This window comes from Stomoxys calcitrans, chromosome 3 (assembly GCF_963082655.1).
Source record: "Stomoxys calcitrans chromosome 3, idStoCalc2.1, whole genome shotgun sequence".
In the NCBI taxonomy this organism is placed as follows: Eukaryota; Metazoa; Arthropoda; class Insecta; order Diptera; family Muscidae; genus Stomoxys; species Stomoxys calcitrans.
Genome location: NC_081554.1, coordinates 6,608,979 through 6,753,157, shown reverse-complemented (window position 1 = coordinate 6,753,157; position 144,179 = coordinate 6,608,979). Strand labels below are relative to the sequence as shown.

At 38.5% G+C, this 144,179-nt stretch overlaps 2 protein-coding genes across 4 annotated transcripts; one reads left to right on the top strand and one right to left on the bottom strand.

The window, feature by feature from the left end:
* The first annotated feature begins 6,510 nt into the window (after positions 1-6,510).
* Positions 6,511-14,228, top strand: LOC106080822 (transport and Golgi organization protein 1). Its single transcript, XM_013242400.2, has 10 exons — positions 6,511-6,797; positions 6,871-9,210; positions 11,055-11,675; positions 11,740-12,059; positions 12,119-12,262; positions 12,324-12,484; positions 12,547-12,648; positions 12,701-12,903; positions 12,965-13,498; positions 13,562-14,228. Exons 1-10 carry the CDS (start codon positions 6,659-6,661, stop codon positions 13,678-13,680), a joined length of 4,683 nt encoding a protein of 1,560 aa, XP_013097854.2. The 5' UTR covers positions 6,511-6,658; the 3' UTR covers positions 13,681-14,228.
* An 8,970-nt stretch (positions 14,229-23,198) lies between these two features.
* Positions 23,199-128,589, bottom strand: LOC106080820 (sal-like protein 3). 3 transcript variants are annotated; one of them, XM_013242397.2, is made up of 2 exons: positions 128,565-128,589; positions 23,199-25,400 (listed from the first exon to the last, which is right to left on the bottom strand). In XM_013242397.2, the coding sequence occupies exon 2, from the start codon at positions 25,224-25,226 to the stop codon at positions 23,355-23,357; it is 1,872 nt and encodes a 623-aa protein (XP_013097851.2). In that variant the 5' UTR covers positions 25,227-25,400; positions 128,565-128,589; the 3' UTR covers positions 23,199-23,354. The 3 variants fall into 3 exon arrangements, with proteins under 3 accessions (XP_013097851.2, XP_013097848.2, XP_013097849.2); XM_013242394.2 differs by lacking the exon at positions 128,565-128,589 and adding an exon at positions 116,014-118,281; XM_013242395.2 differs by lacking the exon at positions 128,565-128,589 and adding an exon at positions 116,404-118,281.
* Between the last annotated feature and the right edge of the window lie 15,590 nt (positions 128,590-144,179).

Genomic DNA, 144,179 nt, shown 5'->3' with positions numbered 1-144,179 from the left:
ACATTAACTAAAATCGAATAAAAATGTCTACCGCTATATGAAGTTCAATTTAATGAACTATGGGGTTACTTTTTTATGTACTAAACAATGGTTTACAAATTTTAGTGTCTACTAACTCATTTTTTGAGCGTATATATTAACGAACTAATACCATTATTACCATTATTAAAGTTTTCGTTTCATTTCAGAAATTGGTTTAACACATGCATGTTCACCAAAAATTCAAAAAAAAATCTGATTTAATACACTTTAGTCAAATACTCTTGTTTTTTCGATTTCTCTGAGAAAGTGCCTGTTTTTTGATATGCCATGTGCGTTAAGTCAAACCGGCACAAAATTTACTTCTGATTTTAATAAGGTTGCTGTTTATGTTCACTCGTTGATTAATAGAATAACTGTAACTGATAATAAACCATATGAGTAAAGATGATAGTTTTTGCTTTATCAGAACTTTAACGTAAATCAATATTTTCCAGAAAACAAGTTGATAACAATTTGCTCAGAAGCAAACGTATAAAATGATCACGAACACATATACAGCGGTCAAAAAAAGTATTCATCATTAGCAAAATTGATAATAAATTCACTTATTTTGGGTAATTGAAGAAAATTTAAAGTAAACAAATAATGCAGTTTTATGCAATAGTTTATTTTTCGTAATATGTTTTAAAATAAATTTAAAAAATAAATTTAATTAGCGCAAAAAATGCAATTTTATATAATAACACCAAAAACAGAACAAAAAAAGTATTCATCATTGATGTGCTATCATCAAAGTCAAATTCAAATATTATTTGGGAATCCCCCTTTTCTGTTTTATTTAGTAAAGGAGGCTTTGCCCTTGACAGCAAATATTTAATTTCATTGAAAATATAGTTTTTGTCAAAATGGGTCGTAAGCAAAACGAGGTTTCTGATGAGGTAAAAGTTTTGATAATAAAACACCACAGGAATGGTTTAACTCAAAAAACTATCAGTGAAATATTAAATAGACCACGATCTACTATACAATCCATCATCAGAAAGTGGACAGAAACGAAAACTGTTGACAATAAACCAAGATCTGGTCGACCAAAAGCACTTTCAGTTGGAGATGTGCGTTGGCTAGTGCGGCAAGTTCAGAAAACTCCGAAGACAAATGCGACCATTCTTCGTAAAAACACTATGGAATATTTAGGGAAGGAAGTTACTACACAAACAATTCGAAATACACTCAAAAGGCATAGTTACAGAGGAAGAACTGCACGTAAGAAGCCCTTTATAAATAAAATAAACCGAGTGAAAAGGCTAAACTTCGCAAAAATGTATGTAAAACAGCCCGAATCATTTTGGAAAACAGTCATTTTTGCAGACGAGAGCAAGTTTAATCTTTTTGGGTGCGATGGAAAGGTCATAGTGTACAGAAAACCAAATACAGAGCTTGAAGAACGAAACACAGTTGCTACTGTAAAACATGATGGAGGTGGTTTAATGGTTTGGGGATGTATGGCGGCTTCAGGAGCGGGAAATCTTGAAATTATTAATGGAGTAATGGATCATAAGTATTACATTGACATTTTAAAGAGGAATTTAAAAGATAGTGCTGTAAAACTTGGGCTTGGTAATAACTTTCAATATTATCAAGATAATGACCCCAAACATTCTGCTTTAAATACCAAGATGTGGATGCTGTATAACTGCCCCAAAGTCATTAAAACTCCTCCTCAAAGTCCCGACTTGAACCCAATTGAACATCTTTGGGAACATCTCGAACGCAAATTGAGAACGCGCAATTTTTCGAGCAAGAGTCAAATGCAACAGGTGATAATGGAGGAATGGACTAATATAGACCAAAATATAACCGCTAAATTAGTCCAATCGATGTCAAACCGTTTAAAAGAAGTTATAAGACGCGGTGGTCGAATAACAAAGTATTAATTTTTTTAAATTATGTTATTTATTTTTTTGTTTTTTTGCAATGATGAATACTTTTTTTGTTTAATTTTTTGTGTTCAGCTGTAAAATGGCCCTTTTTGTTCCAATAAATACTATTTTTTTCTTTAAAAACAATGAAATTGTGTACATATATATCACACAAGCACTACTGCATCATTAGTTTAATATGTTTTTATTCCAATTGTCTTTTGTAGACTTATTAAAAAAAAAAACATTGAATGATGAATACTTTTTTTGACCGCTGTATAACTAATTATGGCATATTTCTTTCTCTGAGATATTTACGGAAACCTAAGGACCATTTTCCCAATCTTCGGTTATAGTTGAGATGACCATGAATAAGTAGATGAACTTTCCCTCTCCGAAAAAATGACTAAATAAGTGCAACAACTACAAACTGACGCTTTCTTTTATTTTATTCGGAAGTTACCTCAAGAGGGAGGAGAAGGAAAATGAGGGAACATGAAAACTGAAAAACACATAAGTAAATAATCAAAGAGAAGCTAACAACAAAGAAACATGTTTTAGAAAAAAGTTTAAAAGCAAAAAAAATGCCCACAATCGATTGAAAACTACCTAAATTGCTTTCATTGTTCATTCACTGTACAGTATGTTTTGTTTATAGTTCACACAGTGCGTGTGAATAATATATATAATATAATAAGGTGGCCGCGCCGGCGAATTGCTACAACAAAGCATCTTTTTGGGAATTTGATATGTCAAAATTTGTAAACAGGGCGCAAAAAAATTCGATTGGCCCTAACATTTCAATTTTTAGGAAAATTTGTTTCGACCAACCAGGGTAAGAAGAAACAAGTAAAAGCGTGCTAAGTACGGCCGGGCCGAATTTTATATACCCTCCACCATGGAAATCATTTGTCGAGTTCTTTTCCCGGCATCTCTTCTTAGGCAAAACAGGATATAAGAAAAGATTTTCTCTCCTATTAGAGCGATACAGGATTCACTAATAGAAGGTTAGGTCACATGCAAAAACACAAAGTGGATAGGCCCCATAAACATCATTAAGGATGTCAAATCTGACGATTGAAAATGTCATCATATAGGAGAAAACGTAAACAAAGAATGAATGTAAAAAGAGAACAACATCCTCAATGCCAAGTACTGCCAAATATTAAAAAAAAGTATATCGGCTGATCGCTTGGCTTAACCTTATTCAGTGAATCCTGAGAGCGATATCAAGATATGGTCGGTTTGGACCCCCCCTTTGGGGGCTCAAAAAGTAAAATAGAGAGATCGATTTATATGGGAGCTGTATCGGGCTATAGACCGATTCAGACTATAATAAACACGTATGTTGATGGTCATGAGAGAATCTGTCGTACAACATTTCAGGCAAATAGGATAATAATTGCGACCTCTATAGACTCAAGAAGTCAAGATCCCAGACCTGTTTATATGACAGCTATATCAGGTTATAAACCGATTTGAACCATACTTGGCACAGTTGTTGGATATCATAGCAAAACACGTAGTGCCACAATTCATTCAAATCGGATAAGAATTGCGCCGTCTAGTGGATCAAGAAGTCAAGACCCAAGATCGGTTTATATGGCAGCTATATCAAATTATGGACCGATTTGAACCATACTTGGCACAGTTGTTGGATATCATAACAAAACACGTCGTGCCAAAATTCATTCAAATCTGGTAAGAATTGCGCCCTCTAGAGGAAATCAAGACCCAAGATCGGTTTACATATATGACAGCTATATCAGGTTATAGACCGATTTGAACCATACTTGGCACATTTGTTGGATATCATTACAAAACACGTCGGGCAAAATTTCATTCCAATCGGATAAGAATTGCGCACTCTAGAGCCTCAAGAAGTCAAGACCCAAGATCGGTTTATATGGCAGCTATATCAAAACATGGACCGATATGACCCATTTACAATACCAACCGATCTACACTAATAAGAACCATTTGTGCAAAATTTGAAGCGGCTAGCTTTACTCCTTCGGAAGTTAGCGTGCTTTCGACAGACAGACGGACGGACATGGCTAGATCGACATAAAATGTCACGACGATCAAGAATATATTGTATATACTTTATGGGGTCTCGGACGAATATTTCGAGTAGTTACAAACAGAATGACGAAATTGGTATACCCCCCCATCGTATGGTGGAGGGTAAAAAAAGTCTATTAATTTTTGTGTGTCAAGCAAACACATTTAAAAATGAGGCTTTACCCACAAAAGTGGCTAGAACATTAAGATCCGATTTATGTGGTGTTCAATGTTGCGAATAGCGGAATGCTTCAAACGGAGTAGCTGCAACGGCAGCGCGGTCAATCAGCGGTATCGAGCGGAGAGTCCCAGTGAGAGGCTGGGCAGCACCGACTCTTGCACAAATACTGAGTGCATATGATGCTCCATATGACAAGGCAGGTTATCGGCGACTTCAAATAGCCAATGGTCACCCTGTACCCTGCGATCGGTACTTTGGACCGGTACGAGCTTGCTCACCTACTGGAGTCTGATGAGGAACGCCACCTTCACATGAAAATGTGGCTACAAAAACAACCCACAAAACCACCAATATGGCAGGTTTAAATAGTTTTCATAAGGTCATCGTAGCCGTAGATAGCTACCAAGTGAATGTACACAAATGGCTCAAATAGGAAGATTGTGATTAGAGATCAATCACCACAAGGCAGGGCTGTGTATTCCTTTTTGGGTCTTGGATATCTGTCGGATTTTCAGGTCATTTGAAAAAGACAGTTAAAGTTTGTTGGCTATGAGGATGACGTTGTTATCATGGTGTGTGGCCGTTCAGAGTGCATATAGTATGATGTGCATATAGTATGTAAATATACGTAAGGAATTTTGACAATAAATTCATTGCTACCGTTACTTTCCTACCAAATATTAGCCAATTGTCAAGGCGGATTTAATAAGGTGGTATAAAGATTTCAGATTTTTGTATACATTCTCTTTGTTGTCCTCATCTTTCTCGCATATTTGTGTGTTGGCAAACCATCAATCAGCTTTATGGCACAATGGCGAATTGTACCATATGATTTGTGGTTGTTGTACAATTGAAACTACCCTTAATTGTTCACCATGGCCTATTGTGAACGCGCTTAAACTCCGTTTACACAGCTCATTAAAACCGTCAGCTGATTTTATAAAGGGAAAACAGATGATCGAGCCATTAAATCCGGATTTAAAGAGTAGTGTGAAAGGGGTTTACAGATTTATGTACCTACAGTGAGCGCCAAGGGAAAGTGTATATAAGTATTTTTTAAAATAGCATTTAAATTTTTATTACAATATATATTGTATCTTTTTTTTTTCAAGAGATGCGGTTCGTGCCATACTCAAAGAATGCGTTAATCTCTACCTTACTCTACAATACTGTTCTTGACGTTACCGTCTTGGTTACCGTTGTCATCGCCCCGTCTATGCCAAGACAACATGTTCTCTGAACTTGTTGTATTATCCTTATGTTGCACTTACTCTCCATCCCAGCCCGCAAAACTACTGAGGCGTAAGTAAGTATTAGTCAAATTACGCTCCTGTGGAGTCAGTGAACTATCCTCGGACTCAGGCCCAATTTCTCTTGAACCCCGTTTACACTGCTCTTTAAATCCGGATTTAATGGCTCGATCATCTACAATATTTTCCCTTTCTAAATTCAGCTGACGAGAGCTTTAAATCCGGATTTAATGAGCTGTGTGAACAGGGTCTAAATCTGTACGAAGTAATAGCCAAGATATATTTATTTACAGGTATAGGCAGTTGCCCAACAACAAAATATTAAGTACACTACCTATGAAAATCAGTGATTATAGTTCTTAACTATAATACACACACAACCAAAACTCGTTGACAGATAGTGCACTTCTTAAAAAAAATTGTACTCAGCTGTTTACGGTACACTACCTGTTATATTCATTTACAGGTAGTGGCTGTTGCCCAACAACAAAATATTTGGTACCATCTGTCAAAATCAGTGATTAGTGCAACTCTGATTTTGTGTATGTAACTAGCTCTCGCCATTTTGTGTTTGTGTGTTATAGTTCTTAACTGTAATAAACACACAACCAAAAGTTTTTGCTCAGCTGTTTATAGACACTACCTGCTAATTATGTCATTGAACATACTTTGACATTAGGCCTGTTCGCGTAAAAAATTGTAGGGGAGAGTAAGAACAGCCTTTTTTCTCTTTTGCTATTTATTTCAATAAAACAGCTGGTTTTCTAAAAAATATATCTTCGATTCTGCAAATTGCTGCTGAAAAAAACCTCCAGCAGATATTTACAAACCCTCAATCAGCAAACTTTCAAAATGTTGCTTGCTTTCAAGCACTCTCCCGCTCTCTTCTGCTGACAAATAAAGTACGCGAACGACTTCCAGTAACATTTCGTACAAATTTGCACTAATCTCTTAGTACACGAACACATTAGTATATGACTCTACCTCCTAATTGTACCATTGCTTTATTGCGGATTATTGCACTTCAAATTTGACTTTTTAATCTGCAATAGTCATCTTCGACTTTCGATTTTGTACAAAAAAAATCGATTAACCGATTAGAATCTAATCATTAGATCCCTATTTCATATGTGTGATGTGGCGAACGAAAATTAACCGAGACAATAAGTGATTGTTTTTCCAAAAACTCGAGAAAAATTCACAAAAATACTTAATCTGGAGATTGTCTAAGCGAAACGATAAACGAAAGAACGCAATGCAAAATGTGGAAAACCAGCAGCAATGCAGCAACAACGAATGTATTCACACAAATAGCAGTGACGTTAGCCTTTACAGTACTTCTGTGGGGCACGGCACACGGACTTTCAGACAAACGCCTGTGTGCAGATGAGAAATGCAAGAGTAAGTTATTGATGAAAACAATCCATTTGGGTGAGGATGTTATAAATCATTTGATTATTTAATTTCTTTCTAGCTATAATATCTGTGGGTAAGGGCAAGATCAGCTACAGAGCTGGCGATGAGGGAATGGTGTCGTTTAAAATCAATGCCCCTATACGTATTAAGTCAAAGAGTGCTGGCACAGACCTATCATTATGGGGTGTAGAAGTCAATGGTCGAGAAGGATTTGCCCCAAAGCAATTCATAATGGAGGAGAGAGTACATGTCAAGGAAAAAGATTTGAAATTCATAGTGGATGTTGTAAATCCTGGAAGTGCACCTGCTGCGGTGGAGCCGCACATTTTAAATTCATCTGAGGTGACAGTTGAGGCCACTACTACGAAACCTTTGGAAGATGTAAATGCCAATCTCAAGGTGGAGTCTATAAACAGTAATCCAGTTGAAGGTGCCAGCATCATGCAGCCGGAGGTGGCAACGCCTGTTCAGCAAGAAGCCTTCGTTGTGGAGGGCACCAAGCTGCCAACACTTAACGATGTAGTGTTTGGTGAGGCCACTTCAGAAAGCCCCAACCAAGATAACATCAGAACTATGTCAATGAAGACTGATGATAGTGACGATGATGATAGTGGTGAAGATCAATTGGGAGATTATGACGACGACGAAGAAGATGAGAACAGTGAGGAAATCGTCAATAGCACCGAAAAGCAAGAAATAAATGCGTTTTCTACAAAACAAGAAGAAAAAGAGAAGATTGTTGTATATAGTGTAGAAGAATCTTCTGAGGCAACAAAAAATGAAGCAGAGGTAAAGGCACAAGAGACAGAAAATCAAACTACCAACAGTCCCTCGATTCTGGACATGGTTGCAGATGCAACAACAACAATATCGCCTTTCGATATGGATAAAGGATTGCCGCCAATTGAGAATTCAGAGGAAACTGTGGATCTTACAACAGAATCTACCGCGACTACTCACTCAACAAATGAACCCAGCAAACTCAATGAAAACAATTCTTCCGAGAATTCAATCAGTGAGGGAGAACAACCACAGACGCAACAAGAGCAGCAACAACAAGTTCCTATAGATGACAACAAAGTAAATTCAGTCTATGAAATTACTTTGAATACAACCCAAGAAGCCTTAACTACTGCCAACCAAGGAGAGGATGAGCTCAAAAACATATCGACTGACCAAAGTCTTCCGGAGACTCGGAAAAATCAGGATGTGATTGGACATTCAAATGTTAGTATTGAATCTGCAATTGACCAGCATAATAAGGAAACAATTGTAAGTGATAGTATAGAATCTATAGTGGACAATATCTTAGAAAATAAAAGCTCGGCAGAATCAGAATTGCAAACTGATGACAAAGACTCATTACATATTCCTAAAACGGGAGACTCGCTAACCAGCACAGAATCACCAAGTTATCAGTATTCCATTACACCACAGCAAACGGAAGGGGTTAAAAGTGAGAAAACTGAAGACTCCCAAACCAACACAGAATCACCCAGTTATCAGTATTCCATTACACCACAGCAAACGGAAGAGGTTAAAAGTGAGACACCTGTACAAACTACAGTGGTGCAGACTGAGTTACATACGACAGAAAATCCTAAAATAAGCATGCCACCAGCTGATCCCTATGCCCCAATTTCCCCTGAGTACATGGCTTCAACACCTACCCCTTATGACCCATACGACTATGTGCAATCATCAAATACCCCATTACCACCGCAATATGTAAATAGTCCCACTGAGTCATCACATACTGACGACATACCTATACAATTTGATTATTATGGTCAGCAGCCTACGGGATATATGCCACCGTCGGAAAAGGAACCAGAAGCCAAAGCACCATATATTGATACATCAAGTTTGCCTATGGAATATATGCCACCAGAAGCCAAAGCACCATATATGGATACTACAGGTTTGCCTATGGCATATATGCCGCCGCAACAACAACCTGAAGCTAGACCGTCGTATGTGGAAACTACAGATAAGCCTGTGGAATATATGCCCATGCAACAGCAACCGAATGCTGATGGAGGATTCATGGGAAATAACCTTCCGGAAGTAACAACGACAAGCCCATTAGAGCAAATGCCAGAAAAGAGACAAGAATCCGTTGGTCAGGGCAGTGCTGAGCTTTTACAACCGTTGGCTACCCCAGAACAACCCAGAATTAATGAGGAGGAACCCAAGCCATTGCCCTCCTTAACACCAACTACCGAAGAAATTGAAAAGAAAGACAACAAAGGACTTTTTGCCACAATAATCGATACGGTTAACAACATATTGCCCAATAGCAAGAAATCAAAATATGCCTATGAGGAAACCGAGGACAATGTGCTGAATAGACTTTTGTACCCAGAAGTGGGCGGTGGCCAGCATCACATGACAGAAGGTAATTATTATTTTTTTTTTATTATCAGTGCAGTGTTTTAGACTTAGCTGTGTATGTTACTTTTGCACGCAAAATCCCGCTACGCATCTCTAGCAAAATTTTCAGTAGCCAACACATGGTGACAAACAACCAATCTGCACACCGTTTGCTTATTAAGTATGCATTTAACAAAATGAAGCGTTATTACTTACAAGTAACTGCATTACGTAGTGTAAAAAATAATCAAAGCATGCATTAGTTTCCTTTGAATGAGGTCGAAAAAAAATCTCCAATGCTTGCAATGTCGCCTTGTAACACCAAGCGAACTGAGATTTTCGCTTAGGATAAGCCAATGGATTTCCTTTGGCAATTTCCTAAGAGCTGCGTACCGGATTAGTTTTTGCATGTAAAGCTGAGTATGCACCTCTACCGAAGTTTTCGATTGCAGCCAAGACATTTATGACGCTACTGAAAAATAGTTTTATAGAATACAAGATGGCGATAAACTTCGATTTATATTTTTGTGCTGTAATTAATCGTTTTTATTTGCAAATACCTTTATTTCATATTGCATGGTACCATGATATAACTACCAGGTAGTGTACCGTAAACAGCTGAGTAAAATTTTTTCTCGCGAAGTGCACTGGTTGAAAGTGCACGCACACGTTCACGTGTTTTGGTTATGTGCGTATATTATAGTTAAGAACCACACACATAATCAACGAAAAATGGCGCGAACTAGTAACATACATAAAATCAGGGTTGCACTAATCACAGATTTTGGCAGATAGTGTCCTCAAAATTTTGTTGTTGGGCAACTACCACTACCTGTAAATGAATATATCTTGCATGGAACTATTAAAACATACATTTTCATACGTAGTTGCATTTTCATGACATAATTACCAGCTAGTGTGCCGTAAAAAGCTGAGCAACAATTTTTTCTCGCGAAGTGCACTATCTGTCAACGAGTTTTGGTTGTGTGTCTGTTTTATAGTTAAGAAACATAACACACACAAACAGCGAAAAATGGCGCGAACTAGTAATATACACACAATCAGAGTTGATTTTGACAGATAGTGCACTCAATATTTTGTTGTTGGGCAACTGCCACTAGCTGTAAATGAAAATATCTTAGTTGTAAGAAAAAGTTCACCAATGCCTATTATGTCGCATTGTTACTTGCAAGCGAAATTTTCGGTAACGGTACCGGTAACGAACATTTCGTTTAGGATATGTTAATGCATTTCTTATGGAAACGAAAATTCCTCAGTGACGGTGTTCGAAGCATTGTACTATTTATTATGTTTGAAGTCCGGTATGCAGCTGTAGCAAATTTTTCGGTACAAGTGACAAACGTAGATATATAGATTTGCCCAATTATTAATAAATTTTTTACATTAGTACATGCATTCAACCTTTTGTTTTTGCAAAAAACTTTATAGCTTGTTGGTCTGATATATCAAAACATATATTTTCATTCGTAGTTGCAAGGAAAAATTGACCAATCCTATTATGTCACAATGTTACTCACAGAATATTTCATTTCAGTTGCGTACCTGTAAGCGAAATTTTCGGTAACGATATCGAAAACGAAAATTTCGTTTAGGATATGTCAATGCATTACCAAGGGCAACGAAAATTTTGTTTGAGTTGCGTACCGGCATTAAACATACATACGAGGTCCGATCAAAAAATGAAATATTATTTCAAGTTTGTGCACTTAAGTGAGGAACAGCGAAGTCAAAACTTCTATATTCATTTGTTTATTTATTCATTAATGTTAATCGAATCCACATGACGCCGATTTGAACAAATTGCATAGAACTATTCTTATGTTTCTTTATTTCTCTTTTTTTTTATAGAGCAAATTCAATTTTGCGAAAAACTGGGACCCAACGAATGTCCTCATGCGGCCACGATGAATCATCCAAAACACCTCAATGAAGAATGCAATTGCTCCTTGAAATCTTTAATCACCAATGAGTTTACCCTGGAAACTTTTGCCCAAGCATTGGCTTCTAAGGTTTTGGAAATCAGTGATTTGTTGGCATTTTTGGCCATTGTGGCGGCAGCCACATTATTCTTTGTTTTTGGATATTACTGCTTCTGCAATAGCAGCGGCGAAGGGGCTCTACTCTCCAAACTCAATCAACTAGAAAGTAGTCTACTGGCTACCCATAAGGAAAATGCCATACTCAAGCACAATTTAATGTCTACCAGACAGAAGTTAGCCAGTATTGAAGACAATTCCTTTGGTTCCAATGATATGGTGGTGTCACTTAAAAAAGAGCTGGAAGAGGAATTGGTGGAAAAGGCTGGTCTGCAGGAGCAAATAACCACATTACAAAAAGAACTGGAAAATGCAGCCGATGCTGGCATAGAATTAAATAAAATTGTCTCGGAATTGTTGAGTAATCAAACGGGAGATGAGAGCATTATAAGCAGCGTTGAAGAATTGCAGAAACAATTGAACGAGCAGCAAAGTAAGTATATAAAATTATTTATAACTACCAGTGTATGCTACAGTTTAGAAATTTGTGTGTTTAGATACCATTCTGGAAATAAATGCCAGTCTGGCAGAGAAGAGCCGCGAAAATAGTGAGCTGCAACTATTAATAGCCGAGCAAAATGCCCGCTATGAGTCAGAAATCTCTAATCTGCAACGTGATAATGACGAACTAGAAGCTGAAAAGGGCAACCTGCTAACACGCATGGAGGAAATCAAAACAGACTTTGACAAAGACATAACAGCTGCTTTGGAGGGCAAGAATTTTGAAATCAAAAGACTACAAAATGAAATTGTAGACTTCAGCTCTAAAGTGGAGGCGGAGCATACCAAATGGCAGACCAGTATGGCCAAAGTGGAAGTGAGTATCTGAAAATACATAAAAAAACCAATAGAAAATTGATTTTTTTTCTTTAAAAGGCCTTGGAGGAGTGTTTGAAAAATGTGAAAAAGGATCCCAATGTAAACATAACCCAAGTTATAGATGCCGCAAATGTTAGAGCTGAACTATTGGATGCTCAAAAGAAATACAGCTCACTGAAGGAGCGTTTGGAATTGGAATTGGTAATATTTTGAAACGCCACAAAGATGTAGTGTCTCCATGCTAATTTGAAATTCCCCTTAGGATGCCAGAAAAATATCCGAAAATCAACTTAATCTTGTAAGCGCCGAGGTGGAAAAGCTAAAACAAGACTTCAATCAATCGGAGAAGGATAAACTGGAAGCTCAAACTAGATTAGAAGTATTGTCCAATTACTTCAAGGACAAAGAGACACAATTACAAAAGTTAATCTCCCATTATAAAATGTAAGCATGCAAACCTAACGGTTCCACCTTTGCCTTTCCAGGGAATTAAGCTTAAAGGAGACAATGTGGCTGCAACAACAAGGAGAGACTTCTACCACTGTGGAACGTTTAACTGCTATGAAGGAGGAAATACAATCATTGAAGTGAGTTTGAATTTATTTGATATGCTGTTTAATACTCTCAATTATTCTTTAGATCTCAAAATGATGCCTTGCGTGCTGAGATAGAGGCGCAAGTGGCGGCGCACAAGGCCCAAACAGGCACTTTGGAGAATCGTGCCCATGAAACTTGGTTGGCGGCTCGTCAATCCGACAGACGCTATGAAGAAGCCAGAGCAGAAGCCACAGCATTGCGCCGAAGACTGACAGCTTTGGCTGGTGGCAATGTCAACGAAGCCAGTAAGTGCCTCAAATTGGATTTATAAACCAATGTTTATGGAATTTTAATTTCTGTTCCTAGAACCTTCAGCAGGTCCTGGAAGTCTGGGCGAGGATTTGGCAAATGCTCCCTCCCCCATACATATGGAGTCGCCGGGGTCCCCTATGTTGGGTCGTTTACCTCCACCGCCATTCCTGCCACCTCCCTTTATGGGACCACCTCCGCCATTTATGGGTATGCCACCACCACCTCCGTTTGTGCCAGCCGGTGAGATGCGACCTGCACCTTTGGGTCGCATTATGTCTCCTATTCCACCGCAACGTTCTAATCTAATGGATTACGATGACTACATGGATTATGAGGGTAACAATTCGTGGCATCGTCATCACACATATTCACCACCACCACGAACATATCGCTCACTCTCGCCCACTGATAGTCGCTACAATTATGGCACAGAACGTGATCTTATGTCCACCTATGACACGGAAACAGACTTTAGTCCTCCTCCAAGCCCCAGAGAGACGAGGCGGCGAGGAGGCTATGACAGTGACAAAGGTGGACAAAGTAGAAATCCTTACAACAACTCAAAGAAATCATCCTCAGGTCAAAAGGGTAGGTATAAAAGAAAAAGCAATGGCATGTAAAAGTTTTATTTTTTTTTTAACTTTTCCACAGGTAACATAAGTTCTGGCTCTGACAAATCCTACAATTCTTCTTCAAAACGAGGTGGTGGTGGCGGCGGCGGCGGTGGCGGTAAATCTAAATCTGGTGGCGGTGGCAAATCTTTGGTTTGATTTGTCCCTTAAATCCTTCTTCCTTCCTTCCGCATTAGAGGAAATAAAGCCCCACAAAACATTTCCGTTGCAAATGCATTAAGCCTAAGAGAGCGAGTCTGAGAATGAATTGAATGTCTGTGTAACACGAATGCAAGTAGTCCATTCATATACCGTCGTCGTCTGCCGTCGTCGTCATCGTTCTTTGTTAAATGTGTAGTTAAATTTATAATTTTTTTTTTGTAATTTACTCACCATACAAATGAGATACATCATTCTAAACTTAATGATACTTATTAAGCTAAAACACTAACAACAACAACAACAAGAAAAACAAGCCAAATCATAAAATCGAATTTTAAGTGAATTCAATTTTGAAAGAGAAACAAGAAGAAAAAAAAAAATAGAAAAATCAACTACAACCACAAAACAAACACAAAACTTGATAAACCACTTTTTTTATTTGCAATCATCATCATCATCCTACATCACTGAACACCAATCAATTATCGCATACCAAAACATACATGAAATATCATATGCGAAATATGTCTTCAAACAACTTTAAAGTAATTCATTTGAATCGAGAAATGGGAATGGTAAGTAAAATAAACATATATATCAAATTCTTCATGAAAATCAAATTTCAAACAAGCCTTTAACCCATTAACGCCTGAAACTCGGATTCCTTGTCCAATTTTGATAAAATTTCGTGTTTTCATTATTAAGAGCATTTATTTTGACGTATTAATTTTTTTAATTTCTTTTTATACCCACCACCGAAGGATGGGGGTATATTCATTTTGTCATTCCGTTTGCAACACATCGAAATATCCATTTCCGAGCCTATAAAGTAAATATATTTTTGACCAGCGAAAAAATCTAAGACGATCTAGCAATGTCCGTCCATCTGTCTGTTGAAATCAAGCTACAATCTTTAAAAGATAGATATTGAGCTGAAACTTTGCTCAGATTCTTTTTTTGTCCATAAACTGGTGGAGTTCGAAGATCGGACTATATCTTGATATAGCCCCCATATAGACCGATCCGCCGATTTACCGTCTTAGGCCCATAAAAGCCACATTTATTATCCGATTTTGCTTAAATTTGGGACAGTGAGTTATGTTAGGCCCTTCGACATCCTTCGTCAATTTGGACCCGATCGGTCCAGATTTGGGTATAGCTGTCATATAGACCGATCCGCCGATTTAGGGTATTAGGCCCATAAAAGCCACATTTATTATCCGATTTTGCTGAAATATGGGACAGTGAGTTGCGTAAGGCCCTTAGACATCCTTCTTCAATTTGGCCCAGATCGGTCCAGATTTGGTTATAGCTGCCATATAGACCGATCTCCCAAATTCTTTCGAATTCGAATTCATCTTTCTGCAATATGGCACAGGTCGGTCGAGATTTGGATATAGCTGCTATATAGACCGACCTCTCGATTTAAGGTTTTGGGCTCAGAAAAGGGGGCAGTTATTGTCCGTTGTCACTGAAATTTGGGACAGTGAGTTGTGTTAGGCTCTTCTTTTATTTGGCCCAGATCGGTCCAGATTTGAATATAGCTGCCATAGAGATAGATCTCTCGATTTAAGGTTTTGGACCCATAAAAGGCGCATTTGTTGTCCGATGTCGCCGAAATTTAGGACTGAGTTAAGTTAAGCCAATCGACATATTTCTGCAATTTGGCCTAGATCGATCAAGATTTGAATATAGCTGCCATTTAGACCGATCTCTCGATTTAAGGTAAACTTATTGTCCGATGTCGCCGAAATTTGGGAGAGTGAGTTGTTTTAGGCCCTTCGATATTCTTCGTCAATTTTTCTCAGATCGGTCCAGATTTGGATATAGCTGCCATGTAGACCGATATCTCTTGGCCCCATAAAAGGCGCATTTAAAATTCGATTTCACTGAAATTTGACACAGTGACTTATGTTAGGCTTTTCGACATCCGTGTCGTTTATGGTTCAGATCGGTTTATTTTTAGATATAGCTACTAAAAAGACCAATATTTTGTTATACACAATTGAACAATGACTTGTACTTATTAGTATTTGTTTCAAATCGGAACATATTTCGATATAGCTTCTATGGGACATAAGGTTTGGATTTTTCACCGGATTTACACGAAACGTGGTTTACATATATACCCGAGGTGGTGGGTATGCAAAGTTCGGCACGACCGAACTTAACGCTTTTGCATGTTTTTTTTTTTAACTAAAAAAAAATTAAATTTATTAAAAAAAAATTTTTTTTTAAGATTTTAATATGAAATCGTTAAAAAAGTAGGGTTATCGACATACATTTATTGACGTAGTAATTTTCTTAAATTTTTATTTTTTTTAATTAAAAAAAAAAATATATAAAATCGTCAAAAGAAGTAGGTTTATTGCTCTAAATTTATTGACGTGGTATTTTTTTAATTTTTATTTTTTTTTAAATTTAAAAAATAATTTTAAATTTTTTGAAAAAAAATAAAAAAAAAGTTCTGATATATAATGACTTTAACATGAAATCGCCAAAAGTAGTAGGTTTGTCGCTATACATTTACTTTTTTAATTTTTTTTTTTGCTTAAAACATTGCCGACTTTCGACAAGCCAATTTCCCCCCAAAAAATTTTTTAATTAGTTTCATTCGCCCACTGTAAGCCAATATAAATATCATTGGGATACCTTTTTTCTAAATCGAGCTTAAATTTTTGTAGAACAGCTCTTTTCTTGGGTATTTTTCTACCCATTCGGCGTTAATGGGTTAATGAAAATTGTATTTTGATTTGATTTCTTTTAAAAACATATCTTATAAAATATTAAATTTTCTCAGTATAAGAAAAACCAAAATGCTAAAAATTTAAAAATTTTATTATGATAAAATTTTGATTAAATTTCTAAAAAAATCGATTTTTGGAAATTTTTCTGTTAAAATCAAATTTTGACCTATGCAAATTGAATTTCAACAAAATTTTGTACAAAAATCAAATTTTGAAGAAATTTAAAAAGTTTTCACATTTGTTTTTTAAATCCTATTTTGTAAAAATTTTCCCAAAAAAACCAAATTTGAGAAAATTTTCCAAGATAAAATTTTGAAAAAAAACCATTCATGAAAATAAAATTTTGAAAAACTTTCTATGAAAATCCATTAAAAAAAATCTATTAACAATTAATTTTGGGGAATTTTATTTTAAAAATAAAATTTCTACCAAATATTCTATAAACATCAAATTTTGACCAACTTTCCTGAGATTAAAATTTTCAAAGGGATTTTGGGAGGAAATCAAAATTTCGAGAACATTTCTTTTACTATCATCGAATTCTACGACTCACATAACATGTTGGTGTTTTCCAATAAGTTTGCAAATTTTGGGGACCCTGGTAGGACAGAGGCTGATTGATGGGGTTTGAAAATAGGTCACCTCGATTATGTAAAATTTTGAATTGCTTGCCAAATAGTCATTTATAGGCCGATTGGCTTGATCCTTCTTTCCTGCTGATTTCAACCCCGCAAAGCTTTTGGCTGAAATCAGCAATCGGAATCTGTATATAAATTATATATCGGTTTATGGATGTTTTCGCAAATCCATAAACCCAGGTCAGCCTTAAGATTTTTAAACACCTCCGGAGGAATTTTTCACCCAAGGTTAGCAATTTGTAGATAAAATTAGGGGGAGAAAGTTACACCTTTTATACATGTATTATACATATTTGGAAAGGTATTTCAGAGGACTATTGCAATAAAAAAGTGCGCGGAAAAATTCCGAAAGTGAATTATATATTTGGGGTAAAATCGAAGAAAAAAATTAAAATTCTTTTTTTTTTTCATTTCTTTGCGCTTCTTGAGTTTAGTCACAAAAATTATTTCATGTTAGATGTCTTTTTGAGGAGACGTTTGATGTTAGAATTTAACTTTTCTCTTACTGCGCTATAAGAAAAGTTTGAATAACAAAACCCTACATTTCATTCAAAGGGAATGGTTCTGCCATTGCTGATAGATTTAACACACCCCAAATGCTGAGACTCTTTAAAGTATTTTTGTTGTTTTGTTTCGAACAATGGATCGCATTTGTCGAGTTCTTTCCCCGGCATCTCTTCTTAGGCAAAAAAAGGATAAAAGAAAAGATTTGCTCTGTTATTAGAGCGATATCAAGATATGGTCCGGTTCGGACCACAATTAAATTATATGTTGGAGACTTGTATAAAATGTCATCCAATTCGAATAAGAGTTGCGCCCTTGAGATCGATTTATATGGGAGCTGTATTAGGCTATAGACCGATTCAGACCATAATAAACACATATGTTGATGGTCTTGAGAAGATCCGTCGTACAAAATTTCAGGCAAATCGGATAATAATTGCGACTCTAGAGACTCAAGAAGTCAAGATCCCAGATCGGTTTATGTGGCAGCTATATCAGGTTGTGCACCGATTTTAACCTTATTTGGCGCAGTGGTTGAAAGACATAATAAAATGCGTCAAGCAAAATTTCAGCCAATTCGGATAAGAATTGCGCCGTCTAGTGGATCAAGAAGTCAAGATCCAAGATCGGTTTATATGGCAGCTATATCAGGTTATGGACCGATTTGAATCATACTTGGCACAGTTGTTGGATATCATAACAAAACACGTCGAGTTTTCATTCCAATCGGATAAGAATTAAGGATTCAAAAATCGCAGAAGAACACAAAATTTTGTGCAGTGTAATGCCAGACATTAGAATGAAAAATATAAGTAGTCGACATGCATGACAATAATGGGGGCCCGGAGGACTGGAAAAGTTCCCTCCAATCTGTCATTTCAAGCCTCTATAGTAGTCAAGAGTGGGACTATGCGCCTGAAGATAATTTAGAAAGGAAAAAGGTTTTCGTTTAGCCCTAATCCTGCGCCTACCTTCGCAATTTCAGGGAAGTGCCACAATAGGTGATCAACCGTCTCATACCCACAAATCTTGCGTAAGTCCGCCTCTCCAAGTGTGCAGCGCGACGTCAAAGTCCTGATAATGCAATGGTTTATCAGGGTTCCTTGTCAGTAGCGAGATCGGCAGCTCCACTCCATCTAGGAGACGTCTCCTTAACAAATCAAGTTACCTCATATTGGTGAATAGCACCAACTTTATCTTTCGGGGGTTTACGTATCCTATCTTTGCGGCATACTATACGCCATTTTAAGGGCTACCCACCATGATGACATCTTCGTAGCCAATAAACTTTAAACCCTTCATTTTCAAATGACCTGAAAAACCCAGATATCAAAAAGCCTTAAAGAGGGTTACAAACCCACTCCTTCTGGTGATTGATTAATCTCTCTATTTAAGCCTTTTGCTTGTGGTACGCGAACTACCCTGCCCATTAACATATTATGAATTTTAATCAGGGGAGCTTCTGGTTACAAACGAGACACACGTCTAGGAAGTTGGTACCCATTCCAGCCCAAGTGGAATTGAGCCAGAACTACCCTGGTCTGTCGTGGTAGTTCAAAGGCATTCATTTGGTAGCTATTTACCGCTTTCATATCCTAGTAAAAACTATTTAAACCTGCCATCTTGGTGGTTTTGTGGGTTACGCCTTTATAGCTATGGAAGTTTTGTACATTGAAACATTTTTTTCTTGGTTGACACTCTGATTGGTCGAATCAAATTTGAAATTTCACGGTAAATTGAATTGCCTTCGCCTTGTTTACAAATTTTGACATATCAAGTTCCCAAAAAAGGTGATTTGTTGGACGTCGATGTGCCACCTTATTAATACGCCTTGGATTAGTTTTTAGAGTTTTGGTTTTGAATCTGGTGACACTTTTTTCTGAGTTAAACTTGTTGACAGCTTGATTTGAAATATGTTTAGGTTTGATTGGCATCTCATTATGAATATACCTTTTGTTGACATACATACGTCTTTATAATGCTGTAGAAAGTGGTCGAATAGTGGACGTTTTGATTTTATTCGAGCCACCAGCGGGGAAACTTACCCTTAAAACACTTTTACACTGTTTTAATAGCTAAATCATCTCTTTGCCCTTTAAAAAATCAGCTGAGGTTAGACATAAATTCGTATTTAAGGACCAGTGTATTATATTGGGTTGTCCAAAAAGTAATTGCGGATTTTTCATATAGTCGGCGTTGACAAATTTTTTCACAGCTTGTGTACTCACAAATTTGTGCAATTGTTACTGGAAGTACTCGTTCGCGTACTTTATTTGCCACCAAAAGACAGAGGGATATTGCGTGAGAGCGAGCACAATGTTGAGAGTTTGGTAATTAAGAGCTTGGAAAAAAACCACCGGTAGAAATTTGCAGCATCGAACAGCTGTTTTATGAAAACCAGCTGTTTCATAAAAATAAATAGCAAAAGAGAGTAGAGGCTGAGCTAACTCTGCCGGAAATTTTTACTGGAAAATTACGCGAATAGGCCTTATATGGGGTTATACATTTAAATAAAGCAAACAAGGCGGAATTAAAAAGGTGGTCTCATGCGAACATTTGGTAACAGTCGGCCAGGTTTGACGGTATTAAGATGTCAGTTTTTTGTTTGCATTCTCTTTGTTGCTTTCTTCGTTCTGGTATATTCTCTGCTCATGTACGCACGCGCAAAAAATCTTTGCGTGGGTTGGCAAAACGGCGATCAGCTTGATGGCAAGATGGCGGATTGCAACAACCACATATGATTTGTGGTTGTTGCACAAATGAGACCACCTTTAATTGTTTTGCCATATAAAGCAAAGTTCTCGAGCAAAACGTTAAATTATAGCTATGCGTTTTTTCTCCTTTAGTAAATGCTGTTTGGGGGAATTTCTCATGGCAATTCAAATTTTATGAAATTCACATAGAAAAACGGGGTTTCAAATATTTGTTTTTTTTTAATTTTTGTAGAACATTTATTAAAAAATAAAACATGAATTTTCAATAATAAAACATTTTACCTATTATTCTTAAACAAAAAAAAAAATAAAGACACAAAAATCTTTTACACATTTACATAGTGTCTATACGCTTATTTACATAGTAGATCTTAAAATCTATATCCATAGTACAGAAGAGGGCGTTTGTTTTTGTTTACATACATAAGTACACAGTTACATACATACATACATACATACAATGGAAGACTAACTAAAATTATGAACAACTTTGTAGAACTTATTTATCTAGAGACTCTCTTAATAGTTGATAATTATGTACGTAGGCCGTCTGTGTGTTCTATATACAAAATACAACTTAGGGATAGTGTTCCAAATCATAGGAAGTTGAACATAATGCGACAAGTAGTACACAAAAGTTTACATTTTAAGTTCTTACTTTGCTAAAAGTTTCATTGTTTGTGTTTCTTTTTTTTGTAGTTTTTTTACAAAGATGTGGCTATTATGATATTATTTTGGGTTTTTTTTTAAGTACGCAAGTTAAATCTATACAGGATTTGAGTATGAAAGAGATAATTTACAGATTTATGTACTAACATATGTATATGTACATACATATAAACATATTTATTTATAGGAGAATAAGTATTAATTTACAAAATAGGAAAGATTTGTTTAATTAATAAAAACAATATCAATAAGTTGTGGTCTAACAATGCGCTAGCTGCAAGAGATTGGGAGGTAGAGTGAGAGAAACGATAGCGGTATGTGGTGCTACAATCGCCGCGGAATGTTAACTCGCCTTGTCATAACGAGCCATCATAGGCACTCATTATTTGAGCCAGAGCCGTTGAGGCCCGAACTCTCACTGAGATATCGCTGATTGTCCGCGACTGCAGTTACATGGGAGCATTCCACTGTTCGCAAGCTGTGGACGTGCCCGTTAGCTCTCAGCTGAGCTTTAAATAGGTTTATTTGAAAGTTCTATAAATCAGTCAAATAAACCTACTTGAAAGCTTCTTTAAGTTTTGTTAATATAGAGACTAGTCTGTGTGGTGTTCATAGTTATCCCGTGCCGGGATCCAGCTAGTCTAATTTTTTGGTAAATAGTCTAGATGTTTCACCTTTTACCTATTCTTGCTTAAAGAAAGTCTTGGTGTGGTTGTCCAAAATAGGCAAAAATAAATTCTTCTGGTAGCAGATCGGAGCCTTAAAGGCTCGAATGCCATGATCATTTATCATATTCCAGCATTTCCTTCATTCACATTTTGATTTTATTTTGATTGATGATTTTTCAAACCGACCAATAAATGTTTCTTATTCGTTCATTCACAGGAACTGATAACCTTACCTCACATCATAGTAATTTTCATTGAATCCTAAAAGTATGCTATGCTTTAGGTCAACAATAACAATAGGGAAATTCCTACGTGTAAACCTCCATGATATCGATGCATAGCCAATGCCATGGTACAAGAACTTAAAGGTATGGTCATGCGAACAGTTGAGTACAATTTTTTTAATTTGACAAATTCTTTCATGTGTATGTGTGTTGTTTACACAAAAACAAAATACTTGGAAAACGGTTTTGGTTTTTGCAAATTAAAAAAGTTTCGAGAACTTGAAAAAATGAAAAATGCATGGCCGTTTTACCACCAAACGTACGGCCTACCGGTGCCAAATGGAACTCAAATGAAAGATGAACGGAAGTAGAGTACGAATGTGAAAGGACAATAGGACTCCAATCAAAGCTCTTTGGTATAAGAGTCAAATTTTTGCCTTAAAATTTTATTGGAAGTGGACACTGAAATGATGTTAAATAACCAAATCACTAAACAAATCAAATAACGTGGCTCTAAGAAGGATCCAAATATCTTGACCATCTGGGCATCAGCTTCAAAATATTTAAATATACATTTTCAAAAGGCCTTTTAAGGGTTTAGCGAAGCGCACTGAGCCTTCTACAATACTAGGTTTATAGGTACATATATAAACTGAACCTTCGATTAAACTTTATCTTAAGCTCTTAAGACCAAGTTCCGTAAATAAAAATTCCTTTTTATTTCATTTGTCCCAACTTTTCGTCAATTTTTTGACATCTTCAAGGGATACGTAATAAATTAGGATATATTCACATTTGATTTCTTGAGCCCATAGAAGCCCTAATATTGGCCCGATTTGACTGGCATGTGAAGTACACTTATAACCTCCAACATAGATATATACTTTAGTCAAGTCTATAAATAGATACAACTCCCATACGAACAGATTCGTTGATTCGACTAGCTGATCCATTAGAAGTCGCAAATCTTTTGTATATTTGAAAACAAAACAATCATTACTTAGGGCCAAAACAGAATGAGCTTTTGTTTTGAGCGTCACAGTGTTGTGTTTTTGGTCGTCAAAGTAAAAAATTGACTAACTTTTGCGAGTTGCTTTTTTAACATTTGTCTGCAGAGTTGCATTTTTCAACGCGTCGCTTCTCAACGCGCTCATTCTGTTTAGGCCTTTATAAGAGTGTTCGAGAGCAAAATACTTTGCAAATTTTATGGATAGCTTAACATTGTCGAAAAAAGATAAATTTTCGATAGATAGGTAGGTTAGTTAGGTGTTTAAACTTAATTCATTTGAGAGAAGTATGCCCTGTTCCTTAATGGAATGTTCATGGGAAATTTTGAAGTGAAAGAAGGTGGCAGGTGTTTAAGTTTCCTTAATTAAATGTTTGTGGGAAGGTCTAGAAAATCTTAATTTTTGGCTTAAATATTCTGTAGCTACAATACTCCCACCTTGCTATCTTGTTGTCTCACTCTCTTTGACGTCTCTTATTTCGTAATTGTTTTCAATTAATGTTAAGTAGCTGTAGAACACTCTCTACTGGGTGAACTACCATAGGGACTTAGTTTTCTCTTATTGTTGTGGGTAGCCTCGTTATCCTCATTTCGATGCGGCGATTTAGGAGATGGTGAAGAAGATGACAATGACGCCTGCTCACTTTGCCCCGAGAGGGGTTGGGGTGGCGCTTGGGAGTCCTGCTGCTGCTGCTGCGTTGAAGCCTCATTCGACTCGTGGCTATGATTACTATGCTCATCTTTGATGATAATCCTAAGGCCACTGGCCGTTGAGTCAGGATCTGAGGGGGCATACGATGAACTGCGTCCCGGTGAGTGGGGTTCGGAATGGGGTGTTGTACTTGTGTCCATAAGCGGCAGTTTGCTGGCACTGGCTGCTGCTGTTGCCGTCGTCGCTGACGAATTCAAAGGCAATTGAGTGACTTTACCCATAAATGAGCGTATCTCCTCAAAATAACATTCCTCGGCAGGATTTTCACAAAAGCGTCTTAGACCTCCCCGTATGCGTTCGTTAAGGCCCAGACCCATGGAAACAGCATCTGCCTCATGCTTTTTCAAATGCCTATCCAGATTGGTTTGCTGGCCAAAGCATCGTTCACAGATTTCGCACTTGAAAGGACGCTCCTTGTTGTGAATGTTACGCACATGCCGCTGCAGGTTGGAGGATATGCTGAAGGAACGTTCGCAGTATTTGCATTTGTAGGGTTGTTCGCCGGTGTGCGTTCTCAGATGCCGCGTCAGATTGGCCGAGCGCGGAAATACCTTCCCACAAAATTTACAAGTGTAGCGGTCCTTGGATTTGTACAGATGATTGCCTGAAGGAGGGGCAGATGAACGATTGACAGTTGGTCGCTTTTGGCGATAGTGTTGTGCACTGGCGGTAGCTTGGCCAGGGCTGGGGCCATTTTGATTGAGTAGTAGCGAGGTGGCCAGACTTTCGGTGAGTGAGTTGGGTCGATTGGGTGTCGCTGCATCGAATTTCATCTCCACCATTGAGGAGGTGTCCGAGCTGGCTATGGGAGGCGTTGTGGTTGTTGCTGTAACTGTGGTGGTATTCTTTTTCGACTCTTTATTGAGAGGGGGCCCCGAGAAGAAGGGGAAATTCGCAGGATTGTTGGCTTGATTGGGTCGTGGCAGAAAGAAGAGATTACGATACGGCAGCGGGGGCATTGCTTTGGCTAAGGTCTCGAGCAGCGTGGGGTGTAGGGCGTTCACTGGAAACGGCAGCTGATCCATGTTGGTGGGCAAGGTTTTGGCCTGATCCCTCAATACCCTGAGCATCTTTTTACTGTTCAATTGTTCGAATTGCTCTTGCAGAGCAGAGTGATTTTGCAGCAAAAAGTTGTTGTTATTATTGTTGTTGTTATTCAGCTCATTCAGCAGATGCATATCGGCTACCACCTTCTCGCCATCGGCCAGCAGTCGGGAACTAGCATTGGTGTTGTTGTTGCACTCGGAATTGTGACATGATTTATCCAATTGGGTTGTGGTAATCATAACCAAGTTGCTGTTTTCATCTTCCATCATTTCAGTGGAGTCACCATCGTGATCACTGCCACCGGCAACTCCAGCTGATGCTGCACCGCCACTTCCTGCATCATGTTTCTTGTGGGCTAATCTCAAATCCAGGGGTTGTTCGCTGAGGCCACGCCTTCGTTCTTTTTTCAGATCCTTTTGCGTTTGATATAGGGCCGTTAGGGCTGTAGTCAGAGCTGTGGCTGCCGTAGAGCTATTGCCTCTCGCTGCCGACGATAGGTCATAAGGTACATTTGAGTTGAAATTGTTATAGGGCATGGAGCCTAAAATAGGGTAAACAGACCCTTGTTTGGGGCTAGGAAGCATTTTTCTGGGAGAATGATCTTTTTCTCTCATACTAAGTTTAAAATGGCTCTGCTAAACATCGACATTCAAAATTCGTTACTAGGTGGTTGCTGTGTTTCTATTTTTGGCCTCTGAATACTGACTCCGTTTGAGGGTTAATATCTGTGGGTTGTTGTTTGAGCTCAATGTTCAGCTGTTGATGTAGTTTTTCATCTGGAAAGGTTTCTAAAAAGACACAAAAAAACAAAATTATTAAATTAGAAGATTTTTTAGATAAAATTAGAGGTATAAATTAATAAAATGTGCGAAATTTACAAAATAAGACGCAGTGGTTCCAGGAGAAATGCAGACTGTGTAACTAAATTTGAACAAAACAGTAAGCAGTGATATGTTGAAAAGATAAAGCATACATTTAGGAGTTATTTAAAAAAATTTCAAGGGGATGTCGATCAACTTTAGAAAGAAAGACCAAAGTATTAACATAACCCAAATTTCCACTAAAATTGAGTTTTTTCTTAATCTTATGCAATGTCAATAAATCTGAGAAAACTTTTAAATAATTTTTGTTCAAATTTCTTTCGATTTAGGGTACATGCAAGTCGGTATGGTTTCAAAACATTTCTTTGGCCTTCCTGAGGAAATTATTATCAAATCAAATATTTACAATTAATTTGAATAAAATTGCTGCGAGTATTTAAAAGTCAATACCTACCATCCCAATTTGAGAAGGTTTTTTGTTTTTTAATAGAACCTTTGTTTATTCTAAACCAATAAACAACTCCACATCTATATAAATAGATACATATGTATGAGTAGGTATGGGCGTGTGGAAAACAGCTTTTTTCCAATCCATATCCTATACGTACATTACCGTCTAGTTCTCCTCCAAATCAAACGATGTTGCTTAATCTAGTCTTAGGCAAGGGGAAGGTTCAAAACATATTTGCTTATAACGAACATATGTCGAAACATTATTGTGTTTGGTTTTTTTTCGTAATAAAATAAAAAAAAAACTTTCCATTATTTTCAATGTTAAATCGAGCGGAAGGAGGAGTTTTTGTGGAGCACTCTACTCGGCAACATTGAAATCAAATTGAATTTGAAAAAATTTACACTGTTAACTGTATGACTCGATGTCACAACGTTAGAGCTCTATTTGTTGTTGAATATTTTGATGGCTAATTATTGACTCTGTGGTGGCTGTATGATCAATATGTTCAGTTAACCCGAATGCCTTCTCCATGTTGCCCTGGAGGTCATTTGGTAACCGTAAACAGATTACTTTTTGTACTCTCCTTCATAGGTTGGGGAGTGTAATGACTTCATCATATAATTTGTAACAATTTGTCCAGCAAGAATGTCTTGATATTGGCCTGGATGGCCGTCCGTAAATACGTCTGTCAATGTTACTTTTCCAAAGCAATAAAGCTATTTGACCCGAATTTTCTCATATATTTTCTATTGATGCAGATAGACTGAGTTTGTTAATGAACCCAATCGGACTTCCATTAGTCGTAATAGTTGTAATATAAGCTGTTCTTTGCATTTAGCTTCCTTAGCTCCAATAGGATTCAATTTGTATTCATTTCATGTTCTCCTATGACTACTATATCGCGTATTTCAAATTTGACTTTTTCAACAATTGCTTTCAATTTCTCAGTTGATGGATGACACACAAATAAGGTAAACAATTTAGCCTTTCTGTGATGATACGGGTTGTTGTTGGATTCTTTAACGAGTTGCCAGAAAAGTTCAATATACTTCTTTTGTACGCACAGAAATATCGAATTTTGATCAAAAACTTAAATTTGACCAATTCCCTTGTGGAGTTATGAATTATTGGTAATTTCATGATTAAACGCATTTTTAAGGAGTTACAAGCATTTTTAAGTTAAAACCGGCAAAAGCGTGCTAAGTTCGGCTGGGCCGAATCTTATATACCCTCCACCTTATAGGCAAACAAAGGATAATGGATGAAAATTGTCATGATATTGGAGCTATATCATACTTAGTTTAAATATTGGAGACCATAGTTGAATTCATTGCGGAAAATTTCAGCTAAATCGGATGAGAATGGCGTCCTATAGGGGCTCAAGAAGTTAAATCGGGAGATCAATTTATATGGGAGCTATATCAGGTTATGAATCAATCTAGACCATATTTAGCACGTATGTTGAAAATCATAGGAGAAGTCTAACCAAATCGGAAAAAAATTAAGTCAATATCCGAGTGCGGTTTATATAACAGCTGTATCAAAACATGGACCTATATGTCCCATTTACAATCCCAACTGACCTACACTATCAAAGTGGTTGATCAAAATCCATTAATAGCTCAACATCTTGTGTGCACCAAGAAATTATTGGATGTCAAAACAAAACACTTCGCTCAAATTTTCAGTCAAATCGGATAATAAATGCGCCTTCTAAAGGCTCAAAAAGTCAATATCCGAGTGCGGTATATATAACAGCTATATCAAAACATGGACCTATATGTCCCACTTACAATCCCAACTGACCTACACTATCAAAGTGATTAGCTCAACATCTTGTGTGCACCAAGAAATTGTTTTCAGCTTTTCTGGCAACATGTTAACAAATCCGATGAGAAGCCGGGACACTATATCTAGCCATGTCCGTCCGTCTGTCCGTCCGTCTGTCCGTCCGTCTGTCCGTCCGTCCGTCCGTCTGTCCGTCCGTCTGTCCGTCCGTCTGTCCGTCCGTCTGTCCGTCCGTCTGTCTGTCGAAAGCACGCTAACTTCCGAAGGAGTAAAGCTAGCCGCTTAAAATTTTGCGCAAATACTTCCTATTAGTGTAGGTCGGTTGGTATTCTAAATGGGCCATATCGGTCCATGTTTTGATATAGCTGCCATATAAACCGATCTTGGGTCTTGATTTCTTGAGCCTCTACAGTGCACAATTCTTATCCGATTGGAATGAAATTTTGCACGACGTGTTTTGTTGTGATATCCAACAGCTGTGCCAAGTATGGTTCAAATCGGTTCATAACCTGATATAGCTGTCATATAAGCCGATCTTGGGTCTTGACTTTTTAAGCCTCTAGAGGCCGCAATTCTTATTCGAATTGGCTGACATTTTACACAGGTCTCCAACATATAGTATAATTGTGGTCCAAACCGGACCATATCTTTATATCACTCTAATAGCAGAGCAAATTTTTTTTATATCCTTTTTTGCCGAAGAAGAAATCCCGGGAAAAGAACTCGACAAATGCGATCCATGGTGGAGGGTATAAAAGATTCGGCCCGGCCGAACTTAACACGCTTTTACTTGTTACTTGTTATACCCTACACCACTTCTGTTGTATAGGGTATTATAACTTAGTGAATTTGTTTGTAACACCCAAAACGAAGAGCGATAGACCCATTGATAAGTATACCGATCGACTCAGAATCACTTTCTGATTTGATTTAGCTATGTCCGTCTGTCCATGTTAATTTGTGTACAAAGTACAGGTCGCAGTTTTAATCCGATCGTCTTAAAATTTCGTACAGGCATGTTTTTTGGCCAAGAGACGAAGCCTATTGAAATTTGAAAAAATCGGTTCAGATCTGGATATAGCTCCCGTCTATATGTTCATCCGATTTTCAGTAATAATGCAAATAAATGGTCTTTTGTTAACCGATTTTCTCGAAATTTGGCAGGAGGGATTATCTCTTGACTGTCAATATTACTGGTGAATTTCATGGAAATTGGTTCAGATTTAGATATAGCTCTCATATATATGTATCGTCCGATTTAAACTTCTAGAGTCACAGCAAGCGCATTTATTGATCCATCTTGCCAAAATTTTGCAAAACGCTTTCCTCAACGACTGCCACAGTATCTCAGGAGTTTGCTCGAAATCGGTTCAGATTTAGATATAGCTCTCATATATATGTTCGTCCGATTTGCATTATTATTGCAAATACATGGTCTTTTGTTAACCGATTGTCTCGAAATTCGGCAGGAAGGATTATCTCCTGACTCTCAATATTACTGGTGAATTTCATGAAAATCGGTTGTCGATTTAGATATAGCTCTTATATATATATTGCCCGATTTTCACTCTTAGAGCCACTGCAAACTCATTTATTGACCAATCTTGCCAAAATATTGCACTACGTTTTCCTTGACGACTACCACAATATACATAGAGTTTAGTCAAAATCGGTTCAGATTTAGATATAGCTCCCATATATATGTTCGTCCGATTTGTATTAATATTGTAAATAAATGGTCTTTTGTTAACCGATTTTCTCGAAATTTGGCAGGAGCGATTATCTCTTGACTGTCAATATTACTGGTGAATTTCATGGAAATCGGTTCAGATTTAGATATAGCTCTCATATATATGTATCGTCCGATTTAAACTTCTGGAGTCACAGCAAGCGCATTTATTGATCCATCTTGCCAAAATTTTGCAAAACGCTTTCCTCAACGACTGCCACAGTATCTCAGGAGTTTGCTCGAAATCGGTTCAGATTTAGATATAGCTTTCATATATATGTTCGTCCGATTTGCATTATTATTGCAAATACATGGTCTTTTGTTAACCGATTGTCTCGAAATTCGGCAGGAAGGATTATCTCCTGACTCTCAATATTACTGGTGAATTTCATGAAAATCGGTTGTCGATTTAGATATAGCTCTCATATATATATTGCCCGATTTTCACTCTTAGAGCCACTGCAAACTCATTTATTGACCAATCTTGCCAAAATATTGCACTACGTTTTCCTCGACGACTACCACAATATACATAGAGTTTGGTCAAAATCGGTTCAGATTTAGAATGCAAATCGGACGAACATATATATGGGAATATATGTTTGTCCGATTTGCATTAATATTGCAAATAAATGGTCTTTTGTTAACCGATTTTCTCGAAATTCGGCAGGAGGGATTATCTTTTGACTACCAATATTACTGGTGAATTTCATAGAAATCAGTTCAGATTTAGATATAGTTCTCATATATATATATCGTCCGATTTTAACTTCTAGAGTCACAGCAAGCGCATTTATTGATCCATCTTGCCAAAATTTTGCAAAACGCTTTTTTCAATGACTGCCTCTCAGGACAGTATCTCAGGACAGTATCTCGAAATCGATTCAGATTTAGATATAGCTCTCATTCATATGTTCGTCCGATTTGCAACAATATTGCAAATAAATGGTCTTTTGTTATCCGATTCTGTCGAAACTTTGTAGGAAGGATTTTCTAATGACTCTCAATATTACTGGTGAATTTCATAGAAATCGGCCCAGATTAAGATATAGCTGTCATATATGTATGTCGCCCGATTTTCACCCCAAGAGCCACTGCAAGTGCATTGTTTGACCAATCTTGCTAAAATTTTGCACAACGCTTTCCTCGATGACTACCACACTATCTGAGAAGTTTTCTCAGAATCAGTTCAGAATTAGATATAGCTCCCATATACACGTTCGTCAGATTTTGGGTAATTTGTCATAATGTTGTCATCTGTCAACCGTAGTTTTTACAGTTTGAACCTATTTGCTCGCCGAGGTCCATCAAAATTGGTTCAGAATTGGATATAGGTCGCACATTGTAGGTGTAGGGGATTATACAGTCGGCAACGCCCGACTTTTGCCTCCCATACTGGTTGTTAATAATTTTGCAATTTTTGATCTTAAACTTAATAAGAATGGTTTGTGATCTTGATGTTATCTTCAAAACTGATACAAACTCCTTTTTGGCCAATAATAAGGTTAACTGCGAGAAGCAAGAAACCCCTTCTCACCCCAGCAATACGTACAATAGACACCAAACCACCATTGATTCATTCATTCAATTGTTAATTGTCATTGGTACTCTTGACATCCGGCCTCATGTGAATTGTTCCCATGACAGATTCATTTAAACCAGAATTTGACTTTGTTACCAAAAAAGAAAAAAAAGCGCACCAAGACTCAAAAACAACAAGAAATAAAAGATTTCATGCTTTATTTACATATTAATTCGGTGTATAACATTTTCAATATTTTTTGGTGTTATTACTGGCATTATTATTTGCTGCAAAGATACACATGGGGATTTTGGTGCAGTGTCTTGCAAGCCATTCATTTGTTCGTCTCAAGAAGTTCACAGCAATCAAATCAGTTTGCCGCTTAATGATGATGGTCTTGGTAATGGTAGTCGAGTTAAAAGAATAATTTTGGGAAAGAATTTTAAGCGTTAAGTGAGCATAATATAAAGGCGAGTAGTAAAGAATTTGAAAAACTTTTTACACCGACCTTAGCATGTCATCATAGGTGGTATACCAAAGTAGTTATCCTGTTTGTAACACCTAGTAATACAGATTTTCGACCCTATAAAACCTAAAAACACTTTGATGGGCTTGAAGTTGTAAATCAATCTACATATGTCCGTCCGTTCATCCCTCTGTACCGTCCATGGGCTATATATTGGGTTGCCCAAAAAGTAATTGCGGATTTTTAAAAGAAATTAAATGCATTTTTAATAAAACTTAGAATGAACTTTAATCAAATATATTTTTTTACACTTTTTTCTAAAGCAAGCTTAAAGTAACAGCCCATAACTGACAGAAGGAAGAATGCAATTACAGAATCACAAGCTATGAAAAAAATTGTCAACGCCGACTATATGAAAAATCCACAATTACTTTTTGGGCAACCCAATAAGTTAAAATTTTCATATAGCTCCCATATAAACCATACGCCAAATTCGATTTTTTAAGCCATTAAAGGTGTCAATATTTATCCAAAACGGCTGAAAATTCGTATGTTAAGAATTTTTACTCTTTTAAGAACTCCAACATCCATGTCAAGTAGCTTCATGCCCATATACACCGATCTCCTAGTAGTTCTGCCTTTGAGATGGGTAAATGTTTCGTCTCAAACCCCTAATGGTTCATGCAACAACTAGATTTTGCAAGAACACCTAGCTCATTGTTGCCATGTTTTTTGGTCTCTTTTGGCGACCTTAACTAAATGACAAATGTTTTGAAACAATTTGAATTGCATAACCCCTTAAGAGTGGGAGAGAAAAAATGCTATTATATTTTTTTTCCTCATAAGAATTTGAACAGAAGAAGTAAAAAAAAAACTCAAACAAAAGGTTCTATTGTTTTATACAAGCGAACATATTTTCTGATGGCCCCGGCTGTAACATTTACCTGTAACCCAGAAACCCTAAATACACAATTTAACAGTGGGCAACAAAGGTCTTCGCACAACACTCATCGCCTCCACCCCCCATCCCTGTGGCACCAACTCTATGGTAGGCAATCCAGCGGCAGCAAATGGTTGCTGACACGAGCTAAGAAGGCTATACCCAAACCAACTACCTACAACAACAATGGCTGCATGGGTAGCGACAATTGGAGAACATATTTTTTTCAGTTTTTTTTTTTTCAGAAAACAAATTAAATGTTTAATTTAACAAAACTGTGAATTAGGTTTCTTGGGGTTTTTGTTTTACCCAACAATCAGCAGCAGCAATAGCTGAAACGCACTAACAACACCAACAACATCTTGTTTCCATCCCATAGACCTTTTGAGATCAACGTTTCGATGAGAAAACGTTCATGTTATAGCGAAATGGATGTAATGATGGATAGCAAAACTTCTAGGCTGTAAATGAAATGATTTTAAAGCTGCGTTTTAAGCATACGACAAACAAAATGTTGACTAAATTTTCCAAAATTTTGAAAAAATTTTTAATAAATCATAAATTTTTCAAGTTTTTTGCCTGTTAGGGCGAGATCATTAGATTTTACAATTTTTGTTTTTTTTTCTCTTTCGAGATAACGATAGCAACACACCAACCACTATGATAAAATTTTTTATAAAAGCAAAATAAAACTTTTGTAAAAATATGAAAACAAGTAAGAGCGTGCTAAGTTCGGCCGGGCCGAATCTTGTTTACCCTCCACCATGGATCGCATTTGTCGAGTTCTATGCGCGGTATCACTTTTTAGACAAACAAAGAATATTGAATAAGAACTGTTATGCTATTAGAGCTATATTAAGTTATAGTCGGATTCCGACTATAAATTAATGCTGAACATTTTAGAAGTCATTGTGTTTCAGTTCATTCGGATAAGAATTGCGCCTTGTAGGGGCTCAAGAAGCAAAATCGAGAGATCGGTTTATATGGGAGCTGTATCAAGCTATTGATCGATTCAGACCATATAATACACGTATGTTGAAGGTCATGAGAGAAGCCGTTGTACAAAATTTCTTCCAAATCGGATGAGAATTGTGCCCTCTAGAGGCTCAAGAAGTCAAGATCCGAGATCGGTTCATATGACAGCTATACAAGATTATGAACCGATTTGAATCATACTTAACACAGTTGTTAGAAGTGACCAAGTACCAAAACACTACGTGCAAAATTTCAGTCAAATCGGATAAGAATTGCGCCCTCTAGAGGCTCATGAAGTCAAGAACCAAGATCGGTTTATATGGCAGCTATATCAAAACATAGACCGATTTGGCCCATTATCAATCCGGACGGGCGGACATGGCTAGATCGACTTAAAATTACATGACGATCAAGAATATATAATATATACAAACAGAATGACGAAATTAGTATACCGCCCTCCTATGGTGGAGGGTATAAAAATCTATTTGTGTTCCATACACAGAAAATCGTTTTCAATCACGAAACTAAGTGATCCAATGCAATTTGGGAGTAGATTAGGAAAATAACATTAATGTTAAATTTTCTGGATGGCGCTTAACCTCCCTCAAACACGTCAAATACAATATGGGAGTGAAATGAAAGGTATTTGGGAGTAGAAAAGGACTCCTGTTTTAGAGCCAAGTGTTTGTGGGAAAGCCCCAAAGCACCCCCTAAACTAAACTTATTTCCGTTCATATCGATATGGAACTCAAATGAAAGCTTTTGAGGAGTAAAGAACGAATTTGATACCTATTTTTAGGGCATATTTTCGGAGTGACAGCCCCAGCTCCAAAAGCCCTCCAAATCGTACATATTTATCGGCCATAGTAATGTTAGGCTTAAACGAATGGTATTTAGGAGAAGAGCATGAATTTAACATCCATATTGGGGTGAAATGTCTGAGGTACCATCCCACGCCCAGAAAGCACTCTCCGTCAAACGGATATATAGACCAATCCCGACAATGTAGGGCTCCAATGAAACAATATTTACCCATGGCAATTTGGAGCTCATATAAAAAGTATTTGAGAGTATAGCACAACGTTTATATTAACTTTAAGGGGCAAGTGTCTGTTTGGTCACCTATTTCCCAAAATACAGCCCAAACCAGACATATCTACCCACTACAATATAGGGTTCCAAAGAAAGGGGAGTAGAGCAAAGACTTGTCCATGAACATTTCATTAAAGAAAAGGGGCACACTTCTCACATATTAATGAATGCTGTCCGATTCAAGTTTTAGCTCAATGACAAAGTACCTCCTTTTTATAGCCGAGTCCCAACGGCGTCACTCAGTTAGACACCTCTATTGGGAGAGGCAGAGTACCTCTCAAATGTGGTCAACGTTAGGAGGGGATAACCAAGGGGAAATTTTTCCAATGTTCTCGCCAGCTTTAGCTTTATTGGCGAACTTTCTTACCTCTGTGCTTCAATGACACGAATTCGATATCCACATTCGGGTCAAAATGTCGCCATCTTAAAATTCTACGAAAATAGGACTTATATATCGACCATTGCAATATTGGGCTCAAAAAAAAAGGTAGAGGAGCGTTAAAGAAGGTTCTGCGGAGCGGGCCCGGTTCGGATAGTTTTCAATAAAAGCAAAATTTTTACAAAATTTTTATAGCTCTAAAATTTTGGAAAATTTTGCAATTTTTTTTGTATTTTTAAAATTTTCTATTTTTATTTATTTTTTATGTCTACTAAAATTCCCATTAACATTTCATAAAGGAGCAGAGAATACTTCTCTCGCAGTCCGACTAATGTTTAAGCTCAATGATAAGGGGCCTCCTTTATTATGCCGAACCCGAGCGGTGTTCCTCATAGCGAGACAATTTGGTAGAGAGGTTTTAACATGGCAGGATACCTCACAAATACGGCCAGCATTAGTAAGGGGATAACCGCCGCTCAAAATTTTCCTGATGTTCACTCCAGGATTTGAACCCAGGCGTTTGGCGTCATACGCGGACATGCCTTCATATTTTATGTTTACAATACAAATTTTGGCCCATGAACATTCCACTAAGGAACAGGGGCAAACTTCTCACATATCAATGAGTTCAGTCCGATTCGGCTATAAAAAGGATAAGGGGCCTCCTTTTTATAGCCGAGTCCGAACGGCGTGCCGCAGTGCGAGACGGACATGCTAACCTCTGCGTCATCGTGGCCTCCATATTTTATCTCTAATCACCACAAATCTCTCAAAATTGACTTTAGGATTTCATAAATTAGACTTACTTTGTAATTATGATGGGGATTACAATGGCGAATCGCCTGTTTAAAATAAAAGAAAAAAATGCTTTTCTCCACCGACTGGTGGTTGGTAATTTTCTTAAACATCTGCTTTTAGAGATAATCTCTTTATTGCTAAAACATCAATAATCTCTTGGCAATCCATATCAATTATTTTCACTCGATCGTTAGAGGGAATGAATGGGAGGATAGATGGTAGGATATGCAAAAGAGGCTTGGAATGAACGATGATGAAAATGAAACCTGAATGTAAAACAACAACAGCTACAGCATTAGCATTATGCCACCAAGATAACGAAAGAAAGATGAAAATTGACAGTAAGATTTTCTGGTAAATTTAACCAAAAATCGATATGATTTCCTTTGCCATCAAAAGAGGACTCTGAGACAGAGACTGAGTGTGAAACATCGTTGTGAAGTTGTCTTCAATAGCTGATGATGATGGTGCACTGGCGGTGATGGTGGTGGTTTGCAGCAAAACGCCACGAAATTGTTGCCAACACTTAAATCCCGTAGACTATCAATTACAAGCGCCTCACTGACAACAACAACAACAACAACAACAATGATAACTGCAACGATGTTGCAAAAAATCAGCTCCAATTGAAAACTGCAAATTTCACAAATCCCGAGTAGTATTCATTCATCATAATTTTCAACACGGCAAAATTTTGGTTGCATGCAACACGAAGAAATTTGCAGCAGGAGCTGTAGCCAAGCAAAGCAAACCACCACACATACCGGGCTATGGTCATCAAGGGAAATGCTGACGTTGATGCGGATGACGAGCTTGACTATAATAATTGGGAATGCTCTGCTTTTTTCCAACCAACCATGATGATGAGGATATTGCCTTCCCTTCTCAACAAGAAGTTGGGAAAAATCAACATTTTAAGGGGGTGGGTTGGTGGAGGTCGCTTGTGTTGGTAGCTACTCCTTGGCCAGGGTAATGAGAGTGATTTAGCGCAATTTTCACTTTATTACCGTTACTGCCAATAATAATGACTTGAGACACTTTAACAGAAATCACATTCACCGCACAGTGGAAAGGTGATAAATTTTTTTTTTTTTTGGCAGGACGCTAAAACTTTTTTCAAAGCCTTTATATTTATACTGGCTATGTTTTTCCGTTTGTAATATGTTGAAATGGAGGCCATTGTAGCGCAGAGGTTAGCATGTCCGCCGAACGCCTGGGTTCGAATCCTGGCGAGACCATCAGAAAAAAATTTTCAGCGGTGGTTTTCCCCTCCTAATGCTGGCAACATTTGTGAGGTACTATGCCATGTAAAACTTCTCTCCAAAGAGCTGTCGCACTGCGGCACGCTGTTCGGACTCGGCTATAAAAAGGAGGCCCCTTATCATTGAGCTTAAACTTGAATCGGACTGCACTCATTGATATGTGAGAAGTTTGCCCCAGTTCCGTAGTGGAATGTTCATGGGCAAAATTTGCAATTTGCAATATGTTGAAATATTGCCCTAAGAACCCATAAAGTCCGTTCGTCTGTCAATAGCACTGCAGGTGAATAAGCAGGCCCAGCCCCTGGAAAATTTGGACAAATTATTTTTTTTTTTTGATGTACGATGGTTTAGATCGTAAATGAACCGAGGATCAGTTCATATGAGAGCCATATGATTTCAGATCAATATTTTGATGATTTACAAATGAAATGACAAAGTTAGGGCATCTCACCCATCCCATGCTAAATGAATGGCATAAAAGGCAAATCTAAAAAATCCCATACCAATGTGCCTGTCAGGCAGATCTGCGAGTGATGATGATGACGATGATGAAAAATTAATCTCCCTATGTTTTTTAATGTGACCCTCACAGCATGAAGGGCAAATTGAATGGCGGGCAATCGCGTAGCTTCTCCTCTACAACTATTTGAGGGCTTTGGTTAAACTTTGTGGCCACCGTCATCGGCATTATCAGTGTAGTGACAATTGTCAGCATAACTTCAATAATTATTATTATTATAAACGAGCATCGGAAGAAACAAAAAAAAAAAAAAAAAGCTGGAAGCTACAAAAAAATGAAAAGCGAAAGAAATGAAAATTATTTTCCCTGCAGTTGGTCGGATGATGATGATAGCCAATGCCACACAAAGAGTGAACTCGTTTCGTCATGGGCCTAGCTAGCTAGCTGGCTAGCCTCGGCAGAAGGGAGAAAGGAGTAAGAAAAATGGTTCAGCTTTTATGCCATAGTTTTCCTCCACAGACTGGCAAGTTGGCTGTTTACTTAAGCCGCCGTGGCTGGTGGTAAATGCTGTTTGGTTCATTTGTCCACTGTAATGATTTTGTGGCTGGATGTGACTCTTTGCTTGATTTGCTTGTTGTGCATAACTGGATGACTTTACTCTGGTTGTGGTTGTTGTTGTTGTTGCTATTGCAATTTGGTCTTCTTTATAGAGAGTTTTATTTACTACGTAATCGAAAATTGAATATCCATGCATACCGACCAGCCGACAGACAAACTTTTTTTAACGACAGTCGGACGAGAGACCAACAAACGTTGTTGTTAATGCTGCTGATGATGAAAACAACACTAAGAGCAACAAAAATTTCTTTAACAATAAAAACAACAACAGTATCAAGAGACATTGACAGCAAATGCTAAACAAAAAAAAAAAAAAACACCAACACAGACAATTGAAAGGAAAGCAGATCATAGTTTCTGTTGCACTTAAAGTAACATTTTTTTCTTCTTTTTTAATACGAGGTCAGTTTGCACATATTCTCAAAATTCTTAACGAAACATTAAGCAATAGATTGTATAAAATATTTTTTGGCAATACCAAGAGTTAAAACAAAAGACTTAAGCAACAAACCTTATTATGAAGATCAATTGCAAAGTAAGCAGCTCAGAAAGTCAAATTGGGAGATTGGTTCATATGGCAGCTATGTCAGGTTATGATCCGATTTAAATTATAGTTGGAAATCATACCAAAACGACTTATACAAAATTTTAGCCAAAAGTCAAATCAGGTAATCGATTTATATGACGGCTATATCAGGTTATAGACCGATTTAGACGATAATTGAAACAGTTATTGGAAGTCACACTAAAACAACAAGTCAAAAATTTCAGCCAAATTAGGTAACAATAGCGCCCTCTAGAGGCTCAAGAAGTCTGATTGGAAGATCGGTTTATATGGCAGCTATATCAGGATATAGACTTATTTGGACCATACTTGACACAGTTGTTGGAAGTCATACCAAAACGACATGTGCAAAATTTCAGCCAAATCGGATAAAAAGAAACTCAAGATGTCAAGACCCAAAATCGGTTTATATGGCAACTATATCAAAACATGAACCGATGTGGCCCATTTACAATCCCATTTGTGCAAAATTCCAAACTCCTAGCTTTATTCGTTTGAAAGTTAGCATGCTCTCGACAGACGGACGGACGGACATGGCTAGATCGACTTAAAATGTCATGACGATCAAGAATTTATATACTGTATGGGGTCTAAGACGAATATTTCGTGGTGTTTCAAATCGAATGACGATATTAGTATGCCCCCAACCTATGGTGGAGGGTATAATACAGCAGTAATATTAAAATTTAAGAGTAAAATACCAATATAAAATTTTTTTAAAATTTGGACCATATTGAAAGGCGGCCGCAAAAACTTTAGGATTTAGCAAAGCACACCAGGCCAGTTAGTTTGATATTTTGAAAAATGTTGACTTACATTTTTATAGAAAATTTTCTGTTGAAACACAATTTTGGCAAAAAATTTTTGTATATCCTACCACACTACTGTGGTACAGGGTAACTTAGTGAATTTGTCTGTCTGTCCCTCTTTCTATCCGTCTGACTGTCCATCTGTCAGTCGGTCTGTCTGTTTCTTCGTCCACGTATCTATCCGTCTGTCTGCCCGCTTGTCTGTCTGTCCGTTTTTCTGTCGGTCTGTCTGTATGTATGTCTGTCAGTCTGTCCAGCCGTCTGTCTGTCCATCAGTCTGTCCGTCGATCTGTCTGTCCATCTGCCTGGCCGTCTGCCTATCCGTCTGTGCGTCTGTCTGTCTGTCCATCCGTCCGTCTGTCTGTCTGTCTGTCTGTCTGTCTATCTGTCTGTCTGTCTGTCTGTCTGTTTGTCCGTCTGTCTGTCTGTCTGTCTGTCCGTCTGTCTGTCTGCCCGTCTGTATGTCTGTCTGTCTGTCCGTCCGTATGTCTGTCTGTCTGTCTGTCCGTCCATCGGTCTGTCCGTCTGTCTGTCCGTCTGTCTGTCCGTCTGTCTGTCCGTCTGTCTGTCCGTCTGTCTTTCCGCCTGTCTGTCTGTCTGTCCGCCTGTCTGTCTGTCTGTCCGTCTGTCTGTCCGTCTGTCTGTCCGTCTGTCTTTCCGCCTGTCTGTCTGTCTGTCCGCCTGTCTGTCTGTCTGTCTGTCTGTCTGTCCGTCTGTCTGCCCGTCCGTCAGTCTGTCCGTCTGTCTGTCCGTCTGTCTGTCCGTCTGTCTGTCCATCTGTCTGTCCGTCTGTCCGTCAACTGTTTGCCAGTCTTTCCGTCCGTTCGTCTGTCTGTCCGTCATTCTTTTTGTCCATCTGGTTGTCCGTCTGTCTGTCAGTCCTTCCGTCAATATGTCGATCTGTCTATCCGTCTGTCTGCCTTTCCACCTGTCGCTCTGTCCGTCAATCTGTCCGTCTGACTGTCCGTCATCACGTCTGTCCATCTCTCTGTCTGTCTGTCCATCTCTCTGTCTGTCTGTCCATCTCTCTGTCTGTCTGTCCATCTCTCTGTTTGTCTGTCCATTTTCAGGTCTGTTCATCTGTTTGTCCGTCTGTCTGTCCATCTGTCTATCCGACTGTCTGTCTGTCCGTTTGTTTATCCATCTCTCTGTCCGTTTGTCTATCCATCTGTCTGTCCATCTTCCTGTCCGCCTGTCTGTCCGCCTTTCTGCCCATCTGTCTGTCCATCTGTCTGTCCGTTCGTCAATTTGCCCGTCCGTCAATCTATCTGTCCGTTCGTCTATCTGTCCATTCGTCTATTTGTCCGTCTGTACATCTCTCTGTCCGTCTGTTTGTCCATCTTCATGTCTGTCTGTCCTCCTTCATGTAAGGTAGCTAATTGATGTTATATCTTGGGATTCTTTCTTTCATCTTGGCTAAAGATTTTGAGATATGTTGTTTATTAAAAAGAGATAAACCGAAAGGCTTAAAACACAAACCATCATTTTAAGAACTAAAGAAGTCCTCTCGTTTCATGTCATCCTGTGATGTCCTTAATGGCTGTAATCTTTTTGGATTCCTCCTATTATCTCGGTTTTATATTTTGAAATATTTTGGTAATACTAAAAATTAAACGAAAGACTTAAGAAACAAAACCTAGTGTAAAAAACCTTAAAAGCCATTATCCTAACGAATCCTGGCGAGAACCTCAGAAAAAAATTTCAGCAGTGGTTTTCTGCTCCTAATGCTTGCGACAATTATGAGCAAGCAGCCACGCCAAATTTCTCCCCAAAGAGACGTAGCACTGTGGCACGCCGTTTGGACTCTTCAATGAGCTTATACATTAATCGGACAGCACTCATTGATGTGTGAGAAGTTTACCCCTGTTCTTCAAAAGAACGTTCATGGACATAATTTGCAAGAATTTATACTTTATGGGGTTTTAGGCCAGTATTTCGATGTATTACAAACAGAATGAATCCTATGCTGGAGGATATAAAATCTTCTTTACTTATTATACCTCCCTAGAAAAGACGTAAATGCAAGCCTATAAAATCATAGTACGGTAATCTGTTGTTTTTTTCTCGAGTTTTGGTTTTCATGTAAACACTCACAAACACACACACACACGAACGTACAGAAGACATTAATTCAGAGACTTTGCGGTGACAAAGTTACAATCATTGGAGTTGTCAACAACATCGAATGCATTCATCCGTCCATCCAGACATTCGTTCATCTAGCCAAACAGCCAACCATCTATCCATCCGCTCGTCCATTCATTCATTCATTCACTCATTGCACTCAAATCCAATTGCGGTATGGGCAACTTAAAGTAAAAGTTGAAATTACCTTTGTCATGTTGTGTTAACAAAAATAACAACAACAACAACAATAACAAGAACAACAGCATCATCGAACAGCAAGAAGAAGAAGAAGACGAATGAAAAAAAAAAACAAAATCATTTCAATTAATTTTTTGTTTACGTCGTTAGCCGTGGTCTCCAGACAACGTTGTCATCTACTTTAGCTGGTAGGTTGGTACGATGGTTGGCCTAAAAGAAAAGTTTAGCTACGCAACAACACATCATCTTTTTCTTTCATTTCATTTGGATGATGATTTGAATTTTGTCGCCACATCCATGGCCACTTTACCTCGCATAACCTCATCCTTAGGCCAACATCATCTGCATCTTCATGGTGTGTCTGTTGTTGATGTTGTCTACGCTGTGCAGCTTTTGTATGTTTCCTTTAATTTGTGAAACAATCCAATGGGATGTTAATGTTCCTCTCGTTCCTCCTCCTCATCCTCGCTCTTTGTCCGCTGTGGACTTTTAGTGCTGACGATGAGCTCTTACTTATGTACGTACAATAATTGCTCATAATTGAAACTGAAACAGTTTTCTTGGTTAATCATATGCAATTGCATGAGATTTGCTTTTCTTTGCTGGATTTTGGGTTGGGTTGGGTTTTTGTGTTTTTTTTCTTCTTCTTCTTCTCCTTTCTAAATGATGACTTGTCTTTTACTTTCGTTTCATTACCACCAATGTTGTCGGTATTGTCTGAATGAATGAAAGTAAAGTGATGGTGACCGGTGACCCTTTGTAGCATTGGCCTTCCGAGACTTGGTCAGTGTGGCATACATCAACGCCAATGATAAGGTGAAAAAATTTGTTGTAGAATTTTAATTTAAAGAAATTTATTTAGACAAAGGAAGTTTCTTGGAAGAGCTTTTTTCGTCATCGATTATGGAACATCACGTGCAAAATGTGGGTTAATTGTGATCTTAAGAGAGTGGGGAGATGGGATAATGTTAGAGCTTTTTATTGGGTTACGGAATGAGCTGGAGCATATTTACCATGAATGTTGGAGGTCTTTACAGAAGCTAACATGCAAAATGTCAGTTAAATTATAATTTATTTCCTTCAGGACCTTCTAAAGCCCTATTGCGCAGAAAGTAATAAAACACGCTAACAATCACGAAATTAATTGATCCAATTACTTTTTTAATTGAAACTGCTTCAATCACAAAAATGATAATTTCAATCACCGTTTTTTAAAAAGTAATTGAGAAACTGTCTAAAAAAAATTTTGAAATTGTCAATTAACTTTTTAATTTGTCCAATTAGAAAAATGATTGAAATTTGCAATTAATTTTTTAATTGATCCAATTAAAACATGAATTTTTTTTGAAAATTCCAATTAGTTTCCATATTAGCTACACGAACATGAACTTGATGTACGTTGTTTGGACAAAGGCCCATAGGCCCGTGTATAAAAAAACTATCCCGAGGGGGTTCTCCACGTAAAACCAGCTGCCGAGGGACATATGAGGCCTTGAAATATCTTTCCCTTTATACTGAAGGGGACCAAATAGCCTTAAATTGCATTTACTTAGTCACCATATTTGAAAATTTTTTAAGATTCGATTAAAAAAAATGATTGAATCAATTAATTTTTTTAATTGAAAATTACAAAATTATTAATTACGATGGTGATTAAAATAAATATTGAGATTCAATTAAAAAATTAATTAAATAAATTTTTTTTGCAAAAATTTCAATCACCACATTCAATTAATTAATAATTGAATCAATTAATTTTTTAATTGAAAGCATTTTTATTTTCACTTAAATTTTTAATTGAAAATTTTTTGGCAATTTTTTTTTTCTGTGTAGTAAATGACAACTACTATCTGGCCCGGTGTGCTTTGCTACACCTTAAAAATGGCTTTTGCTGGCCATACAGCCTTTTGAGTGGGTTTATGGGGTCCAAACAGTGCTTGGTCCTGAATATTTATATCCGATTTGTATTTGAATTCCATACTGTCACGGGCGGCCAAAGCATTAAGGACCAGGGGCAAACTTCTCACATATCAATGAGTGCAGTCCGATTTAAGTTTTAAGCTCAATGTTAAGGGACCTGCTTTTTATAGCCGAGTCCGAACGGCGTGCCGCAGTGCCACACCTCTTTTGAGGAGAAGTTTTTACATGGCATAGTACCTAATAAATGTCGCCATCATTAGGAGGGGATAACCACCGCTGAAAATTTTTATGGTGGTCTCGCCAGGATTTGAACCCAGGCGTTCAGTGTCATAGGCGGACATACTAACCTCTGCGCTACGGTGGCCTCCAACGGTCAGCCAATATCGGTGTTTTTTTACCCTGGGGGTCGCCCAATATACTTTTTATCGCAGTCGTGTATTGCCATTGGCCATTGGCCTATCAATATGGTTCCAATACGTCCGTTTGGGGGGATGGAGATGGATCTTTCCCCCAATTTTTCGTTTCGTTAAACCTCAACTTATCGGTTTAATTAATTTATTATTAATTTAGTTACAGCAAGTAAAAACTCCTTACGTTCGTCCGGACCGAAGTTTGGATACCCACCACCTCGGATATATATGTAAACCACTTTTTGTCATAATCCGGTGAGAAATGCATTATTTATGCACCCATAGCAGCTATATCTAAATGTGGATCAATTTCGACCAAATTCAGGACAGTCATTGAGTGGTCTAATAAATACAAGTCACTGTTCAATTTTGATTCAATATTGGTCTTTTTGGCAGCTTTATCCAAATATAGACTATCGAAAAGCCTAAAAAAAGCCTAGCTCTATGACAAATTTCAACAAAATCGGATAATACATGCGTTTTATATGGGGCAAAGACCTCAAATCGAGAGATCGATCTGGGCTATTTTCAAGAAGGATATCGAGGGGCCTAACACAACTCACTGTCCTTAATTTTAGTGATATTGGACAAAAAAAAAAGCCTTTTATGGGCCCAAGATCTCAAATCGAGAGATCGGTCTATATGGCAGCTATATCCAAATCTGGGTCATCTTCAAGAAGGATATCGAGGGGTCTAACACAACTCGCTGTCCTAAATTTCAGTGAGATCGGACAAAAAAAGCTTTTTATGGGCCCAAGACCTTAAATCCAGAGATTGGACTATATGGCAGCTATATCCAAATCTGGACCGATCTGGGCCAAATTCACTGTCCCAAATTTCAGCGAAATCGGACATTAAATGCGCCTTTAATGCGGTCAAGACCATAAATCGAGTGATCGGTCTATATGGCAGCTATATCCAAATCTGGGCGGATCTGGGCCATCTTCAAGAAGGATATCGAGGGGCCTAACACAACTCACTGCCCCAAATTTCGGCGAAATCGGACAATAAATGCGCTTTTTATGGGGCCAAGACCTTAAATCGGGGGATCGGTCTATATGCCAGCTTTATCCAAATCTGGACCGATCTGGGCCAAATTGAAAACAGATGTCGAAGGGCCTAACACAACTCACTGTCCCAAATTTCAGCGAAATCGGACATTAAATGCGCCTTTTATACGGTCAAGACCATAAATCGAGAGATCGGTCTATATGGCAGCTATATTCAAATCTGGGCGGATCTGGGCCATCTTCAAGAAGGATATCGAGGGGCCTAACACAACTCACTGTCCAAATTTCGGCAAAATCAGACAATTAATGCGCTTTTTATGGGGCCAAGACCTTAAATCGAGAGATCAGTCTATATGGCAACTATGTCAAAATCTGGACTTATCTGGGTCAAATAGTAAAATAATGTCGAGGGCCCTAACACAACTCACTGTCCAAAATTTCAACAAAATCGTATATTAAATGTGGCTTTTATGAGCCTAAGACCTATGATCGGATGATCGATCTACATGAGGCTATGTCAAGATGTAGTCCGATATCGTCCATCTTCAAACTTAACACGTCTATGGACAAAAAATGAGTCTATGCAAAATTTGAGAGCGATATCTCTATTTTTAAAGACTGTAGAGTGATTTCAACAGGCAGACGGACATGGCTAGATTAATTTAGATTTTTACGACGATCAAGAATATAAACACGTTATAGGGTCGGAAATGGATATTTTGATGTGTTGCAAACGGAATGAAAAAATGAATATATCCCAATCATCCTTCGGTGGTGGGTATAAAAAATGTTATACCAAACAAAAGACTTAAGACGCGAACTTGATGTTATCGCCGAATATCAAAACAAAAGACTTAGGACACGACCTTGATATTATTCGCTAGTGATATGTCAAAAGGGATGCCTATTTGGACGGTGATTCAATTGTTCAGCAACGATTTGCTGATGCTGTTTATATTCAGCTCAAACGGTATTTTTTTGACATAGTTTAAAATGGTTACATTAAAGAATTTATTTAGGCATTTTTGCTTCAGCATATGGTTAAAATGGTACAACATTCAATTTTGTGTTCCTCTCGTTCCTTTTAATGAAATGATATAAAATTTCAATATTCATAGGCCATTCTCAACAATTAGTTAAAGTCCCTCCCCAACATTCCCAATTAAAATACCATTTATTGTGGTTTCCTGTCACTCAAACGATTTGGTTCATTGTACTGCCTTGCGATTTCCTGCAACATTATGGATGAGCGGATGTTCCATATGCAAGCCATAGCCATTAACTATGAGCATAAAAAATATGAAGCGCCACAAAAACTCTTTATCGTTGCCTTTGTTGTTTTGAAACATGAATATCAAGCCTAGACAATTTACTTCGGAATAATGAACCACATTTACCACATGGTAGAGAGAGAGAAAAAAAACATCAAAAATCCTTTCATATACAAGGCGTTCCACAACTTAAAGTTGTGGCCAAATGGAACTGTCACCACTCTAGGACACAGTTGGTGAAATAAAGTTAGCCTATGCTATGAAAGGCACCATGCCATGAGGTGCTCGGGCATTGCAACATGCATCTCCCAGGTGGAAAGTGGAAAAAAGTGTTTGTTTATCTTCCAGATGCCCACAGAGTGCGGCGGGAGCACTTCATTAAACCCTACACTAAAAAAAGCCAAACAGCGCCACTCTAAAATTGTCAACCGCCACAGCATCAAACGTAAACGGTTGAGAGCTCCAAAAACATTGCACGACAATGATGGCAAATAGACAAAACGACTATTTTGCACACACGTCGGCACACTGGGCCCCCAGTCAGCGAGCCAACTAGCAAGCAAGCAAGTCATCCAGCCAACGACAGGCTACAACTCAAAAAACGCGGTACACTTTAATGGATGTGCATAATAAACCGCAGCGAAACGACCAACACACCGATAACAATGAAAAACGAGAGTAAAATTTTTGAATGAAAGCAGAAATGCGATGCGAAATGGAAAGAAATTGCAACCAAACATCAAACAGCCTTGAGTAAGGGAATTAAAATATATTCTAAAGCAAGAGGGTTAAGCAATATTTTTCCAAAATGTGTGCTGAAGGAAAATAGGATAAAAATTATCTAAGACTGAAATCTATCAACCATATCTCCTCAACTTTTGTTCTAGAAAAAAATTATTTTTGTGAAACTGTGTTTTTTTTTGTATGCTAGACGAAACGGGCCAGCTTCGCTGCACCTACTTTAACTCTCTAATATCTTTTTAGGGTGAGGACACTTCGCCCTGAATGTATATATCTGATTCGCGCCACTGTAGCCTATGTCCGCCTGTGACGTTGAACGCCTGCGTTCGAATCCTGGCAAGAACATCAGAACAAAATTTAAAGCGGTGGCTATCCCTCTTAATGCTGGCTCTACTTTCAAAAACATTTCATATGAGCCCCATAATGACATGATCGGTAAATAAGTTGTGTTTGAGGGTGGGGTGGACCCCAGGGCCTTTGTCCCGAAAATAAATGTCGATTTCGCGAAAATCAATCAATTTCCACCGCAAATAGGTATCTTGGGGTAGGGCGGCTCCCCAAACAAATGGCTCTATATTGTCGTCTATTGGTCTATATATCCATTTGGCGGATTCTGGGTGGCTCCCGCTGCACCTGACCCCAACATTAGAAACCATGGTTTTTTTTGGTGACTGTGAGAGTACAAAAAAAATTTAACGAATCACATTTCCAATCTCCCAGATCTCGGAGATTTTTGAAAATTAGGGTAATGAATAGTGCTTTTTAGACGAGACTCTTCTACTTAAATATAAATATCAAATCGTGCTCCACTCCCAAATCCCCTTAATTTGGGCCCCGTATTGCCATGGTCGGTAAGTATGAACCGCTTGAAGGGGGGCGGCCACCAATACTTTGCCCTGAAAATAGATATCAAATTCGTTCTCTACTCCCAAATACCGTTGATTTGAGCTCCAGATGGCCATAGTCGGAAATTAAGATCAGTTTAAGGGGTGATTTAGGGCGTACCCTCAAACAATTGGTTCCAAAATTGGATATCAAATTCGTTTTCTACTCTCAAATACCTTTCATTTGAGCCCCATATAGCCATACTGGGTCAATTAACCAATTCGACATATTTTTAGGAGAAAAAGCGCCACCCACACTTGAACGCAAATTTTAATGTCATTTTCGTAATCTACTCCCAAATATGTTTCATTTGAATCCCATATAGCTATGATCGGCTGATATGCCCATTTGGGGGTAATTGGGGGTTAGGTGACCTCCCATGACTTGGAACTAATTTTTTATGCCATATTTGTGAGTCCCATATTGATAGGAACGTCGAATATATCTGTTTAGAGGAGTTTTGAGGTTGGGGCGGCTTTTATACCCACCACCGAAGGATGGGGTATATCATTCCATTTGCAACACATCGAAATATCCATTTCCGACTCCACAAAGTATATAAATTCTTGATCGGCGTAAAAATTTAAGACTATCTAGCCATGTCCGTCCGTCTGTCTGTCCCGCTACAGTCTTTGAAAATAGAGATATTGAGCTGAAACTTTGCACAGATTCTTTTTTTGTCCATAAGCAGTTAAGTTCGAAGATGGGCTATATCGGACTATATCTTGATATAGCCCCCATATAGACCGATCCGCCGATTTAGGGTCTTAGGCCCATAAAAGCCACATTTATTATCCGATTTTGCTAAAATTTGGGACAGTGAGTTGAGTTAGGCCAGTCGACATCCCAGTTCAATTTGGCTCAGATCGGTCCAGATGTGGATATAGCTGCCATATAGGCCGATCTCTCGTTTTAAGGTTTTGGGCTCATAAAAGGCGTATTTTTTGTCCGATGTCGCCGAAATTTGGGACAGTGAGTTGTGTTAGACCCTTCAATATTCTTCTTCAATTTGGCCCAGATCGATCCAGATTTCCATATAGCTGCCATATACACCGATCTCTCGATTTAAGGTCTTGGGCCCATAAAAGGCGCATTTATTGTACGATTTCGCCGAAATTTGGGACAATGAGTTGTGTTAGGTCCTTCAACATTCTTCTTTAATTTGGCCCTGATCGGTTCACATATGGATATAGCTGCCATATAGACCGATCTCTCGATAAAAGGTTTTGGGCCCATAAAAGCAGCATTTATTGTCCGATTTCGCCGAAATTTGGGACAGTGTGTTGCGTTAGGTTCTTCGACAACTTTCTGCAATTTGGTTCAGATCGGTCCAGATTTGGATATAGCTGCCATATAAACCAATCTCTCGATTTAAGGTTTTGTGCCCACAAAAGGCAAATTTATAGTCCGATTTCGCCGAAATTTGTCACAGTGAGTTGTGTTAGGCCCTTCGTCAGCCCTCTTAAGTTTTGTCCAGATCGGTTCAGATTTTGATATAGCTGCCATATAAACTGATCTCTCGATTTAAAGTCTTGGCCCCATAAAAGTCACACTTATAATCCGATTTCGCTGAAATTTGACACAGTGACTTTGTTAGGCTTTTCGACATCCGTATCTTATATGGTTCAGATCGGTTCCATATTTGGATATGGCAAACAAAATTGAACAATGACTTGTACTTGGTAGACCACTCAATATCCGTGTCGAATTTGGTCCAAATCGGTCCAAACAAAACGAGTCTCATATAGTCATGATGAGTCATATGCCCATTTGGGGCGTTTTTGCGGGGTAGGGTGACCCCCGACACTTCGATCTGACTTTGTATGCCACATTCGTAATCTACACCCGAATACCTTTCATTTGGGCCCCATATTGATATGGAAGTTCAATTTGTCTGCTTTTAGAAGCTTTGGGGTTAGGGCGACTTCCTGGGTACTTGGACCCAATTTTGTATTCTACTCTTCATTCGTATTCTACTCTTCAATACCATTCATTTGATATCCATATTGTCTTTATCGGTCCACATTTGATTTTGGGTGGTGTTTTCGGGGTAACGGGGGAGAGTCCGCCCCTTTCCGATATCAACAAACTATAAAGCCTATTTCTTCTTCTTGACCATATTCGTAATATACTCCCGAATATCTTTCATTTGATTCCCATATTGTCATGATTCTCAAATAAACCTATTTTAAGGGGTTTTGGGGTTGGGGCGGCCCCCCAGTAAGGGGGAAAGTCCGTCCCCCTCCCGATATCAAAAAATTATTTAGCCTATATTTCCTTCCAGACCTATCTACACAATCTGTGAAAATTTCAAGGAAATCGGTTCAAACAAACGTTTGGTCCTTAAAACTAAAAAAATACTTCTCTAAAAACGTCGAATCTTCTATACCCTCCCCCATGGAATGCATTGTCAAGTTCTTCGAATGACTTTTTTAAATATATATGACCAATATGGACCGTACTTGTCATGGCTGTTAAAAGTCATAGAAAATACCAACTCCAAAATTTTAGGCTTATCTGACTTTCCGGAGGCTCAGAAAGTCAAATTGGGAGATCGGTTTATATGGCAGCTATATTAGGTTATCAACCGATTAAGATCATATTTGGCGGTTTTTGGAAGTTATATATCATAATCTTCATATCATCCATATATCCAGATCTGAACCGATTTTTTCTTCTCTAGGCCCAAGAAAATGCAAATGTAAATGCAAAAAATGCTAATTTTTTCCCATGAACATTCCACTAAGGAACAGGGGCAAACTTCTCACATATCACTGAGTGCAGTCCGATTCAACCTTTAAGCTCAATGATAAGGGGCCTCCTTTTTATAGCCGAGTCCGAACGGCGTGCCGCAGTGCGATACCTCTTTGGAGAGAAGTTTCACATGGCATAGTACCTCACAAATGTTGCCAGCATTTGGAGGGGAAAACCACCGCTGAATTTTTTTTCTGATTCTCGCCAGGATTCGAACCCAGGCTTCAGCGTCAAGGGCGGTTAAGGGCCGATTTAAGCCTTGGAAGACTCAAATTTTAAAATTCCAAACAAATCCGATAGGAGTTGTGGCATCCAAGTGCTCTAGGAGTCAATTATACTCTATACCCTATGATCAATCCTTCCCTATACCCTACGATGGTTAGTCTTTTTCCTCTTTCCCATTCACTTCAAAAAAAAAAAATCTTCCACAATAAGGTCCCATAAATAAGTTGTTTAGCTGCCGCATCATAAAATTGCAACTAAACCCCTTGACGATCATATTTCATATACCAGCTACCGTATGTCTAAGTGCGTGTGTGTGTGTGTGTGTTTGTGTGCATGAGGGGACAACTACTGAAAATGGAAAATTAAACCATGTTTTGATGGTTACATCAGCGGCCAATAGTGGAAAACAGACCAAAGTGCCAACATCGCCAGCCTTAGCAAAAGCATCTTTAAACAGCTCACCATTTAAAGAGCGGGCCATCCATTCAACATTGGTGCGGCGACCCAACTCTAACTATAACAGGATCAAAGACGACAACAAACACCTATGTATGGATCAACCACCCCCTCCAGCCCCCTATACGAAACTATGTGTGGAGCGTATAGGAAAACTGGCACTGGCCACCATATTCAGAGCAACAACCCATGGTGCGAAAGCAATTGCAACTGTTGCAGATGTTTGGACATTCGTTGGACTAAAACCAAGAAGACCAAACTAAAGCATAGCATTTCTATTTACAGCTTCTTTCTAGCCGATCAACGACACAAATGAAATCGAAACCGAAATGCTGCACATCATGACGCTGATGATCATCATCGATGCTGATGAAGATGCAGCCGCACTAAGGCACACACAGCTGTTGCAGCGGCTCATCTCGTTTCTTCTTCGTAGCCATTGCCTCCTAGACCTGGGGGGAGATGTTGTTGTAGATGTATGGTTAAGCGGCGGTGGCGCATAGCTGTAAATCTATCTTGGCCAATATAATGGCTTTGGAGTGGACAACAAGTGTTGCAACTGTTACCATTGCAACTATGCAATTGTTGCATGTCTTGCCTGTGTTGCTCTTGTTTTTGTTTTGTTTCTTTTTTTTCTGAAGTCTTTCGTTTTCATTGATGCTGGTGCTGCTGGTGCTGCCACTGTTGTCCAGGCCATTGCTGATGTTTATAAAAAGTGAGAGTGACATCGGAAATTGTTTCAATTTTCACAACGACAACAACAATAGCAGCAACAACAAGAAAACGCAAAGCAAAAACAAACAAGATTTGACTTGCTGTTGCTGTAACATAATGAATGAACGAATGTCGAAAACTATAACAGCCACAATTTTTTCGTGTTGTCGTCATTGCGATTGTTGTTGTTGTTGTTGCTATTGTAGCTGCTGCTGTTATCTTTGCGCTTTCAGCTGCATGCCATTGCATGCATAAGTTATCCCGGTTAGCTGGCTAGTCAGCCAGGCAGGCAGCCAGCCAGCTTGCCAGTTTTTTAAGAAATAACCAACCAATGAGCCAAGCCGTCGAAGAAATAGTTGCAACTAGAAATGGATCGCTAACACTTGCCTCCATTTGGTGATGATGGCCAACAGAGGCGTACGTTTTCAAAGGACATGTGGAAGTCAATGCATTCCTGCTTTAAATCTTCTTATATATAAAAATCAATTTGTGTTTGTTTGTAGGTTTGTATGTTTGTGTGTTCCTTATAGACTCAGAAACTGCTGAACCGATTTTCTTGAAATTTTCACAGATGGTGCATAATGATCCCGTAGTGAAAACAGGGTACTACATTTTTTGATATCTGAAGGGGGGGCGGACCCTTCCCCTTACCCTAATTTCCAGAAACGCCAGATCTCGGAGAAAGGTGGTGCGATTAAAGCGAAATTTTGTGTGCTAGTACCCTAAAAATAAAAATTTGGTATCCAAATTTCAGATGGGGTACCTAGGGGGGCCGCCCCACCCTAAAACCTATCAAACATATATTTAGACCAATCACGACGATATGGGACTCAAATGAAAGGTATTTAGGATAAGAAAACGTATCTGATATGCAATTGTTGGACCAAGTGTTAGGGGGACCACCCCAAGCCCCAAAAACCTCCCTAAATCGGACATATTTACCGACCATGGCAATATGGGACTCAAATGAAAGGTATTTGCGAGTAAAATACGAATCTGATATCCAAATTTGGACCAAAGTTTCTGGGGGTCCACCCCTTTCCCAAAACACCCCCCAAACAGTACTTATTTACTGACCATGGGAATATGGGGCTTAATTAAAAGGTATTTGAGTGTAGAATTTTCCCAAAAACATCCCCCATAGGGGACAAATTTACGACCATAGCAATATGGGGCTCAAATGAAAGGTCTTTGGGAGTAAAGCACGACTTTGATATCAATATTCGGGAAAAGTGTCTATGGGGCCACCCCACCCACACAACACCACCCCAATAGGAAGTAATTGCTGACCATTGCAATATAAGGCTCATATAAGAGGGTTTTTAGAGAAGAACACAAATCCGACATATATTTTCAAGGCCAATTCACTGAGTGGCCGACCATCCCCCAAAACACCCCCCAAGCCGATCATTTTTGCCGACTATGGAAATATGAGGCTCAAATTAAAGGTATTTGCGAGTAGATCACGTATCTGATATCAACATTAGGGGCCAACAGTCTAGCAGACGTCCCACCACCATAACAACCCCCAAATAGGACGTATTTGCTCACCATGACAATTTGGGTCCCAAAGAGAGTGGAGCTAAATATTCATAGTTTTTAAGGCCAATACCCCAAACCGGACATATTTGCTGACTTTTGCAATTAGGAGTTTAAATGAGATTAGAAAACGAATTTGATATCCAATTTTGAGGACAATGGCAATATGGGGTTCAAATAAATGATATATGAGAATAAAGCACATTGCTGATATATTTTCCGGGCTTAGTGATTGGGGGACCACCCCAATCCCCAAAACACCCCTTAATCGGGCATATTTACCGATCATGTCAATGTGGGGCTTAAATGAACAGATTTGAGAGTAGAGCAAGAATTGATACCCCCATTTCGGGACCAATTTTCTGGTGGTCTATCCCTTTCCCAAAATACCCCACAAACATCAATTTTTTACTGACCATCGCAATATGGGGCTCAAATAAAGGCATTTGGGAGTAGCCATGTGTTTGGGGGACGCCTCATCCTGTAAACACCTCTTAAGCCAATGGCAATATGAGGTTTAAATAAATCGTATTTGAGAGAAGATCACGATGCTGATATTTTGACTGACATGAAGTATTTTAAGAATGGAGTACACCTTACATCCAAACTTAAATTAATAGACCAATAAAGATCATATGGGATTCAGATAAAGGCACTTATATTGTTAAACTCTTAGTCAAGTAAGCATGGTATTTTACTAAAAGATCTTCGAAAATAAATATTCCATGGAAACTTTTGTTCCATATAAAGTAAAAGAAGGCGCAGCGGAGCGAGCCCGGGTCAGCTAGTAGAAAATAAAATTTAAAACAATTTTTTTGGAAATCCAACATTATTGCAAACATTTTGTAGAAATCTTATTATTGGGTTGCCCAAAAAGTAATTGCGGATTTTTTAAAAGAAAGTAAATGCATTTCTAATAAAACTTAGAATGAACTTTAATCAAATATACTTTTTTTACACTTTTTTTCTAAAGCAAGCTAAAAGCAACAGCTGATAACTGACAGAAGAAAGAATGCAATTACAGAGTCACAAGCTATGAAAAAATTAGTCAAAGCCGACTATATGAAAAATCCGCAATTACTTTTTGGGCAACCCAATACATTTAAAAAAAAATTTTTTTTTGAAAAACAAATTTGACTTTTTTGAGAAGTAAAATGTTGATAACATTTTCTTTAAAAATCGAACTTATACTCATATTTATAAAGCAAAAATTTTTAACTATATTATCCAAAATAGGGAGCAGCTAGGTGTCGCAAACTAGCAATTTTTCTCATTTCGGAACAGCAGGGCGTTTCTCCTCATGCCAATGAGTGTTATCCGATTGAAGTCCGTAGCTTAGTGATAATGGATCTCTGGTAGCATTAATGCGGGATTATCAGCTTTGCGAAATGTTTTCGATATTCTAGGCAGAATAAGAACTCCTTGCGTTTAGCGTAATAGGGGTAATGGTGACCTTCAGTCGCCACCATTAGTGAAGAAATAGTCTCAGCTGACAAATTGTTTGATGTTCCCACGAGTTTCAGCTAAAATAAATAACTTAACCTTTGACAATGTTTTCAATCATCAGGTGTTAAGTAAGACATTTTCTTTTTTTTTAATTTTTAATCATCAGCAAAAGTTCGTTTTTATTAAAACTGATCGATTATTCTTTGTATTTTTATAATTTTTTCTCTAAGCCATTGTGGGTGTTCCATCTCTGTCAACTCTGGATTTTTTTTTACCTGCCAAGTCATTGTTCAAGTAATCTTTTTGTTCGTTTTCCAGCAATATGAATGAGTTCGATTATAACAATGTTTCACGACCCGCCATTGTCCAGCAATAATAATGAAAAGGTCATGAATGTTAAGAAGGAAAATATGTCAATTTTTTAAACAATAAAGCTATTGCATAGTGAATGCTGAAGTTTTCAATTTCTGGTGAATAATTTGGTGTAAAATGAAGGTTGTGTTCTATATTCCATAAATGATTGAAATAAGAATGAAAAGAAAATGTAGGCTTTAACTTTGAAAAAATGAAACGAAAGACTTAAGAAACAAACTTAAAAAAACTTGACATCTTACTCACACCTACGAGTTATACCATTAATGGGCAAAGTAGCACATGCTTACATTATTTCCTATCCCACGGGCTTATGTTATTATGTACGTACACAATAATGTGCCGTAGAGTGTGTATGTTTGCTCTCCACAGATTTCTACCCATGCACATTTCCACATTTTGTATGTAAACCTTATGAAGGTTAGTGACACAAATTTCTAAAATTTCCTACGATAGCGATACTTTTCTCATATCAAGTAATGCTGTCCGAGTTGAAGTTGAAGCTCAATGTTAAGAGACCTCTTTTTATGGTCTAGTCCGAACGAAGTGCCTTGGAAGGATACCGCTTTGTAGATCCTTTTTATATGTCGCCAGCTATAGTGATGGGGTAACCCTGATTTTTTGATATACTCGCCCGGAATTAAACTCAGCGTCATATGTGGTGGGCTCCCAAGTTAGTAACACCTGCGAAAAAACTTCTGTGCAGGGTAAAAATCAGGATTAAGACGTGGAAGAGTACAGAAGTTCATCTATGATATTCTTTACATTCAAAACAAAAGACTTAAGACACAAACTTTGTTTTAAATATTTAAGTCGTTGGAAAAATCACGAAATCTCAAAGCGTTCTTTAAATTTTTGTACAGTAAGCCCCCATTGCTATTCATCTGAACTCCACCAATGACCACATTCACTTGCATTCCGCAAACCAAATACAACTGGACTAACTCTAACGATAGACGGAAGGACTGACGAACGGACGCATGGTCCAAAAAAAAAAAAAACTCAAGAAGAAAAATAGTCTTCTTCGTCTTCGTATTGTCGTAATCGTTAAACTCGATCATTTTATGTATGCGAACACTTTCCCATCTTTACAAGAGTTTGGTAAGAAAAATGGTGTTTTACTTTTCCAGGCAGGCAAGCAGGCGGTCTAAGCCATTGCATTGCAACGCTCCAACTCCCGCCTTCCCTCGACTTTTCCTCTAAGCCAAAGCGTATTGGAGAAGCTCAATGCGCAATCACAATTTCAACAATTTTCTGCATCTTCTAAAACATACGATGTCCATTACCCATTTGCCATAATGGCAAGGACCAGTTTGAACTTCTGCTGCTTCAGCTACTGCCGTACAACTAAACGAGTTGAAGTGAGCTTAATAATAAAAATGCAAACATAATTATAAAACGCTGCTGCTACTGCTGCTACCACAACACAGACGTGCAACAAATGATGAGATGATCTTTATTAATTTTACATTTTTAATTGACCCGTGTAAACCTCAGACGTAATGTGTTTTTGTTAAATAAGATAAGCTGTGGAGTTTATGTTTTTTTTTCTGCTGCAGACAAACAGGGAAATTTGTAGAGTCTTAAAAGAGGATGATATGAAATCTGAAAGATGTTGAGGAAAAACAGATCATAGATCAAATAGTTTTGATTTCATTCAGTTGTACGTTTTTCCATCACTTACCCGATTGGCATCCCATTTATGCCGACAGACAGTCTTACTAAGTGGCTGGCCCCCCCAAACCAGGCCTTATAATTCAAACCATTTTTGTCTTCTTTTGTTTTCATAATCGATGTTTCATGTTGTGTTAATAAGTCATAATATCACTTTACTTCACCTCACATAAAATGTAAGTGAACACACAATGAAGTCACATGGGCAAAACACAAACAGCCGATGGGTTTTGAAATGAGACTTAATGTGAATAACATTTTATTTGACACAACCAATTTCCAAACAGTAATGGCTGTGGCAAAACATTAATCAGGGCTGAGTGGTATATCGCAGCTTTAACTAAAATAGGGTTCGATCTTGTAGTGGGTATAACCCTATCCTATGGTGGTGGGTAAAGCCCCAATCTATGGTGGTGGGTATACTTCCATTCTATGGTGGTGGGTATAGCCCCATTCTATGGGGGTGGGTATACTTTCATTCTATGGTGGTAGGTATATCACCATCCTATGGTGGTGGGTATATCACCATCCTATGGTGGTGGGTATCCCTACATCCTATGGTGGTGGGTATCCCTACATCCTATGGTGGTGGGTATAGCCCCAATCTATGGTGGTGGGTATACCCCACCCCCATTCAATGGTGGTGGGTATAGCCCCATTCTATGGGGGTGGGTATACTTTCATTCTATGGTGGTGGGTATATCACCATCCTATGGTGGTGGGTATCCCTACATCCTATGGTGGTGGGTAAACCCCCATCCTATGGTGGTGGGTACATCCCATCTTACTGTGGTGGATATAATCCCATCCTATGACGATGGGTATACACTCAGTCTATGGTGGTGGGTAAACCCCCATATTATGGTGGTGGGTAAACCCCCATTCTATGGTGGTGGGTACACCCCCATCCTATGGTGGTGTGTATATCCCCATCCTATGGTGGTGGGTATATCCCCATTCTATGGTGGTGGGTATACACGCTTCCTATGGTGGTGGGTAAACCCCCATTCTATGGTGGTGGGTACACCCCCATCCTATGGTGGTGTGTATATCCCCATCCTATGGTGGTGGGTATACCCCCATTCTATGGTGGTGGGTATAGCCCCATTCTATGGGGGTGGGTATATTTTCATTCTATGGTGGTGGGTATATCACCATCCTATGGTGGTGGGTATCCCTACGTCCTATGGTGGTGGGTATAGCCCCAATCTATGGTGGTGGGTATACCCCCATTCAATGGTGGTGGGTATAGCCCCATTCTATGGGGGTGGGTATACTTTCATTCTATGGTGGTGGGTATATCACCATCCTATGGTGGTGGGTATTCCTACATCCTATGGTGGTGGGTAAACCCCCATCCTATGGTGGTGTGTACATCCCATCTTACTGTGGTGGATATAATCCCATCCTATGACGATGGGTATACACTCAGTGTATACTATGGTGCTCTATGGTGCTGGGTATACCACCCTTCTTTGGTGGTGGGTATACACCCATATTATGGTGGTGGGTAAACCCCCATATTATGGCGGTGGGTAAACCCCCATTCTATGGTGGTGGGTACACCCCCATCCTATGGTGGTATGTATATCCCCATCCTATGGTGGTAGGTATATCCCCATTCTATGGTGGTGGGTATACACGCTTCCTATGGTTGTGGGTATAGCCCCTTCTACGGTGGTGGGTATACCCCCATTTTATGATAGTGGGTATATCTCCATGCTATGGTGGCCGGTTTATCCCATCCTATGGTGGTAGGTATACCCCGTTCCTATGGTGGTGGGTATAACCCCATCCTATGGCGGTGGATATACGCCTTTCTGTGGTGGTGGCTATTCCCCCTTCTTATGGTGTTGCGTATACCCCCATTCTATGGTGTTTGGTATACCCCATCCTATGGTAGTGGGTATACCCCCTTCCTATGGTGGCGGGTATACCCTCTTCCTATGGTGGGTATAAAACCTTACTGAGAGCTTTAATGTAGGTATATTCACCAGCAGAAATTTAGAATGCTATTTTGTGATATAGACAGTGTGGTGATATTAGGGAAACACATATGGTTCACCTTTCGCCATCTGGTAATAAAAGCGACAACTATACCCCAGAACTATGCTATGTTGGCCTCAGTCTTCGCGGATGGTTTTAAGATAAAATCATCTGGGTAGGAATATTAACATTTGTAAATTTGCCCCCTACATTCTATTTAGGAACAGGGGACGCTTCTCTCATATCAATGAGTGCTGCCCGATTCAGTTTTAGCTCAATGGACCTCTTTTTTATAGCCGAGTCCCATCGGCGTGCCACTTAGTAAAGAAGTTTTACAAGGTTGACTAACTTGCAAATGTAGGAGGGGATAACTAGTGGCAAAAATTTTTGTGATATTCTCACAGGGTTTGAAATCAGGCGTTCCACGTCATAGGACGACATGCTAATCTATTCGCTTTGAGCTCTCAAAAATTCAAGGTCTTGAATTTGAGGCCGGATGGTGAGGTCCTTGAATAAGCTCTAAGCTATTGGGTTGCCCAAAAAGTAATTGCGGGTTTCGCCTGAATGTCGCCGTGTCCTGAGTTTTTGGACACGGCGACATTCAGGCGAATGGCAAAGCTAGAAAAGGTTTAGCCTTGGCGAGCGCTGATCTTACCAGTTCTCTCTCGAATCAGCTGGTAAAGGACGGTTGAACTTCCGGCAAGAAACTTCTGACTATTCTAAATGAGGCTATAAGCCTAAGCTGAAATCTCTCCATTTCTATCCCTCTAAGAAGGGTGAAACCATCGAGAACTTGTTTTGTTTACGTCCGCAGGTGGCTTTTATCCTTTCTGCGGAAGAGTCTTTTAAGGAATTCCTCAAATACATCGACAGGATGGGGTGGTAACGACAGGGGACATGATGAAATCCTCACTGATATTTTTTATCAGTGTGCTCCAATGCAAATTGAAAATTTGCCCATAAACATTCCATAAAGGAAAGGTGGCAAACTTCTCACTTATCAATGAATGAGTGCTGTCCAATTCAAGTTTTTAAGCTGAATGATAAGGGGCCTCCTTTTTATAGCCGAGACTGAATGGCGTGCCCCAGTGCGACACCTCTTTGGGGATAAGTTTTTACATGGCTGCCATACACATTTTTTTCAAATAGCATAGTTCCTCACAAATGTCGCCAACATTAGAAGGGGATAACCACCGCTGAAATTTTTTCTGATGTTTTCGCCAGGATTCGATTCGAATCCAGGCGTGCAAACCTCTGCGCTATCGCGGCCTTCCATTGGTGTGTTCCATTAGGTTGTCAAAATCGAAATCTACAATCATGGGTCTAAAATTAAAATCAAGCTTTCGGATTTTAATGACCAAATCTGTTTGCTTAGTATTGGTTCAAAAAGAAAAGCCTGCCTTAAAAGGCGGACGCTTGATTTTGTTTTAAGATCCATGATTTTTTTTAATTTTCTAATCGAATATTAACAAATTTTCAAATGTGGTGCGTAAGTAAATTCAATTAAAGGCTATTTTGTCCTCCAAAACATAAAGGAAAGGAGATTTCAAAAACCCATTTGTCCCACATTTCGACAAATCTATAGAAATTACAATGGCAGTCGGTTCTACGTGCCGGCTTAACCCCATGGAGTCCTTCATAGGTTAAAGGCTGCCGCCTCAGTCCACAACACAATGCTGCGACAACAACAATAAATCTATAGCGCAAATCTATCCGACAGCCGAAATTTTGTGGAGAACCCCCGCGGGGGAGAGGTGCCCATGGACCTTTGCCGAAACAACGCACCTCAAGTTCATGTTCCAGGAGGTAAACATCTGTTTATCAAATATAGAAATTGATTGGAATTTTCTAAATATTCCAACCATTTTTTTAATTGGATCAATTAAAAATTAATTGAAAATTTTGAAAAAAATCAATAATTATGTTCATTGGACCATTCAAAGATTTAATTGAAAATTTAAAAAATTTCAATTATTTTTTTAATTGAAAATATTTTCAATTATTTTTTTAAAAATTATTAATTGGATCGATTAATTTCGTGATTGAAATCGATTTTTATATTTTTTTGTATATAGTGCACCAACATTGGAAGTAAGTTTCCCCTTATGGTGGGCCAATACAGCCTAAACCTAAAATTTTTACTGCTGGTTTAAAGTGTAAACAGTTTGAAAGAAAACAAAACAGTCGGAGACGATAGTTTGCCTGCTGGCCTGTTTAAACCACGCTGTCATTTCGCTAGCGTTTGGTTTTCGGTATGATTTAGCGACCAGTGTTGCTGACTGTAATAAGGCCATTTTTGGGATTAAAGATGCTTTCCTCTCTAAAAGGAAGTTTGGATCACTGTTATCGATTAGAGTTAACGCATACAAATGTGTGGAAACAAACTGCATATAGGCAAAAATGCTTTCCGGTGCTTAAGACCTTACAAAATGTCTAAATCAGAAGAGGCTTGAAGGAAAACCAGGCAGTAGGAACCGATGGATTGCCAACAGAAATATTAAAGTCGAACTGATAATGGGCAGGAGGCCACCGTCGCGCAGAGGTTAGCATGTCCGCCTATGACGCTGAACGCCTGGGTTCGAATCCTGACGAGACCATCAGAATAAATTTTCAGCGGCGTTTTTCCCCTCCTAAAGCTGGCAACGTTTGTGAGGTACTATGACATGTAAAACTTCTCTCCAAAGAGGTGTCGCACTGCGGCACGCCGTTCGGACTCGGCTATAAAAAGGAGGCCGCTTATCATTGAGCTTAAAACTTGAATCGAACTGTACTCATTGATATGTGAGAAGTTTGCCGCTGTTCCTTAGTGGAATGTACACGGGCAAAATTTGCATTTTACTGATAATGGGCATTCATTTGCTTGTAGGCTTGGTCTGGCGATCACTAGAAGCTGTCTGAAGGAAATCAAGTCAGCAGAAGCTGATGGGTTGGCAGCTGTCTAACAATGTAAGTGATAGGCGCATATTGTGCTCTTACTACTGCAGGATAACTGTTGTTGCCTGCATCTGAAACTACTCAGAAGAAGCCTAAAGGACAACAAGGCAATAGGAGCCGATGGATCACCTGTTGACATTATTAAGAAACGCTGATTGAGCACTTTTACCTCGATGAAGAAGAAGAACTTAAGGATTTTCGTTTGTTTCTCTTTCGAGACGAGCTCAATGATCGGAGATAGTTTTTATCTTGGTTATGCAAGAGCCAAGAAGCAATGGGACATCGGTCTGAGCTTAACTGCAATAAAGATTAGTTATGGTTTAATCCCAAACTGCTTGGAATAGTGCAAGTTCTAAAGTTCTAGTATCTTATTTTCCGGCTTATGGGTTAAACTTAGATATGCGATTCTTGGCCATATGCTTCTAGAGCTCGTTCATTAATCATGATTTTTGATAGTTTCAGTCCACATGAATCTCCATTCCCATCGCTAGGCTGTTGGCATAGTTGCAACAACTCGAAACACATGTAGCGGAATATACGAGACAGATTGACCACATCGACGTGAGTGTAATGATGCAAAAATATGCTGAAAGAATTCATTTTATTCGATTATAAAATGATGCATTAAATTGTTTTTGCAAGATAAAGATTAAATGTTATGGGAAATTGTCCATATGTACAAAAACATCACTGACACATCCATGAGTGGATGCCAGTCGGGGCATGGAGTTGAGTTGAGCCAGGCTTAGCTCTAAGCTAAACTGAACTGAATACTATGTTTGTCTGTCTTTCTCTATATGTTTTAATAGACGGTATGGATATTTTGCACTTGGTACCATATCAAGATATACACAATTAAACAAACTTAGAGAGTATGAGTGTTGTGTGTGTGTGTGTGTATGAGAGAGAGACATTGTGATTGCCAATTATTTGACTCCAATTTACAGCCATTCAATTCTATTTGAAATTAATTGTTACACATGTCATGTGTTTTTTACACCCAATACAAAGCAATTTTTAATGCAACACTCCAAGACCTGTTTCTTGCATTTGCAACCATTAAGCTGTAGCTTCTTATCTGACTGAAGGCATTGGCAAGAAAACAAAAGTTTTGTTTGTTTGCCTTGTTTTTTTTTTATTTAATAATAATAAATCTATAATTTAGTGGCATGATGAGGGGGAGATTTTTTGTATGGCAAGGAAGTTGTGTAGAGTGCTAGAAAAATGGGTTTGGTATAAATCATATGGAGTTTTTCTCTTTTGCTATGGGAAATATCATCTCTTATGAATCTATAATGAGTTTCTGTAGTTACTTTAGTAAATATTGAATTTTAATTAATTTCAAATGAGATCTTGATATCTAGATTAAATTTTTTTCCAAGAAAAACTTTGCTGGTGTTATTGTCACAGCTTGGAAGTAAAATAATGTTTTATAAGTTGGACGAATAAGCGTGAACATATTGAGTTAACATTTATCGGAAGTTCTTCTAAGGGCATTAATAACAAGTAAAAAGGCGTTAAGTTCGGCCGGACCGAACTTTGGATACCCACCACCTCGGGTATATATGTAAACCACCTTTCATCAAAATCCAGTGAAAATTGCATACCTTATGTCCCCTAACAGTTATATCGAAATATGTTCCGATTTGGACCAAATACTAATAAGTACAGTAGCCATACCTAAAAATAAACCGATCTGAACCACATAAGTCATTGTGTCAAATTTCAGTGAAATCGCCTTTTATGGGGCCAAGACTTTAAATTGAGATATCTGTCTATATGGCAGCTATATTCAAATCTGAACCGATCTGGGCCAAATTGCAGAAGTATGTTGAGGGGCTTAACACGACTCACTGTCTCAAATTTCAGCGATATCGGAAAATAAATGCGCCTTTTATGGGCCCAAAACTTTAAATCAAGAAATCGGTCTATATAACAGCTATATCCAAATCTGATCCGATCTGGGCCAAATTCAAGATAGATGTTGAAGGGCCTAACATAACTGATTCTCCTAAATTTCGTCAAAATCGGATAATAAATGTGGCTTTTATGGGCCTAAGACCTAAAATCGGCGGATCGGTCTATATGGCAGCTATAACTAAATCCGGACCGATCTGGGCCAAATTAACGAAGGGCCTCAAACAACACTTTTTCCCAAATTTCAGCCAAATCGGATGATAAATGTGGCTTTTATGGGCCTAACACACTAAATCGGAAGATCGGTGTATATGGCAGTAATATCCAAATCTGGACCGATCTGGGCCAAATTGAAGAAGGATGTCAAAGGGCTCGACACAACTTACTGTCCCAAATTTCAGCAAAATCGGAAAATAAATGTGGCTTTTATGGGCCCAAGACCCTAAATCAGAGGATCGGTCTATATGGCAGCTATATCCAAATCTGGACCGATCTGGGTCAAATTTACAAAGAATATCAGAAGGCCTAACGCAACTCACTGTCCCAAATTTCAGCATAATCGGATAATAAATGTGGCTTTTATGGGCCCAAGACCCTAAATCAGAGGATCGGTCTATATAGCAGCTATATCGAAATTTGGACCAATCTGGGCGAAATTGACGAATGATGTTGAAGGGACAAACACAACTCACTGTCTCAAATTTCAGCAAAATCGGATAATAGATGTGGCTTTTATGGGCCTAAGACCCTAAATCGGCGGATCGGTCTATATGGGGGCTATATCAAGATATAGTCCGATATTGCCCATCTTCGACCTTAACCTGCTTATGGACAAATAAATGATCTGCGCAAAGTTTCAGCTCAATATCTTTATTTTTAAAGTCTGTAGCGTGATTTCAAAAGACAGACGGACGGATATGCCTTGATCGTCTTAGATGTTTACGCTGATCAAGAATATATATACCTTATAGAGTCGGAAATGGATATTTCGATGTGTTGCAAACGGAATGACAAAATGAATATATCCCCATCCTTCGGTGGTGGGTATAAAAATGATAAAATGTAATACTGTGAAAAGACTTTCTATACACATCACCGAAAGATGTGGTGATAATAATTTTGTTGTTCCAGTATGAAACATATTGAAATATTTATTTCCATTCCTAATCCAGGTTTGTCATGAGTTTCTTAGACCATCTAGCAATGTCCGTCTGTCCCTCCGTCTGTCCCTCCGTCTGTCCCTTCGTCTGTCCCTCCGTCTGTCCCTCCGTCTGTCCCTCCGTCTGTCCCTCCGTCTGTCCCTCCGTCTGTCCTTCCGTCTGTCTGAAATCACGCTACTGTCTTAAAAAATAAAGATACTGAGTTGAGACTTCGCAGATAATTTTTTTTATTGAGATTCCATTGCAGGATATTGTCCGGCTTGAGACCATTGTTTAATGCTTTCTATTCAAAGAATAGTTTAGAAAAAAAAACATTTAAAGTCAGCAAAGAGTGTGTTGTTGCTAGAAGCATTTGATTGGTTTCCTGTATCGCGATTTCATTTTCGACCAAGAAAAATCACCAGCAGGAGATGTCAAATGGATCATCATTAGCATTGTTGGATAAGTTGGATTTGAATAAGGGAAGTAGGATTTGATTTGTTTTCTATTGCGCTAATGAAACAAGTCGACTTAAAGAGCCCTGTTCAAATTCAGATGTGTGCTTTACATCTTACTCTAGTTGGAATGCTTGTAAAGCACCATGATCCTTTTGACATCTCCTGCTGATGATTTTTCTTGGTCGAAAATGAAATCGCGATACAGGAAACCAGTCAAATGCTTCTAGCAACAACAAACTCTTTGCTGACTTTTAAATGTTTTTTTTCTAAACTATTCTTTGAATAGAAAGCATTAAACAATGGTCTCAAGCCGGACAATATCCTGCAATGGAATCTCACTATGATTTTAAGGCTAAATAAAGAAAGCGCAAACAGATAATTTTTTTTAAGAAAAGTTAGTTTTTACTTACTTTAGGTCGCTTTTCAGAACGCCGACACCACGTATCTTCTATTTCTTTCTCTCCTGTTTCATAATCTATTTTAATTTTGGTTGAGTTTAACAAAAAAACTAAAGACTTAAGACAAAAACTTGATTTTCTACTTTTTATACCCACCACCGAAGGATGGGGGTATATTCATTTTGTCATTCCGTTTGCAACACATCGAAATATCCATTTCCGACTCTATAAGGTATATATATTCTAGATTGTCGGAAAAATTTAAGACGGTGTATCTATGTCCGTTCGTCCGTCTGTTTGTAGAAATCACGCTAAAGGCTTTAAAAATGAAGATAATGAGCTCAAACTTTATTCAGCTTCCCTTTTTCTTAATCTATACGCGGGTTAAGTTTGAAAAATGGTAATACCGGACTATATCTTGATGTAGCCCCACTATAGACCGATCTGTCGATTAAAGCCCCATTTATTATCCAATTGCACGATTGGCACAATGTTTTGTGTTAAGTTCCTCGATATTCATACTGGTCAAGATCGGGCTATATTTTTTGTAGATATAGCTGCCATATGGACCATAAAAAGGCGCATTTATTATCTGATTTCGTTGAGACATGGCACAAGGATCTTTTTTTGGCCTTCCGATATCCGTTCAAATCCTGGCGCGAACATGAGAAAAACATTTTAAGCGGTGGTTATTCCCTTCGGCATTTGTGAGGTACTATATCATGTAAAAACTTTTCTCCAAAGAGGTATCGCATTGAGGCACGCCGTTCGGACTCGGCTATAAAAGGAGGTTCCTTGTAATTGAGTTTAAACTTTAAACGGACAGCACTCATTAATATGCGAGAAGTTTGCCCCTGTTCCTAGATGAAATGTTCATGGGCAAAGTTGCACACATCCTCTCAACAGTGAACGAGAGATGATGAGAGGGAGCGTATGTCTCAAATGTACGCAAAGGCTATGATACCTAATGGGAAATATAACCACAGTTCCCTTGTGAACGGAGTAACGAGTCAAAGGCGAAGGTGCACGAGAGCTCGCTGCAGGATCGTGGCTGAGACAGAACCCTTTCAATATAAGGAGTCAAATTGAAAGGATCAAGGAAACATGTGAGTGGAATTGAGCGAAAATGTAAACTGAAACCCTTGGGCCTAGTTATTGTAGCAGTGTGTTGTACACTGAGGAGGCAGCTCTTGCCGATGGAGGTACGTAAAACTGGCTGCCATGGGATTGAAAACTTGGGAAAGTATAGTTCACACAGTTTTCCTCCCACGACTCCACAGGCAGCATGAATACTTTCACTATAGATCAGTTAAGAAATAGGCCCCCAGCTCCAAAAATGGAAAAGTACTGTTCCCAATTTAATACCTGCTGAGGTTGACAGCGAGTAAGCCGAAAACAGATCGGAACCTGGATGTATGGAAAAAACAAAAGCTGGTGTTCATAAGTAAGGGCAGAGGATAATCTACATTGCAAATTTGCGTATGAACATTTTATCAAGGAAAAGGGACAAACTTCTTACATATTAAACTTGCATCGGACAAGTTTAAGCTCAATGAAAAGGGTCCTCCTTTTTATTACCGAGTACGAACGGTGTGGCGCAGTGCGACATCGCTTTGGGGAGAAGTTTTAACACTGAATAGTACCTCAAAAATGTTGTCAGCATTCGGAGGGGATAACCACCGCCGATTCGGTGGCCTCCAAGATTATGATTCTACATCCTCATCCTTATAAAGGGCAGACTTGTACTGGTCATGGCCAACAATCATTTGGATCGACCAGAAAGCCATCACTGAGGAAGGTGAAACATGGCTTGTGAGTGAGCCTGCGGTCGGAGCCTTTTATGGTGTTATCTAGGGCTAGGTGGTAGATACTGGTGGTATGTTTCACATTACCAACAAGTTATTGAAGTGGCTCATAAAGCCGCATTACCAGAACACATTCATTAGGAGGAGCAAAGTTTTTGTAAACAACATGGCTTCCGGTGATGTGTCTAGTTCCTTAAGCTCTTAGAGTTGTGGTCTAGGCAGTAGATGTGGCTATGCAGAGAAACCACTATTGCAGGCTAATTGTTCTCTTGACCACACTGGGTGTAAAGAACTCCTGCAATAACCTCAGATGATTTGATGTATTTCAGGCACTCAAAAAAAGCTGGGGCTCACAAGTAAGGGTAAAGGTGATTCTACATACCCATCATCCACTTTGTATGCTGGACATGACCGGCATGCAATTGAAGCCACTTTTGAAGCCGCAACTCCAGATCGCCATCTATTTCAAGTCAATTCTTCTTTTAACAACACAGTTTGTAAAGAACCCAATCGGTAGCCTCAGTTGGCCTGATGTCGTTGGGCACATAGAGAGAAGTGTAAAGTTATATACCAACTTATCCAATAGGAACAAGTAAGGGCGGGCTAAAGTCGGGCGAAGTCGATCTTTTGATACCCTACACCACATTGGATATGCAGGCTAAATCCTCAGCTAAAATTTTTATAAAATTTAAGTGTAGAATTTCGAGAAAAATCGGTACATATTGTAGGGGTCATAGACCAAATCGTTGTGCACAATTTTGATTAATGCGTTAGCAAAGACCTTAAAAGTGAAAATCCGGAGATACATAAGAATGGGATTTATATCTTAATATGAACAGATTTTAATGGAGTTCACCAGTGAACAAAAAAAGTCATAAGAGAAAACCTTGTGCTAAATTTTTTGAGGATCGGTTAAGAAATGGCCAAACTATTGCAGCATTACTAAAAATCGAACGAAAATGTATATGGAAGTTATATCTAAATCTGAACCGATTTCTTTGAAATTCCGCAGCAATGCAGGGAGTCATAAGAGAATCTTTTGTGCTAAATTTGGTGTGAATCGGTTAAGAAATGACCACTTTATTGCAAAATAAGTCAAAATCGGACGAAAATATGTATGGGAGCTATATCCAAATCTGAACCGTCCATATAACTGTGGTCTCTCTCACGGGTTGTAACTGAGGATGCACAAGACGTAGTTGCTCCTCCTAACGAGATGGAATATCTCAATGAAAGTGGGATGCAAACAACATCACTGCTGTCATTGAATGCGGGGAAAGGGAAAGAGCGCAAGCTGCGGTTGGTGATGATAAGATCAAAGAACAGTGAGACCTGATTCTTAGGGTTCGCAACTGTTGCTCCTTGTAACTAGGAGGAAAATTCATGTGGAAGCGGCATGCAGACGACATCGCTACTGTCATCATCGCATGAAATACGTAAAGGGCAGAACGGGGCAAGCTAGGATGGGTTATGATGAGTGCAAAGAGGACGGAATCTCACTGATTGCAACTGGCGATGCAAAAAACGCACTTGCTTCCTTTCAAGGAGAGATAACATCGCAGTGGAAGTGGACTGGTGATGGTCAATAACTAGGCATCCGATTCAAAGTATGCTTACGCCGAGGAAACTCGACATGCGGCGGACGAAGGCTTTGCTGATTACGGCGCAACTCAGATGTCTGTTGGCAAAAGTAGAGGGGTCTTTCCCAAGCATGCGCAGACCATTTAAGGTATTCTCCCATACTAGGCCAGGCACTCAGATAAAATTTTATCGATATGCCTTCTCTCCGCACAGACAATGGCGGCTTCAAGGGTTATACCATTCTACCGGATAGAGCTGTAACCTACAGAGAAGGCCAACCTAAATGGTACAGAGAAGTTCAAATGGATCATACACGGTCGTTCCTTCTGTATATCTTAAATTAACTCGCCGCTTGAAATATGCACATACATTTACAGTTATAAACGGTCCAAATCCGTACCGCCTATGATGCTGAAAGTCTCGGTCCGAATCCTGGCGAGAACATAATCGTTTGTAAGATACTTTGCCTTTTGCCACTTTTATGAGGTGCTTTGCCATGTAAAAACTTGTCTCCAATGAGCTGTCGCACTGCGGTATGCCGTTCAGACTCGGCTATAAAAAGAAAGTTTTTATCATTGAGCTAAAACTTGAATCGAACAGCATCCAGTGATGTGTGAGAAATTTGCTCCTGTTCCTTAATGGAATGTCCATGGGCAAATTTGCATTTGGCATGGACCTAGTCAGAGTATGTTTAGATGTGTCCTCCATATCGACCTCGAGAATTTAGTTTTTACGCCTCCAGAGGATTCAATTCTTAAGTCGAGATTTACATTGAAAGAAAAAACAAGTGCTTGAAATCAAAAGACTTAAGACACGAACTTTGAAAATGTATGGGTCTTTGAGAGAAGAGACAACGCAGAACCCACGCTTTTCCAGCGCGAGTGCTGTTTGTCCAGAGGATGCTGGAGTATGAGAAAAACTGGGTGGCGGTGATGAGATAAGCCGAACATGAATTTAACAGGAAGAAGATTTATCAGGACGCAGCGGCGTAGAGGTTAAAGACGGCGATATGGTCACAGACACAAAACAGTTGATACAGTTAAACAGCAGATATGTCAAATACCGAAGTGGAACGTTTCCACCGTAGTGATACAGTGTGGGAGTGGCCATTTTCCCATCCAGACCAATAAAAAACTACATCTGATATAGCGAACAACGTTCTATACATCAGAAAGGGACATTATGAGATTGCTCTTAAAATATATGTGCCTTGATCAGAAGAAGATATGGGCCGACAGAAGGACGGACATGGTAAAATTCTATTGGAAAGTGATGATGAGCCCATCCGTATATTGAAATAACAAAAGACTTAAGACACAAACCTTAAAAATGTTTAGCTCTTTGACATAAGAAAAAATTTTTTTTTTCTTTCCAACTACTATTCTGAGCTAAAAAATTAGACAGAATATTTTCCTTTAATCAAATAATAGCATGAAGCCTCTAAAACCAACAACAATGCAAAAAAAAACAAAAAAAAGACCAAGCCAATTTTGTTGCTTCTATTTTCCTAACTATATTGGAAATTTCCAACTATTTCCTATTTACTCAGAATGAAATCTTTTTTTTTTTTTGTTTTAAGGGGATCTGATAAAAAATAAATACTTTTTTAAGAAAATTAACAAATTTCCCCCAAATGAGAAATCAATTGTGCTTCAACCCTCGCGAACCATTGCAAAGAGGTAAAAAATGCCGATAATGGTGTTTATGGTGGTGGCAGAGTTGAATGTTAAACTGGCTATTGGTAGTTCAGTTGTGGGTTGCTTGCTGTCGGTAGTTGGAGTCCATTGAACGTTATCAGCTAAATGAATGGATGGATCGTAATGGACATGCGGATGTTGTACTCTGACTTAAGCTAAAAATAGTGCTCCATATAAGTAAAGAAGCAACTATGAAGGCTGCAAGCCAGAGGATGATGATGGTGGTGGTGCTGGTGCTGGTGGTAATGGCCACAAATATGTTGAGGACATGCAGGATGTTATTGAGGGGTTGTGGGAGGCCTGACCAACCAAGTCCATAGTGAATGTTTTGGGATTAGATGCATTTGTTTTCCTTTGGTTGAAGCGAAAAAAAAAACTTTAAACCGGGCATCGAGCACATATACCATGATGAGCGGATCAAATGAAGCCACATGTTCAAATTGTTGCTTGGAATTGAAATTGGAATGGAATGGAGTGCTGGCCGTAGAGGCATGTTATGTTACGTGTTTGCCGTATTGTTGTTGTTGTTGGTGTGCCTCCTCCATAGATGTGGAACAAAGAAATAAATGACCGATCAATGGTTTTCAGGCTCTAGTTTGCGCTTGAAAGTACTGCTCCAGAGCACTTCACTATCTCTAAACCTCAGGCTTAGCACAGCCCCAACTTTATTTGTTAGTTGCCGGGCCCCGGCAAATGTGGCGGTGATGATGTTAATGTTGTTAGCTGCAAGCCAATGTTAAAACACTAAAATCGAGCAAAAAAAAGCTAAAAAGACATGGACCAAAAGAAATACAAAAAAATGTTAGCATGGCCCATGCGCCAATACCGCCAACCAACGTTCAGGAAGGTGGACATTTTGAGAGCACCATTTCATTTGAGTTAAGCACAATGGACACCAATGGAACCGACCGACCGACCGTTCAGCGGACGAGCAATGTGCATTAAACAATAAACTTTGTGTTTGTTGTTGTTTTTGTCCTAGCCATCAACAACAACAACAACAGCAACAACAAAAGCTAAGCTAAGTAAACGACCAACATCATCTTGAACGGCAATTGTTTTAAGAGCAACATATCGTAGATCTATAGTAAGCAGGGATTATTTAGTTTTTTTCTCGTAGTTTTCCTCTGAAGACCTCCTTTGCTTTGCCTATGCATATGTGTGTATGTGTATGTGTATGTGTTTGTTTTTTGTTTGTTGTGCGGTGGGCTTTAAGCCTTGGCATTTTAGCAACATCTCTAAAATATAGCTTTAATAATATGGGGATTACTTAAAGCCAGCCATTGAATGGGGCCGCTGCATCACCACACATCCAAGCACATGGCTAACTAAGCCTTTGCATTCCATAGACTCCTCCAGCCACCTTGGCAACTGCCCCTACTCTAATATTATACAGTAGCTTCTGCTTTTGTGCTGCGGCTTCTGCATTTATTTCAATTGTTTCTGATGGCAAATTTGGAGCACTTTCACTTTGTTGCCCGACAATGGCAGGCATGCAGCAGCATGTCTGTAGTAGTAGCCTAGGCCCGACTAGCCTGGTAGACTGTAGCAGGCTGCCATGGTAGGCAACTGACATTCCATTGATGCCAAATTATTGAGAGAGGAGTCGACCGACCATCGTAAATAAACTAATTTCGTTTTAAGCAAAGTGTTGAATGTTATGTTGTTTTATCGCCACCATCAACGCCACAAAACAGCCAACGACCGGCCGATGGACCAACGGACCGGCAGCCAACATCGTCCCAGTGGTAAACGTCCTCCTCTTCTTTGTCATATCCCATGCCATTCCATCAACAGCATCAAAAAAAAAACATTCAAACATCCTACACAATTAAAGGCACAGTGGCTCAGAAAAAATTAAGGATTGAAAAAAAATGCGTTTTTTTGAAAAAATTTCCTTTAAATTAGATTAAAAAAAATGTTCAGGGCGCCCCGATAGCCGAGTTGGTAGCGTGCTTGGATTACCAGTGTAGAGGTCGGGGGTACGATTCCCGCCAGAATCCTTGGTTTGTCACTACTGTGGTATCACAATGGACTTAAAATTGTTTAAGTGAGTCTGTAAAGGACTGCCACTCTTACCTAACCTAACCTAACGTTTTTATATTGGGTTGCCCAAAAAGTAATTGCGGATTTTCCATATAGTCGGCGTTGACAAATTTTTTCACAGCTTGTGACTCTGTAATTGCATTTTTTCTTCTGTCAGTTATCAGCTGTTACTTTTAGCTTACTTTAGAAAAAAGTGTAAAAAAGTATATTTGATTAAAGTTCATTCTAAGTTTTATTAAAAATGCATTTACTTTCTTTTAAAAAATCCGCAATTACTTTTTGGGCAACCCAATAGAATGCTTTGAGAATTTTATAGTTTCTTTTTTTTAGCGAAATTTAATGTTTTTCGCCGAAATATGATTTATGTGAACATTTTCCCAAAAGTCAATTTTCATTACATTTTTTTTTGAAGTTTGGAATTTTGCAAAATTTGAAGAAGATTTTGTTTAAATTTTTTTTATACCCTCCACCATAAGATGGGGGGTATACTAATTTCGTCATTCTGATTGTAACTACTCGAAATATTCGTCTGAGACCCCATAAAGTATATATATTCTTGATCGTCGTGAAATTTTATGTCGATCTAGCCATGTCCGTCCGTCTGTCCGTCCGTCCGTCCGTCCGTCCGTCCGTCCGTCCGTCCGTCCGTCCGTCCGTCCGTCCGTCCGTCTGTCTGTCGAAAGCACGCTAACTTCCGAAGGAGTAAAGCTAGCCGCTTGAAATTTTGCACAAATACTTCTTATTAGTGTAGGTCGGTTGGTATTGTAAATGGGCCATATCGGTCCATGTTTTGATATAGCTGCCATATAAACCGATCTTGGGTCTTGACTTCTTGAGCCTCTAGAGTGCGCAATTCTTATCCGATTGGGATGAAATTTTGCACGACGTGTTTTGCTATGACATCCAACAACTGTGCCAAGTATGGTTCAAATCGGTTCATAACCTGATATAGCTGCCATATAAACCGATCTTGGGTCTTGACTTCTTGAGCCTCTAGAGTGCGCAATTCTTATCCGATTGGGATGAACTTTTGCACGACGTGTTTTGCTATGACATCCAACAACTGTAATAAGTATGGTTCAAATCGGTTCATAACCTGATATAGCTGCCATATAAACCGATCTTGGGTCTTGACTTCTTGAGCCTCTAGAGTGCGCAATTCTTATCCGATTGGGATGAAATTTTGCACGACGTGTTTTGCTATGACATCCAACAACTGTAATAAGTATGGTTCAAATCGGTTCATAACCTGATATAGCTGCCATATAAACCGATCTTGGGTCTTGACTTCTTGAGCCTCTAGAGTGCGCAATTCTTATCCGATTGGGATGAAATTTTGCGTGACGTGTTTTATTATGACATCCAACAACTGTGCCAAGTATGGTTCAAATCGGTCAATAACCTGATATAGCTGCCATATAAACCGATCTTGGGTCTTGACTTCTTGAGCCTCTAGAGTGCGCAATTCTTATCCGATTGAAATGAAATTTTGCGCCGCGTGTTTTGTTACGATATCCAATAACTGTGCCAAGTATGGTTCAAATCGGTCCATAACCTTATATAGCTGTCATATAAACCGATCTTGGGTCTTGACTTCTTGAGCCTCTAGAGGGCGCAATTCTTATCCAATTTGAACGAATTTTAGCACGTAGTATTTTGTTATGATATCCAACAACTGTGCCAAATATGGTTCAAATCGGTTATAATCTGATATAGCTGCCATATAAACCGATCTGGGATCTTGACTTCTTGAGCCTCTAGAGGTCGCAATTATTATCCGATTTGCCTGAAATTTTGTACGACGGATTCTCTCATGACCATTAACATATGTGTTTATTATGGTCTGAATCGGTTTATAGCCTGATATAGCTCCCATATAAATCGATCTCTCTATTTTACTTCTTTAGCCCACAAAGGGCGCAATTCTTATTCGAATTGGTTGACATTTTACACAGGTCTCCAACATATAATTTAATTAATAATAATTTAATATCTTGATATCGTTCTAATAGCAGAGTAAATCTTTTCATATATCCTTTTTTGCCTAAGTAGAGATACCGTGGAAAGAACTCGACAAATGCGATCCATGGTGGAGGGTATATAAGATTCGGCCCGGCCGAACTTAACATGCTTTTACTTGTTTTCAATTATTTCGCAAAATTCGATTTTTATAAAACAGAACCGGAAACGGAACTTCTCCGCTGCACCTACTTTTATTCTCTAATATTTTTTACTTGAGCCCTATATTGCCCAGGTCGGTGATTAAGTCTTGTTTGTGAGTGTTTTTGGGGATGGGATGGCCCCTCAATCATTTCGCCACAAATGTCGATATCAAATTCGTACTATACTCCCAGATACCTTTCTTTTGGGATTCATATTGCCATGGTCGGTGAATATGTCCGATTAGGGGTAGTAGAAGTTTGGTGGACCCCCAGAGTCTTGGCTCTGAAAATATATATTAGATTCATTCTCTACTCTCAAACCCTTTTTTTGAGCCCCATATTACCATGTTAGTCCTGTTTGGGGGTGTTTTGGGGATTGAACCCCCAGATACTTGGTCCCAGAAGTGTGTATCAATTTTGTGTTCTACTCACGAATAGCTTTAATTTGGGCCCCATATTGTCATAGACGGTTAATATGTCCGACTAGGAGGGATTTGGGGTGGGCGGCCACCATAGACATGATCCCACAATTGTAATTCAGATTTTTTTTTTCTACTTTCAAACACCATTCATGTGAGTCCCATATTGGCATGATTGGTCTATAGCGCTATTTGGGGGATTTTGAGGGTGGGTCGGCCCCTCTATGCACCCCACCCTAAATTTGAATACCTCATAATTGTTTTTAGGTTAGATTCATATTCCTCAAGGACATTTATTTGAGTCCTCTACTGTTAGGATTGTCCGGCTTTCGTGGCTAACACACACTGGCACTTAGGCGGGGACACAATACCAGAGATGAACCAACTAAGGGGCGTCGTATGGAAAACAATTAGGGATTTTGTAAGCAGTACGGAATTCCTGACTTAAATTTTCTTTTTCGAGGTTACTTTTTAGTATTAAGAGCGCACAACAAGACGAATACTAGCTTAGGTGTATGTCCATAGTAGCATGGGGCAGATTAATAGCCACATTTTCTTTTCAACCTTACCTAAGGTACTATTCGGATCGCTATATATGTCCTTTTAGGGGGTTTTTGGGTGTTGTGTTGGCTCCTTAGACACTTGGGCCAATTTCTTATATTATATTCGTACTATGCTTCTAAATACCTTTCATTTGATACCCATATTGTACCAAATGAATAACATGCCCGTCGGGGGGTTTTTGGGGTAGGGCGCTCCCCCATGTTGAATGACCTCAATTTTACCAAATACCTATTTTTTGGTTACAACAGATTGAAAACAAAATTAGAGAAAATTTCAAGAAATTACAAACTATGGTTTTTGTAAAGTTTCGCCGAAAGTTGTGCGAACATATGGTCTAAAAACTGCGTTTTTACCAAAAACTTCGTTGTTTTTTTTTGGGGTTTTGGTTCCCCGACTTTCAGGCCCAGATCTGGATGTCTGATTCGTAATTCACTTTCAAGGGGCGTTTTTTTCTTGGAATTTTTTTGGGGGTGGACCCAAACATTTTCCATTAAAGTCCCATATTGTTCAGATATGTCTACAAGTCGCATGTAAGGGTAATGGGGGGCGCTGCTTGACTTCCCTGACCGTTGGCCTCAAATATCTTTCAATTGAATCAAATATCATTCCGATTGAACTACATGATTTCTTGGGGTATTGAAAGGAGTGGCGCTTCCCGACTTTTGGGCTCAATATTGGACGACTTTTTCCAAAGACCTTTCATTTTAGTGTCATATTGTGCTGATCGTCGTAAATGTGCTCCTGGGGGTTCTTGGGGTGAGTGACTCCAAAAACCTACCATTTCAATCCCATATAGTACTTACTGTCATGTCTATGAGTGGCCTTTGGGGGTTATAGGGGCTGCGCGTAACTGCCCTGACACTTGGCCCGAAAGATCTATTTATTTCAGTCCAATAGCTTTCTGATCGGACTACATGACTTTTGGGCTGGAGCTCGCCGACTTTTGGGTTCAATTTTGGATATCCCTGATCAGCTTAAATGTGCCCTTGGCTATTTTTGGGTGTGGGGCTCTTTGGCTCAAAAATTATTTCTTTTCTTCGTACTCTACTTTAATATCAGATTTCAAATCTACTTCTAACATATTTAATTTTGTCCGTGGCATTTTAAATGTCTGTTTAGGGCCCTAATTTGGGTTAGGAAGGGCTCCAGACACTTGGACCAAAGTTTTATAAAGTATTCTTACTCCTCAAGAACATTTATTTTAGTCCTCTAATGTTCGAATCGCTTTACATGTCCTTTTAGGGAGTTTTTGTGAGGCGGGGTGGCTCCTTGGACACTAGGGTCAAATTCGTATATTATATTCTTACTCTGCTTTTAAATACCTTTCATTTGATACCCATATTGTTCCAATCGAATAACATGCCCGTCGGGGGGTTTTAGGGGTAGGGCGCTCCCCCATGTTGAATGACACCAATTTTACCAAATTCCTATTTTTTTAGTTACTATCAGATTGAAATCGAAATTTCGCTTTGTGAACCCATCTTGAAAATCAGAGTTTTCTTTAAATTGGAGCAAGGGGAATTTGTTGTCAAATTTGAGTTGCATAAAAGGTTTTCCAGTAAGAGGTGTTATTTTGGTAATCAAAAAAAAATTCCAGTTTTTGCGTCAGATGATTAGATGTTTATTTCAATTATATAGAAAACTTGCAGGTCAATACCTAAAATTAATTTTTAGAGAATATTAAGCTGATGGCAAGGGAATAAAGACCTTAAGGGCCATGGATATAGGGGCCATCAAACACTTCATTAACAATTCGGTATCAGGAGTTTACTCTACTCTATTTGAATACCATGGTATCCCGGTCGGCCTGCATATTTTTTGGTGAGGCGGCCTCCACAGACTTGGTGCCAAATATTAATATAAGATTCGTTTTTCATTCCTTAAGACCTTTCATTTCAGTACCACATTGTTCTGGTCGGCCTTAAGTACTTTTCAGGGTCAGGGCTGGTCCTCATTAGAGGGGTTTTGTGGGGAGTTGGGCGATCCCAGATATTTGGGACTAAATTTTTATGTGCAATTCGTACTCTACTTTCAATTACTTTTGGTTTGATACCCATATTGTCACAATCGGCTAAAATGTCCGTTAAGGGGGATTTTGGGTGGGGCGTTCCCCCGAGTCAATTATTTACACAAATTTAAAATTTTTTTGTTCTACCATAAAAAATTAAACTAAAATTGCTTGAATTGTTGTTCCCGAATTTCATGTCTGATTCGTTCTATACCACCAAAGGCCTTGCATTTAAGTCGGCAACTCTGGGAGTTATTTAACAGACAAACCCGTCTAAGGGCTTTGGTATGGTGCATTCCCCCAAAGTAGCATGACTCCAAATTTTTAAGGAAAATTTTGTCAAAATTTTAAAAACTATTTAAAATTGAAATTTCTAAGAAAATTTTAACGTCTTGATATTTTCCTTGAAAATTTTCCAAAATTAGATTTTTATTCTCAGATTAAATTTTTTAGAAATTTTTAGAAAATTTTAGGTTTTATAGAAAATTTTAGGCAAAATTCAGACCTCAATATCACTGTTTCCCTGCCATCATTTGAGCTCTGCCAGAGTTAAACATTCAACTGGCAGCTATCAGCGGTTGTTGGCCGCTAATGAAATATCGAAATGCTCTTCAATCGTCGTTGTCCATCGTCAATATTTTGATGGCATTTCATAGCCTTCATATCCAACTTTTTGTGGAGTGACTTCATCAAGACCTTGCCCGTCTCATTTGTCAAGGGTGTAGTGGGGGGGGGGGGGGGGGGGGGGGGCACGATGGAAGTAAACCATCTTTTGCCCCTCCGGTTATGGTCATGCTGCAGCCTGCCTTGTACAAATATTGAATTAATTTTCCTTGGAAATAAGCGCTTTTTCCGATTTGCAAGACGATGGACGCTTACATTTGGTATGGTCGAAAGGATTGGCGTATGATCATAACGCCAGCTAGCAAACGGCAACAACAATGCGATGGCGGCCAACTCATTTAAGCCAGCACTTGTCGTCGTTAACGGACATGACTTGGCAGTCATGGCAATAGTATGATGGCATGCTTTAATTTCGTGGTTCGAAACTAAAGGAGATGACGACTTTTCTTTCTCTTTGCAAGTGACAGTCTTTTTTCTTTCTTGGCCATAGCGATGTTTTTTTTTTTGTTTGCCATAGATTTTCTTCAAATTTTCTTTTTGGCTTTCATCGTCATTGCCTTGACGTCCTTGACGGAAATTTCATGATTTGATATTAACATCAAATGTGGAGGCTACAGCAACAACAACAACAAACAATGAATGATATTTCAGCGATTGTATGTTGCAAATAAAAATCAGTTCAGTTCGAATTGTGGTGTCACTCATTTGAGATTTTATGGCATTGGCAAGTGGGTTTTCTGTTACTGAAAACTTGTAGATGGAATGAAAGAGGAAAAAAAATCCTCCAATATTTTGTCAAATTTAATTCTTATGGAAAATAATATTAAAATTTTATTTGCTGAAAAAATGTTGTCAAAGTTGAATTCCATTCACCGAAAATTAAGTTTCATCAAAATGGTAGTCAGGCTTAAAGCGCCCCGATAGACAAGTTGGTAGGGAGCTCAGTTTACTACAGCGGAAGTAGTGATTTCAACTTCCAACAGAAGCTTAAATCTGGCATAACAAAAATTTGCAGTACAGGTTTACTACAAAGTCCTGTGAATTGTGTATGCCCACAGGACATTTGTTTTTATACAAAATTAAATTTTTCAAAATTTGTCTTCACATTTTTCTAAATTTAATTTTCTGTATAAATTTCGTATGTGCTTTTGCTTTTCTCTAAGCCAATGTTTTTTTTGCCAGATTTTCGTCTTCATGATTCATAACAATTTTGCTTACCAACACCACTTAACCCCCATCACTCGTAGCTGCTGATTAAGGAAAACAAGTCGAAAATCACCATTCCCAAACACCAAATGTCATCAGTAACCATGTTGGTTGTGTCAACGAATAACTGCAACTGCAAAATTTCGCCACCGGGTAATCAGTTTTGGCACCCCTGAATCCTGCTCCAATGCCCTCCAGTCAAACGCGTAGTAGTTCATCAATTAGGCGCCATGCCAATAATGGATTTGTATCCTAGCGATATCTATCATTGCTGTATGAGTCCATGAGCCGCATTGACATGAGAGCAAAGTTTTACGCGGAAGGTATCCAAAAGACATTACAATTCGTAACATAAGATGTAATGGAGCGTAGACAAAGTCTAAATACAAACATAACAATTTATGGCAACACCAAGCACCAGCAACGCAACTACCACCGTCATACGCTTTACAGATTATGTGGCAGGGACTGGTGCTGCATCATCATCACATCACCATCATCGGCTGCAACAACAGCAGCAGGCGGCAGCCAAAAGTGTCAGAGCTAAGAGTTCATTTATTTTATTTTATCACTTTGCACAGTGCAGCGTTAACTGAACTGGGGGGGGAGGCAGGTGGCAGTCGGTGCAGGGTTGCCATCAATTTGTTAATTTTTGGAAGGGAAGTCAACAAAAGTCATCTTTAGCAAAACGTCAAAAGAAAAATATTAACCATTTTTTTAACCAAAAAGGGAGGGTGGATCCAAACCTCAAAATTCTCGAATATGAGAACCAATCAAAAAAGTCTGAGACTCAAAATTACATCGAAAGCAAGCAGCCATATGGTCCTATAACGAAAATATGGTCACCAAATGTAAGTGCATGAACTACCCACTCCAAAACCCCTAACCTGACACCTGACACAAGATCTGAACAAAATGGTTGTCAAACGAAAGATATTTACGAGTAGAGTGTAAAACTGATGTCCAAAACTGGCCCTAAGAATCTGGAGACCTTTCCATCCCAAAAATAAACCTCAAACGCACACCATAGGGCCAATACGGGACTTCAATGAAGGGTTTCTAGGTCCAAAAACCTAACAATCAGAGATGTAGGTTATTCCAGACAATATGGGACTCAAATGAAAGGTCTGTAGGAGTAGAGCACAAAACTTATATCAAAAACTTGCACCAAGTGTTTGGGCGCCCCCGTCCAAAGGATATTTTATATAAAACGATCGGGACAATGAGAGAGACAAATTCAAGGTCTTTGGTAGTAGTGTATGAATCCGAATCACTGTCCTAAAACGCTGGGGGCATCTCTCCTTAGAAAAAGCTCATCGCTACAGTATTGAACCCTTTTTAGAAAAAGTATCAGGGGAGTCGCATCGCTCCCCAAAACCCCAGCGGACATGCAGATCTTTCGGAATAACATGACACACAATTGGTTTCTTTTTTGTAGTAGAATACGTATCTGACAATCTAACTTGATGACATATGTGTGGGCGCCATCTATCATCGGAATTTGGCATTGTGTGAGTTGTTGACGTTAGATGTTCTTTTTGATTTAGTTATTGGCGGTAGGTGCTTTACCTTTCTTACTGCGCTCGAAGAAAGGTGCCCTTAAGCGATCCAATGTACGTCTCAAGAAGGCATGCTTCTACCATTGCACACCTCCTATTAATGAGTGGTGGAAGCATCAATCTTTGGGGCAAAGCAGACTGATGATGGAGCATGGTTAGCTTCGAAATCTCGATCTATGTAGGCTGTCCAATGCATTAATCACAACCACATTTTGCCTAAAGCTGAAAAAAGGGATTTTATTTTGCTTTTATTTTAAATAGGACAAATAAATCCAAAATAAAAATGTAACAACCAAAATAAACCCTCGGACCCTCCCCCTAACCCTAATTTTCAAAAAACCCAGATCTCGGAGATGGGTGTACCGATTTAAACGAAATTTTGTATGCCACCTTATGGAACCCCATCGTAGCGCAGAGGTAAGCATGTCCGCCTATGACGCTGAAAGCAAGGGTTCGAATCCTGGCAGGAACATCAAAAATATTGCGCCACGCCGTTCGGACTCGGCTATAAAAGGAGGCCCATTATCATTGAACACTCTTGGATTTGTGCGAATTTTGCCCCAGCTCCTTAATGGACTGTTCATGAGCAAATTTGCATTTGCATGGTACCCCAAAAACACAAAACTGGTATAACATTTTTGGGTCAAATAATCTGGGGGGATGCCCCATCCCAAAACCCACCTCGACGGACATGTTTTCCGACTGGGACAATATGGGTATCAAACGAAAGGTATTTAAGAGTAGAGTACGAACTTGGTACACAAATTTGACCTTCAGTGTTCGGGGGTCCCTCACCACCCAAAAAACCACCCCAATTAGGACAATATGGGTATCAAATGAAAGGTATTTGGAAGTTGAGTACACATCTGTTATAAGAATTTGGACCAAGGTGTCTATGGGGGTTCTCCAATCTTAAAAACCCCCAAAACGGGCATGAATGTCCAACATCACAAAGTGGGTATCGAATGAAAATTCTTTGGAAGTTGACAACGAATCTGGTATACACAGAGTCTGGGACCGGCCCACCCACTAATTACCCTTCAAAAGGACGTTTACTTCGATCGGGATAATATGGAAATTAAAAGAAAGGTCTATGACCGTAGAGTTCGAATTCAATGCTGATATCTGGGTCACGTTCTGCCGTTCAGCAGGACGTGTAAATCGCGATAATAAATAAATGGTCTTTTGGGTCTTAGCTTCATGGGGACCGACCCTCTCCTTCCAATGTAAATAACACCAAACTATCATGTAGGACGCCTGAGAACATGTTGTACACAAAGGAAAGGACATGTAAGAGGGCAAACCCCCTCCCCTATCTTACCCAAAAAAAAGGCCAAAAAGGAATTAAAAATAATGTATGAAGGCCAATCAGGACAGCAATAAAAGGGCTTTGGTAGTAGAGTACACTTTTTGTCCTCAAATTAGGATATACGCAGAATGTCTTGATCACGGTCTGGAAGGAATAATAGGTTATACAATTTTTTGATATCGCATGGGGGGCGGACCCTCCCCTTACCGAAAAAGCACCACCCAAAAATAAAAGTAAACCGATCGGGACAGCATGTGACTCAAATAAAAGGTATTTGAGAGTAGAGAACTAACTTGATATTAAAAATCGTGTCCAGATACCTAGGTAGCCGCCCCGACCCCAAAACCCAATCAAATAGGCAAATTGGACGACAATGAAAATATAGGACTCAAATGAAAGGTATTAGGGAGTAGTATACGAATATGATCTGGCAGGAGCAATTGGCTGTAGAATTTGTTGATATCATAAAGGGGGCGGACCCTTCCCCTTCGCTTAAAAAGTACTTCTGATAACCCTAATTTTTAAAAACACCAGATCTCGGAGATTGGTGTTGCGATTCGTTCGAAATTTTTTTGCACTCTTACAGTCACCAAAATGGTTTCTATTGTCGTAGTCTGGTTCCCCGGGAGCCCCCCAAAAATAATATTTTGCTTTGAGAAAACTTGCGAAATTTTCTCTAAAGATGCATTTCCGTTAACTTTTTTTAGATCCATTTCCTTTATGAACCATTAAAAAAATTTGTTTTGTCTTATTGCTGGGTTTTTTGAACTGATTTTTATCCCTGGCAATAATGCCACCAATGCGCTGACTGCACATTGATACACACTCGAAGTCATCAGCGGCATTTTGTTAGGAAGAAGCCAAAATAAGAAAAATACTGCAACATTTGTTAACCAATCTTATGGCCAACTGCAACAGTTTAACAGCCTAACAGCCCAAAATGTTTACCGCACACACATTCTTGACAGACCTACACACGGCCGGTGCAAAAGGCAATGCGCACAGAGCATTCATGCCTTCATTCATTCATTCATGCATTCCATGGAAGCAGTCCATAGATCAGCTGGAAATTGAACTAAGACTGGGGCACAGGCTCCGATTTCGACTCACATACTCAATTACCGAAAATGATGGAAAAACCGTCTTAAGTTTATGTATGCGGTTACGATGTTTCGCAGTCACTCTTGCAGCTTGTGAGCCAATAAGCGAGCCAACCGCTTCAAAAGAAGTTGGAGGAAAACGACAGCCAAGTTAATCAATTGTAGTTTCGATGCTCATAAACGTCAAAATAAAAGGCACGTGACTAATGTGGCTGTTTTCGGTTTGTGTTTGACTGTTGGTCCGTCTGTCTGTCTGTCTGTCTAACTGCAGTTGTCAGTTTGCTAGTCTTTGTGTTGGTTATTATGGGGCTTCAACAACAGTTTTGACTGTTTATTTATTTTTTTTTTTGTATCAAGAAGTCTGACTTCTAGCTTTAAATGTAGTTGAGATCTTTCCATGGATTAGCTGAATTCCAACCACTCATCGATCCATCGCAGTTTGTTCCTTTGTCATTACATTTGTCCGTCCTTCTGGTTTTCTTTTTTTTTTGGCTAATTTGCCAACATAGGATTTCATTCGTTTGTCAGACAAGACTGCAAACCAACTGAGCCATTTTTTTTTTGGAGGGGGGCTCTGACAGCACATTTTTTTCTCTCAATCTTTTCAAGAATTTCTTGAGTAGGTTTTGGTGTTTTTTCATTTACAGCCATCGAGGGGGGAGAGGGGGTTTTTGTTATTTGCAATGCTTCGTTTTGATAAATATTTTGCCATATTTTTTCTATATCACCGTGGCAAACTCCGTTGCATGAGTGGGAGAGTAGTTTTGTTAACACATAATAATAGTCTGGAAAAAATCAGCTTGATGGACGGACAAAAAACTGACATATGTTTATGGGTAGACGCAACATATATGGCAAACATTAGAGATGTTGCATAAGTTAGGGATAGCAAGAGTGGAAGTTTAAGAAGGCTTGGGGAGATTCTCTGTATACATCAGCTTCATGAAAAATTGCAGTAATTCAACTAATTGTTCCGAACTTTACCGAATTCAGATGAAAATTTAAGTTCTTGACAAAATATTGGCCTTATGAAGTCGAATAGGTTGACATAAATGAATCGAAAGGTTTAGTAGAAAATACGCCCTTTGTGTGGTCCAAAAAGTTTAGTCTGAGCTACATGTTTGAAGGCTTTAGACAGGAAGAACTATTGACATTGACATATAAGTTGTCGTAAATTTTTACGAAGGCTACCGTAGAGCAGAGGTTAGCATGTCCGCCTATCACCCTGAACGCCTGGATTCGAATCCTAGCGAGAACATCAAAAAAAATTTTCAGCGGTGGTTTTCTACGCTTTGCGCTACGCTTTGCGCTACGCTTTGCGCTACGCTTTGCGCTACGCTTTGCGCTACGCTTTGCGCTACGCTTTGCGCTACGCTTTGCGCTACGCTTTGCGCTACGCTTTGCGCTACGCTTTGCGCTACGCTTTGCGCTACGCTTTGCGCTACGCTTTGCGCTACGCTTTGCGCTACGCTTTGCGCTACGCTTTGCGCTACGCTTTGCGCTACGCTTTGCGCTACGCTTTGCGCTACGCTTTGCGCTACGCTCTGCGCATGAACATTCCACTAAGGAACAGTGGCAAACATCTCAATGATAAGGGACTTCCTTCTTATAGCCGAGTCCGAACGGCGTGCCGCAGTGCCACACCTCTTTGGGAAGAAGTTTTACATGGCATAGTACCTCAGAAATGTTGCCAGCATTTGGAGGGGAAAACCACCGCTGCAATTTTTTTCTGATGGTTTCGCCAGGATTCGAACCCAGATGTTCAGCGTCATAGGCGGACATGCGCTACGCTCTGCTACGGTGGCCTCCTTTGCAGATTTGTACGCATTGCATATTTTGATGTTTTACAAACGGTATGAAAAACTTAGCATACCGTGCTATGGTGATAGAAGGTTTTAGCATGTGTCACTAGCGGAAGCTATTTAATACCTTAGTAGTAGTAATTATAAAAGCCAAATAACCGTTATAAAAATAGTTTCATTCTTGCTCTAGATACCATAGAAAAATCCCATGTCATTTGGGTTAAACCCGATTTCAAGTGTTGACATACCTAAGATAAACATTTTGCACTCATGACTATGAAATAGTTTCTATTATTCTGTGCTAACACACACACACACACATGCACATACTAGCACACCAACAAAACATCCGCATAGACAAATATGAGTGAGTTAAGTCTGCATATGTGAACATGCTGGTTGGTTAACTGATCTCTCAAAGGGTCATAGGGCAATTATGTAATTGCTAGGTGGTTCTTAATCGATTTGTTGTTCTTAATTTTGTTTGTGTTGTTGCCTGAAGTTGCTCAACATTCATCGCCAGCGATATCAATCATTTGTTATTGGCATATTTTTTCCTATTCTGTTGCCTGTCTATATCTGATGCTGTTGTTGTATTGCGTTGCGATTTTGGGGCCTAATGAGTTTTCTTCATGAAGACGTTACGTTACGTTTTCTGGTTGGTTGACGTCATGCGAAATTTATTCGCATCAAATTAATCTAAATCATGAGCTGAGCAGCTGCTGACTGATTGTTAGCTAACTGACTTACAATTCAGCTGGGCCCAGCTCCAGGCATTGGCTGAACACATTCGTGATCGAATTCGATTAAAATAAAAATTTCTGCATTGTAATCATGATCATCATTGAGCACTGAACATGTGAAGCCTTAGTTTGAATGGTTTATAGAGGAACCATATCCTCTCCTGGGGCTTAGGAAGACATTGAAAGGAGATCTCATTTTCAAAGTTGGCAAAAAGCATTTTTTGTTGCTATTTTGAAAATGAGGGTCAAATTTTCAACGGAGTAGACGTTAAAAACAATGGGCACAGGAAAATGAAATTTTGTCATTGGGGCCAAGACTAGGTCATCCTATGAATTTTGGCAAATTATATTTTAATTACGCATAAGTAGGCTAATTTCCGTAATGGTTTATCATTGAATATTAATCGAATTTTGAGTATCAATTACTCGAAAATTAATTAATTTTTTGGAGCGGCTCCCCAAACACATGGCTTTTCAACTGAATATTCGTTCTTTCTCTCAAGCATCTTTCGTTTGAGCTGTATATTACCGTAATTTGAACGCCTTATTCACATGGTCGGTAAATATGAACCGTTTGGAGGCTGTTTTAAGGCTGGGCGGCCACCGGCACTTTGCCCTGGTAATAGATATCAAATTCGTTCTTTACTCCCAAATACCGTTGATTTGAGCTCCATATGAAATGAAGTTCAGTTAAGGGGGTGCTTTAGGACATACCCCCAAACACTTGGCTCTAAGATTGGATATCAAATTCTTTTTATACCCACCACCGAAGGATGGGGGTATATTCATTTTGTCATTCCGTTTGCAACACATCGAAATATCTATTTCCGACCCTATAAAGTACAATATATATATTATTGATCAGGGTAAAAGTCTAAGACGATCTAGACATGTCCGTCCGTCTGTCTGTTGAAATCACGCTACAGTCTTTAAAAATAGAGATATTAAGCTGAAATTTTGCACAGAATCTTTTTTTGTTCATAAGCAGGTTAAGTTCGAAGATGGGCTATATCGGACTATATCTTGATATAGCCCCCATATAGACCGATCCCTCGAGTTAGGGTCTTAGGTCAATAAAAGCCACATTTAGTATCCGATGTCGCCGAAATTTAAGAAAGTGAGTTGTGTTAGGCCCATCGGCATCCTTCGTAAATTTGGCTCAGATCGGTCCAGATTTGGATATAGCTGCCAAAGAGACCGATCCTCCGATTTAGGGTCTTAGGCCCATAATAGCCACATTTATTATCCGATCTTGCTGAAATTGAAGACAGTGAGTTGTGTTAGGCCCTTCGACATCCTTCGTGAATTTGGCTTAGATCGGTCCAGATTTGGATATAGCTGCCATATAGACCGATCTTCCGATTTAGGGTCTTAGGCCCATAAAAGCCACATTTATTATCCAATTTTGCTGAAATTTGGGACAGTGAGTTGTGTTAGGCCCTACGACATCCTTCGTTAAATTGGCCCGGATCGGTTTAGATTTGGTTATAGCTGCCATATAGACCGATCATCCGATTTAGGATCTCAGGCCCATAAAAGCCACATTTATTATCAGATTTTGATGAAATTTGGGACAGTGAGTTGTCTTAGGCCCTTCGACATTTTTCTCCAATTAAGCCCTGATCGGATCAGATTTGAATATAGCTGCCATATAGACCGATTCCTCGATTTAAGGTTTTGGGGTCATAAAAGGCGCATTTATTGTCCGATGTCGCTGAAATTTGAGACAGTGAGTTTAGTTAGGCTCTTCGACGTCCTTCTGCAACTTGGCCCAAATCGGTAAAGAATTGGATATAGCTGCCATATAGACCGATCTCTCGATTTAAGGTTTTGGGCCCATAAAAGGCGCATTTGTTGTCCGATGTCGCCGAAATTTGGGACAGTGAGTTGTGTTAGGCCTTTCGACATCCTTCGTCAACTTGGCGCAGATCGGTCCAGATTTGGATATAGCTGCCATATAGACCTATCTCTCGGTTTAAGGTTTTGGGGTCATAAAAGGCGCATTTATTGTCCGATGTCGCTGAAATTTGAGACAGCGAGTTTGGTTTGGCTCTTCGACGTCCTTCTGGAACTTGGCCCAAATCGGTAACCATTTGGATATAGTTGCCATGTAGACCGATATCTCGATTTAAAGTCTTAGTCTTAAAAGGCGATAATTTGATAAAAATTCAATATAAGTTAACAAAAAATTCTTGAAAAATATCTTTTCATTATTTTTTATGCAAATTTCTAACAACAAGTCCTATTCAGATTGGCTCGCAAAAATTTTGCCTACTAATACCATTTTGTATGCTTTCTGATTTTTGTTTGTTATACCCTTCCGAATTACTTTTAATTTTCTTTTTCTCTTTTTCCACAAATAAAGGTCTTCATTTCAATGCCTTCATGCCTATCGATCTCGTAAGCTGAAGGTGTGATAATATCCATGTTAACCAAAGACTTTAGCCCCATCTCCTCCCTCCCAGAGACTTTGAGTACGTACATATTTAACAATGAGTTTGTTACAGTTTTTTTTTTTTTTAATTTTGTTGCCGTCCGTACTTCTGGCTTTGTGGCAAAACTCATACAATGGGATTTTTGTGGTCCAAGGTCGCCCCTTAAACACTTGACGTTTTTCACCGTTGTCATCCATGTTCAAACTGCGCCAAACCATCCATCCATCCATGGTGGTAAGTCGCTTTTAGCCAGCCAGCCACAGCTCCATCAGCACAACAACTTTATTTGTTTTGATTTGCGATGATTTTTGGTTTCTTTTATTTTTTTTTTGGTGGAGTTTTTGCCTTTGGTTTGTTGTTTGATGTGTTTTTTTGAAAAAGTAATTTTCTGAGATTATTTTCCATTATACAAATAAACAAGAGATCAAAAAACAACAAAACAGCATCTGACAATGACGTGCGAGCGACAATGAAAACATTGGTAGTCGTCATATGCCTGTCCGTCCCTCCGTCCATTGAATGTCGTCAACGACCAAGGAAGAGAAGATGTTTTTATCTGCGATAAATATTTCAAAGCATATACGAGGGGGGAAGTGAAGAGGTCAAGGCACTTTTAGAATCAAACTCTTTAAGCTAAAGCTAAGACTAAAGTGAGGTTCAAGTTGAAACCCCGAGGAAGATATCCTCGGAAGGTCCAAATTTCGGCCACATCGAACAATAAAAGCTCCTTGTATAGGCCCAAAACCTTAATTCAAGCGATCGGTCTATACGACAACTATATCCAAATCTGGACCGATCGGAGCCAAATTGCAGAATGATGTCGAAGAGCCTTACTCAACTCGCTGTCCCAAATTTAGGCGAAATCGGACAATAAGTGGGCCTTTTATTGGCCCAAAATCTTAAATAGGGATATCGATCTATTTGGCAGCTTTTTTCAAATCTGGAACGATCTGAGCCAAACTAAAGAAGGATGACTAGTGGCCTTATACAACTCATTATCTCAAACTTCAGCAAAATCGGATAATAAATATAATAAAGTTTTTCAATAAAGATTCATCATAAAACAAATTTCAAGCAAATATGTTGCAAATTGGTTCAGAATTGGATATAGGTCACATATTGTACTTATAGGGTAGGTGTAGGGTATTATACAGTCGGCATCGCCCGACTTTTGCCCTTCCTTACTGTTTTTTTTATATCTTCCAAAGGATAACTTGCCTTTCCCATAGCATACTAACTCGCAAACGAGTTAAGCTAACTTTTCGTAAATTTTTGCAGATTTCTTATTGATGGGGGTCAATTGGATGTTGCTCCCATATAAGGTAAATCCAAATCGGTAAATCGATTTGACTTCTATAGCCCACAAAAAGGCAACATTTCAGCAATCTAAAATGTCTTCTTTTATGACTCTTATCATATTGTAAATTTGGTTCAAATCGGTCTATAATCTTATGTAGCTCCTGTATAATCCGATCACTGGATTTGATTTCTTGAGCCCTTAATGGGCGCAATTTTTAACCGGTTTGTCTGAAATTTTGCACGGTGACTTCTGCCTTGACTTCCAATGTCATTGGCAAATATAGTCGATCAATAAGCTGATATAGCTCCCCTAGTCCCTAGAAGGTGCAATTCTAGTCAAATTGGACAAATGCGACTATACAATTGATCCAATTAATTTTTTAATTGAAACTGCTTCAATCACAAACGATAATTCAATCACCGTTTTTGAAAAAGTAATTAAAAAAAAATTTATTTACAATATTTGCATATTCAATTAAAAAAATGATTGGAAATTTTGAAATTTCCAATTAACTCTGTAATTGATCCAATTAAAAATATGATTGAAATTTTTCGAAATTTTCTGTTAATCAATTTTTTGAAATTTTTTTGAAATCCGGTTCGGCTGCCATGGGATTGCTATAAATTTACCTAGATGTGGGACGCATGGACCTTTGAAATTTCCTTCCAGTTTTATCATGGGGTACGATATGTAATATGGTAACAGCAATCGAAAGCTACATAGCAGATATTACAAAAGAAGGGGTATAGGGTATAACACCAATTTGTAATTCAAACATTTTTCAATTCAATAAAAAAATGATTGATTCTATTAATTTTTTAATTGAAAGTAAAAAAAATGTCAATCAAAAAAAATGTGATTAAAAATTCTTTTAGATTCAATTGAATCAATTAATTTTTTAATTGAAAATTGCAAAAATTTCCATCACGACTGTAATTGAATGAAAAAAATCGTATTCAAAAAAAGTTTGAACTCATTAATTTTTTAATTTGAAACTATTTTATTTTCAAATATATTTTAATTGAAAATGTTTATCGATATTTTTTCTGGGTAGTGAAATGTTCAAGTGTTCTTGTTTCTATTAAATTGTATATATTTTCATTCTTCATAAAAAAACCCAAAAATATCTGAAAATTTCGTAGACCCTAACAACCCTGGTGTTGCCATATGGCAACAGGATACATCTCGCTTCAATGCTCACTTAGGGATCGAATCAAGCTATTTTAAGAATCCTACGAGTTTAAATAATAAATCTTCAATAAATAGTCCAAAAATGTTCGGTGGAAAATTACAGGGTGGGAAATACTAACCTATCATTGCCTTAAAATCTAAGCAGGCCCTTTTTCTATATTTTCTCAACCTTATTCCCATACAACCCTCGTATGTTGTCTCTGCTCTGCCATCTACAGCAACACAACCTACGACAACGGAAAGATACCCCAAAATAAAAGAAAAAAACATTTCAAAGATTTTTAGCGGGTGTGTTATGGGTGTAACAACAACAGCAATCACAACAAATGGGACTCGTAATGATAATAACGGTAACAAACAATTGATTTTTTGTCTTGAATGGTTTTGTTGTTGCGGTGTTTGGTGGATATGTTCATGTGCAACACACTGGGTATTATTATTGGGGTGAGGAGTATGCAGGGGGGAATGGTTATCTTAGTCAATACACATTAAATTAGGGGTCAAGTGTTAGATACAGATGTTGCTGATGGCGATGCTGATGATGGTGAGGCGATAATGGTGACGCTGTTGTTATATTCACGGTTGATAAATTGTTCCAAAATACGATTAGTTGGTCAGCGTGGAAATTGTCCCAATCTTGATGATTATTTCATTGTGTATTGTCTGACTTCAAGTCCATTCATTCGTCCCCCCCCCCCATTCCTTCCTTCCTTCTGTCCTACCCACCCAGCCCATGCTGATACCGGCGGTGTGAGTGAGTGAGTGAGGGCTGTCTAATTAAACGAATCCTCTGTGTATGTCGCATTAAAATCGTATGAATGATGCTTTGATTTTTGATTGCTACTACTGGGGGTAACCTTGGCGGATAAGTTAAGTCCGTCCCCCCCATACCTCTGTAAGCCAATATCATTCTGTTTTTAATGAATGATGGTCATCCGAAATGAAATGAAAATGAATTTCATTCATAAGTTGTGGATAATAAAAAACGAGCGAGCTGACCAAAGGCCACATTGGATGGCTGCTGACAAATGAATGGACACATTTTTTTTGCGATCATTCATGATTATCGATGTTATTTCCTTTGGTGGTGATCTGCTGCAATCATTGTTGTTGCCTGTTGTGTTGTGTGTAAGCTTTTGAAAATCTACCGAATTTCCAGCAGTGATATGGTGTTTTTTTTTTGTTTTTGGTTTGATCTCTGTCACGTTAACTTACGTACGAGTATGTTACTTTGTAGCTGCCACACGTTGCGTGTTTTAATGCAAATTCATTTAGAAGTCACAACTGACAAACAGACATACACAAAAAATAGCTTCACATGTACATAACATGCCAATTGTTTTTTTTTTGTTGCTCTGGGTTTTTAGTTCAAGTTTGAATTGATTTGCTGCCGGTGATTTTTTCTTGTTGTTGTTGTTGTTATTTTGCGATTGAAGTAACGGCATTCAAGAGTGAAGGTGAACAGATGATGCTCTTGTTTGCGCGAGCATGAGGATGTGATGAAAGAAATTCTGTTAAATTACTGAAGATGAATGTGCACGTTTAGGCTTTAATCCAAATTCATATTGCACAGTGGGTGAATGGATTTACATATAGGGGTAAGGTTTTTCCTCATGCACTACTACTGTGGTACAGGTTGTTATGAGGGAGTTTAGGTTATAGAGGTAGTCTTTAATGAGCCTTTCATGGAAAATTTATGTGATTCCACAGTAGCTACCAACTCAACTACTGAGGCGCTTTTAATTATTACTTAGTATCATGTCATGTCAGTCTGTTATCATGCCTAAGACTAGCATATACCCTTATCTTACTAGGCGACTAGATCAGATTCCACTATGCAAAAGTCGAAATTGAAAGATTGAATTCATAAAATACACTCTGGCTCTACGAAAGTGTAGTTAGTCCGTTTGCGACATTTACTTAGGAAGTAAGAAGGCAGGTGTAGCTCAAATTTAGCTGAGCAGGCTATGAAACACAATGCCTAGATTCCTAACCGTCACTAATGCCGACGGCTGTAGACGGTGAGGTCTTCAGCCATATAAAAAGTTATCTACTAGTGTTTCTCCGGGGCACGCAGTTCGGATTGGGCGGACGATGTCGAATTGCATATTGATGACGATCAGTAAAATCTTGGAAAGGTCGATGAGGGGTCTGTCGAACTGGGCTAGGGTTGAGAATGCAAAATTTTCCCGTGAACATTCCATTAAGTAACAGGGGAAAACATATCAATGAGTGCTCATATATGAATAAATTTAAGCTCAATGGCCGAATCAGAACGGCGTGCGGCGCCTCTTTTGAGGAGAAGAAGAACATGGCTTTAATTTTTTTCAAATGGCATAGTTCCTCACAAATATCGCCAGAATTAGGAGGGGATAACCACCGCTGAAAATTTGTTTCTGATGTTCTCGCCTGGATTCGAACCCAGGCGTTCAGCGTCTGCGCTACGGTGATATAGATGAATCTAACAAAGGATGTTGGCGTGTAAGAACAACAATGTTAGAAGTAGGGAGAACATTCAAAGCTAATTTACTGGAAGTACACTAAGGTGGGAACATTTTTAGGGATTGCCAAATCGCAATCTACTACAAAATGGGCACGGGATAGGAATTTGGGCCCAAGAAACTATGGCTTTAAAATCAAATCGACCTTTCCGTTTTTTAAAAAACGCAATCGGAAGTTGAATTAGGTTTAGACCAAAAACAGAATTTTGTAATAAAAAACCGAAAGCTGTACTTTGATATTAGACCCATGGTTTCTAGAATTTTTCGTAGAAACCATGAATTTTTCGTAGATTAAGATTTTGTTAACCGCTTGATCCTTAATTGATCCACCCTAATGTACGCTGCCATAGTGAGATTGCGGATAAGCGCCATTGGTGTGATGAAATGTGAGGACTATAGAGTTGAAGAAGGTTCAGAGATTTGCCTGCCTCGAGATCACGGGTGTGTAGTGGTTCACATAGAGGCGTGTTTAACATCAGAAGGATGCTCGGTAGGAAATTGGGGAAGGGTTTTGAATTAACTCAGATACTATGGCAGCGCTTTGAGCATTAAGTTCCAGAAAAAAATTTAAATATTCCCACGAACATTCCATTAAGGGACAGGGGATATTTCTCTCATATCAATGAGTGCAGTCCGATTGAAGTTTAGGCTCTCGCCAGGATTTGAACCCAGGCGTTCAGGGTCATAGGCGGACTTACTAAACTCTGCGCTACGGTGGCCTCCAACGGTCAGCCAATATCGGTGTTTTTTAACCTTGGGGGTCGCCCAATATACTTTTTATCGCAGTCGTGTCCTACATTCAAGAACAGCTATGTCAAAATACAATTCCAGGGGGCTGGCGATCAGGTAGAGATATAATCCATTACCATAGCCCCAACTGAAATCCGGGAAAGGTATCTGTCCCTTTTGAAATTCAGGATTTATGTGGATAGTATGGCAGAGTTTAAAGCCTTGAAATCATGAGGTCGGAGTTTGAGTGGCGGCATTAAGTTCGACCGGGCCGAACTTTAGATACCCACCAACTCGGGTATATGCATAAAAAATCGTTCGTCATAATCCGGTGAAAAATGCATTATTTATGCACCAAATAAAGTCCGAATTGAACTAAATTCGGCACGGTCATTAAGTGGTATAAAAAATACAACAACATCAACTACAGTGCAGAGTATGAACCGAAACGGTCTATAAAATAACATGGCCCCCATACAAACCGATCCACGGAACTGACTTCTCGAGCCCCTAGAAGCCTCAGATTTCATCTGATTTAGCTGAATTCATCTGATTTGGTACAAATACTTCCGTTCACCAGCATCATTGTCCAGTATGATCCGAATCGGTCTATAAACTGATAAAGCCCGCTTATAAACCCTGATTTGACTTCTTGAGTCTGTAGAAGCCTTAGTTTTCATTAGATTTGGCTGAAACTCGGCACAAGTACTTCTGTTAATCCCGGATTTGACTTATTGAACCCCTAGAAGCCTCAATTTTCATCTAATTGGGCTGAAGACTTCTGCTATGACCTTCAGCGTCCATGCCAAGTATGATCCGAATAGGTCTATATACTGATATTGGCCCCTTAAATACCGATTCGCTGATATGACGACTTGAGACCTTAGCGGCTGCAACCAATTCCCGAAAAAAATTCAAATACTTACTGAATTAATAAAGGCAAATTTTAAGTTTTCGGCCCGGACCAACTTAGCACCTTTTAATTTTAAAATGTATTGTGCATATTGAAGATGATGCTAAGTTCAATTTAATGTTGTGAGTTAATTCAAACTCAATTTTTTACTAATTATAAGCAGATCTGAGTTTGTTATTCAAACTCTTTCAGAATTTATTTCGATTGCCCTCCATTTTCGCAAAACTTCATTGTGGTTCTGTATTATGATCTGCTGTATTTGTTATGTTATACATAAAACACAAAATTAGTTATGGGAGTTGTTGTTTTCGCACATTTAAGGATCGATTATGGATAGTGGCACAACTAAAGTTGCGTTGCCAGGAGAAAGATCCATGAAAGAAAAATTAGTACAAATTTGGAATTTTTCTCAGTTTTTATTCAATATCTGTGTTTTGAGCGTTCAGCTACTAAGTAAATTGCATACACATGTGCAATTTAATACAAAAATGGAAATTCTATAACAAATTTGGTGGTCGGCAACTCAACAATCCATAATCGGCCCATTAAATATCGACTTTGGAATGGATATTTTTCCATTGCGTAAATATTACTAAACAATGTACGTATCTTAGAAATTCTTGTTGTGTTTTCTTGTACCTGTCAGCCATTTGTCTGTTGCTCTAATGATATTTGTCATTGGACATACTAGCATTTTTGTACATAAAGGTGGATATCAAGTTCGTGTTTCATAGTGAAAATGAATATTTTTTCACGATTACTTTTTTAGATAAAAGACTTTGAAGTAAAAAAACTTGCTGATTTCATACACTAGAGCATACCCTAACTATTTATGATAACGTTTAATTAAAAGTATTATATCAGTGAGATTTTTTTAAGTTTTCAAAATCGTGGAAAACATGGGTATTTCACAGGGAAATAGGAACTTAATACCCACCTTATAGCGAAACTTTAAAAATTTTCACTTTCATAGTTTACCATCTGCATTCTCCTAAGCTGCCCAAAGTAATGAAAGCTCTTTGCTCGGTGAAAAAAAAAAATAACTAATGAGTATAATGTATTTGTATAATTATTTGCGAACCCATGGGCTTGCTTGGAATTATTTTCTTGTTTACGTACACAATAATGAGCAGAAGTGTGAGTATTTTTGCCCATCATTGGTCTATATCCTCAAATACAGAAAAAAGAACTTAATACCCACCTTATTACTAAACTTTATAAATTGTCACTTTCAGAGCTTACCATCAGTACACGGCTGAGCTCCCTAACATACAGAACTCTCTTTGCTCAGTCAAAAGAAAAAAAGTTGTGTGTGAGCATGTATCTTTCAGAGCTTACCATCCGTACACTTTCAGAGCCTACCATCCCTACACGGCTGAGCTCCTAAACGTATAGAACTCCCTTTGCTCAGTCAAAAGAAAAAAAAAGTTGTGTGTGAGCATCTATCTACACCAGTGACGAGTTCATAATTGTAATTATTTGCAGGCCCATGGGCTTGCTTGAGATTATTTTCTTGTTTACGTACACAGTAATGTGCAATAGTGGTAGTATTTTTGCTTATCATTGGTCTATATGCTCAAATACTTACCCTTTCTCTCTAGTAGGAGAGACAAAGGAGAATAATTATTTGTTCGGTAAACGAACAAACGTTTGCGGCTATCGAAACACTTGTGCCATTTAATAGTTTTTGGTTTTACAACAAAAGAAGGGCCCCTTTACCGTAGGCGAAGCTATTGTTACCCCTTTTACAATAAACAAAGCTAGTAACGTACAATAATGCTACATTTAAGGCTATCGTTTGATATTTTGAAGCGAAACGTAACACTGTTACAATGAAAGAAAAACTTCGCAATAAAAGTATTTTGTTTGTCTTAAAAATGATCCAAACGTTTTTTTTGAGTGTACGATCTCATTTGAAGTCAACATCCAGATTTTTTTTTATTATTCTTCATTTGGAGCTATTTGTTGCAAATTTTTATCACAATCATATTTGTTATTAAGTTTACTTTTTATCAAAAACATAACTAAAGAGGAAAAAAAACAGAGTAAAATGATTTGAGCTTATCCCCCAAAAGCTTCATTTACTCAGCGGTCAGGGTTACGTCAAGCTGCATTGGCGTTTTTTTTTCTGTTTGCTTATAGACACTCATTAAAATTTCGTGTATTGGAAGCCCTATTCTCATTTCCACTATATTGAACTTCCCAATCAAATCGCATCCTTTCGCAATAAGCCATTTATGCAATTCATATCGATTTGTGTCTTAATAATTGTAAAATAATTACTCATAGATGGCTACAACTGCTCTAGATTTTCATCATATTTTTTGTGTGGCCAAATTGATTTCTGCATAATCAGCATGCGGATCGGATTCCCACCATATACAACATCCATATGGTGGATGCATGTGTGCATGGACATAGTCTCAAGGTATGAAGTCATGTGTAATAAACCTATCTGCAACTATTAGTGATGGTCAAAAAAACCTATTCCTCAGAAAAACCCCTTCCAATATGAGAGCAAGAAGCAACGGTGGATGATGGCAGACAGCCACACATTAATGCAATTTCAATTTGAAAACTACGTAAACACCATTAAAGTGATTTAACTTTTCCGGTTAACAGAGCAATTATTGTCTTAAGCCGCCAAAAAACTAAACTGAAGTCGAACAGCGACAACAGTAGCAAACGGATACGCCATAAGCCATGGATGACCATAGCTGACCAACACGACTAACATACATACGTACCAACATCCGAGGGTACATGATTTGGTACAAGTTTAAGCTTCGAACCAAACTCCACATTTCGAACCCAAGCTTAGAAAAGGAATTGATGCGAATGATGAAAATTTGTTTAAAATTGGAATTAAATTGAAAGGTTAAACATTTTAAGTGCCCCACAAAAACAACCTGCGCAACATTTCTCACACATACCCCAACTGAAAATCAAAACAAAGAAACCGCTCTACGCACTTTCAATTTCAGTTAAATTTTTTTGTTTTTATTACTTCTTTTTTTTATTGGGTCGTTCTTCTCCGGTTGTAGATCAAAAGGAAAAAAAAAAATCCCAACAACAAAGCAAGTGTGTGTCGGATATATCGGATATGTCGGTCGTCTCAAATGGCCCAATAAAACGCACAGTAGTTTTATTGATGTCGTTTTGGTATAACAGTAATTCCTTACCTTAGTAACAAGGGCCATAAAAAAATTAAGAAAATGTATATAACTAACCGTCGGCTAAGGAGGCAGGTAATGATAATCATAGGGTACTACTGCAGGGGATTTGCACAATGGGCTATTTATAAGCCTAATTCATATGTGGAATAACTAAAGATGATTTTGTGGATGTTTTTAAGTTTTTCTAGTAATGCTGCCTATGTTGTGGGCATCTTGCATAGCAACATTTTATAATAATTTTTTTGGAGTTATATGTTATGGATGATAAAATAAAATAAAATAAAATAAAATAAAATAAAATAAAATAAAATAAAATAAAATAAAATAAGATAAAATAAAATAAAATAAAATAAAATAAAATAAAATAAAATAAAATAAAATAAAATAAAATTAAATAAAATAAAATGAACTGAAATGAAATGAACTGAAATGAACTGAAATGAATGAAATTAACTGAAATTAACTGAAATGAATGAAATGAATGAAAGGCATGAAATGAATGAAAGGAAGTGAAATTAATGGAATGGAATGAATGAAATGAACTGAAATGAACTGAAATGAATTAAATGATTGAAATTAATGAAATTAATGAAAATAATGAAATGAATGAAATGCATGAAATGAATGAAATGAATGAAATGAATGAAATGAATGAAATGCATGAAATGAATGAAATGAATGAAATGCATGAAATGAATGAAATGAATGAAATGAATGAAATGAATGAAATGAATGAAATGAATGAAATGAATGAAATGAATGAAATGAATGAAATGAATGAAATGAATGAAATGAATGAAATGAATGAAATGAATGAAATGAATGAAATGAATGAAATGAATGAAATGAATGAAATAAATGAAATGATTGAAATGAATGAAATAAATGAAATGATTGAAATATATTAAATGAATGAAATGAATGAAAGGCATGAAATGAATGAAAGGAAGTGAAATTAATGGAATGGAATGAATGAAATGAACTGAAATGAACTGAAATGAATTAAATGATTGAAATTAATGAAATTAATGAAAATAATGAAATGAATGAAATGCATGAAATGAATGAAATGAATGAAATGCATGAAATGAATGAAATGAATGAAATGAATGAAATGAATGAAATGAATGAAATGAATGAAATGCATGAAATGAATGAAATGAATGAAATGAATGAAATGAATGAAATGAATGAAATGAATGAAATGAATGAAATAAATGAAATGATTAAAATATATTAAATGAATGAAATGAAATTAAATGAATGAAATAAATGAAAGGATGAAATTAATGAAATAAATGAAATGAACTGAAATGGAATGAAATTAAATGAAATGAAATAAAAACAAGTCAGAGCGTGCTAAGATCGGCTGGGCCGAATCTCATATACCCTCCACCATGGATAACATTTGTCGAGTTCTTTGCGCGATTTGTCTTTTTAGGCAAACAACTAATAATGAATAAGAACTGTTGTGCTATTGAAGTTATATCAAGTTATAGTCCGATTCGGACCATAAATGAATTAAATGCTGAACATTGTAGAAGGATAAGAATTGCGCCTTTTAGAGGGGCTCAAGCAGCAAAATCGGGAGATCGGTTTATATGGGAGTTGAATCCAGCTATAGATCGATTCAGACCATATTGGACACGTTTGTTTTAAAAGTCATGGGAGAAGCCGTTGTACAAAATTTCTTTCAAATCAGATAAAAATCGCGCCCTCTAGAGCCTTAAGAAGTCAAAATCCCAGATCGGTTTATATGGCAGCTTTATCAGATTATGTACCGATTTGTGCCATATTAAGCACAGTTGTTGGAAGTCATAACAAAACACTTCATGCAAAATTGCAGCCAAATCGGATGAGAATTGCGCCCTCTAGGGGCTTAAGGGGTCAATATCCTATATCGGCTTATATGGCAGCTGTACCAAGTTAAAAAGCGATTTATTGAAAGTGTTGCCAAAACACCACGGGCAAAATTACAGCCAAATCGGATAAGAATTGATCCCTCTAAAAGCTGATGAAGTCAAGACCCAAGATGGGTTTATATGACAGCTATATCAGGTTATAAACTGATTTGAACCATACTTAGCACAGTTGTTGGAAGTTAGATCAAAACATAACATGCAATATTTAAGTAAAGTCGGACGAGAATTGCGCCCTCTAGAGGCTCAAGAAGTCAAGACCCAAGATCGGTTTATATGGCAGCTATATCAAAACATGGACCGATTTGGCCCATTTACGAACAGACGGACGGACATGGCTAGATCGACTTAAAATGTCATGACGATCAAGAGTATATATACTTTATAGGGTTTTAGACGCATATTTCGAGGTGTTACAAACAGAATGACGAAATTAGTATACTCCCCATCCCATGGTGGAGGGTATAATAAAATTGCTATTAACATCCCTCTTTCAAATTGCACCACCCTTTACTGTAAAAAGTCTAGGTTGCGTTGATGGCCTTTCTAAATATATTTTTGCTTAAATATCTGGACATAAATTATGAAACATTTTTTTTTTGTGAAAACTATTCATAATTCAGTCTAAAACAAAATGCTTTTGTTGGCCTAAAGAGAAGGCGTGGCTTCAATAAACAAATCATGATCACTTTTACTTATCGCTGATTTGATTCATATCAAAACCAGGTTCATTCATTTAAATTTCACACAAATGTTGTGTTGTGTATCGATGGGGAGGGGAGCAAAACATTAAAACAACTGGCCAGACGGAACTACCAACAAGTGTGGGCATGCTGTGTAGCTAAGGCATCTGAAAAAAGGCCTCTCAAAAACAAAAACAAAAATTAAATGAATCATTGAGAAATTTATTAAAGCCATAAACATCCATTCCATCAATTGGCTTTGCCTTTTTAAACGCGTTTTTCCCAACAATTAACTACTTGTTGAGAGTTGTTTCGGTAGGCAGTCTTTTCTGAACGGAGACGGAGCTATGCGGACGGACACACGGACAGCGGCTATGCCTTTTAGAGTTAGAGCCAAACGAAATCCCCCAAAGAAATGAATCAAAATTGAAATGTTTAAATGACCATATAATGTGGTGTTAAGGCGTAAAAAATGTATTTCATTTTTAAGAAACAGCAAAAAAAAATGAAGCTGAAGCAAGCCTTTCAAAAAAAAAGCTGCAGCCACTCTTTACCAGTGACAGCGAAAAATGTTTCATTTAACCAACTTTCGGACCTTTTTAATAGAAAGTCCTCTTATGGATCTCTGCATTTATAAGAAAACCACTCAGAACCACTGGCCCAACGAATCAAAACGAATGATGTGAATATAAATAAACATAAATAGGTTAAGAAAGAAATGAATTTGCAATGCAAGAAATGTAGAACAACAACGAACATCATTTTGAAATCTTGAAATCCTTAAGACGCACTATGCACCACCAGACCAGGTCTTCTTTCCCCGTTGGTCGCAAGGCCTCAAGACTCAAGCAAAAGCGAAGGTGTTTTTACACATCTCTCACTCACTCTCTCTCTCTCGCTGCCTCCCATCCCCAGCCAACTTAGAATTCCATTAGCATAAAAAATAAAAATAAGGGGGGTCTATTTGCATTAGTCCACAATCATCAGTAGAAAGAAATCCAAGGTAACTTATCGCTGCTATACGCCTCACACAGTGCACATACAACCACACCCCATGAGACTGATATCAGCTTTTCACAGGGTTTTTGATATTTTTATGTAGAAAAAAAAATTAGAAATGAAAATTCTACACTGCAGTGTTTATAAAACTCATATTTTATTAATGCCCTACTTTTGTTGTTGTTTTTTTTTCTCGATTTTCTTCTTCTGGTGATTATATCACCTCCACCACCAACCAACCAACCACCAACACCCCACCTATAGAGCAAAAACGGAATCTGCTATGCATCTTGGAACTCAGAGCCTCAACCAAAAGAGGTCATATTGAAATAGAAATGTTATTGGGAAATTGCAAATTTCACTGTTCTGCATTTGCACTGGCCTAGTTTTGCGACAAAACAGTTTTCCTAACGACCATCCTTTAAAGACCATTACTTCTCAGGAAGTATTTTTTTTTTTTTTTGAAATTTTGCAATCATTTCATAACGCCCGTCTGGAAAATTTGCTCAAGTCCATCTCTCTTTGACTTTATGACATTTCTATAAAAAAATTAAATCGTATTTTACCTTGCCAGGCTTCTTGTTCCGCCAATCTAATTGCGTTTTAATTTTATGTGATATTTATGGCGAATTGGTGCGGCTATTATTGGTTGCGTTTAATTAACACCAAGCATATCATAATTGCCTTGTAAAAGTGGCTATTAAACAAAATCGATCGTTCCATATGAACCAGAGTTGGAGGTGATATTTTTTTTTATTGTTTTTATGCATGCGTAGGTTGTAATGACATCAATAGGTTATTGGATCAATGAGTGAATACAAGAACTAAAAAAAGCGTGCTAAGTTAGGCCGGGCCGAATCTTATATACCCTCCAACATGGATACATTTGTCAAGCTCTTGCCACGGTATCTCTTTTAAGCCAAAAAAAAGGATAAAAGAAAAGAATTGCTATGTTATTGGAACAATATCAAGTTATGGTTCAATTCGGACCATAATTGAACTGAATATTGGAGACTATAGTAGAAGCAAAATAGGAAGATCGGTTTATAGGGGAGCTGCATTAGGCTATAAACCGATTCATGCTATTTTCGACACGTATGTTAAAGGTCATGAGAGAAGCCTTTGTGCAAAATTTCAGCTTAATAGGAGAATAATTCCGTCCTCTAGAGGCTCTAGAAGTCAAGACCCCAGATCGGTTTATATGGCAGCTATATCAGCTTATGGACCGATTTGAACTATTCTTAGCACAGTTGGTAAAAGTCATAACAAAACACCTCATACAAAATTTCAGCCAAATCGGATAACAATTGCGCCGTCTAGAGGCTCAAGAAGTCAAGACCCGAGATCGGTTTATATGGCAGCTGTATCAGGTTATGAACCGATTTGAACCATTCTTAATAAAGTTGTTATAAGTCATAACGAAATACCTCATGCAAAATTTCCGCCAAATCGGATGAGAATTGCGCCATCTAGTAGCTCAAGAAGTCAAGATCCCAGATCGGTTTATATGGCAGCTATTTCAGGTTATGAGGCGATTTAAACCATACTTGGCACAGTTGTTAAAAGTCATAACAAAACACGTCGTGCAAAATTTCAGCCAAATCGGATGAGAATTGCGCCATCTAGTGGCTCAAGAAGTAAGGACCCCAGATCGGTTCATATGGCAGCTATATCAGGTTATGGACCGATTTGAACCATACTTGGCACAGTTGTTGAATATCATAACAAAATACTTCGTGCAAAATTTCATTCAAATCGGATAAGAATTGCGCCCTCTAGAGGCTCAAGAAGTCAAGACCCAAGATCGGTTTGTATGACAGCTATATCAGGTTATTAACCGATTTGAACCTAATTCGGCGCAGTTGTTGGAAGTCATAGCGAAACACGTTGTGCAAGATTTAATTCCAATCGGACAAGAATTCCGATCTATAGAGGCTCAAGAAGTCAAGACCCAAGATGGGTTTATATGGCAGCTGTATCAGGTTATGGACCGATTTGAACCATACTTGGCACAGTTGTTGGATATCATAACAAAATACGTTGTGCAAAATTTCATTCAAATCGGATAAGAATTGCACCCTCTAGAATATGGCATCTATATCCAAATCTGGACTGATCTGTGCTATATTGCAAAAGGATGTCGAGGGGCTTACATAACTCACTCTCCCAAATTTTGGCGACATCGGACAATAAATGCGCCTTTTTGGCCCATAAAAGACGCATTATTGTAAGATGTCGCCGAAATTTGGGACAGTGAGTTAAGTTAAGCCCTTCAACATACTTCCGCAATATGGCACAGATCGGTTCAGATGTGGATATAGCTGTCATATAGACCAATCTCTCGATTTAAGGTAATGGGCACATAAAAGACGCATTTATTGTCCGATGTCGCCAACATTTGGGACAGTGAGTAAAGTTAAGCCCCTCCACATATTTTTGCAATTTGGCCCAGATCGGTCCAGATTTGAATATAGCTGCCATATAGACCGATCTCTCGATTTAAGGTCTTGGGCCCATAAAGGGCATTTATTGTCCGATCTTGCTGAAATTTAAGACAGTGAGTTGTGTTAGGCCCTTCGGCATCGTTCGTCAATTTGGCTTAGATCGGTCCAGAATTGGATATAGCCCCCATATATACCGATCCTCCGATTTAGGGTCTCAGGCCCATAAAAGCCATATGTATTTTCCGATCTTGCTGAAATTTGGGACAGTGAGTTGTGTTAGGCTCTTCGACATCCTTCGTCAATTTGGCCCAGATCGGGCCAGATTTGGATATAGCTGCCATATAGACTGATCTCTCGATTTAAGGTTTTGGGGTCATAAAATGCGCATTTATTTTCCGATGTTGCCGAAATTTGGAACACTGAGTAAAGTTAAGCCCCTCAACATAGTTCTGCAATATGGCACAGATACGTACAGATTTGGATATAGGTGCCATACAGCCCGATCAATCGATTTAAGGTTTTGGGTCATTAAAAAGGCGCATTTATTGTCCGATTTCGCCGAAATTTGGGACAGTGAGTTGTGTTAGGCGCTTCGACATTCCTCTTCAATTTGGCTCAGATAAGTCCATATTTGGATATAGCTGCCATATATACCGATCTCTCGATTTAAGGTTTTGGCGCATTTATTGTCCGATTTCACTAAAATTTGACACAGTGACTTATATTAAGCTTTTCGACATCCGTATTGTATATGGTTCAGATCGGTTTATTTTATAGCTACTAAAGATCGGTTTATAGCTACTAGAAAGATCAATATTTTGTTATACACAATCGAAGAATGACTTCTACTTATTAGTATTTGGTCCAAATCGGAACATATTTCGATATAGCTGATATGGGGCATAAGGTATGCATTTTTCATCGGATTTTGACGAAAGGTGTTTCACATATATACCCGAGATGGTGGGTATCCAAAGTTCGGCCAGGGCGAACTTAACTCCTTTTTCCTTGTTTGAAATCCATGCGATTTCTTTTTATGGGGCTATTTCAAATCCCTGCGTTATACCGATCGACCACGGACCATAGCACACCTCAAGAACAACATTCGCGACGCCATTGCCAACACACAGATTGGTATGTTTATTGTATTTACAAATAAAAAACGAGTAAGTAAAGGCAAAAGTCGGGCGGAGCCCACTATATAATACCCTACACCTACGCTACAATCATAAATTCGGGCAATAAATAAATATTGGGTTGCCCCAAAAGTAATTGCGGATTTTTTAAAAGAAAGTAAATGCATTTTAATAAAACTTAGAATGAACTTTAATCAAGTATACTTTTTTTACACTTTTTTTCTAAAGCAAGCTAAAAGTAACAGCTGATAACTGACAGAAGAAAGAATGCAATTACAGAGTCACAAGCTGTGAAAAAATTTGTCAACGCCGACTTTATGAAAAATCCGCAATTACTTTTTGGGCAACCCAATAAATAATTGTATATGAGAGCTATATCTAAATCTGAACCGATTTTTAAACAGATCATTTGAAAATTGTTGTTATTACGGCCATATGAGTGCAAATTCGGCGATATATATATATGGGTGCCAAATCTAAATTTGAACTGATTTTGATGAAATCTTGCACATATGTTAAGATCAGTAACAAAACAATCCGTGCCAAATTTTGTGAAGATCGGTTGAAAATTGTAGTTACTACGACCATTTAAGTGCAAATCGGGCGAAACATATATATGGGAGCTATATCTAAATCTGAACCGATTTTTACCAAAATCAATAGCGTTCGTCCTTGGGCCACAAAAGTGATATGTGCAAAAGTTCGTGATGATTGGATAATAAATACGACCTGCACTTTGATTACAGGAATACATGGACTCACAGACGGACAGACGGACATGGCTAAATCGAAACAGAAAGTGATCCTGAATTGATCGGTACACTTATCAATGGGTCTAGCTCTTCTCCTTCTTAGCGTTGCAAACAAATGCACAAACTTATAACACCCTGTATCACAGTGGTGATGTAGGGTATAAAGAATTAAAACATTCTTCCATGTTGGTTCAATACTCAAAGATGGGCTATATCGGATTGCAGCTAGGTATTGAAAGGTATAGCCTAACAAAAACTTTTTGTTTTTTGGGATACTCCAAAGAACATTCATACATATAATAGTAGATCATTTTTGGGTTAACTTCCAATTTTCTACCGAACATCCTCCACCAGGAGTAGACGGCATACAGTTTCTTAAATAAAGTTAGAAGTTTATGATTATACTTGGAGGTGGGTATTAAAAATTCGATCCGGGCAAACTGAATGCGTTTTCATTTTAAAAACATTTTTGCTCATAGAGGATATAGACGAAACATGTTGCTTAAGTAAAGTCTCTTAATTGAATTCAATAGAAATCCAATTTGTTAGAACTCGCCATTGAAACAAAATTTCAAATATTTTAAACGAATTCCATTTTCAGGCATTTATAAAAAGTGCTGCTATAATGTATGGCAGAAAAATCCTCTACTATTGGTAATTACGAGTAGCATAAGGTACTTTACCTCTTATGACGATTTAAGCGATGTGATCATAGCCTTCCCACCCTCCCCAAAAACAAACGAACGATGGTTTTATGTTACTAACCACTTTAAAGTGCGGTCTGAAAACTGAGTTGGCCAGATTTTTAATTCGAGCATTTATTTGCTCATATCGCCATGGTAAAATCATCGTCATAATCATCATCACGGCAACATCGAAATAATTGCATATAAACATGTGCAAATTGTTCAAATAAATTGGATTGAATTTATTTAACGATTCTTTATCATCGCAATACAGTGGACGGTGGCAATGTTGCGGATTTTACCACTGTCTTAGTAAAGGCGGCAATGGTGACCGCAACAAACCCTTCTCCGGCACAAGTGCCCAAAGGCAAATTGGGTTTGGTGAGATGAATTTGTCTGGCCCCAAATGGTAAAAGATGATGAATAGTTTAATTGATTTTTTTCCCCCGTTAACCATTTTGAGGTCGATTCTGAAAGACCCTATCACAGAGTCAGCTAAAGTGTGTGTATGTGTCTATGTGTGTGTCTGTGTGTGTGTATGATTGAAGACATTTTGTCAAATTAAGAAAATTTTATTGTCATTTTTTTTTTCTTCTCAGTTTTGAAAGTTTTGCATTCACATAAAAAACAACTCCAGCCACAACAACAACTACTACAACAACAACAAGTGGCTGCCTGTTGTTTAATGATGATGAAACATCATTTATTTAGTGTTTATTTAATCCCAAACACTAAACACCCTCTCCTTGTCTGCAAATGAAGAGTCTCATTAAGTGGCGTTAATTGAAGTTGTTCGAATGTTGGTTTATTTTTTTCCTTAATGTTTTTCTTTTGTTGTGCGAATTGAAATGTTGGTGTTTGGATTTTTGTTGTTGTTGTTTTGCCTTTTTACGCTCTCTCGTCAAGACGTTTCACAAATCCACAAAATATTTTAATTGCGATACTAAATGAATGGCTTATAATTCTAGAATTGAATTGTGTTTGTTGTCTTTATTGAAGACTTTTGAATAACCAGAAACCAGAAATTTATGTGATGAGGTTTTTGTTGATATCAAATCTTTCGTTGCCAATTGTGTGACAAAAAAATTTTTTTTATCTTTTTCCTTGGCTTTAAAATTTCAAGGTCATTTGACACTTACTGGGCCATTTACTCGCAAATTTCAGTTATTGCATTAAGCATCTGTGAAAACAAAGCTACTGGTAATGCGGTCAATGCGGAATATTCTTAAAGTTGGGTAGGGTTTTTGATGAATGAATGAAGTTTACTTGAAACTATAAAAAAAACAAGTAAAAAGGTGTTAAGTTTGGCCGGGATACCCACCACTTTGGCGAAATATGCATACCTTATGCCCCATAGCAGCTATATCGAAATATGTTCCGATTTGGATCAAATACTAACAAGTGCAAGTCATTGTTCAATTGTGTATAACAAAATATTGGTCTTTTTGGTAGCTATATCTAAAAATAAACCGATCTGAACCATATACGACACGTATGTCGAAAAGCCTAACATGAGTCACTGTGTCAAATTTCAGTGAAATCGGATTATAAATGCGCTTTTTATGGCCCCAAAACCTTAAATCGGGAGATCGGTCTATATGGCAGCTATATCCACATCTGAACCGATCTGGAGCAAATTGTAGAAGTATATCAAGGGGCTTAACTTAACTTACTGTCCCAAATTTGGGCGACATCGGACAATAAATGCGCTTTTTATGGGCCCTAAACCTTAAATCGAGAAATCGGTCTATATGGCAGCTATATCCAAATCTAACCGATCTGTGCCAAATTGAAGAAGAATGTCGAAAGGCTTAACTTAACGTACTGCCCCAAATTTGGGGGACATCGGACAATAAATGCGCCTTTTATGGGCCCTAAACCTTAAATCGAGAAATCGGTCTATATAGCAGCTATATCCAAATCTAACCGATCTGTGCCAAATTGAAGAAGAATGTCGAAAGGCTTAACTTAACGTACTGTCCCAAATTTGGGCGACATCGGACAATAAATGCGCCTTTTATGGGCCCGAAACTTTAAATCGAGAGATCGATCTATATGACAGCTATATTGAAATCTGGACCGATCTGAGCCAAATGGAAGAAGAATGTCGAAAGGCTTAACTTAACTCACTCTCGCAAATTTCGGCGACATAGGATAATAAATTCGCCTTTTATGGGCCCTAAGCCTTAAATTCAGAAATCGGTCTATATGGCAGCTATATCCAAATCTGGACCGATCTGAGCCAAATTGAAGAAGAATGTCGAAGGGCCTAACACAACTCACTGTCCCAAATTTGGGTGACATCGGACGATAAATGCGCTTTTATGGCCCCAAAACCTTAAATCGAGAGATCGGTCTATATGGCAGCAATATTCAAATTTGGACCAATCTGGGCTAAATTGACGAAGGATGTCGAAAGGCTTAACCTAACACACTGTCCCAAATTTCGGCGACATCGGACAATAAATGCGCCTGTTATGGCCGCAAAACCTTAAATCGAGAGATCGGTCTATATGGCAGCTATATTCAAATCTGGACCGATCTGAACCAAATTGAAGAGGAATATGGAAGGGCCTAACACAACTCACTCTCCCAAATTTAAGCAATATCGGACGATAAGTGCGCCTGTTATGGCCCCAAAACCTTAAATCGAGAGATCGGTCTATATGGCAGCTATATTCAAATCTGAAACGATCTGTGCCAAATTGAAGAATAATGTGGAAGGGCCTAACACAACTCATTGTCCCAAATTTGGGCGACATGGGACAATAAATGCGCTTTTTATGGCCCCAAAACCTTAAATCGAGAAATCGGTCTATATGGCAGCTATATCCAAATCTGGACCGATCTGTGCCATATTGCAGAGGTACGTCGAGGGGCTTAACTTAACTCACTGTCCCAAATTTCGGCGACATCGGATAATAAATGCACTTTTTATGGGCCCTAAGCCTTAACTCCACAAATCGGTCTATATGGCAGCTATATCCAAATCTGAACTGATCTGAGCCAAATTGAAGTAGAATGTCGAAGGGCCTAACGCAACTAACTGTCCCAAATTTCGAGAACATCGGACAATAAATGCGCCTTTTATGGGCCCAAGACCCTAAATCGGCGGATCGGTCTGTATGGGGGCTATATCAAGATATAGTCCGAAATATTAAACTGCTTATAGACAAAAAAAAAGGAATTTGTGCAAAGTTTCAGCTCAATATCTCTATTTTTGAAGAATGTAGCGTGATTTCAATAGACAGACGGACGGACATGGCTAGATCGTCTTAGATTTTTACGCCGGTCAAGAATACAAATACTTTATAGGGTCGGAAATGGATATTTCGATATGTTGGAAACGGAATGACAAAATGAATATACCCCCATCCTTCGGTGGTGGGTATAACAAGAGAAAACGTGCTAAGTTAGGCCGGGTCGAATCTTATATACCTTCCATCATGGTTCGCATTTGTGAAGTTCTTTGCACGGTATCCGTTTAAGGCTAACAAAGGATAATGGAAAAAATGTTATTCTATTGGAGCTATGTCAGGATATGGACCGATTCGGGCCATACTTGGTTTGGGTGTTGGAGATTATGCCCTCTGACGGCTAAAGTAGTAATGTCGGGAGATCGGTTTATATGGTAGCTATTTATATCAGGTTTAGTCGAACCATATTTGGCAGCACCGAGTCGAGCCGTATTTGGTTCATCTGCTATCCCGGCCGACAGGGGATAACTGTGAGCACCAGACGGACTTTGAGATCCCACTTGTGTGGTGTTCATCGTTATAACGGGAAGCTTAGCTTAAAGCTACCGAGCGCGCCCACAGTTTGTGGATAGTGGAAAGCTTCGTATATATGCGGAGCAGCTGCAAATAGGGCCGCGGGCAGTTAGCGATTTCGAGTAGAGAGTCTCAGTGTAGGATCCGGTGGGGCTGACTCTTACTCAAAAATACTGAATGCCAATGTTACCCAAAATGACAAGGCGAGTTATTGACGCTTTAAAATAACCATTTGAGGCCACCGTACCGCAGAGGTTAATATGTCCGCCTATGATGCTAAACGCCTGGGAAAAAAAATTCCCTTCCTAATGCTGGCAACATATGGGAGGTACCATGTCACGACAAAACTTTTCTCCAAAGAGGTGTCGCACTGCGTCACGCCGTTTGGACTCGGCTATAAAAAGGAGACCCCTTATCATTGAGTTTAAACTTGAATCGAACTGCACTCATTGATATGTGGAAAGTTTGCCCCTGTTCCTTAATGGAAAGTTGTTTGGTAAAATTTGGAAAAAAAAATCTATATGACGAATGGCCAACATCAGTGTCTGTTTCCAGTTTATGGGGCACTTGGAAGCGGATTGCTATATCGAAGGATACATATGCGATCTCAAATAATCCATGCGATTAGGACGCTGTGCCAATAATCCTCCCATAAAAATTTAAAGGAGCTTGATCTGCGGATCTGCACCTGAATTATCCGAACTCTTTATAGAGAAGGTGCAGTATACGTCAACATCAGCCTTATTTGCGACCATGCTCCGACGGAAGACAAGGTGGAGCAGACCAAGGATATTGTCTACAAGCGCCAAGACAGAGAATATGACCGCTGCCCCGCCCATGATATTAAAATCGTTCGGGGAGATTGTAATACGAAGATAGGGAAGGAAAAAATGTTTGGTTCAACCGTCGGAAAATTTAGCACCCACCAGATAATGTCCTATAATGGATTGAGGCTAGTAGATTTCGCCGCTACAAAAACATGGTAGTTAACAGCACCAGATTTCAACATAAAAAGTTAAAACGTTCTAAGTTCGGCCAGGCCGAATCTTGTTGTTGTAAGTTGAAACTGAACACTTCATGCCAAATTTTAGACAAATTGGACAAAAATTGCGTCTTCCAGGGGATCAAGATGTCAAATAGGGAGATCGGCCTATATGGGACCTACAAAACTTAAAGACCGCAAAAACTTGTAGCTTCCAAGGAATCCAGACATGAAATCGATAGATCGGTTTATATAAGACCTATATCAGGTTATAGACCGATTTCAGTCGCACTTGGCACAGTTATTGTGAGTCATAACAGAATACTACATGCAAAATTTTAGACAAATTGGACAAAAATTGCTGCTTCCATGGGCTCAAGATGTCATGTAGGTAGATTAGATTACATGGGAGCTACATCCAAATCTGAACCGATATGAGCCATTTACAATCTCTAAGGAGCTACATCAATAAGATGAATCCGTACAAAATTTCAAGCAGCCAGCTTTATGCGTTCGACCGCTTTTGTGATTTTGACAAACGGACGGATATGGTGGAAACGACTCAAAATGTCCAAACGATGAAAAACGTATTTACTTTATGGGGTCGAAGATCAATTTTTCGTGGTGTTGCAAACGGAATGACTATGTTAGTATTTCCCCATCCTATGGTGGTCGGTATAAAAATTCACAATGTCACATGGAGTGCCCAGATCAAGAAGTAAGGAACCAATATTGCGCTATAACATTCATCCAGCGTGTTAGATCGATCCGTGGGGCAAATATAGATTCCGATCATTACCTTGTTGCAGCAAAGGTTCGCACCCGTTTGAGTATGGCGAGAAAGGTACGATCTGAACCTGCACGGAAGCTTAGCATTAAAAAGCTGCAAGCACAACAGATGGCAATGGCATATTTCATTCGACTGACCCAAAGGCTTGATAAAAGCACTCCTTATCCCGATGGTATAGCGGCGCAGTGGCAATCCATTGCCCAGATCGTGACAAACAGAGCAATACTGCAAACAGTAGCAACGCGCCAGATAAAGAAGAGGTATCGGGAGAAAAGTAGAGAGGAGAGGGTTGAATTTTATGTAACATCCACCATGGATCGCAATTGTCAAGTTTTTTGAATGACTTTTCAAATATATATGAGCCATATCAACAAGGACTGTTTTTGTTACGGATGTTAGAAGTCATAGAAAAATACAAACTCTGAAGTTTTAGGCAAATCGAGTAAGAGCATACTTGGCACAGTTATTGGAGGTCAGATTAAAACTACATGTGCAAATTTTTAGCCAAATTGGATAAGAATTGCGCTCTCTAGAGGTTCAAGAAGTTTAATCGGAAGATCGGTTTATGGACTGATTTAGATCACAATTGTTGCAAGTCAAATCAAAATGACATGTGAAAAATTTCAACCAAATTGGATAAGAATTGCGCCCTCTAAAAGCTCAAGAAGTCAAGATCAGAGTTCGGTTTATATGACAACTATATCAGGTTATGAACCGATTTGAATCATACTAAGCACAATTGTTGGAAGTGATATTAAAACACCACGTGTAAAATTTCAGCCAAATTGGATAAGAAACGCGCTTTCTAGAAGCTCAAGTGGTCAAGACCCAAGATCGGTTTATATCAAAACATGGGCCGATTTGGCCCATTTATCATACCAACCTACGACCGACATTAATAAAAAATAATTTTTGCATAATTTCAAGCACATTCCTTTAATGCTTCGAAAGCTAGCGTGCTTTCGACTGACAGACGGACGGACCGATGACAGACTGACGGACATGGCTAGATCGACTTAAAATGTTATAACGATCAGGGATATGTATACTTATTGGGGTCTTAGACGAATATTTCGAGGTGTAACAAACGTAATGATGAAATTAGTATACCCCCATCTCATGAGATGTGCAGGAGTCAGAATAAAGTGCGGAAATTCTACCAAAGAAGCAATCATTAAACCGATGGCTTTGGTACAGGCGCATCCTCCTGCAGAGACAAAGACGGAAATTCGGTAACCGATACAGATTGTTTGCTGAGGATATGGAAATTTTATTCAGCTGGAAGCGTCCGAAGATGGCAGTAAAGGGCATACCGCGGCACGAATCCCTGATAATAGTATAGGAGGTAAACACCTAGTCAGAATGAGGTCCAAGTAGCAGTGACCCGAAGGAAGAACAACATGGCAGGAACCGATGTTTTGCCCGCTGAACAACTTAAGAAAAAAAGACCCGAGAAGGACATACCATCTCTTTGTTGACTATAAATCCGCTTTCGACACCCCTTTACGTTCAAAGGTATTTCATACATTCTGATACACGTTCCCCAGTAAGAATAGAAATCATTAAACCTATGGCTGGTAGTGTCCGAAGATGGCGGTGAAAAGCATACCCCGCGACCAATCCCTGATAATGGTATAGAATGTGATATCAGAATGTGGTCCATGTAGCAGTGACCCGACGGAAGAACAACAAGACAGGAGCCGATGGTTTGCCCGCTGAACTAATTAAGACCAGAGGCGGCATACTGATAAGGCATATGCATTAGCTCGACTGCGAGATCTAGCTAGAAGAACGCATAACTGGCAATTGGAATCTCAGCATACAGGCCACCATCGGAAGAACCAGCCACAACCGCACGTGAAGTCTGAGGCTCCACTTGAATGTAATAGAAAACATAGTGCAGAATTTCAGCCAAATCGGATACGAACTGAACTCTCTAGAGGCTCAAGAAGTATAATCGGGAGATGGGTATATGTGGAAGCTATATTAAAACATGAACAGATATGGCTCATTTACAATCAACCAATATACGTTAGTAAGAAGAATTTGTGAAAAATTTCAAGCACCTAGCTTTACTGCTTCGAAAGTGTGCTGAGCATAACATCGCATCATTTGGGGTGGCCTTAGATACTACTACCTCGTTTTTATGAGTATACCGCAAATCTGTGATCTGATCTATGATTGGCCCAAATGACGAGGGATTTAATGCAACTCTTCGTAGAGTTGAATGCAATACGTCTTCAGCGAAATCGAAATAATTTTTTAGTAATAATTTTACTACTTTGTTTGAACAAATATTGATAAATATTGATAAAAATGTTTACAAGTGATAACGTTGGTTAAATAAAGTTGGCAGAAATTTCTAAAATATATTTTCTTGTATGATAGCCTTAGCCGGCATAAACATGAAGGCATAACTTATGCAAAACTCTAAATTCCGAAACATTTGATTGCTGCCTAAATCCATTTTTCTTTTTTCTTCATAAAGCAATTCCTTTCAGCTAATTTATTTAATTCAAATTCCATTTTTTTTTTCAAATTCCAATCACAATTGCTGTTGGGTGTAACATCCTCCTTTATGTATGCACTACAAGATTTATAACATCCTACTGTCACAACTCCGTATTCTGGCATACATACATTAAGGCACACATATGCACAATCCGAACTACTAACATGACATCAATTTCGTGTCACCATAAATATTTTACACTCAAAGGCAATGAGCCACACAAATATACAACCACACACACTCCTGCACTCTCTCTCTCTCTTTCTCACTCTCTCTCTGTCCCCACTAATACCGTCACATGGATGGCGTATGAAATGCTTTGCGATTCGTTAAAAAACGAAACCATAGCCAACAACAACAGTAATAACACAAAACAAAATCACTGAAAAGAATTTCCATAAATCCAACCAACACGGGCCATAACCGCCCTTGTGGTTTATGGCGGCACCGGGAATAATTTGCATAAAAAAATTAAATTCTTCTAATCGAAATGTAACGGTACCAACGAAACACAAACACACACACAAATGGAGGAAAACAATAACGATAACAACAACTACAAAAACAACAACAACAACTAGCTATATAACAAAATCAACTTACATTCTTTAGCAGCAATCAAACAGCGACGGTGAAGATGGAAGAGGTTTTGTTTTAAAGAAAGAAGGATTGTTCGCCTAGATGCCAAAGCTGAGATGTCAATGAGGCTGCGCCGTTGATATGAATGTTGATGTAGATGATCAATTTTCCATAGCATGCAAATTATAAATATCCGCATAAATTGTTTTAGAGTTTTTTTTTTTGCTTAGCACTGTGGGATTTTACATTTGATTCCAGTTAAGTTGGATGAGTTGATTATTGGATAATTGTGTTGTACAGATAATAGCACCACCACTTCACTGGTTTCTTTTTTTTTTTAATTTTCTTCAATGGGAATTTTTTTTATGGTTTATTGCCTTAAGCTTTTTTGTGTGTTTCTTTTCTCTCTCTTACCACATAGGAAGAACTCTTAAACGGATATCCGCTTTTGTCAGTTTGATGATGTTTAGCAGTAAGCGATAGAAAAAATTGGCGCACCAGGGGAGGGAGATGTCTAGTCTAGGTGTTGGGTTATAACTTGCTGTTGGCCACAGAGGATGTTTGGTATCGCTAGCAATACAGGAAAGAGCGTGGTAATCACAAAGCGGTATCCTTGGTGGGGTAAGGCGAACTTGTTAGGCTGGGAAAGATGTTGCACATAAATTTCCGGAAGTTTATATCACAAAACACTTCAAGGTACACAAATTGTTATTGGCGCATATACCTATGAACCGTTACAACTGTTATACGATATACGTTATGGGTGATTGTGTGAGTAATTTTTTTGTTACTGAGGCGTTTATTATGCATTTCCTTTGCCAAGTGCCGTTATGATGGGAATATTTTGTCAAAGAGGGAAAATAAAGAACAGGATGGCAAAGTTTCTCTTAATGAACTTTTAATTAATCATAGATGGCGTTCTTAATTTTGGATTGAGTAGAAATTATTTCGAAGGTTAGAGATAAATAAAATATAAATAAGTTTTTTTTTTTATTTTCGTTTTATATTTAATTATTCATATTCTGATTTAGTGGTGTTTGCATAAATTTAACATTTTTTGTAGTTGCCGCACTATATATTTTTTTTTTGGAAATCACAGATGGCGATGCATGTATGTATAATTAGTCCGGTTAGTCAGATATATAAAGCAAATAGCGAAGCATAGAATAGTCTGGCGAAATAAAGAAAATTTATTTGAATTTTCAAAATGAAGCACCTTGGAAGGATTAACTTTTTTTATGGGTAAAAATATTTTTAAGAATTTTTGCTGCTTTTGGATTTCATCTCATTCACAGATGGCGCTAGTTTTTTTTTGTAAATTAAGTTTAAAATATTAAAGTTATGGAATTTTTACTGCAATTTTAGAGTTGCCATATTAGATGCCATTAGAAAAAATTGAATAGTTCGATATCAAGTGCTGCATTGTTTTTATTTTAATAATTTTTTTATAGTTGGTTTTTTATTAAAAGCTGCTTAATTTTTCTTATAGTGGTAATTCACAAGTGAAGTAGTAGTTATAGAAATTGATGTAGAAGTTGATAAATAGATTCGATGGAGTTTTTTTAGTATGAAAGTTTTAAGGTTCATTTGTAGATGGCGTTTATAGACTTTTATTCAATGCTTAATACCGGAATATGTTGCATGGAAATTTTAATTAAATCACAATAAGAGGAGAGTTTTATGAAATCATTTCCTAGTTTCCTTCCTTAGGGTTGGTTCTTTCTTTAAATCTCTACCCAAGTCAATCTTTGAAAATATTGACTTGTAAAACCGCAAAAAAGATGTTTTCAAAACTGAGAAGTTTGTTCTGATGTTTAATTTTTTTTAAACCGTATTTTCGTTTTTTAATTTTTTCTTAATTTATTTTATGATTGTTATTTTCTTTGGTTTATCCACTTGGTGATAATAACAATCCATGGCCAGCATTGGGTCATCATTACAATTTTCATTTATTCTTCACTTGCACTGACACTTGCATGCACGCACGCACTTTATTAGAGGTTGCACTTTCTTATTGGGGGGGTTAACACGTTAGGAAAAATGCGCGGAAAAAAGTAAAAGTAGCCGCTACTTTAGATAGTGCGTTTGCTGGTTTTGTTACAGATTTGCAATGGGTGGTTGTTGTTACGTTTTTTCATTTGCGACGAGTGAGTAAACACGCACACTCATATCCACACACAGACACACACACGCAGCCACAATCAAACAAAGAGTTTTCCTTTTAGTTTAAGTTCAATTTGTAACTGGATTAACCCGTAATGACGACCATTCTCTGCAGGTACGTGATGAAGTACTGAATTCGTAACAATCTTAGCGCTTCAGCTTTACCCCAAACAAAATACAAAACTCATGGGGAACAACAAAAACACAGGCCAGTCAGTCAGCCAGCCAGCCAGCTAGCTAGCTAGCACACATCCATCCCAACAGACCAAAAAACAATAATAACAACAACAACAACAGAGCCGAACGAGATCAATTGTGAAGTGAATATCGTTGGAGCAGAGCACACATAACTCTACCTACACACACACTCACTCACATACCGGCCACTAACTCAGGCTTAGCTGTAACGATGTCTGTCGTCTTTCAAAATCTAATCATCTCAGTGAAGACGACGACTACGATGACGATGACGTCGCCGCCAACAGCAAAGAAGAAGATAACAACGACAAAGAGACAAAGGCTAGCAGGAGGTGAAGTGCTTTGCAGACGCCTTACATACAAAACTGTTACAATTACAAGCAATTCAAATCAAGCGCAAGCAAAAGCTACACCACCGCCAACAGCCCCAGCATCGTCAAGCAGGCTTCATTACAAAATAATAACAACAAAAGCAGCAGCAGCAGCGCACCAACGCCGCCTTAGCAGCTCTGCTTAGATCAACTCTAATGCCCAAGAAGCTCTAAAGCTGGGCAATTGCCAACAACCAGTCAAGCCATCCTTTGCCTCATGTAGCGAAAATAGAAGACCAACGCAAAAAAAATCCCCACAAAGATCATCGTCGAATCACCCAAACATTGAGCGCGCCACTACTCCCTTCTAACCTTTTTGTGCGCGCAACCCTCGCCGCCACAGAGAAACAAGACCAAGCTTTAGTCAATGAATGAATGAACCAAGTGAGCTAAACAATAACAACAATAACGAATATTGCCGATCAGCCAACACACGAACCTATTCCCCAAAGACTCCTCGTACTCTCTCTCTCCCCACCGCAGCACATTACAAACGATCAATGTTCAGTTATTCAGTTGTAACTGTTTTTGTAGTCTACAACGGCGAGTACTTCTCAGGACAGACGAACGCCAACAGCGCAGCCAACTGAGATGTTGCAGCGCGTTTTGTAGCTGACTGCTTGCTGGCATTCCATTTCAAAAGTTGTTATTTTTTTTGCATCCGAAATTGGGTGGAGTATCTTCCGCCCAACATGTATTTGTAGCATGCTTTTGTTTATCGTTAGCCCATTGGATTGTTGTTGTCTAATGAGAGTCTTTATTTGCAGGAGAGCCAGAGAGGCTTGAGTGTATGAAATGAGCACATGGAGTCAAGAGTTATTTAAGAGAATATGAAGGTGTTTTAGCATCCACACACCAGTGGATAGCATTTAAGAGAGTATAAACAAAAGGAATGATTTTTATTTAGGTATAAAGGGAACAATTAATTTCTTAAATATGGAAATAATTAAATCAATAATGAGAATAAGAAAAAAACAAAAAATTTTTTAACAAATATTTTTGAAACAACAACTTATTTATTATTTTAGGAAAAATTACGTATATATAATTTTTTAATTTTGACCTTTGCACCGATTAGTTCTAAATTCATTAAAAACACTGGTAAACCGTGCTGAGTTTGGTCCAATCCGAACCATATTTCGATATAGCTGCTACGGGTCATTAATTATCCATTTTTCACTGGATTATGATGAAAGGTGGTTTATATATTGGGTTTCCCAAAAAGTAATTGCGGATTTTTCATATAGTCGGCGTTGACAAATTTTTTCAACGGCTTGTGACTCTGTAATTGCATTCGTTCTTCTGTCAGTTATCAGCTGTTACTTTTAGCTTGCTTTAGAAAAAAGTGTAAAAAAAGTATATTTGATTAAAGTTCATTCCAAGTTTTATTAAAAATGCATTTACATTCTTTTAAAAAATCCGCAATTACTTTTTGGGCAACCCAATATATACCCGAGGTGTTGCCTATTCAAAGTTCGGCCCAGCCGAACTTAATGCCTTTTTACTCCTACTATGGGTTGAATTTTAGGTTATATTCTCCCACGGTTGGACTAGCTTGTTGGTACAACTTCACCCAAAATCTGTCGAACTGGGGAGGAGGCTGCTGGAGGAGGCTGTCTAGGCTGCTGGATCTTTAATGCTGTGAAAATTTGTTGATGCGGGATTTGTGGACCTCAACCGTGGTAATCTGCGTTAGCAATCTTCATGCCGAGAGCTGGCAAAATATCGATATTTTTTGTTTGAATATCGATTGCTATTTGTCCTATCGATACCCTAGAAGATTCATTGCACCTATAGAGGGCCCACTTTTCATCCAATTGGCCCTTCAATGATTGTACAATGATTTCTCTTATGATTTCGAACTGACTTGGTTCTATTCGGTCTATCCATTGATATTGCTTGTTTATAAATCGATGTCCTGATTTTTAATTCTCATTTTTGTAAGAAATATAGGTCATGGCCGATTGTATTGAAACTTCTCGACTTCTTATTGAGGTAGAGATACTACAACATGTCCTTTTTGAATGTCGGGAGTTGGTTGCAGTTGCGATGGTCTCAAGTAGTCATATCGGGGAGTCGGTATTAAAGGGGCCTAATTCATTATACAGACCGATACAGATCATACTTGGCACACACGCTGAAGGTCATGACAGAAGTTTCTATGTCAAATTTCAGCAAAATTAGATGAAAGTTGAGGTTTCCAGAAGCTTAACAAGTCCAATTCGGGGAACGGTGTATATGGGGGCTATATCAGTATATAGACCGATTCGAATCATACTTAGCGTAGATGTTGGAAGTCATAGCAGAAGTCTTTTTGCCAAATTTCAGCCAAATTAGATGAAAATTGAAGTCAAATTCGGGAATCGGTTTATATGCGCTAAGGTATTAAGTTCGGTTTTTGGAAACCGGTTTTTCAGTTTTTTGGCATGAATATAATAATCGGTTTTTGGAAACCGGTTTTTCGGATTCATGAAAATTGCTATTCGGTTTTTTGATAAATCGGTATTTTTTTGCCAAAAATAACCGGTTAATGGTTCCGTTTCTTACTATATTTTGTGATTATTATCACTTATATTTCATTGAATTTTTGCATTTTGAAGGAATTTCCTTAGGGTTTGAGGAAAAGTCATAAACAAATTATCAAAATTCTGTCTTGAGGGAAAATTTCATCAACATTTTGTCTATAAAATATTTTTTTTTATCAAATTTTTGTCTTTATGAAAAATTTTAATAAAATATATTCTTTGGAAAATTTTTTTTTGAAATTATGTCTAAAAAATTTTACGATTTTTTTCAAATACAAATATCTCGGTTGGAAACAAATTGTCAATATTTTATTTTAAGGGAATTTTTAATAACATTTTGTGTTACGAAAAATTTCATTGAAATTTTGCCGTTGTATAAAATTTCATTAAAATGTTGCCTTTAGAGAACATTTTATAAAAAATTTCATCTTCTCAGAAAATTTCCTTAAAAAATTTTATTTAAGCAAATTTTTAGCGAAATGTTGTCTCAGAAACTGAAAAATGGATATACTGGTTGACTTTTGACTTCATCTAAGGATTATTTATAACATTGTAAGAAAAATTACCGGTCTCTTAAAAATTTTAAAAATTTAACCCGGTTCCTTAAAAAAGGTAATTTTTCGAATAGTTTGAAAACCGGTTTTAGGAAAAAAACCGGTTTATTGATCACTCTAATTTGGCCCCCCTCCCCAGTTTATTGACCAATTCGGATCATATTCTGCAATGATGTAGGAAATTAGAACAGAAGTGCTTGTGCCAAGTTTCAACCAATTGGTATGAAAACTGATGCTTCTAGGGGCTCAAGAAGTCAAATCCGGAATAGCTTGTATGGGGTCTAGAGTGCCCTAAAAACCCCCATTTGGAACCCCATACCCTCTATTTTTCTTTTTTCTTTTGGTCCCAATAAACAAAATTCAAAATATAATGGCGATCGGTTAACGATAACACGTACCACCACAACGTCCAAAGTTGGAAGTAGTGCTTTTCAAGGAGTCCAGTTGAGTATTTTAGGTTCTAGCATAAAGTTGGTATATCTTCTCTTATATATAAAATTAAATTTGTGTTAGTTAGTTTGTTTGTCGGTTTGTTTGTTTGTTCCGTATAGACTCAAAAACGGCTAAACCGATTACCTTGAAATTTTCACAGATTTTCACAGGCTATATCATTTTTTGATATCGGGAGGGGGGCGGACCCTCCCCCTTACACCAAAAGTACTACCCAAAAATAAAAGTGGACCGATCGGAACAATATGGGATTCAAATGGAAGGTATTCAAGAGTAGAGTACGAATTTTAAAATAAAAGTTGGTTCCAAGTACTTGGTGGGCCGCCCCAGACCCAAAACCCCTTAAAAAAGATTTTTTTTTGGCGATAATGACAATATGGGACTCAAATGAAAGGTATTCGGGAGTAGATTAAGAACATGGTCAAGAATTAGGAATAGGCTTTATATTTTATTGATAACGGAATAAATTATAAAGCCCAAAATCAATACTGGACCGATAAGAACAATATGGGTATCAACTGAAAAAGGAATAGATAACACATCTGGCATACAAACTCATGTCAAATGATAGGGGTCAGCACACCCCCGTCAAAAATGCCCAAATCCGGAATTTTAGCAAATCACGAATATATGGGACTCGGTTTGTTTGTTCCGTATAGATGTATCAAATGAAAATTATGCGGGAGTAGATAACGAATCTGGCATACAAACTCTTGTTCAAGTGAAGGGGTCACCCCACCCCCCCACAAAAAAAATTCCCAAAATCGGCATATTAGTTAATCACGGATATATGGGACTCGGTTTGTTTGTTCCGTTTACACCGAAAAACGGTAGAACTGATTTTCTCGAAATTTTCGCTTATTGTGTAGGTTGGTCTGGAAGCAAACATAGGTTATATAATTTTTCGGTATCAGAAGGGGAACGGACCCTCCCCCTTATGCCAAAAACACAACCCAAAATCAAAAGTGGACAATATAGGTATCAAATGAAGGGCATTGGAGAGTAGAATACGAATATGAATTTCAAAATTTAGGTCTAAGTACCCATCGAGCCGCCCCAACCCCACAACTCCCCCAAACAGACATACTGGACGTTCATATCAACATGGGGCTGAAATGAAAGGTATTCGGGAGTAGATTTTGAATCTGGCATACAAAATCAGATTGAAGTATAGGGGATCACGCCATCCCTCAAAAACGCCATTAGACCCATTATGACTATATGATACTTGGCTGAACCGATTTTCTTAAAATTTTCATAGATTGTGTACGTTTGTCTGGAAGGAAACATAGAAAACGGGTGTAGGCGGACCCTCCCTCTAACCCCAAAAAACGCCACCCATATCCGATGAAAGGTATTCGAGACTAGAAAACGAATATGGTATTAAAATTTGGATCCAAGTACCCAGCGGCAACATTAAGAGGGGATAAACACCGCTTTGTCCGATGTTCTCGCCAGGATTCAAACGCGTTCAGCGTGATAGACTACAATGGCACTAATTCGATATCCGCATTCAGGGGAAGTGTCGCCACCCTAAAAAGATATAAGAGAGTTAAAGAAGGCGCAGCGGAGTGGGCCCCGTTCGGCTACTACATTTATATGGAATTTATTTAATTTATTATTACAAAACCACAAACTGTACCTTGCACCACTACTGTGGGTGTGATGAAATGTGTAGTTCGGCTTAGTCATTTCCGTCTGTCCGCATATCCTTTCTGTGCTTATGGTCCGTTTGTCATTGTTTTTTAACTAAGGTGGAGATCGGATTTGCTATCCAATCAATACGAATGGATATTTTTTAAATCAATACGATTGGATATTTTTTTAAAAGGATTTTAGAAAAATGCTTGTTTTTACAAAGACTTTGGTCTTTCTTTTAACCATATTTTATTTGTTTTTTTTTTTGCTCTTAGTTAACTCTCTTTCATTCCACACCTATTGGATGGTTAAACACTTTTTGTGTTTTCCCACTCTCTTTAAGTTCTCCCTGGCTCTTTGGCATGTAAACATCTCTCAACGCTACGATTCAGTTGGCTTAAGCATTGACTTTTAGCCATTCACAAAACAGACTTCTTTACAGTTACATAAAGTCTGAATGAAGTTGGGCTTTGTTGCGATCCGCAGTAAGGCCAAAGATGTTGGGGCGAACAGTTGTCGCATGGCGGTGTTGAGGTTTTTTTGCTTTTGTTTTTTTTTTTTTTTTTTTTTTAACAAAATATACGTAACTGAGGAAGGTTTAAGAGATTTGTTGTTGTTGTTGTTGTTGTTGTGCTAGAGTAATGGGTTAATGTATAATGACATGTTTTGTCCAACTGGTAATCAGGCCAAAGAACTGGAAAACCACTTTGAAGGCTTTACAGCACTACCAGACGTCCAAAGAAACAATCAGAGCCCGATTCTTGAAATGATACTGACTCTCTGTGCATTGGACTGGCAGGCAGGCAGGCTGGCTGTCTGTTTAGGTGTTGTGTCTAGAACTTTGTTCTTCCTTGATTTGATGTGAACTTTTACTGGTGATGGCGGCTGCCCTGCATTTGATTTGGTTTTGGCATCAGATGGGCCTAAGCATGTCATTCACTGTCGGAAGCCAGCTCAACAAGTCATTCCAACCCAGGCAATTGATATTTGCCGCTACCTTTTCTTCATAGACCAGCCAGACAAGAGATGAACTGCAAAGAAAGTTGTCGTAGTCGCTAAGGGTTTCAATCACAGCAAATCATCATCATCAGCATCATCATCAGCAGCACCATCAGCCATCATGGGGGGAAAAGATATAGAAAAGTGCTCCACATGAGGCTAAATGAAATCTGAAGGAGTTTTTCCCCTTCATGGTCTTCATTAGTGAGGACATTTTGTGGGGTGGGAGTGGAGGGGAGAGAGTATACCAAGTCTAGTGAAAAGGATGTTGACAATGACGTTTGCCGAGCAGTGGCACTATGAGCACTGACATATCTGAAGATTTAATGGATGGCCCCACAACAGTTGACAGCTGTGTGGAAATGTGGAAGTACCTTTTCCGTTGAAATTTGTAATGGTATCACTGCAGCATGGCCACAAATGGTCAAAGTCTCCATAGGTGAGTGTGTGGTGTCTTGGTGAATGAACACCATCAGCATGGGTTGGTGCGCTGGATGGCTAGCTGGCTGGATGGCCGTTAGTTAGTTAGCTTGCATGAATGAGTTTTCAAAGTTCCATGCAGTAATGAAACGAATGAGTGAGTGAGTGTTGTCCGAGTGGTAAGCCGTGGTCGTTGTCGTCATCCATGCTTGTCATGGAAATTTGCACTCACAGGCACTAGTTTTGGGCTACTGTTTGATTGGACGACGCTCCATGAACCATCCAACTGACCATAGCCATATTCGGCTATTCATGCATTCATTCTGGACATATGCAGTGTGCCATTTTATGTTTTTTTTTTTTGTCTGGTCTTTTTTAGTCAGAGATGTTGGACTATCTGTTTATTTGTTTGTCTGTCGCCACATCGTGCCACCACTCAATTTTTGGGTTTTGGGACACCATAGAGTTTGATGAGGCCGCCGCCGTCGCCGCCTTAACAGCAGCCTTAGGGGAAGAGGGCTAAAAAACAAGAGAAAACCCCAGACCCATCATTATGACCATGTTTAGGCAAAGCAAATGGTGTTATTTTGAATATAAAGAGGAAACAACAAAATCAACCCAAAGATCCAAATGAGGGACTTTTTTTTTTTTTTTTGCTAAAGTCTTCTGTTGTCCTCCGTTGATGGTGGTGGTGATGGCGATGGGGCCCAGTTACATTTTTTTTTTGTTTTACTGGCTTGTATGAGTAGGAGAAAGGTATCATTTATTAAAACTTAAGACATTGGCCATTTGTCATTGGGGTTTCGCAGCAGTTTAATTTACCGAACGGATGATCTCTCAATGGTGTGCCGTACTTTCATTTCCTTGCAGCCACGATTAAGATACCAAGGCTAAGACATGATTTGCATTGACTTTATAACGATGCGATTTTTTATTTTTTTCCTTCTTTTCAACTTGCTGCCATACCAGCGGCCATGGCTTCTGGGCCATAATTGTTTAGAGCAATTATTTTTTTTTTTTTGCCTCAGGTCACAACTTTGTGGTGGACTTGGGATTTTTGTATGATTGTTTTTTTTTTGTAGGTATGTAAACTTCATAAAAGTTTTAGAATAAATTTTAAAAAATAATTTTCGATTAAAAATCTGCCTTAATAGCTTTCGCCAGTAAATGCAAATTTTTGGAAATTTTGCCCATGAACATTCCACCAAGGATCAGGGGCAAACTTCTCACCTATCAATGAGTGCAGTCCGATTCAAGTTTAAGCTCAATGATAATGAGACTTCGTTTTATAGCCGAGTCCGGACGGCGTGCCGTAGAGCGATGCCTCTTTGGGGAGAAGTTTTTACATGGCAATGTACCCAGCATCAGGAGGGGGAAACTACCGCTGAAAATTTTTTCTGATGGTCTCGCCAGGATTCGAACCCGGTGTTCGGCAGTCTTAGGCGGACATGCTATCTTCTGTACCACGGTGGCCTCGATGAACATGGGATAATTCTCTCACATCAATGAGTACAGTCCGATTGAAGTTTAAGCTCAATGATAGGGGCTTCCGGCACGCCGACGATTCCAAACGTCGTACCGCAGAACGACATCACTTGGTAGAGAAGTTTAAACAAGAGAGGATACTTCATGCTGAAAATTTTCTAGAAGTTTGAACCCAGGAGTTCGGTGCCATAGGCGGACGTGCTAACCTCTACGACATGGTGTCTTACGCAAGACAGGCCGTAGATAACTTGATTTTCGTTTTTGGATGCCGATGCCATATATTCGCCAAGAACCTGGAAGGGTCTTACACAGCTAACTATTCCAAATTTCAGAAGAATTGGGTATTAATGAGCCGTTTATGTGTTCAAGACTGTAAATCGAGAGACCGGTATATATGGCAGCTAAATAAAGGCCGATCTGGACCATATTCGGAATTCACAGTGCTAATTTGCGGGGAGATCAGGTGGTATTTTCGCGGGATATCGGCACATATGACAGCTATATCGAAATGTAGACCGATCTGGACTATATTCGGCTTGGATATCGAAGGACCTAACACCATTCTCTGTGCCAAATGTTATCAAAATCAGGCAACATATGCGCCTTTTATATGCTCAAAACTTTAAAGCGGCACATCGCTCCACCTTCTCAATTCCCGGAATTCCTTCATGTGCCGATAGCCAAGTCTGCACCATTACACCAGAGATTCCAAACATTCCGCCATGCAACTCCACCTCACCCTCCTCGAACCTAAAGACTTGAGAGCCGCAATATTGTCCAAATAATTCCAGAGTTTCGAAGGCAGCAAACCCCTTTCCGGATTTCTCTTGCCACCATCGTGAAGGTACAGAGCTCTGCTTGAAATGCCGATATCGAGTGGCTTGACTTCATGTCAACAATCTCAATCCTTTCTTGTGGTTGCCAGCAGGTCCTGGAACTTTTGCGACTAAGGTGGGGTGTGTCCAGAGGTGGGGTGTGTCGACTCAGACCTATAGTCGAATTGGTATGGCTGGGAAGTTAAATAAGTGTCGTGTGGTCCCATTTCACAATCGGAGCACACATCCTGTACGTTGGCATCAATCCTTGCTCTGTATGTGTTGAGGCGGCTGCATCGGCCGGATCTTTATTGAACCAGAACTACTTGACGACTTGTTTTTACTTCCTCTTGTCACTCGCCTTCTGACCACGTGATCTCTCAAGTGCGGGTTGATAATTCTGCTGCATGATAGCATGTTATTCGTCCACCGTGAGATATTTAGGTGAGGTCCAGGGTGGCGAATATTGACCCTATCTGAACATTGTTAAAAGTCCTTTCGATACTCAGGGAGACCACTATGGCGCACTTTCTTAATTAGAAAGTCGTCTCAGTTTTGTTGCGACCCACTGAAGTTATCTGTTGTCAATTCCTCCCCCACGTTAAAACGATAACAGACCATTGGGCCTATAATCCCTTGGTATGTACCATCATTCCAGGTTTGGCCTGAAAATCAGACTCAGCCTGGGCAGAGTGATTCCAAAAGTCTGAGTGGCCCACACAATATTCTCCTCGTCGACAATTTCATCGAATGGAATGGGCGTTTCTTCACCCCCGCTCGGCTTCTCGATTCCTCCTGTCTTTCTTTTATTCGTGTATAACCTCTAGACCGAGGTGTCACATCTTCATTCTCTTCCCTTTCTCTCTAGGGTACCACAATGGGCCAAACTGGCCTCCGAGTGAACTCACCTTTGGTGGGCAACCAATTCAACCTAACCTAACCTATCAGTAGTCTCACCTTCTCCTCGTAGATTTGGTGTAAATTCCTTCCCCCTTTTCAGAGAGCTTGGCGTGCTGAAGAGAGTACTTTGCGCAACCTAGATGCCTCACTGTGCCCTCCAATTCTCCTCTTTCTTTTCTTCGTATCCATCTTGATTTTGCCAGCATTACGTGGTACTGGTTCCACGAACTTTGTTACCTAGTAACCACGGTTCCATGATGGGCCACGTCAGAGCCTTCTATACTCATTACTCATGTCCCTATCTTCTCGGTTGTCATCGTTATTTTCGGCTGGCAGGACCTTTATTATTTGGTTTAAGCCGAAAAGGTGCTTTTGAAATATCGTCGAAATAAATACAGCCTACAAATGTGTGACATTTAAAGGCCTCACACCTAAAAATTTCTGATAATGGCCCCCTACTTACCTAGGGATTGAAACGCGTCAAATCATGGTTGGTGTGGTGGCTTCTGTGGCTTTCATTTTTCCATAGAAAAAAATTTTTGATCATTAAGCTCATCTCAAAGAACAATTACCCTAGCAAGAACTTTCGGGGTGAGAGGGACTCTCAACAAACCCTGATAGAGATCCTTGCCATTTACTTAAACAAACTCTCGTTCTATCTCAATCGGCCAATCCTTCACTAAGAAACGTTTCTTCTGTCCCCCAACAGCTTGAGAATGGCTTTGCCCTCAAGTACTGGACGGGGAATCCACATTCGCTACGTCGTCTTTTCTAGCCATAGAGAACCGTTTCCTTGATCATCTGCCATTTCTCCGTGGTTAGCCGGATTGCGAGATTGGTCCATTCCAGAATACCCACTGATGTTAAAATTAATAGATTTTTGACAAGTTTGTCCCTTAACATTTCGCCTCCTTGAGCTTATTCGCTCAGCTGGTAACTCATCGGCACCTGCTGCCATATTATTCTTTAGTCGCTAGGATAGAATGTCACCGCAGTCATTTTGTTTAACAGGTTGCCAATTGCAAATTTTACCCATGAACATTCCACTAAGGAACAGTGGGAAACTTCTCAATGAGTGCAGTCAGATTCAAGTTTAAGCTCAATGGCAAGGGGCTGTCTTTTTATAGCCGAGTTTGAACGGCGTGCATCAGTGCGATACCTCTTTGGAAAGAAGTTTTTACATGCCAGGAGGAGAGGGAAAAACCACCGCTGAATATTTTTTCTGATGGTCTAGCCAGGATGCTAACCCAGGCGATCTGCGTCTGCGCTACAGTGGCCTCCAAAACAAACGCTGAATATTTTTTCTGATGGTCTCGACAGGATTCGAACCCAGGCGTTCAGCGCGACATGCCTTTCCCTGCGCTACAGTGGCCTCCAAACAGATTACCATTCCGTCTTTTTGTTTTAATTAGTGTATATTTTATATCAAAATCTATGGAATCCAAGATTCGGGCCGACCGAAGTAAGTCCGTTTTGCCTCCACCCATTCGGCTTATCGACAAAGTGTTATGATTACATCCCAAAAACTTGCAGGATTTGTTTAACGACAGTACTCTGTGCCCTCCCTCCATTTAATTTCTTCTTTGCCATCGTACACTTACTTCCTTGCCATGATAAATTAATTGTAAAAAAAATATTCCCAATGGTATTGATTTGGTAAAAAGAAAGTGGCGCACAGGTACCAACCATCATCAGCCACAATGTTCCCCCATTCACGTTCATAGACGTGCTCCACTGTGTGTGGTGCAGCCTGATGCTGATATAGATGCAGCAGCAATAGTTAAAAAATTCATACAAATGAAGGAAAAAAATGAATTCATCCGTTTGACCGTTCACTGGTTTGTGTCTATGTGTCGAATGGAAAGTACCGTTTATGTAAATTGTCATTTCGATTGAAAATAGAGCATTGTTCACTGTTCCTAACTCGTGCAACATAATCTGTAACACAAATCCCTGTCAGAGATTGCAAGCAAAAGAGCATTTTTATTATGAGAGCCTCGGAAGGAAGATCACCAGTGCCTCACGAAAAAAAGTTTGATTTGCGTTTGCATTTGTGCGAGCTTTACACCATTATCAATGTAGAGTTGGTTTAAGCAAACGACCTAGTTTGCTTGAATGGGTCACTGAAATGAGCACGCATTAGTCAGTACTTTTCGTTCACCATCTTTGTCGTTTTTGTTATTCGACGCTCTTTTCTTAGACAAAATACAAATATGACAGAAGTAAAAAACAGCTGAGCTGACAAAACCAATTACGTACTAATCTAACTTAATGAACTAGTTCAATGAGATGAACTAGTTCAATCGAATGGGTTATTGAAATGAACTAGTACACATTAGTCGGTACTTTTCGTTCTTAGACATAATTAAAATGTGGCAGAAGTAAAAAACAGCTGAGGCAGCTGACAAAACCAATCACATGCTGAACTAACTTAATGAACTAGTTCAATGAGATTAAGTGCTCAATTACGATTTAAGGAGTCACAACAATTTAAAAAATATTTAGAAGTGGTATGCTTCCCTAAATCAATGTCCATCGGTCAAAAGTTCTTCTAAAAACCGTGGTATACTTATTTTTATTTTAATAGATGAGTCCTTAATTGTCCGTTTTTTTTCTGTGTTCATAGTTGTATCATCTATTAATCGACACGTCTTTATTCAAACCGATTTGCTTTAGCTAGAGATGGACATCAACCCAATAAACTACCACACATTGGGTATTTGACAGGAATTTACTGGGTAAATTCTCAATTAATTCCCACACTTGTGGAAATTTATTGGGTAGAAGCCCATCAATGGCCACAGCAATGGCTTCCTTCTTGCACTAATAAACACACATTCAATGCGTGAGGCAGTGTGAGTTTGAGCGAGTAAGTGTTTTCATTAGATTGCAATCTCTTGACGGCAAACAGTTCGTTTTTTTGTTGCTTGCGACAACTTCCGTTTGTCAGCATGTCGATTTAATTTCCTTAAGGCAAACAACTTGTTATGGACAGTCTGGGAGATAACCTCATAACTCATTGGTTATGAGGAAACTCATAGCCGGATGGAAGGGAATTCTCCACACCCCACCAGCTAACCACAGCCCAATAACCAAATGATGGCAATGATGAATATCATGCCTTTTTTCTCCCCTCCTATCGATTCGACGACATAGTGTCATATGTCGCAGTGACTTCAAAACGATTTTTGCGTTCGCCTTAAGTCAACAAAGCAATCATCGAATCAATTCAAAGTATAATTGTTCTTGTTGTTGTTTTATATTTTAGTTTAGATTCGTTGTGTCTTCGTTGACTATGTTCAAGTTGTTGTTGTGGGGGCTTCACCACATTTTTTGTTAGTGGTTTTGTTGTTGTTGTGGTGTGTATATTTGTTGTTTTTTTTTATTCCATTTCATTTGGTTTTGCGTCTAGAGTCAATTTTTAACTGGCAACTCGCGTTATTTACAGAAGACCCGCCCGCTTCATTTTAAAGCGGAATCCAGCGAATGAGACGAAAGAAAACGAAACTGAACAAAAATAAACACTGAAGCGCCGTTGAGTGTGGAGAAGAGAAGCAACAACAACGACATCATCATCATCGGCGCTCAGCCAACAACAGCTCGACTTCATGGCGAACAGACTACACAGGCATGGTATTTGTCTGTCCGTCGGTATATACATAAAGCAAAATACATTAAATAATGGCCCCATCCCCATATAACAACAACAACAGCAGCAGCAATAAGACGACGATACTCCGGCATATACTACTTGGCGCATGAACAGAAAAAAAACAACAACACAATCACACACACACATTGATCCACCACATCATATAAATGAGCATTCGTTAGGTAGTTCGTTCGTTTATTCGTAGGCTATGTGTGTAAGTCTGTCTGTACATCCCCATCACCACATTACTGAGTCCAACATCGTCGTGTATGCATGAAAAGCAACAACATAACATAATACCCAACAATAATAACAACAAGAGAACAAACAAATAATGCCACCACACAACACAATACAGTCAGCCAGTAGAGAAGACGAAGCCCAACAGAGCGTAGTGGAATGTATTCGTATATATTCATATGTAAGTATGTCTCTTTGTATATGGTTTTGTTGCTCTCTTGTCGCTTGTTGTTGTTGCTGCTTCAGGCTTTGTTGGCATGTATCCGCATCGTCGCTGCTATAGCGATGGTGCTGTGGAGGTGTGGTAGCCCGTTTGACTATCTGTCGCAGATGTCGTCATTATCATAAATAGCCCCTACCCCTCCAGAGTAATCGTAAGTGGTCAGTAGTTATTTATAGTAGGATTTATAATGGTGTTATCATAAGATATAGAATTGACTTTCAATATTAAGGGGGTTTTAACACGACTAATGAACAATGCAAAAAAATCGATTGCTACATATAGGCCAAACAACAGTAAATTGGTTTGGTTATTCTAGACAGAAAAAAAAAATAAAAATCGGTTTCAATCACGAAATTAATTGATCCAATTAATTTTTTAACCGAAACTTCTTCAATCACGAAAATGATAGTATCAATAAAATTTTTTGGAAAATAATTGAAAAAATTTGTATATTAAAAAATTGAATGTTTTGAAAATGTTTTGATCTTATTAAAAAACTATTCAATTTTTTTTAAATTTTTAATGAATTATGGGTTCTCCAAAAAAATTCGGGTGTGGGGTAAGGGTGCCCTATAAATTTGTTGTTCTTGTCGCAGCAGTGTGTTGCGCAATGAGGCGTTAGCCCCATGGCCGATGAAGGACTCCATCGAGTTAATCCAGCACGTAGAACCAGCTGCTACGGTATTGTTATAGATTTGTCGAAATGTGGGACGTATGGATCTTTGTTATCTTCTTCCCTTTATATTGTAGGCAAAATATAGACAAAATAGGATTTAAATGAATTTACTTAACCACCATATTTGATAATTTTTAAGATTCGATTAAAAAACTGTTTGAATCAATTGATTTTTTAATTAAAAATTATAAAACATTCATATCATTTTCACGATTGTGATAAAAAAATTTCAATTAATTTTGTAATTGAAAATGACAAAAATTTTAATCACGACTGTACCTGAAAAAGTCATATTCAAGTAAAAAATAAACGTATCAATTATATTTTTAATTGAAAACAATTTTATTTTCAATTAAAATTTTAATTGAAAAATTTGTTTGCAGTTTTTTTCGGTGTAGTCTACATTAAAGCTTAGACCTATGTACATTAGGGTGGGTCAGTTTTTGGCGTTTGTCACAATCACAATCTACGGCAATTGCATAGAAATTTTGCCCAAGAAACCATAGGTCTAAAAACAATATCAAGCTTCGAAATTTTAACGAAAAATCGGAAGTTTGAATAGGCCCACAGGTGAAACTTATTAGAATTTGTCAAAGAGTACGATTTTGACAACTGCTCGGAAAATAGACTTCAAAAAACTGTAAATGCAAAAGATGACATAGGCATGTTGGACTGACCGAATTGCTTTATTAAAGCATTCCTTGTTCCGATAACATATGCAAACAAATGGCAAACCATTGCCCACTCCATGGAAAATGCCTCGAAAAACAAACAAGGGCATCAGAAGAGTCTCCCAAGAAACCCATGGTACAAACAGAAGTGCCGACTGAATTAAAAAATGTGGTATATGAAGCAACTCTGGAGGCAGCAGGAGAGGAAAATATGTAAATGTGAGCGAATCGAGATGTTCAGGAGCCGAATTGAAATTCAAAAACTCGAACAAAAATCTAAGAAAATCTGGTAAGAGATACTGATAGGTTTGCAGGTCACCACCGTACCGTACATGTTTGCATGTGCGCTTATGACATCAGGGAAATTTTCTGCGGTGGTTATCCCCTACTAATTCTGGGGACATTTGGTAGGCACTAAGCCATGCATAGAAGGTATGTAAGAACTTCTCTCTCAAGAAATGTTGCGGCATGCCGTTCAAACCTCAGAATAAGGTTCCTTGTCATTAAACTTAAATCTTAAATGGGACAGCACTCATTGATATGTGAGAAGTTTGCCCCTGTTCCTTAATAGAATTTTCATAGGTTGCTTAGGATAAGGAATTATAATCGCCATTATAATCAATGAAAATAATCGCCAGATTGAGGTCTTCTTGTTTTAACCCGTCTGAAGAACAACTAGGCAACAGGAGCTGATGGATAGCCGGCTGAAGTATTTAAGACCGGACGGGCCACCCTGATGAGGCCTTGTATCAGTGTACCATTACTGTGCTAGGGCACGCATACCCGATGATTGATACTATGTCTTGTACACAAGAAAGGTCACAAAACGGTATGTACATAAGAATAAATCTCCTTCTCCTCGCATTCATACCGTTTCCCTTAAACGTACTGAGTTAGAGATAAAATCAAAAGTCAAAAAAATAATTCGACTTTATCAATCAATCTTTGGGCCCGGTAAATCCACCATAGTGAAGATTTCATACTGCGGCAAATCCTGGAAAAGACCCATGTGCCCAGTTCCACAACATGAACGAAATCTTTACTCTTCACTCGTATTGTTGCAAGTTGGCGATGTATTTGCCGCCTCCGTTTAGTCCTGAGTGGTATTTGATTTTGATTTTCGGATGCCATCGCAGCGCAGAGGTTAGCATGTCCGACGACATTTGTGAGGTACTATGCCATGTAAAAACTTCTTTCCATAGAGGTGTCGCACTGATGCACGCCGTTCAAAGTCGGCTACGATTGAGGTTAAACTTGAATCTGACAGCACTCATTGATATGTGATAAGTTTGCCCCTGTTCCTTAGTGGAATGTTCATGGGCATAATTTGCAATTTGCATTGGTATTTGATTTGAAAGTTGTCTAAATTTCAGAATTCCATTCACTTTTGCTTCATATCACGACCTTTTGCCTTGACTATTGCTTTGAGTCGATCAAAAACGAGTTGCAGGCTGCACGAATATAATCTGTCGGTGTTTTGGCTCATCCCGGCTTTCTTCAGTGCATCCATACTGGCATATTTTTAAGTCCTTACCTTGCTCTCTAAAATCACCGAAATAGAAAAGACCATTAGATTGCCATCTGGCGAATTGGACAGCCAAATAAAGTGTGGAAAAGGAATTTTTAACCATTCTTAGTTAACACCTGCCTTATGTGAAGGTGCCGAGTCTTGTGGGTACGTCCAGTGTCTATGACTATGATTGCGAAATGATTAGGTGCCCACGGCGCCAAAACAGTTTCCAAAATGTTTTGTCGTTAATACGTCGCAAACAGAACTAAATCAAAATCGGTTTCAATCACGAAATTAATTGATCCAATTAATTTTTTCATTGAAACTGCTTTAATCACGAAAATGATTACACCAATCATAGCTTCAGAAAAAGGTGATTGAAAAAATTTCAATTAAAAAAATTGCATATAAAATTAAAAACATAATTTGAAAATATTTGAAATTTCCATTAAATTTTATAATTGGTCCAATTAAAAAATATGATTGAAAATTTTGAAATTTTCAAACAATTTTTAATTGACCCAATTAAAAGAATTATTTAAATTTTCAATTAACTCTTTAATCGATGCAATAAAAAAAGGCATTGAGACTAGTGTACAGATATTTACCTCTTGGAACATGAACTTGAGGTTGAGGTTGTTTGAGTACTCCTACACAGAAAAAAATAAAAGTCGATTTCAATCACGAAATTAATTGATACAATTTTTTTTTTAATTGAAACTGCTTCAATCACAAAAATAATAAATCAATCACCGTTTTTGAAACTAGCGTGGAGTTTGGATCGTTTACCCACTTTACGAGAGTTTGTGCGTTTTGTAGTGAACTTGCTGTCCTTTGAGGTGGAATGTCTATCTTGCTTACCATGTACAGCTTATCACACTTCCGAAGCCATTGATTTTGGAGAGTAAAATTTGCTACTCAGGACTGAAATGGTCGACTTAAGTCTGTGAACACTCATATTTTCATTCTCAATGACCATAAGACTTATTTTTAACGAAAGATCTCTCCCATGTGTTTGAAAACTTATGTTGAGCTCATTCAAGAATCACTCTTTCCGGCTTTAACTTTCATCTCTTTCATTTTCTAAACGTGGACTAATCCTATTCTGTGTACATGTTTTGGCAAGTCTTTAAGCACTGACGTTAAGCTCTCCATCCATCCAAAACATATGATAAATTCAGATAAAGTCTTTTTTTTTCAGTTGTTAGTCAGTTGCGCACACAGAGCGATTCATCACTTCCTCTTTTGCCGTACATGGGGTGTCTGTCTAAATACGATTTGGAAGAGTTTGTTTTCCAACATTTTTTTTTTTATCAGATGACATTGATGTTTGGTGGGGATTAAAACCAAAGAAATAAGCTTTCAGAATAGTGATTTTCATTTGAATTGAATACTTGTACAAGTCGACAATTGTAGCACCTCATCATCGACATCATCCTTCTCAAAAAGTGTTGGACAACATTGTTGATCTTTTTTGGTAGATGGTTGATGGTTGTCGTTGCTGTTGCCATTCTTGTTGTGGCTGGCTGGTGATGGCTATGGCTGTGACTGCTCAAAGTGTCATGTAACGAATTAATTCTCAATACATCCAACCAACAATTCATCCATCCAGCCACTCATCTATTCCTATATATTCAAGCATTCAAAGCATCTATGCTTTTTGTTGGTCTTTTCTCCCGCGCTTTTCAATCATTTCACATCATAATCGACTTGTGCGCATGCGTAGGTGTCCATAATCCGTTCACTCACTCACTCACTCACTCACTCACCCGCACGCTCGTTCATTCGTTTGTTAGTTGACTTTCATTGTTGTTTTTTTTTCAACATCATGTGTTTCTTCGTTTCATTTTATTGAAGTCGTTTTCAATATTATTTTGTCTTTGTCCGTTTTGTATTTGTAATAAAACTTTGTTTTTTTTTCGTTTGTTCTTTCTCCATCTACAGTCCAACTTCATGGAAAGGCGTTACAAAAAATAATCTTTTGTTTTTGTTACATTTTTTTTGTTTTATTTTCAATTAACCATATTTTTTCCAATCTGTAACACAACAACGGTCGCACTTTATAACAACCAACTTTGTGTGGTGAATGATGATGAAGTTGGTTTTAATGCTTTGCATACTCTTTGCTACGAGGTGTGGTAAAATAGTTTACGGAAAAGGGTTAGTGGAATGTTGTTCATCTTATATAGCAAGTAAGAACGTGTTGAGCTCGGCCGTGCCTAAATTTGGATACCCATATTTAGGTGTGATGACGGTAGGCTTCGAATAACTCACTGTTTCAAGATACAGCGAAATGGGGTTTTAAATACAGCTTCTATGGACCTAAGACCCTAAACCGACAGATCGCTCTATATGGCAACTATATCCGAATATAGACCAATTTGAATCATATTTATCGTATTTGGTATAACTGAACGTATTTTGGTCAATAGTACGATAATTTTTACCAAAAATTTAGTAAACAAGCTATTTCGTACTATTTTGTACTTTTTGGTACCAAATTGGTCTCCCAACACAAATTTTCTAGTTGAATCTACATCTGAGCTCTATCTAAATCCGTAAATTATAAAATGGTACCAAATGCAGAATCTACATCTGAGCTCCAGCTAAATCCGTAAATTATAAAATGGTACCAAATGCAGTACCTAACGTACGTTTTCTCCCCTTTCTAGTATTATTTTTCATATTTGTTCTAACTACCCCCCTTATATCACAACAACAATCTACTAAATTTCCAATGAACATCTCAATGATAAGAGCCCTCCTTTTTTTATGCCGAGTTCGAACGGCGTGCCGCTAGCGATACCACATGGTAAAGAAGTTTTAACATGGCAGGATACCCAACAAATATAGCCAGTAAGGGAATAACCACCGCTGAAAATTTTTCTAATGTTCACATCGAGATTTGAACTCAGGAATTCGACATTCATAGGCGGACATGCTAATGTGTGCGCCGTCTGTCCTCCGTCCGTCTGTCCTCCGTCCGTCTGTCCTCCGTCCGTCTGTCCTCCGTCCGTCTGTCCTCCGTCCGTCTGTCCTCCGTCCGTCTGTCCTCCGTCCGTCTGTCCTCCGTCCGTCTGTCCTCCGTCCGTCTGTCCTCCGTCCGTCTATCCTCCATCCGTCTGTCCTCCGTCCGTCTGTCCTCCGTCCGTCTGTCCTCCGTCCGTCTGTCCTCCGTCCGTCTGTCCTCCGTCCGTCTGTCCTCTGTCCGTCTGTCCTCCGTCCGTCTGTCCTCCGTCCGTCTGTCCTCCGTCCGTCTGTCCTCCGTCCGTCTGTCCTCCGTCCGTCTGTCCTCCATCCGTCTGTCCTCCGTCCGTCTGTCTTCCGTCCGTCTGTCCTCCGTCCGTCTGTCCTCCGTCCGTCTGTCCGCCGTCCGTCTGTCCTCCGTCCGTCTGTCTGTCTTCCGTCCGTTCATCCATCCGTCCGTCCGTCCGTCTGTCCGTCTGTCCGTCTGTCCGTCTGTCCGTCTGTCCGTCCGTCCGTCCGTCTGTCTGTCTGTCTGTCCGTCCGTCCGTCTGTCCGTCCATCTGTCTGTCCGTCCATCTGTCCGTCCGTCTGTCCTTCCGTCTGTCTGTCCGTATGTCTGACGGTCTGTCCGTCCGTCTGTCCGTACGTCCGTCCGTCTGTCCGTCCGTCCGTCCGTCTGTCTGTCCGTCTATCTGTCTGTCCGTCCATCTGTCCGTCCGTCAGTACGTCTGTCCGTTCGTCTGTCCGTCCGTCAGTCCGTCCGTCCGTTTGTCCACCTGTCTATCTGTCGAAAGCACGCTAACTTTCGAAGAAGAAAAGCTAGGGGCTTAAAATTTTGCATTAACACTTCTTATTAGTGCATGTCGGTTGGGATTTGTTATAAGAACAAAATTTTCTAGAAAATATTTTTTTGAAATAAATTGTTTGTCAAAACTCGTTTAACAAAACTTTCTGGGAAGAAAAGAATTGACAAAATGTTCCATTCCTGGGTATTCGTTATCACTTAGACCACCCCTCGTACATCAAGTACTTCTATGTGTCTAACGTAATGTCACATTTCCTAGGAATTTTCATTTCATTTAAATTCACTCTACTTTAGTGTGCATCAAATGCTTACACAGATCGATCGTTTGGTGGCTTGAAAAGCCACTCTTTGCATTGTTTTGTGGAGGGTGGAAAAAAGCCTTTAAATACTTTAATTTCATGCCTTGTTGACCGTTAACTGTGATGGAGTGAAATTTTCGGTTTGGTGGCACGCGGTGAGCAGTAGAAAGTATTTAGGCACTCACTTCAAGGGGACAGATGGATGGACTTGAGCCTATCTTTGGATTAGATGCACCATGTATTCCCATTGTCTTGAATATGTCAATCATGGACCGTTCTTTGTGTGAGGGGAATTGCTTTTGCAGTGAGTGATTTGGATTGCGGGATTACCGTTCACTTTTACTTTGAATGATGTTTCCCAACAATGGTTGGTCATCGCTTGTTTCGTGGGCCCTCTTTGTCCATGTCCATGAGGCCCGGTTATAGTGGTTGTTATAATCGATCAATATTGATCGATATCTGTCCATGATGCATTACATAAATGTCGGTTGGCTGTGCTTTTTGGTTTTGGTTTTTTCTCTGGTTGTTTCTCTTCACTTAAATAGAAAATGTAAAAAATGTTAACATTACAAAAAGCTTTTAATGTGCCTTGCCAACATCACCACCATAGTACAGAGCACTCTACACCACTTTGCTGGTATGTGTGGTAGGTGTTGGAGTGGGAGGAGTAGAGATGAATGACGTCGGCGATCGCATCTCTTTGAAATCATGAAGCCTTCATGACTTGTCGATTAAAATGGAACGCTGGCATCTCCCAAGGAAGATGTCTTATGGATGATGGGTATATCCACTATGCTTGACAAAGTAATCAGTGAACTGTGATCAGATCGTGCATCAATGCAAGTGCATTGTTTGCAAAATGTTATGTGGCTTGCCACGAACTTTGTTCCTAGTCTAGGAATTTGCAATTGTCTTGAGTTGGTAACCATCTAAAGAATTTTTTTAGAATATTATTAAAAAAAAGGAATTTAAAATACGGAAAAATTGGATGTTATTGGAAAATTGGATTAAAAAAAAGAAAATTGTTATCTATAAAATTTTGGAAGTTTGAAAAAAATTTTAAGATATTTGCATCCAGGCTCTAGTTCCCAAATTTTGTATGCCAGTTACGTACTTCTTACGTTCTTTACATGTCCTTTCCATGGGGTTTTATGGCACGGCATTTCTTTAAACATCTTATGTATAAAATTCAATTTGTGTTTGATTGTTTGTTCCGTATAGACTCAAAAACGGCTGAGCCGATTACCTGGAAATTTTCACAGATTGGTCTGGAAGGAAACATAGGCTATATCATATTTTGATTTCGGGAGGAGGGGGGACCCTCCCCCTTACCCCACAAGTACTACCCAAAAATAAAAGTAGACCGATTGGGACCACATGGGATTCAAATGAAAGGTAGTCAATAGTAGAGTACGAATTTCATAATAAAAGTTGGGTCCAAGTACCTGGGGGCCGCCTTAGCCCCAAAACCCCATAAAATAGGTTTATTTGACGATCACGACAATATGGGACTCAAATGAAAGGTATTCGGGAGTAGATTACGAATAAGGCCTAGAAGTAGGAATAGGCTTTATAATTTATTGATATCGGAAGGGGGCGGACCCTCCACCGTTACCCCAAAAACGCCACCCAAAATCTAAAGTGGACCGATAAGGACAATATGCGACTTGGCCCAATTCGGTACAGATTTGGTATAGCTGCCATATAGACCGGTATCTCGATTTAAAGTCTTGGCCCCACAAAAGGCGCATTTATAATCCGCTTTCACTGAAATTTGACACAGTGACTTATGTTAGGCTTTTCGACATCCGTGTTGTATTTGGTTCAAATCGGTTTATTTTTGGATATAGGTGCTGTACTTATTTATATTTGATCCAAATCGGAAAATATTTCGATATAGCTACTATGGGGCATAAGGTACGCATTTTTCACCGGATTTTGACGAAAGGTGGTTAACATATATACCCGAGGTGGTGAGTATCCAAAGTTCCGTCCGGCCGAACTTAACGCCTTTTTACTTGTTTATATGAATAAAACGTTACACATAAAATTTCTATATTAGATTTTTGTGAAAAAAAAAAATTGTTATAATTTTTTTTTTTTTATAAAAAGTTTGACTGCGGAAATTTTTTTTTATAAAAAAATTTACTGTACAGAATGATTTTATTTTAGAATATTTTTTTTAATGAATTTTTTTATGAAATCTCAACCTCCTTCTGCTTTCTTCTTCTTCAGGCGGGAATTATAAATATTGCGATTTTGTCTTTTATAATCCTTGCTATACATACTGCAAAAATGTCTAAAATCGTTTGTAGCTTCCATACAGACCAACGCGAAATACCCCTTCACCATTGCTGACGAAATTTATGAGATTTACAACCGTGTAAAAATTTTCCACTGAGTGGCGTTGCTTTAAGGCAGGCCATTTGAACTAGGCCATAAAGGGAAGGAAGTCCCTTCTTATTGAGTTAAAAGAATCACACAGCACTCATTAATATGAGTGCAAACCGATTATTTGATTCGACCTCTGAGGCCAAAAGAGAGACCTTTTTTTTATCGAATGTAGTTGGAATTTCGCTTTATGAGTACCATTCCAAGAACATTTAATCGAAGAACAGGTGAGGACAATTCTTAAGTCGACTAGTGCCGTTGAAATACAAAAGACTTAAGAAACGAACTTTAATTTTTATTCCACCATTTGAAGCAGATGTATCAGCTTTTGCATTGCTGTCAAGCATGGTTGCGGATAGCAGCCATTTGAAGGTGTAAGGGAAGTTTCCCCTGTTCTTATATGGGTTGTTCTTGAGAAATACATAGGTATCTAGTTTAGGTGATGGGTGTCCCTTACAAAAGACTTAAGAAACAAACTTCAATGTTTTCCTTTCAGCGCCGGAAAGGTTGATGATATTAAGGAGATCTTAAACTGAGGAGACCACCGTATCGCAGAGGTTAGCATGTTCGCATATGACGCTGAACGTCTGGGTTCGAATCCTGGCGAGACCATCTGAAAAAAACATGTTTTTCAGCGGTGGTTTTTCCCTCCTAATGCTGGCAACATTTGTGAAGTACTATGCCATGTAAAACTTCTCCCGAAATAGGTGTCGCACTGCGGCACGCCGTTCGGACTCGGCTGTAAAAAGGAGGCCCCTTATCATTGAGCTTAAACTTGAATCGAACTGCATTCACTGATGTGTGAGAAGTTTGCCCCTATTCCTAAGTGGGCAAAATTTGCAATTTGCAAACTGCAAATAGTAGATACCCAATAATAGAAAAGAGGCAAATTTCTCTGTTGTCGATGTATGATGATTGATTTAAATGGTTGTTGTCCGAAACAAAAGACTTAAGAAACAAATTTTATTAGTATTTGGTTGGCAGCATTTCTCAAAAAATTTGTGGATCAAAAAATGTTTAAAAATTTTTTTTTTGTTTTTTAAAAACCATTTGAAAATGAGAAAAAGGAATGATTTGTCGTTTAAAAAATTATAGGTTTTACCTTTTGAAGGTCTGAAACCCCATTTAATTAGTCATAAGGCTTTATTTATTCTATTGAAATATCATTAAAAAAAGTTATGAAACTTATCTTCTTAACATTGTTATTTTAAATTTTCCTTTTTTTTGTAAGAAATTTTTTCTGATAATTCTAAAGATTGTTAAGTCCAGATATAATATATTCGCCCCAATTCCCTCCCCTGCTTAACCTCCTAGAAGCTAAACCTTAATTCCCTCTCCTGCAATAACTGCATTTTTGTCCAAAACTTTTTAGGAATCAATCAGACCACCTCCTAAACAAAAGCATATTTAAAGGCAAATAACAGCCATAATAATTTGTTATAAAATAAAGTCATCAATCATTAGCACCACATGCCAACAATGTTGCAATACACATATCACGCTTTGCAACGCTTCAAGAACAAAAAACCCAAACAAAATGTGTGGAAAACTGTGAATGAGGGCAGGTCGTAGGTGACAGAAGCTGGGTTGGAGACCGACACTTTGACAAGAGGGAGGAAACAAAGGCATTGCATTAGAAAAGAAAAAACAAACTTACACAGAACAAATGAATTGAAAATTTATTAATATTCACGATGGAGAGAAGAAAAAAAAAAACCAAAAAACAAATATTCCACACAAAAAGTGTTTTGAGGCAGTGAACACAGGTTCGTGTGTCGCCATCTGCTCAACTTCAACTCAATTTGTGAATATTTCGCTGTTGTCTTCATTGTTTTGTGCGATTGTCTTCTGCTGCTGTCGTCGCTCTGGTGAAACAATGGCCATTAAAGAATTCTATTCTAATTCTGTGTCTAATTCTAATTCTAAGTAGAATTTACGTTGCTGCAACTTGGCTTGGAACTGTGGCGCACAAAATTTGCAAAATTTATGGAAATTGATCACAATAGATCTGTAACGATATTGCAACATAATTGTTTCTCATAATCACTCAGCAAAAGCAGCAAAAAAACAAAACAAAACAAAGACGAACAACTGCATAAAGGCTGAAATATTTAAAAGGCCGTATTGCGAAATTAAAATTTAAAGTTGAAACTTAAAAATCAGAAACCAAATAAAAAAAATTTAAAAAACAAAAATTAGGTAATTAAAAAACAAAACAAAAAAAAAAATATAACAACA

What these genes read in the sequence shown, in the direction of transcription:
- LOC106080822 (XM_013242400.2), top strand. Translation starts at nt 6,659, where the DNA reads ATGTGGAAAACCAGCAGCAATGCAGCAACAACGAATGTATTCACACAA. An exon ending in ACAATTGAACGAGCAGCAAA is followed by an intron (nt 11,676 to 11,739) that starts GTAAGTATATAA and finishes TTGTGTGTTTAG; the next exon opens with ATACCATTCTGGAAATAAAT. An exon ending in GAGGAAATACAATCATTGAA is followed by an intron (nt 12,649 to 12,700) that starts GTGAGTTTGAAT and finishes ATTATTCTTTAG; the next exon opens with ATCTCAAAATGATGCCTTGC.
- LOC106080820 (XM_013242397.2), bottom strand. Translation starts at nt 25,226, where the DNA reads ATGAGAGAAAAAGATCATTCTCCCAGAAAAATGCTTCCTAGCCCCAAA.